At 42.1% G+C, this 144179-nt stretch overlaps 3 protein-coding genes across 3 annotated transcripts; 1 reads left to right on the top strand and 2 right to left on the bottom strand.

Moving 5' to 3' along the window:
• Window positions 1-13068: 13068 nt before the first annotated feature.
• LOC307122509 (polyunsaturated fatty acid 5-lipoxygenase-like) lies at window positions 13069-18527 on the bottom strand (the record flags this gene model as incomplete). Its single annotated transcript, XM_079810474.1, has 10 exons — window positions 13069-13248; window positions 13478-13648; window positions 13762-13862; window positions 16369-16481; window positions 16576-16745; window positions 17137-17223; window positions 17462-17668; window positions 17766-17900; window positions 18067-18239; window positions 18479-18527. 10 exons carry the CDS (start codon window positions 18525-18527, stop codon window positions 13069-13071), a joined length of 1386 nt encoding a protein of 461 aa, XP_079666600.1.
• A 28554-nt stretch (window positions 18528-47081) lies between these two features.
• On the bottom strand, window positions 47082-64449 carry cdh1 (cadherin 1, type 1, E-cadherin (epithelial)). Its single transcript, XM_079805893.1, has 16 exons — window positions 64013-64449; window positions 63789-63903; window positions 61670-62037; window positions 59464-59601; window positions 59222-59377; window positions 58773-58920; window positions 58521-58693; window positions 58308-58436; window positions 56578-56763; window positions 56247-56491; window positions 53873-54018; window positions 53573-53797; window positions 53239-53463; window positions 52824-52954; window positions 48003-48146; window positions 47082-47919 (listed from the first exon to the last, which is right to left on the bottom strand). Exons 1-16 carry the CDS (start codon window positions 64061-64063, stop codon window positions 47713-47715), a joined length of 2787 nt encoding a protein of 928 aa, XP_079662019.1. The 5' UTR covers window positions 64064-64449; the 3' UTR covers window positions 47082-47712.
• Window positions 64450-86829: 22380 nt separating this feature from the next.
• On the top strand, window positions 86830-142131 carry LOC307139573 (uncharacterized protein). Its single transcript, XM_079838586.1, has 20 exons — window positions 86830-86982; window positions 94540-94654; window positions 96814-97061; window positions 100302-100442; window positions 100533-100682; window positions 104680-104827; window positions 104907-105079; window positions 105164-105294; window positions 113857-113999; window positions 114074-114105; window positions 118918-118962; window positions 121997-122111; window positions 124499-124749; window positions 126831-126932; window positions 127019-127174; window positions 128409-128556; window positions 131692-131867; window positions 131952-132082; window positions 140511-140653; window positions 140728-142131. Exons 1-20 carry the CDS (start codon window positions 86932-86934, stop codon window positions 140826-140828), a joined length of 2700 nt encoding a protein of 899 aa, XP_079694712.1. The 5' UTR covers window positions 86830-86931; the 3' UTR covers window positions 140829-142131.
• The last annotated feature ends 2048 nt before the right edge of the window (window positions 142132-144179 follow it).

The raw sequence follows: 144179 nt of genomic DNA, 5'->3' as shown, positions 1-144179 counted from the left end.
ATCATAACCCTAGATTTTGCGGTAATAAAGGAGTATACATCGATCCATACTAGAATAATGATTTCGGGAATCATACAAGAGAAATCAAGATTAACATTTATTTTGGCCAGACAGGAAAAGTAAATACGTAAACAAGAATCCGTGGTACACAACTGATCAGCGTAAAAACATAAAACACAATTGCAAAGCAATATGAAAATAATTTAAAAGAGTCATCATGTCTGGCACATCTACATGCAGTTTGCACGGCACGGGGGGTTCTGACTACAGAATATTCCCCCAGAGAGTTAGAACATCCAGCCTTAAATACTCCAACTAGAACAAAAGGGTTGTAAATATTTGCAACACCCCCACCTGGTTTTGGGGGAGCGGATCAGATATCTTTGAAGAGACTACTCAAAGGAGAACTGAATTCTCATTAGTTTTCCAATCTTTCTAATACTATTAGTGACTGCAGTGAAACATTTTACCATTCGCACTGAGACCTTTAAAAAGACATCAAACATGAAAAGGATAAAACAATAAATTTACAAATAACATCATCACTGGTATATCTGCATTTGGTGACTTGAAACCAGGACAAGGAGAGGGCAAAATGGGGAGGGGGGAGGAATGTTTGTCAGGGTGTTGTCACAGTTTCTGTGAGATCTTTTCCTCAAGATTAGTGACTTTTATTAGCCTGGATGCCAGCCGAACTTAGCCCCGCCCACAACATTTTTACTCGGGCAGTTCGGTCTGGACTTGCTCAATAGAGAAGTAATTATGCCCGAACAGAAGCTGTTCGGACCAATGAAATTGTCAGGGCGGGCTTTAGACGATGATGGACAGATGATCAACATTAACGTAATCATCCACGTCATCAAAGAGCGCTTGGGTTGAATTTGTTCTATCCTTAACGGAGAACTTGCTCATATATACATTCAGGGCTCTGAACCGGTTCAAGGAATGAAAACGAAAACCGGAAACGAACGAAATTTTAAGAGGAACAAAAACGAAAACTAAATCAAAATCAATTTGAATCGTTCTGAACAGAAACGTTAATTTGAAATGACCATTAACTGGTTAATAACGTTATTTTATCGTTCTCTTTAATATTTTAATTTGGTTGTGACCAATCATGAATTGAGTAGTACAGCGTGTGGCGTTGACGTATCAAGCGTGAGTGAAATGCCCGCGCACCATCATCTATGAATCTACCCGTAACGCAAGTCAGTATGAGTGCGCATTTTCATGCCTCAAGTACATTTCTTTCCCCGCTGAGGTCTACAATGAAAGCGCAGGTATTGGAGGACATTCTTTTCGAACGTTTAAATAAGCAGTACGGACTTTAAGCTCAAATAGACTGATTTAGGCTAGTTTATGGATTCCGTTTAAGCCTATCCAAGTAGGTTAGCATCTATCAAACATTTTTCCTATAAGTTAGTCTTTCAGATTGCCAATACAGGACAGGTCAATGTTTTCTATATAGACGGTTGATGCTTCGTATTAAATGGTATGCTATATTGCATTAAATGATCAAGCTTTATTAGCTGACTGAATTTGATTTTGTGATGCAAGAACGTGTTGCGCAGTGTTTGCTTTGAAATTAGCAGTTGACGGTGCATATCAAAAAGAGCAATGGTTATCCAGTTTATTTATTCTTTATTCATGCAATTTTTAAAACAAGTCGTGTTGAAAAAAAGTTATGTACAAAGAATGTTATCACTCTTCTGAAAAGAATTAAGTTAGGCATAAGAGGGCCACTTTAGATTGTCTAACGCTCCATTAAAACAGGTCAATATTTGTCCCGCTGTTTATGCTTTGTAATTAATGCATGTATTTCTGTTGTGGTTTTAAAAATGTTATGAAATAAATATTCAAGTTTAATTACCATGCGTTATATTAGGCCTATTATTGAGTGAAAATAAGTATATTTATACATATTTGTTTAAAGTATAGGCTAAATTAAAATAACGTTATTAACCGGTATTTTTTCAAATCAAACAGTTTTCGGAACAGTAATGTTTATTGAGGAACGCAAAAACGAAAACGCTATAATATCGATTCTGCTCGGAGTGAACCCATTGATATTTTTTTCCGTTTTTAAGCCCTGTATACATTCATCTTTACTATTTCTCTCAGAAATGATGATCGTGTTGGTAAGTACTCTGTGTATCCTTAAATTCTTTTTTTACAACACCGGCAAAGATCGTTTACACTCATCTTTTTCTTCTAACGTTAGGCTACTTATTCCAGCGTGCGTGCAGACAGGGTTGCCAAGTTTTTACAACGAAACCCGCCCAATTGCTAACGTTCCTCAAAACTAGCTAAAAACAAGCCCAATAGCTTTCCAGGGGCGTTCTCCGGGAAAAAAGGCATTTGGGGGGTAAAATATGTGTTATTTTGGCAGGGCTGCCTGCTAAAATTCGCATTACTGGGTCTGTATATCACATAATTGGGGTCGCTTCAACCCGTGGACTTGGCAACACAGTGCAGTTGAGTTCTGTTGACATTTGACAACTAACGTTATACGTCGCTCGGTCGCTCCGTTGCTCTGATTGGTTGTAGGTCTATCCAATTGAGGTCTTTCCTGGTTCGGTTGAAACACGCTCCATAATCACAGCCCAACGGAGCAGTATCAGACTCAAATTCTGACTAGAATTGAGTATGACGATGTCAGGCTAGACTTTTATTGTTCAGTTGCTGAGGTGTGTATCTCAGCTTGTCTTAGCACCAAAACCGACTCTTACAAAACATGACACCACCCACTAGGGGAGGAGCCCGCTAGAAGAATTTAAAGTACCATAAAGTTTTCACAGAATTAATTTTGTGTTCGTAAGCTTTCGAATGATACCTAATTTATGATAATTACTCATATATACTATACGGAAAAAAGGCGATAAAAAAAAGAATGCCAGGTGTCCTGCCAGTGGACAGTGACAGTTAAGAGGTAAAATTGTTAGTGTTTATTTAAAATGAGACAAATCTGATATTATTGTAATCTTATATCTGTTATTTAACAGTTGAGATGTTATTTAATGCTGATCTAACAGCAGAAGACACAAGCCGGGGTTAAATCCCAGTTGTGCAGGTGGGGCATGTTGTCACACTGCGTTACAATGAGCCCCTATTAGAACTACGATATTGTATTCTATACTTTATGAATTCTGTTGAGAAACCATGAGATAAAGACTGAGAGTCAATGTTCAGTTATTAATTATAACTGTGTTTTGAATTATGCTGTATAGCTGTGTTCTGTGGTGTGTTTGTCATCATACTCAAAAATTTGTTTATTTTTAATTATAAAAAAATGACATTATTTTATTTGAAAAAATTAATTGTATTTTATTGACAAAATATTTTAGTTTGTCTTGTTTTTTTTTTTTTGATTGTTTCAGATAACATTTTAAGCTGTCACAATTTACATAGTGATCATTATATGTCCAGCAACCAGTGGTTTATGAGGGTTTAACAAAACAGGAATCTTGTGGGCCGTGTAAACAATTTTTATTTTTTTAATTCTGGAGAAATGCTTTAAGAAATCAATGCTCTGAAGATTTGAGAAATCTACAAATAACAGAAATCTAAAAAGGGTGAGTCTACAACCTGTATTCAATGTCGCCATCTAGTGTGCCCTTTGTGTACTCACATGTGCAGCAAGTGTGATTTTTCTCTCTCTCCCTCCCTCTCTCTCTCTCTCTCTCTCTCTCTCTATATATATATATATATATATATTACAGTTTGTTAAAGGGATAATTCAACCCAAATATTAAAATGCTGTCACCACTTTTGATAGAGACTGACCACTGCAGCCGGGGAACACCCCACAAGAGCTGCAGTTTTGGAGATGCTCTGACCCAATTTGGTGAACCAGGTTAGGTGATTGTGCTCTTGAGAGTGTCACAACTAATATATGAGATGAGTGACAGCTTAGTGATTATAAAGGAAGCACTTTTCAGGCTACATACAATCCATTCAGAATTTGAAGAAAACTTGTTTTGCTGCATTAGGTAAGGCAATGGTTTGGCTGTTCATTATTCGAACTGGCTGCCATGCCAAATCATGCAGTACACTTGCCTGTTCAAATTATAGTGGTTTGTAAACTTTTTTTTTTATCAGTTAACAAATAATTTATCAAAAGCGTTTATGCTGGGATGTGTAGGTTGTTGATAGGCGACAAGAATTTCATTCTTTCTATTTTTATATGTTTTTAAAGAAGAATCACATCTAGCCTCACCCTAGAGATGGTTCACCCTCCGCCTAGGCCCTGAACTATACTTTTGCATTATTACATTTATGTATTTGCCAGATGTTTTTATCCAAAGCATTTAATGCATTCAAGGTATTCATATTATCAGCTTATGCTTTACCTGGGAATGGAACACATGACATTGGTGTTGCTAGCATCATGCTCTACCAGCTAAGGTATTTGTTTAAACAATGTACATTTAAAACAATAATATTAATAACAATAATAATACAATTATTTTAAATGCTGTGTTCTTAAAGACACATATTCCTGAAGGTGTACAGTATACTAATGCATTTTATTTAATATTTCTATTTAAATGTATATTAAATTATATAACCTGAATAACAGCCTTTAAATGTGTAAACATTTATGAGATGGCAAAGATCAGTGGGAAAATTAGTTTTTAAATTAGGTATTAGTAAAGAAAACGGTTGACTCGAGAAAAGATCTACAACATCTTGTCCACTACGATGACACCAGCCTGTGTGTGTTTTTTTTAATTTTTTATGGGCAGGCCTCAATGATGGCCCTCGAGGGACATTTCAGGAGTACATGGACTGTACCTGTAACCTGTAATGGTTCCCCTTTTACCATCGGTGAGGAGAAAACCAACGTACCAGCCACAGAGTCTCTTCCCATGAGAGAAATTCACCAGTCTGTTTCCAAGTCAGTACCCATACCCATAATGCAGCGCTATGGCCACGGCCATTTTGTGTGTGAAAGAGGACTGCAGCCCCTGACAACAGCCCAGAGACGACTACAGACTCTGACCACAGTCCAGAGAGGACTACAGACTCTGACCACAGTCCAGAGAGGACTCCAGCATCTGACCACAGTCCAGAGAGGACTCCAGCCCCTGACCACAGTCCAGAGAGGACTCCAGCCCCTGACCACAGTCCAGAGAGGACTACAGACTCTGACAACAGCCCAGAGAAGACTACAGACTCTGACCACAGTCCAGAGAGGACTACAGACTCTGACCACAGTCCAGAGAGGACTCCAGCCCCTGACCACAGTCCAGAGAAGACTACAGACTCTGACCACAGTCCAGAGAGGACTCCAGCCCCTGACCACAGCCCAGAGAAGACTACAGACTCTGACCACAGTCCAGAGAGGACTACAGACTCTGACCACAGTCCAGAGAGGACTCCAGCCCCTGACCACAGTCCAGAGAGGACTCCAGCCCCTTACCACTGTCCAGAGAGGACTCCAGCCCCTGACCAAAGTCCAGAGAGTCCTTCAGCCCGTATCCAGAGTCCAGAGAGGACTTCAGCCCCTGACCACAGTCCAGAGAGGACTCCAGCCCCAGACCAAAGTCCAGAGAGGACTCCAGCCCCTGACCAAAGTCCAGAGAGTACTTCAGCCCATAACCAGAGTCCAGAGAGGACTCCAGCCCCTGACCACAGCCCAGGAAGGACTCCAGCGCCTGATCACAGCCCAGGAAGAACTCCAGCACCTGACCACAGTCCAGAGAGGACTACAGCCTCTGACCACAGTCCAGAGAGGACTCCAGCCCCTGACCACAGTCCAGAGAGGACTCCAGCCCCTGACCACAGTCCAGAGAGGACTCCAGCCCCTGACCACAGTCCAGAGAGGACTCCAGCCCCTGACCACAGTCCAGAGAGGACTCCAGCTCCTGACCAGAGTGCAGAGAGGACTTCAGCCCATGTGCCCGCTCCAGAATCTGCTACAGCCTGTGTGCCCGCTCCAATCTACAGCCCCATAGCTCCTCCCAAGAATTTTTGTTTGGGGGGTGCTATACAACCCTTGCCATAGTGGCCAAGCCAGGCATCCGGGTCAAGGCCACAGAGGCCGATCCTCCCTGGCTTCCTGAACTGCCGGCATCACCCCCCCCCTCCACCCCTGTGGATGTAATACAGTGCAAGGACGTGTGTGGCAAGGTGGACGAGCGAGAGACATGGGAGGAGCGAGCGAGATCGGTGTGCGTGATTGAGAATGAGCGTCACCTGCGAGGCACACCGGTCTCGAGTCCTCTCATGAGGGAGCACAGAGGCATATAAGGACGAGCGACACAAGTGAAGGACAAGAGAGGACCAGGCCTGGATTTTAATTTGTGTTTTATTTATGTTTTGTTATGTGTGTGCGCGGCAGTCGTCCATGAGGGGCTGCCGCTTTTACTTTCACTTTGCTTGTATTATTTTGATTAAAGTATGTTGAACGTTCGCCGGTTCCTGCCTCCTTCTTCCCACACGAACAAACTCCGTTACATTGGTGCCGAAACCCGGGAAGAAGGAGCCGGGAACCGGCGAACGTTCAACATACTTTAATCAAAATAATACAAACAAAGTGAAAGTAAAAGCGGCAGCCCCTCACGGACGACTGCCGCGCACAAAACATAAATAAAACACAAATTAAAATCCAGGCCTGGTCCTCTCTCGTCCTTCACTCGTGTCGCTCGTCCTTATATGCCTCCGTGCTCCCTCATGAGAGAACTCGAGACCGGTGTGCCTCGCAGGTGACGCTCATTCTCAATCACGCACACCGATCTCGCTCCCTCCTCAGATGTCTCTTGCTCGTCCACCTCGCCACAACGTGCCTTCCGGAATGGCAGGGTACTGTCATGTTTTGAGTGTGTTCATCTCTGTTTCTAGGTTGGTTTTCTTGTTATGCTAATTAGTTCTGTCCTTTGCCTGTTTATTTCCAAGGTAACCGATTTGATTTGAGTTTTAGTTCAGGTGTGTCTAGTTAATTAGTCTTATCTGTCCCTGTTGTTTGCTGTCTATTTAAGCCTTGTGTTTCAGTCTGTTCATTGTCAGTTCTATGTCTATACTAGGTTGGTTGTTCATGTTCATGTTCATGTTCATGTTCATGTTCATGTTCATGTTCATGTTCTCGTTATCCTTGAGTGTTATGTTAAGATTTGAGTTTGGTTTTGAATAAACCTGCTGCACTTAGATCCCGTTTCAATTCCACTGCAACCAACGCTGACAATAAGATATTAAAATATTATTTTAATAGAATAGAAAATATGATTTCTCTTCATTTTATTAAAGCTTTCTTTATTATGAGAGCAAAATGTAACAATCATTTTAAGTGCAGTCAGAGATGTTCACAATCTCAAAACAACTTTACAGCAATCATTAAACAAATATTTTGCATCAATGACAGCAATTCTTTATCAGCTGACCTCAGAAAACGTCTCGGGTTATGACTATAACCCTTGTTCCCCGAGAAGGGGAACGAGACACTGCGTCATCGTGACGACACTTTGGGGAACGCCCCTCGCGTTAAGCGTCTGAAGAAACAGTAGAATCAGCCCAATCCGATTGGTGTTGCGTGATGACGTCGTATGTGACGGCATACCCGGAAGATACAAAGAGACATCTGAACGAAACAGAGATAGCGTTCTTTGCGATGAAGCGAGCGCTCTGATGATTGGGTGGACACGAGACGCAGTGTCTCGTTCCCCTTCTCGGGGAACAAGGGTTATAGTCATAACCCGAGACGTTCCCCTTCGAGGGAACTCGAACTGCGTCATCGTGACGACACTTTGGGGAACGAGTACCAACTATCCCGCACCAATCATAACCACCCCAGTGTGAAGCTGGAACCAGGCACAACTAGGGGGCGAGCACTCTTGCGCCAGGCGTCTCAGGGAGATGCAGACTATAAAAACGAATGAAGGTGTGAGGAGTGGCCCACCCAGCTGCCTCGCAGATGTCTAGCATAGAGGCCCCAGAAAGGAGGGCTACCGAGGAGGCCATGCTCCTGGTAGAATGGGCCCTCACGGCTAAGGGTGAAGGCAGGTTGCGCACCCGATAAGCCATGGCTATAGCCTGGACAATCCAGTTACTAATCGTCTGCTTTGACGCAGGCAGCCCTTTCTTGGGTGAACCAAAACACACCAACAGCTGGTCTGACTTTCTCCACTGAGCAGACTTCTCCAGATAAATCCTCAATGCCCGCACGGGGCAGAGGAGGTGAAGTCTGCTCTCTTCCGCCGTCACGTGAGGTGGAGGATGGAATGCCTGGAGAACCACTGACCTTGCCCTGTTAGATGGCACCTTGGGCACGTAGCCCTGGCTGGGATGCAAGATGGCTTTAACCATGCCAGGGGCAAACTCCAGGCAAGTCGGCGTGACCGCCAAGGCCTGGAGGTCCCCCACTCTCCTCAGAGAAGTGATGGCAAGGAGAAAAGCCACCTTGAAGGTCAGTATTCTCGCCTCAGCCGACTCCAGCGGCTCAAAGGGGGCCTCAGCCAGCCCTTCGAGCACCACTGCCAGGTCCCAGGTTGGGACCCTGGAATGAGCCGCAGGCCTCATCCTCCGAGCCCCACGGAGGAAACGTACAACCAGATGGTGCCTTCCCAACGTCGCATCACCTAAAGGTGCGTGGAAAGCCCCAATGGCAGCCACATACACCTTAAGTGTGGACGGGGAAAGACCGGCGGAGAAGCGGTCTTGAAGGAACTCCAGCACTGAAGCCACTGGGCAGTTAACTGGGTTCACCTGCCGCTCTCTACACCAAGTGGAAAATACATTCCACTTTAGGCTGTACAACCTCCTGGTGGATGGAGCTCTGGAACTGAGTAGGGTCTCCACGACACCTGCCGACAGGCCCTCTGCTAGGAACTGAGCCCCCTCAGGGGCCAGACCCAGAGATCCCATACCTCTGGCCGTGGGTAGAAAATCGTACCCCCGGCCTGAGACAGCAGATCCCTCCTCAGAGGGACCTGCCATGGGGGACCGTCCAGCAGGTCGATGATGTCGGAGAACCATACCCGAGTGGGCCACCGGGGTGCTACTAAGAGAAGGCTGACGCCCTCCCGGCGGACACGTTCCAGAACTCCCGGGAGCAGAGCGATCGGGGGAAAAGCGTACAGACGCAGCCTCGGCCACGTCTGAGCCATGGCATCCAGCCCCAGAGGGGCCGGATGAGTGAGGGAGAACCACAGCGGGCAGTGGGACGTCTCTCGAGACGCAAATAGATCCACTTCCACCGGGCCCAGCCGCTCGCACATAGCCTCCACCACCTCGGGGTGGAGCCGCCATTCCCCGGGCCTCAGCCCCTGCCTCGACAGGATGTCTGCTCCCTGATTTTGGTCCCCGGGAATGTACATCGCCCTGAGGGATGACAACTTCCCCTGGGACCACAGAAGGACCTGATGCGCCAGTCTGCAAAGAGGGCGCGACCTCAGGCCCCCCTGGTGGTTCAGATACGATACTGCCGACATGCTGTCGGATCGTATCAGGACATGGTGGCCGCGGAGGTCCGGGAGAAAGCTCCTCAGAGCCTTGTAGACCGCCAGCATTTCCAGGCAATTGATATGCCAGGAAGAATGCCGGGTCCCCCACAGACCCCTGGAAAAGCGGCCTTCCATGACCGCGCCCCAACCAGTGAGGGAAGCGTCTGTTGAAACGGACTTCCGGCAACACGACGCTCCCAACACCGGCCCCTGGGACAGGAACCAAGGTTTCTTCCACATGACGAGGGAACGAAGGCATCTGCGCGTTACCCTGATCATGCGAAAAGGATTCCCCCTGGGGGAAAACCCCTTGGTTCTCAGCCACCACTGGAGGGGTCTCATGTAGAGCAGACCGAACGGAATCACGTTGGCTGCTGCTGCCATGAGACCCAGCAGTCTCTGAAACTGCTTCACAGTGAGGCTGCGGCCCAGTTTCACTCTCGAGACCATCGCCAGTATGGACTCCACGCGTGCGGGGGACAGTCGTGCCCGCATCAGCGTCGAATCCCATACAACCCCCAGGAACGTAGTCCTCTGGGAGGGCGTCAACACGCTCTTCTTCGTGTTGAGTCTGAGACCCAAGCACCTTATGTGGGCTAGAACGACATCTCGATGTCGAACCGCCATATCGTACGACTGAGCCAAAATCAGCCAGTCGTCGATATAATTGAGTATACGGATGCCCTGGAGTCTCAACGGAGCCAGTGCTGCATCCATACACTTCGTGAAGGTGCGAGGGGAGAGAGCTAGGCCGAACGGAAGAACCCGATACTGGTACGCTTCGCCCCCGAAAGCGAACCGCAGGAACTTCCTGTGAGCTGGAAGGATGGAGATATGGAAGTATGCGTCCTTCAGATCTATCGTGACGAACCAGTCCTCGAACTGGATCTGAGTCACGATGGCTGGAATTGTGAGCATCCTGAACCTGTATCTCCTCAGAGACCGGTTCAGGTGCCTGAGATCTAGAATTGGACGCAACCCCCCATCCTTCTTGGGAACTATGAAGTACCGGCTGTAGAACCCGGACTCCCTGTCTGGTGGAGGAATATTCTCTATAGCTTTCTTGACCAGCAGAGAGCGTACTTCTTGCTCCATCACCCGCACCTGCTCGGGACCGACCACAGTTCGAACCACCCCGTTGAATTTCGGGGGAGGGAAACCGAACTGCAGTCTGTAACCCCGTTCCACAGTACGCAGGGCCCACGCAGATATACCCGGAAGGCATGTCCATGCGCCGAGATAATCTACTAAGGGAACTAGCCTCTCGAGGCCAGCCTCGGGTGTTATTCGAGCCTCTACCCCAACGCCCTGAAGCGGCTGACCAGCAGGGTGTCGTCGGGGAAGAGGTCCGTGAGGCGCACGCGGCTGCTGAACTGTCGCAAGTCCTAAAGGAGGCGACTGGTTCAGTGCGCGCGCGCAGGGAACCGATGCGGCCCGAAACGTCTTGGACGGCGGGAGCGCAGCAACGATTCCCCGAGAGTCCCAGAGTGGAAACGACCTCGATCGCTCCACCCAGTGGGGGACGACTCTCAGCGGTCCTGCCGAAGCTAGGACCGCTTGGGAGCCTTCTTAGCCTGGATAACGTCCCTCAGGTCGCTCTTAGGCTGGGAAGGCTTCCTGCGAGAGCGCCGCCTCCTTTGCCAAGCTCCCTCGGGAGGGGCGCGGGAGGCGACACTCTGCCTCTGCACATCGCGGTGCGATGAGCTGGATGAGGGTCCGGGCTGCCCACCCGGGCCTGCTCTAACTGCAGAGCCCGAGCGGCAAGGGAAGAACTTCTGGAAGGCGGCTGACTGCTTCCTCGCCTCCTGAAACCTCTCGACGACAGTATCCACTGCCCCGCCGAAGAGGCCAGAAGGCGAGATCGGAGCATCAAGGAGAAAATGTTTCTCGCTCTCCTTGATTCCCGACAGCGTCAGCCAGAGATGCCTCTCAACGCATACCATTCCAGCCATAGAGCGGCCCACAGCGCGAGCCGTCTCTTTGGTAATGCGGAGAGACAAATCCGTTGCCTTCCTGAGCTCAGTGAAATCATCCGGAGATGGTCCCTCGCCCTCATCCAGCTCTTTGAGGAGGTCGGCTTGGTATGCCTGCAGGACCGCCATGGTGTGCAGACAACCAGCAGCTCGACCTGCCGCACCAAAAGCCCTGCCGACTAACTTGGACGTGTCGCGGCAATGTTTAGTGGGCAGCAACGGAGCCTTCAATGATGCAGCGGCCCCGGGTGAGAGGTGGCTCGCAAGCGCCTCTTCCACCTGTGGCAACGCTGCATAACCCAACTCAGCCGTCCCCAGCACATTAGCAAAATCGAGTACTGGGGGATTAGCTACACGGGCTGAGAAGGGTTTTTCCCACGATCTACACAACTCGTTATGCAGATCGGGGAAAAAAGGAAGACCCCGCCGTGGAGGTTGAACCCGACGCCTGAAAAAGCGTTCATCCAGCTTAGATGGTGGCTGGATGTCCACTATTTCTTGTGGCCAATCCAAACTCAGTTTGGCCACAGCGCGGGTTAAAACCTCCACAAGCTCCTCAACAGCGGATGCGTGGGGTGGCGAAAGCCCCACATCATCCACCTCGATCCTCAAATTGTCTGATTCCTCAGAATCAGACAGCCTGAGAACCGGATCCTCCGCCCCGCGGGAAGAAGCCGCATCGCGGGCTTCCACACGGGGCGGGAGGATATCAGAATCTTCAGAGGAGGATAGGGAGGATGCCTCAGCAGTCCCATATCCTCTTGAAAGATCCCGCTGTGAGCCCCACGATCTACGGCGCCGCGCTGCCTCAACAGACGCAGGCCCAGAACCGCGGGGCTCACGAGGCTGACCGGTCTCCTCAAAGACGGCCAGCCGCGAGCGCAGCACCCTCAGCGGCAGCAGTTCACAATCACCGCAAGCCGCCCCCTCAAGAGCGGCTTGGGCGTGCTGCACGCCGAGACACTGCACACAAAGCTGATGTGTGTCCGTGCCCGTAATGTAGCGCGGACACGGGTGCACACACAGCCTGAAACGCTCGCTCGCCATAATATATAAATAATGCTTGCTTTCACGTTGTAACAACACCTTCAGACTGAACAAACAGAGCGCTCACGCTGAAGAGCAAAAAAGCTATCTCTGTTTCGTTCAGACGTCTCTTTGTATCTTCCGGGTATGCCGTCACATACGACGTCATCACGCAACACCAATCGGATTGGGCTGATTCTACTGTTTCTTCAGACGCTTAACGCGAGGGGCGTTCCCCAAAGTGTCGACACGATGACGCAGTTCGAGTTCCCTCGAAGGGGAACTGTCAAACGATTATCTAAAATAGACTACAAACAATATATCATGAGTAATAAGATAAAGAAACAAAGCAAAAGGGAAGACAATAATAAATTGGTACTTTTTGAAAGCATAGCCAAATAAACTGTTCTTCTTTCCCTCAGATAAGATGCATACGTGCACAGATGGCTTTACACAGTAATATTCCTTACTTCCCAGCAAAATACAAGAAGCATTAATCAAACATATTTTTTAAATATTGCCTCAAAAGGCAGAATGCTCTGTGTTTTACAATACATCATATTTTAAGTAGAGCTGATCTTCAGTCTTTCTATGTCAAGCACACATTGGCCATGAACACTACAAGTATGTTCTCAAATTGCAACACTGTTGGGGATTTTGTCTGGGGACAAATAACAATACTCCATTGTCAATCCCTCATTCCGGCTCTTGATGTTGTTGGTCACCTCATGTAGTTTCATTTGGAAAGTCTTTATGGCTTCTTTCACTGGTTGCTCTGTGAAACACATATCTGGATATGTGCCTAAGAACAGCTGGGAAAAAAGTAAGTTCTTCAGTAATGTGGAAAAAAATGTATGGGTAGGCTATTGTACAACAGAATACATGGCGTAAAATGTAATTTGAAACATTATTCTGTTTCTATTACTCACAGAAAATATTTTTTTAATCTTATACCGTGATGCTCAGTAACAAGTTAATTCTTTTTCACATTGATTTAGACTAGATTGCTGCCATGTTCTCTATCCAAATCAGATGTCTAACCTCATTCTTCTGGAACTGACTGAGGGCCCAAACTGTTCCTAGAACCAGGCTGGAACATCCACGGTCAGGCAAACTCTCCTTAATGTACTTCATATCCACTTGGCCCTTCTGTTCGGGAGGTGGCTTGCGCATGGTGGAAGGACTGTTGGGGATCCAGCCATACCACTCAAACTGGAAAATAAAAGTAACATTTACTCCCAGAAATTAGCTTATAGATAATATCCAGAATTTTGCCTAGCAATTTTTGACAATCTTGTTGTGTGTAATGTAGTGTTTAATCTAACCTGTCCAAAGTTGACCGCAGCATGTTGTGCTGATGATGTGAATATCACAACAGTCAGGTACTCAGATAAATCCTCTCGAGTCTTCAGAGACTTTTGAAACTCTGTAAAACAGTGGCAGTATGCATTTACCTTGTGCACACATTTAAAGGTGACTTGATACACACAAAGATGCATATACAAGAATACAAACAATCATGCATGCTTGCACAGACCAGCACTGGCATTCTGGCCATGTTTACACCTGTTATTAAGATGTGTTTTAGGTGATCGGATCGCAAGTAGACAAGGTAGACACATTCCCGTTTACACCTGGTGTTTTAATCCGTCTCTTTTGTCCACTTCTGACCCCAGGGAGGGTCTATGGGCGGGCTTTTTCAGATATTATGATCTAATGGACAAAATAAGCTTGCGCAATTTACATATGAACGCGACTGGAGACAACGGGAAAGCACGGGGAGCAGCAGCTTTCATTTCTTCTATGATAGCCGCAAGAACACGGCGAACGCTGAGAGTGTGTGCAGAGGTGGGTAGTAACAAAGCACATTTACTCCGTTACATTTACTTGAATCCATTTTTGGAAAATGTTTACTTTTAAGAGTAGATTAGAAAGAGGGTTACGGTGTAGAACACCCCAACATTAATTCCTCGGGCTACGCTCCCCTCCAAATCGCAAGCCGTGGAACTGAGATGGCTGGTCCCTCACGTCAGGGACTCAGCGTTTAATTCGGGGCTCCGGCGGATGATGTCCTGTCGATCGCCGCATCACAAGGCAGGCTTGAGTCCTCTGTAGATGAGCAGCCAGCCTTGCCCGAGTCTGATCCAGAGCTGATGGTTTTCTTTCACTCTCATGGCAAAGACCTACAGAGCTGCGGGGCAGGCTGCCTCCACCTTGCATGCCATGGCCATCCTTCAAGTCCATGAGGCAATGGTGCTCTGGGACATGCACGAGGGCAGGGCTGATCCGGGGCTCATGCAAGAGCTGAGCACTGCTACCAACCACGCTCTATGGGTGACGAGGGTGACTGCACATTCCCTGGGTCAGGTGATGTCCACATGTGTGGTCAGGAATGACACTTGTGGCTCAACCTTGCTGATATGCATGAGGCTGAGAGAACTGTCCCATATCCCAGGCTGGGCTCTTCGGCGGGGCAGTCGAGGACTTTGCCCAGCAGTTCTCGGCTGCCCAGAAGCAGACTGAGGCAATTAAGAACATCCTGCCCTGATGGCCAGCTGCTGCCTCCACCCAGCCGTCGGTGCAGCTGCCTTAGCCTGCTTGCTCGCCCCTCCCGTCTGGCCCCAGCATCAGCCTTCACCTGGGTCGAAGCGTGGAAGAGTCCGCAGGAAAGCCTGTCTCTGCCCCTAAGCCTGCCAAACGCCAGGATAAGCAGCATTCCTGCGACGGGTGCCTCAGAGATAGGGCACAGTTCTTGCCAGGAGATGGTGGCAGGACCACTCCTTCCCCCGGTGGAGGACCGGGGGAGATTCATTGGTTTTCCCTTTCCCCGCCGCTGGCTTCACGGCTGGCGGAACCCATTGTGTTAAAGAAAGAACTGACTGTCTTACCTCCTCTGTCAGGATGTGGAACTTGACCACGCACCCATGCCGGGACACTACGCCTCCCATGTCAGGGCCATTTGTTCCGCATCACTTCAGCACTATCAATACATTAATAGATTGGGACTGGAACGATGGCTGTCTCCCTCCACCCTAAAAGTGTATGTTGCTGCTATCGCCGCATATCATGTTGCAGTAGATGGTAAGTCTGTGGGAAAGCATGACCTGAGAGGTTCCTGAGAGGTGCGAGGAGGTTGAAGCCTCACTGTCCTCACCTTGTACCCTCTTGGTCTTGTCAGCTTACAGACAGCACCCTTTGAGCCACTATGGTCAGTAGAGCTTAAGATCCTGTCTGTTAAGACAGCGCTTCTGACTGCGCTCATTTCTGTTAAGAGGGTAGAGGACCTGCAATCATTTTCAGTCAATGAATCATGCCTGGAATTCGGGCTGGCCAACTCTCACATAATTACACTCAAAGGTGATTGGGCTCTCAGGCGAGATCCCAATTCGTCAGTTCAGTTCTGATGTAACGTCTCTGTTCCCTCCTTCAGGAAACGGGGATTACATTAGTAACCAAGATGTTTTTTCATTGGATACTATTTTACTCTTACTCAAGTAACTATTAAGATTATTACATGTACTTTTAATTCAGTACAGTTTTTCTTCTAAGTGCGTGTTAGGAAAGATGAGAGAACATTGTGCTTGGTACGTTTTTCGTCTTCAAACCAAACTTGGCTCACCAGCCAACAAAGTTTAAATCCCGTCTGACTAGCGCTCTTCCCATAATGTTTATGAGTTCTGTCAGTAGGCTGTAGTAGACGTCTTTTGTGGCTGTTTAAACACATTCGACCAAGTGGGCATTTACACTATGATAGCAATCTGGTCAAATGCGTTTTCAACTACCTCTGGAAGTGGTTGAAAGTGGACAGGGTCAAAACGTTTTAGACCCCGTATATTTTGTATTTAGCATCGTCCACTTGTGATCGGATCGACCAAAATTCATCTTAATACCAAGTGTACACAGGGCCTTTGATAAGTTAAACCTGTACTCACTGCCAGAATTATTCATGCCAAAGGAAACATCCTTAACAAATTCTTGAATCTCTGCATCTTTTTGAACAGCCTCATCGCTGTCATAGTAGATCTTGACCACAGCAGAAACAAAACTACAGGAAGAACAAGATGACAAATTAACAAATTAATAAAAATAAATTTGGATGCCAAAATGTTTTTACTAACTGTTGCTACCCTACTACTTACCGGTTTATTGCCTCCCAGATCTTCATGCCATCATCTCTATAATAGTACTTGGGCAGATCTTCCATTCCTCGAGCTTTTATGGCCTCAGGGAAGCACAGGGACTCGTAGGTTAAAGTCTTCATGGCACTTTGCATCACTGTATTCATCCCAGCTCTATCGAGGCTGCTAAACTTTGGATACCAAGAATTCAGTTAATCTTTTGCCTAAACATTTTCAGCACTTATTTAGCCTTCTCAAGTGACCATATAGGGGATTATGGGTGAAGTTTTGTTCTGGTGGGAAATTTAGGAACTACTGTCAGTTTAAGCAAACACAAGCTAACTAAATACAACGAAACCTATGAAATATAAGTAAGAGCATTCAGCAAAAAGACAGAATATCACAAGCCAAAAAGTCAGGTAATGGCTCAGGCCTGCCATGATGAAGATTTAACACTGTTTGCGTTTTTAAACCTATATCAAAAATAGAAATTATGGCTTGCCAGACAAAGACGAAATAATGAAATATGAATAGAATTTGAACAAGAAATGCATGGATATATTAAATTAGGTGTAAAGCTACCTGGCTGAAGATCCCGCCTTCATTAAAGAGCTTTTCACGGGCCGCTGCATTGATTGCAATTGTGAAACGAATATGAGGTTTCAGTAACTGTAAGAAGCAAATGATACATATAAACATGTGCATTAAATATATATTTTTTTCTATTCAAAAAGCATAACCTGAAACAGCAAAAGTGGTTTCCATGTCATTCCCTGGAGTTTTCTGGTTAACATTAAACCATGGTTTAAAAAAAGGGAAGGATATCAGAACCAGCCTTCATCAATAAATTGATACATGAAACCACAATCTTCAGTTTAGCATTGAATCTAAATATCAAGACGGGTACCTTGTATACAGAATGGACTGCAGAGAGTTGTCTGTACATGGCCATTTCAAAAACCTCTGATATCAGATGTGTCTTGAGAAGGTGTGTGACCAACTGGTGTACAATGAAGTCGGCAGATTTCACCCACATCTTGGCAAGCATCCAATCATATTCATTATCACTTGGGACAAATATTGGGCTCGTTTCCCCGTTTCGGTTTTGACTGAGCTGATTCAGATATAATAAAGCCAAGCAGGACATTCTTTACTTCAGAGAAGCTTAATTTTTGTTTTCATTTGATACTGATTCTATATGGGACAGATACCTGAATGGCAATCGGTACAATTTGGTCCAATCTGTCCTTGTACAGCAGGCAGATGGGTGCAGCCAAATAGCGCTGAGAGCTGGATGTTGGCACTCCGTCCAGTATTTTATAATCTGCTATGTAGATGTTTCCTGCCTGTAAACACGTGTACACAGGTGTATAGTTTAGAATGAACAGTTCATAGGTTAAAATAACACTGATTTGAGTCATTTATATAAACTAAATTATGTGAAGAATGTCGCGATACAAGCAAGTCTTGGATTTGACCACCTCAAGTGATGAATGTCTTAATGTTTCTGACCTTTAATTCCTCTTGTAGTGTGACACCTGTCTTCAGAAAGCCCTTCACCATCTCATGTGTGACTGGAAAATTCTTTGGAAGATTCACACATTTTGTGATCATGACAGGATTGCAGCCATTCAGAAACTGATAGCCGAACATGTAATCCTTAGTCCAGTCTTGCATCACGGTCTCTGTCCAGATTTCAAAGGGGAAAATTGAGTCAACTGTCAAAGCTTTACAGGTAGGAAAAAAATGTACCTCTACATTGTTGGTGTCACAGTTATATTCAGTTAGTTTGTTTTCATGGACTTTCAGTTTGGTTTTATTCATGACGTGTTCCCTTTTTGTTCTAGTTCCCTGTTAGAACTAACACTAATCCTCACAGCTGTCCGTCTTTTAGTTTATCATCACTGTGTATTTAAGTTCCTACCTTCGCTCTGTTCATTGTCTGGGTTTGTGCTTGACACTCTGTCTTGCATGTTGGCTCTCTTGTTAGTACTTGTTTAATAAACCTTGGATTATCACCATCTTTACAATACGGGTGCACTAATATGCATTAATTCATGCTTTAATGAGTTAATGTTTGACTCATGAAGAACTAAATTTATAAAGGATTATTGCATCCACAACTAATGAAGATTCTATATGATTAATAGATTAAATAATATATGTATGGCAATTAATTAAATGTGTCATTGTGTATTAATTCCATAATAACATATTAAATTAACTATTAATGTAAATTCATACATTAATTACCAAAATGGTAAAAAGCTATATTTTACCTCTGCAAATCATCAGCTAATGATTCATTAAAGCAGACAACTGGAAGTTAAAATGCATGGCTTCGACCCATTTTGGTAATTAACACATTCATTTACACTACTAGATAATATAATATGTTATAGGGAATTAACACATTATGACACATTTAACTAATAACAATAATCTATTAATCATATAGAATCTGCATTAGTTGCTGATGCAGTAATCGTTAATAAATGGTTTAGTTCTTCATGAGTCAAACATTAACTCATGATTATCTGTGCATTAGTTAAGCATGAATTAATGCATATTAGTGCACCAGTATTGTAAAGTGTTACCACTTCATCTTCTGTGGATATCAGTGTTACAGTTGATTTCCCTGAACAATTGTGTTTTTGGATATATATTTTTTGTTTAAATGAAACAAACAAAAAACCAACAAACATTCTTGACAAAGGAAGAAATAATCCAAACCTAGTAGAGTGTTCTCGATATTAAAACCTTCCAATATTTTTTCAAAATCTTCCATGTCTTTCCAGGAATAAATTACATCTTTAATTTTGTCAAGAAATGATTCCCCAATCCTGAAACAAAATGTATAGAGTATAATTATAAACATTATTTGCATGGTATTGCATTTGTTCTGAATTTCATTCTGGAAAACTGAGGAAAATTTCAGTATCACATTCCCCCAAACTTACCCTTTCACGAAATTCAAATTAAAGTCCGAAGATTTTTCAGCATCAAACTGAACTTCTCCTGGAAGATTATCCATTTTGCCATCTATGCTCATAGGGAAGTCTGGGCCCCAATCCTTCCATCTTTAACAAGAAAAATGACAACACTTACTTGGACATCATGTACACTGTTTTGTTAAGTTAGTTTTACTTTCATGGACTTTTAGTTTGTTTCTCGCCACTAATCCATTTCTATGGACATTGATTCTATCATCACACCTGTTAGTATTTTAGCTCGTTATCGTCTCCGTTTTCAGTTCCTCGTTGTCCGGTATTATTTGCACACAGTTTGTTTATGTTACCTCATTACATGAGTAATACATTTATTTAATAAATATTGTGTTATTTTGGAGTGTCTAGAAGCCATTTACACTAACTCCGCCCACCAATACAAAAAATGTAAATTGAAAGCCATGGTGGCGTAGGGAGTAAGGCACGTAGGCAATACTTTTGACGCGATCGACCAGAGTTCGAATCCGCCTTCTGCTAAACTCTTTTTTCAATAAATAAAAAGAAAATATGTGAAAATTGGAACTAAATTGCTGGTTATTTAATAATAAAGTGTTTATTGGGTAGGTGCAGGGAGGGCTTTATTTTCCTAATAAGTAGGCATTTATTTCAGAATCAGAATGAGCTTTATTGCCAGGTATGTTTACACATACTAGGAATTTGTTGTAGTGACAGAAGTACAGAAGTATTAAATATATATTATTTAATTAATATATAATAATTTACACTCAATATGTTATTATTGCATACTGTTTTATAAATGTACTAAAATACATAGTATCTAACTACTATTTACACTTGTTGCAAAGAAAATACTACTATTTTTACATAGTGTAAATAGAATTGATCGCTATTTTCACAGTGTTGTCACAGTTATGTTTAGTTTAGGTCATGGACTTTCAGTTTGTTTTCATTTGTCACGTATTTCTTTGTTCAGTTTGGAAGATTTTGATGGAAATGTTGGTATTTGCTGGAGTTGCTTTCTCCAAACTTGCAGAGATGATCCTTCTTCACTGGCAAGCTCAGTCATTTCTGCAAAACTCTTAGTGTTGAGCTCCAAATAATTCTTAAGTCACTTGTAATATGCATCTTAACATTTTTGAGAAGAATCATTTCTGTGCTCTTCGCACATGTTTGACAGAAAAAGAATAGATTTTTCCCCCATTTTTTTACTTTATTGGAATGGTACGCACCTTGGTAAAGGTTTTACTATGTGAACACACACACGCACATACGCACATGATTCGTAAAGGTTAAATGCTCCTGAACAAAATAGTGACACTTGTACCTGTCACGGTCAAAAATGAGCACATTGGAAATGAATGGGAAACGAATTGAGTCTAGTGTAAATGTTTGGTATTGCACCCAAAGTAAGAGAGCTTGTTAATAAAGCAATTTTTTTGAGAGATCAACCTCAAATTTGGACTTGTTTAGATTTATGGCTTTGAATTTATCACAGTCTTAGAGTAAAAAATGTTTTGGAAAACATTTTTCATATACAAATATTTGTGTGCATTATTTCATAACAATAAACTTAAACTTCTATAACTTTTTTTCATTTTTTTTTTTCATTTTACCAATAATCTACCAAGTATCTTCTTTAAAATGGGACCAAACTGAAGTCTGTTGGTAAAGCTTTCAAGATGTAGCTTTCAAGGTGTCTAAGTCGTAACATCTAGATACTGGAGTGCCTCAGGGCTCAGTGCTGGGACCACTTCTCTTCTCCATCTACATGTCATCACTTGGCTCTGTCATTCAGAAACATGTTTTTCCCTGTTATGCTGATGACACACAAGTCTACCTGTCATTCCAGTCAGATGATCCGACAGTAGCTGCTAGCATCTCGGCCTGCCTGACAGACATTTCTTGTTGGATGAAGGACCACCACCTTCAACTCAACCTTTTGAAGAAAGAACTGATTGTGGTCTCAGCCAACCCATCACTTCATCACATCTTGTCCATTAAGCTAGGTTCATCAACCATAACTCCATCCAGGACAGCCTGGAACCTTGGAGGTTTGATTGATGATCAGTTCAACTTCACAGATCAAATCGCTAGAATTGCGCGGTCCTGCAGATTTGCCTTATACAACATCAGGAGGATCAGGCCCTTCATATCAGAGCTACACGACTCCTTGTCCAAGCTCTTGTTCTATCCAGACTGGACTATTGTAATGCTCTCTTCGCAGGCCTTCCAGCATCACTGTCAAACCTCTGCAACTGATCTAGATACTGCAGCAAGAGTGGTGTTTATCGAGCAGAAGAGAGCACACGTCACACCACTCCTTATAAAATTGCACTGGTTGCCAATAGCCGCTCGCATTAAATTCAAGCCACAGAGCCGGAAATCTTCAGAGCCCTGGAGTTGATGCAAGCGAGGAGGTCCATCGCAGAGCCAGGAGTGGACATGGACCTGATAGATCTGTGGTCTGTGGATCCAATCCCCACCCTCGAATCATTGTTTTCTTCGCTGATCTCGTCCGGAGATCTTCTGCCAGTATCCCTACCTGTCTTCCTGATCCTGTTTCCATCGCTGGCTGCGGCCAGTCCCCTGGATCCGTGGGCACCACTGGTGTTGTCCAGCTCCTCGGCTTTGCCCCCGCCACTCGCTCTGTGCGGCTCATCCTCTGTGCCTCGGTCTTCCCTCCCACCAGCTCGGCTAGAGGCAGAGTCCCTGGCTGCACCTCGGGCCTCCAGGCCCACACCTCCACCTCGACCTGTCAGCCCTTCGCTCTCACCCACCACTCCTTCATAGCCTCCGCTGTCCATCTGCCTGGAAGCTCCACTGGAGTCGTTCGACACTCCAGGTCAGCCTTCGGCGGTCGATGCCCAGCTACAGCCACGGACTTCCAGGATTCGGGCTGCACCCTCACCCTGCGGCTCTGCGGGTTCCTACAGCCATAGTTCGGCGCTGTCATTCAGTTCTTGGGTGTCACCCTGCCCGTCTGTTCAAGCTCCACCCTGTCTCCTCCCTCCGTCTGTGCCACCAAATAATTACTTGAGTAAAAGTAAGAATGTATTCCGTGAAAAAAAAAAAACTCAAGTAGCACGTTACTCGTTACTTACTTTAGTATCTGATAAAAATCATGCAGTGGAGATTACTGTAATAAACTCTTTTAATATAGTGTGGAAGAATCCAATGCCCAGCCTTGGGTTTTGCTTTAAAGATTTTTTTTCTGAATGTTCAGCCATACTTAACAAGCATTCGGCGGCAGAGCCACGCTCCATCATCCATACCTTTTTCCGCTCTCCCTCTCTCTACTCACATCATTCCTTAGGTCACCAATCCTACTCTATGACAATTATGCTGAAACTGATGTGAGGAAAACAATTCAATGTAACCATTGCCAAGAACCAAGTGTCAACATTTTTTTGATTTCAAGATACAAACGCAAACGCCAGCCCCCTAGGGAGGAATCAGGAGCAATCTTTGCAACAAGTGTAAATAGTAGTTAGATAATATTTAGGGAGGAATAAGGAAAAAACGGCAACAAACGAATATTGCTTAAGACTGTAATTGTTTCTTCAAACCTGAATATTTTCCGTCTAGATTCCAGTTCCTCTCGTCTTTGCTCTTTAAGCAATTCAGTGTCATCATGAGGCAATCGAGCTAAATGAACACACAAAGAAATACATAGCACACATTTTGCACATAGAAAGGACAGCATTTAAGACATGATTCAATAACAACTGAACAACAGAATTTTAACATAAAAAATAATAATTATTATAATAATTATAAAATAAAATAATAATGATTCTTTTAAAACTTTGTTCGCACATACCAGTGCCTTCTCGGATAATTACTTCATTTTCGTCTTCTATCCAGCGATGACAGGGGAACTCAAAGCATTTTCCAGAGGGTGTTTTCACTTTGATATGCTTACAAAACCTCTGAAAATTTACAAAGTATTTCTCCTTTTCAAGTTTCACCTGGACAATGTCTCCAAAGTCATTCTTCACACAGACGTCGAAGGAGATCTCCTTTAACAACAACTTTTATTAGACACATAATATGGGGGGAAAAACAAACGAACAAACAAAAACATCTCTCCACAGGCTTTGATGAGGAGGGGTTAATCTTAATTGTGGCACCCTCAGGATGCCCAGGTTTTATAAATGTATCTTGCCAGATTGTTTTTATTTCTCTACATGTGTATCCTAACATTTATCAGAAAATGGTTAATAACAAAACAAAATTAAATATAGTGCCATCACCACCTGGTGGCTCAAGGTAAACAATGCAAGATGGGTGCATGCCTTTAAGTGTGTAAATATAAGAAAACTATTTGAAAGTTAATGCAAAGATATGTGCAACACGACAAGACTGGGCAATAACGAAAATAGATCACGAGTGAAAGCATTGCACAACATACAACAACGGTCTGACAAAAGACTGAGCACAAAATGATCTAATATAGGGGAGAATGATGAGGGAAAATTGCGGAGCACATGGCTAGCTGTCAAAACAAGGACCATGTGCTCAAAAGCAACAAAACACGCAAACACAGAGACAAAAGACAACAAAACACAGAAGACCAGACCGAAGTCATTACAGTACAAGGGCCAGGTGTGACCAAGGACGAGAGGGAATGGGCAAAATGCTGCAGCAGACCAACAAGAGACTGGTTAGACATCTAATTTAGAGCGCACACCGAGCAGGCCAACACAAACTGCTTGATGTCTTGGGCCATGGACGGCCACCAAAATTGCTGACGGATGGCAGACAGTGACCTCCGAACCCCCGGATGACAGGCTACTCTTGAATCATGCCCCCTACAACCAGTGACGCCACTCCCCGAGAGCCAACCTGACTGCCTGTTCTCTATGTCATAATTTCACCCAGCAGGACTCAAACGGTGAGAGAAGGTGGCACAAGGGTGCACCTTCCTATCTCTGGGGAACTGCTTGGACAGGAATACGCCTACCCCAATATCAGAGGCATCCACCTCAACAATGAATTGCTGTTCAGAATCTGGAAGACAAAGAACAGGAGCAGAGATGAAACAGGACTTAAGAACATCAAAGACCTCCTGATCCTGGGAATTTCATCTGAACGGTACCTTAGGTGAGGTGAGTGCTGTTAAGGGTGCAGCAATCAGGCTAAAGTTCCACATGAATCCTATAGAAGTTGGCGAACCCCAGGAACTGCTTCAGCGCCTTCCGAGAGTCAGGGGTTGGCCACTCGGCCACGACCCTTACCTTATCGAGATCTGCCTTAATGCCCTCCGTTGAAATTATATGCCCCAAGAACGAAACAGACTTGGCATGGAACACGCACTTTTCCGCCTTGACATAGAGCTGGTTCTCTAGTAGCCATTGTAGCACCTGACGGACATGTTGAGTGTGTAGTCAATACAGGGTCGTAGAGAGCCATCCTTCTTCTTAACGAAGAAGAACCCAGCCCTAGCAGGCAAGGAACAGGGATGGATGAGGCAGGCATTTAAGGATTCCTAAATATACTTTTCCATGGCCTCTCTGTACAGGGTGTACAAACAACCCTTGGGTGGAGAAGTGCCTGGGAGGAGATCAATAGCACAGTCAACGTGCTATTGGATGTGGCCCGGGACTTACTGAAAACCTGACAAAGATCACGGTACTCTAACGGGACCCCGGCGAGATCCGCCTCCTCAACCTGAAAAACATAAGACACATTGCCAGGACACAAGGCAGCACCCAAACATAATGCTAGACAAGACTGACTCCAAGATAACACAGAACTCCCTGACCAATCTATATGAGGGTTGTGCTGCACCAGCCACGGGTGCCCTAGGACAATGGGGGCACTCAGGGAATTTAGGAGGTACAGTTCAATTACCTCACAGTGATTGCCTGAGACAATAAAACGTATGGAGGGAGTAGAATGGGTGATGGAGGTGACGAGGAGGCCATTAAGGGATAGGAGAGGGGAGAGGAATGACAGGAATTCCCCACAGCGCAGCAACAGAGACATCCAGGAAGTTGCCTTTGGCACCCAAGTCAATCAGAGCCAAAAAGGAGTGGACAGAGTCTTTATACTGAACAGAGACATTTAGCAGGGTACGTGAGATGAGGGAGTCAAGACAAGGTGTAGCGCTCACCAGGATTCCCTGGATTTCTGACGGGCTCCGGATTTTAAAGGACACCAAGTAGCCCAATGCCCCAGCTTCCCGCAGTATAGGCAAAGGCCAAGGGCAAATGATCCTGCTTCTCCTTCGGGGTGAGGCGAAGACGCCCCACTTGCATGGGCTCAGGTTCTGCTGAAGGAGACGAGGAAGAAGGAGCAGCACTGGAAACATCCTTATCCAGCATCCAGGAGGAACGAGCTGTCCACCGCTGGCGTCGACGTTGAAGATGCCCCTCCACACGAAGCACCAACTCCCCCAGGGTGTCAAAATCGTGAGGCAGCTTGTGAGTGACGATCTCATCCAGGATGTCACGCCCAGTCCCTCCTGAAACCCTTCACGTAATGGTGCTTCCTTCCAATCACAGGCGGCTGCCAGAGTTCTGAACTGGATATATAATACTCTGTAACACTGAAGTCCTCGAACGTGGAACAGAATGGGGCATGAGTATCCCACACAGCAGTTGCCCATCACAGGCCTTTCCTTTCAAGAGGGTGATAGCAAATGCTACCTGGGACTCCTCCATGACATAGCGGCGAGGCTGAGGAGCGAAGACAAGGGAGCACTGGGACAGGAAGGCCCGATAAGAATTGGGATGCCCATCATAGGGCAGGAATGGCCGTAGGCAACAGCTGATCTGCTGGCCATGGCTTCCCGCTGGAGTCATTGTATCTGGAGATTGAGATCAGCTACCTGGGCTGTCAGGCACTCAACATCCCGTGAAGTGGCAGTTAACTAGCTGGAATGCCCTCTTGACTGACTGCGATTCTGACTTGGTCTGCACCTGCTGAATCAATTTTTTAGGGCAGACCATACTGTCAGGGAAAAATATGGATTCAGTTGCAGGTAACAGAAATGTATTTTGACCTCAATGGGCACAGGACAAAAATAACAGAAACACAAAAGCAGAGAGAGAGAGAGAGTCCAAATTAAGGTCCACTTGGCCAGGAGAGCACCAAGCAAGGACAGATTGAACGTCACCAGTGACTCAAAGTTAAAGTCACACTGAGTTCCCTGACGAGAGCAATGAGTGTGCTGAGAGGGAATTCCCCGATAAGAGAGTTTCAACAGAACTGGGATCGCCTGGGCAGGTAGCAAAGGAAATAAAGTCTGGCGGGGCAAGAGGGAGAGAGAGGAAGTAGGACAAAAAATAAAAACAAGAAAACAAACAGCACTTGAAGTCTGAAAAAGCACGACACAGCAAGACTGGGCAATAACGAAAGTAGATCACAAGCGAAAGCATTGCACAACATACAACAACGGTCTGACAAAAGACTGCGCATGAGAGGACCTAATATAGGGGAGAATGATGAGGGAAAATTCACAACAGGTGTGTTGGCGAACACGAACGAGAATTAAGGATAACGAGTGGAAAGACAACAAAGACAGCGTACCAAAACAAGGAACATGTGCTCGAAAGTAACACAGAGACAAAAGACAACAAAACAGAAGATCAGACCGAAGTCATTACAGTAGACACCAGACTGACTGGAAATACATTTTATAGCACTTTTATATTGCTCTTTTGATGTTATTTTATTCATTTGTCTTGCATAATTGCTTGATGACTGTTATTCAATTCGTTATTAATCGCTTAATGTAATTTTTTATATAATATTTATATGCAACTTTGTATATAAAATAAGTAAAAGCAGTAACCTTTATTTGCATTTATTTATTTGTCTGTTTAGTTATTTTGTAAGAAATCCTTATTCAGTGCATGGCACCAGAAGTGGGCCTCCATGGCCGTATCTTATAGGCCGATCGTTACCGTATATGACATGAGTGGAGGGCTTTGGGGCCCCACATCAATGTGTAAGACTCCAATAAAATTATTATTTGATTATTCCCTCACAAAGAAATCTCTCAATGAGTTAAACTGTCTGTGTCTATATTATGATAGACTACATAACATTATAATATTATTGGCAAAGGAATTTGTATTATTTTCAATTATTTTTGTCCCTGGTTCACATTAGGGTACCCTTGTAAGAAAGTAGCAGTGGCTGGGACAGACTTTAAGGATCACCTCGACTTAAAAAGATGCAATCTAATCCTGTTTACATGAAATACGCCTGCTCCCGAGCAGGTTTGAGTTTACGGACCTGTTGCTATTACAGCGACTCAGATCATGTCAAATCGTCAATAATGAAATTCTGCTAATTGTGTAATCCACATACGAAGAACGGACCCCCAGGATTCAAAGAGCTGCTTACACTGGTTGATTGATGTACTTAGCTAGCTCGCAAAAACGTCAGATAATAACTGTTAGCATTATAACAACATAGTGTAACTTAAGCGTAACTGTAATTCAATGCTGCAACAGGCGAACAAATTATGAACATTCACTCAATGAACTGACCACTGTACAAACCCAAGTGCATCTATCCATCATAAAAGTGCATCCATCCACCATAAAAGTGCATCCATCCATTATAAAAGTGCATCTATCCATCATATACAGTAACTGCTCCACACATGTTGTATGTAACTTTAGAGATAGTCCCTCAATTCGTGAATATCGAATGTCCAACGTCAAACCAAATGCCAGTCACATTAGATGTGCTGTGGTTCTGCTGTGATCTTTGTTTGAAACTATTTTCGCTGCTGAAATAAAAACAGTCAATCATCGTATGAATGAATCTCTACGTACATCGCATACACCTCTGCTGTGTTATGATGAGAGAGCAGATTTCAGTGAACAAAACTCCAGCCAATCTGAACACATCTGATTATTAGACATTGCATTCATAAGCTCAACAGAATCGTGTGTGATTGGGTATAATACACAACGCGATTATAACCAGTGTTGGGCACGTTACTTTAAAAAAGTAATTAGTTATAGTTACTAGTTACTTCTTACAAATAGTAACTGAGTTAGTAACTGAGTTACATCATTATAAAAGTAACTAATTACCAGGGAAAGTAATTACTGCGTTACTTTTTTTTTTCCCCCAAATGTTCAAATATGTCAAATAACTTGGATGCCCCCAATATTAGATATGTTAAATGAATGAATTGGACACTAAATAGACTAAATTATTATTATAAAACATTGTACATTAATGTACACTATTGTAATGTTGCTGTGGGACAATGTGAGAGACACCTATCAAATTCAATACATTATTGTAAATATTATCAGTAGGCCTACTATAGTGTAAATATAGTGTAAATATTATCAGTACTATACTTTCCTTTGGTAGTGGAGCTCACGTTATCACCTGGGTTTTTAGCCACTAATGTTGTGGCATATGATGATGTGAGGCGCTTCAGAGTCACTTGCCACCGGCGTGGAGAGACTCTTTCCTCCTGGGCATAAGTTGAACGTTACATAAATATTCAACGAGGGAAAAGTAGCGCTTATACTTCCAGTTTGCGAAAGCTACCTTTGAAGTCGTTGGACCATCGCTGAATGTGCATATGCGTGTGCGTCATAGGTGTGTGTGTGTGTGTGTGTGTGTGTGTGTGTGTGTGTGTGTGAACCATAGACCGTGAAAAAAAATAGGTGTGAACTCAACCTATCAACTTCAACCTTGTCTCCCACCCACCAATCATCATCAGTTATGTGCACCACCGCACCCACCCCCAACACGCATGGCTGGTGCGCGCGCACGCACACACACACACACACACACACACACACACACACACACACGTTGCAGGTCCGACTGACAGAGAGCCTGTTCGGATGAAAAGCGCTTCAGTGAGCTCAATTATAGTAACGCGACTAACGCCTCTTTTTTTCCCCTCAGTAACGCTAACGGCGTTGTAACGGGAGGAACAGTAATTCGTTTGATTACTCGTTACTGAAAAAAATAATTCCGTTAGTAACGCCGTTTATCTGTAACGCCGTTATTCCCATCACTGATTATAACAGATGCCTTTTGAGAAGACTACAAGAAAAATTCAACCTGCCAAAGTGGCTGGGTGTTAATGTCAAGCCCTGATTATATATAATATATCATGATGGGAGGAAAAAAAGAGTTCTTACCCTTTCAAAAGCACCAAAAGTTTTGTTCACCAGGGTTCTTTCACTTCTCTGATTCTTCGCGTTTATCAGCGTCAGGTAAATGCTGTTTGTTTTCTCAGCAATCTTATGTCTACCAGTCGATACAAACACCTTGTAGGTCGACATTGTGCCTGCATGAAAGATGTACAATCTCTGAATCCTCACTTTATTCCCAAACAACTTTATATGAAGTTCACTTCCAGCTCAACTCTCCACCTCCTTTGACATTATAATGTATGGGTGTGGTATACCAATCAAAAAGGTCATGTTAATACCTGCATATGTGATCTTTATCAAGTTTCTGAACTTATAGAAGAGATATATCTATTTACAGAGAGTATATATGTAGAGGTATTATTGTGATACAGACAATCCCCTTTGGTATCATTTGAAGTGTCTCAGTTGCGACTGGTACAAAGGTCTCATTCCCACAGAAGTAAACCAAAGGGTAATAAAAGTTTTAAGAGCTTGGAGATATTTTGCTTATGGTGGTGGTTGTGTCCTCTGCCAATTGGTCTTTAATGCATATTACCTCCTGTCCTCAATAAGGTGTAAAATACAGGTCTGGAGGCTTGATTAATGCTAATTCCCTTTGTGAACTAATTTGTGAAAGAAGTTTCTGTCTTGGTCTGGTATTTAAGGAGTGTTGCAGGAGGGTCAGGGCGCGATCCTGTACTTAAGTCCACCCGTAATGCTGGGTGTCTTCCAGACACTCAGCATTATGTAATTTTCAGATGTCAGGAATGCATCTTTTATTTTTTACTCAAGAGCATTTGATGTTATGCATTGATTATCTTGGAATTGATTATGTAATTGGCATGATACATTTACCTGACTAATACTAAATTTTCACATTTGATTTATTCTGACTTACTCTGGAATTATTAACTGTAGTAGATTAATTTTAGTCAATTAGATACGTATACTTAGACTGTAGAGGCTAATAGGCCCAATGGGTTTTCCATCTAGAGCAACAGAGTGTTGTTAGACCAATCTAAATAGGGTAGCCTCAACATCTGATTATTGTAATATTATTCTAACTACGTATACATAGGAAACCACAGCATGATTATGCAAAGTTACCATGAGGAAGTAAAAGGGATAGTTCACCCAAAAATGAAAATTAGCCCATGATTTACTCATTCTTTAAGTCATCCTAGGTGTGTATGACATTCTTCTTTCAGACGAACACAATCAGAGTTATATTAAAAAAAGTCTTGGCTCTTCCAAGCTCGCTTTTGAAGTCCATAAAAGTGCATCCATCCATCATATAACTGCTCCACACGGCTCCGGGGGTTCATAAAAGTTAACAAAGTCGTTTGTGTAAGAAAAATATCCATATTTAAAACTTTATAAAGTAAATGATCTAGCTTCCACCAGATCGGATTCTGTAATCATCTGAAAAATATTGCAAGAATTAGAAACTTTGTTTCCAAGCAAGACTTAGAGAAACTTGTTTATGTTTTTATCACTAGTAGGGTGGACTATTGTAATGGTCTTCTCACCGGCCTTCCCAAAAATACCACTAGACATCTGCAGCTCATACAGAACGCTGAGCAGAACCAGAAAATATGACCATATCACACCAGTCCTCAGGTCTTTACACTGGCTTCCAGTTACATTTAGGTTTGATTTTAAAGTACTGTTACTTGTTTATAAATCATTCAATGGCCTAGGACCTCAATACATTGCAGATATGCTGATTATATACAAACCCATCAGATCACTCAGATCATCAGGATCAAGTCAGTTAGAAATACCAAGGGTTCACTCAAAGCAAGGAGAGTCTGCTTTTAGCTATTATGCCAGCCGTAGCTGGAACCAGCTTCCTGAACAGATCAGATGTGCTCCAACAGTAGCCACCTTCAAATCCAGACTCAAAACACATCTGTGCACATCTGTCCAGACTCAAAACACATCTGTGCACATCTGTCCAGACTCAAAACACATCTGTGCACATCTGTCCAGACTCAAAACACATCTGTGCACAACTGTCCAGACTCAAAACACATCTGTTTAGCTGTGCTTTTAATGAATGAGCACTGTTCCACTGTACGTCCGACTGATTGCACCTTATCTTATCTATGTATCGTTTTTTTATTATTTTTATAACTGTTTTAGTTTACCTTTGTTCTTATCTTTGGTTTTATTGTTATTTTATCTATATCAAATATTTTATTCTCTTTACAACTGTATATTTCTATTTTTAATTTTTTTAAATTATTTTCTATTTCTATTTTTAATAATCTGTTGATTATTAATTTTGGTTAGGGTTGTCTGACTGGAAGAGATTGGAAAAGGAGAGCAGTGTGCTTCGCTTCGTTCCGCTTGTGAAGAGTGAGGCATAATTATACTAAGGGTTAATTGTATAAGAAGTCACTGATAGCATCGTTACGTGCTAAAGGCATAGGGAAAACGGTAGCAGACAGGGCAAAGAAGCGGACCCTGTGGGGCATAGGTAACATCCCCTACAGGAGCCCATCTTGGACCGACTTGTAAGGTCCAGGAGACATTGCGAACCTGCTCCATCTCTTCCATCTCAGAGGTACCCCGAATTTAGAGAATCAGGCAGTTAGGGATCTATCTATCATCATTTTTTATTATATATATTTTTTTTTTAATTCTCTTTACAACTGTTTTAATTATCCTTGTTTCTATTTTGAATTCTTGTACATGGTATTTTTATTTCTTATGCATATGTTATCACTATTTTAATTCATTTTCTATGTAAAGCACTTTGAATTACCATTGTGTATGAAATGTGCTATATAAATAAACTTGCCTTACCTTGCCTTGTATGGTGTAGTGCCTCTCACAGTTCAAAATGCCAACCCGTTCTCACTCCCAAGGGCGTCAAAATCAGAAGCATGGTCAAGTGCTTTCCGCGTCACAATAAAGACGCTAAAGGTACCCCTAGGCGTCCCTATATCGACGCGCTGAGTGCTCCATTCATTTAAATGAGAAACCTTTGGCGTCATACACAGATGCGTTGGGCATGGGAACGTTATCGTCATGATGATCATATATTGAGTTATGATTTTGTCATTATGACATGTTGGAGTGTGATTCTCAATTTAATCAGCCAGCATAATTTTATTTATACTATCTAGACACGTTTTAACATGTAACCCAACCCCATTACATCCCTAAACCTACCCATTTGCGTGGTATATAAAACACAGATGTATCAGGCAGATACGACTGCATGCACAATTGATTCAAAAAGTACACATATTCCAAGTGTTCCGAGCCCAAACGATTGATTTGTGTGAAGGAAATCCCCAAAAGCTATCAGACAGCGTCTCCAGAAGATCATGAACACATTAAATTTCAAATATTGCCTTCTGTTACGTCAGTTTTCATCGTGAAATTGCATTGGCTCTCGTATGTCTCGTGACCAATTGCGTCGTGCTCAAGAGTCGTGTGTATTATTTGAATGAGTAATGAATGAGTGCGTTCACGGAGCGGCGGGATCATCATCTCAACGATTAAAACATTAAGATCAACTCTGTTCTTTACATAAAGACATCGTGTGACTTCAGAAGACTTGGAATGTAACATGAGTTAATACTTTTACACTGTTTTTGGTCAGTTTTTGCAATAAATACCTGTGACTGTACTTGTATTTGCCTGTTACGTGTTTTATATTGTTTAGAAGTGGGTAGCTCTAGGGTTGGAGTTGGAGTTAGCTGCTCCAAAATATAAAAGTAACCTTTAAATATGAATAAAATATGAATAAAATCATGTCTGCTTTTACAAATGCAAAGAATAAAATGCGTCTTGATCTGACGCATTGGGTAAAAAACTGAAATGAATGGAGCACCCAGCGCGTCGATATAGTGACACCTAGGGGTGACTTTAGCATCTTCGTTGTGACGCGGAAGACACTTGACCATCTTCGGATTTTGACGCCTTGGGAGTGAGAATGGGTTGAAAATGCTTAGGCTACGTCTGACGACATTGCACACCAGTTACGCTTTTTTTCCGATGTGGCGGAAGCCATATTTTCCATATTTCCACCATATTTTCAAATGGCATTAAAATATTGTCTTCATATAAATGCATTAATCTAACAATACCCTTATTCAACCATAGTTTAAACCCCATATCATTTTTAGCTGGGCTGAAATATTCATTACCTCAGAAGCAAGACAACAATGGAGCCTCTCCGAGGAATTTATGAACTTCGTACCAGATCATAAAGGTATTTTTCACAAATGGATTGTCCGTTTTTCTTTTTTAGTTCTTTAAGGGGTGCTGAATATAAAAAGCCGTCTAGTGTCAAGCCTTTTGTGGCCAGCATTTCAACCTGTAACCAAGACATATTCGTATCTCTAGAGAACCATTGCAGCCCTCATTTGAGCAGCCCAATAATACCACAATTCATTTGGTATTTGTAGCCCTCCCTTGGAGGGGCAGGTATAGAAGGGAAAGTTGAAGTCTAGGCTTCCTATTACTCCAGACAAAATTAGAAAGAAGTTTAAAAAAAAAATACGTGAGGAGGGGCAAGTGGTAACGACTGAAAGACATAAAAATCTTGTAATATGCTCATCTTAATCACATTTATTCTTCCCATTAAAGACAGGGGCAGCGTCATCCATCTAGTCGTCTCTTCAGACACCTTCACCAATAAAGGTTCATAGTTAGCTGAAGAAGACAACACAGGTAAGTTTATTTGCAGGAATGGGTTAAAGTAGCAGGCGAGGATATCAGGTGAGTAATGGAGCAGTCAGATCGTTTTTTGAGACTTTGCTATACGGTAACTATTCTGTCTCGTATTTGCAGGAAGAGACTTTCAGAAGAATCACTGGATGTGGGAGACAGATGACTGAAAACTGGTTAAGAAGATCCAGTAACGATTTCAGGTAAGTTGCACAGGTTGGCAGCCGGGTAAGTTGAAGTGTGTATACAAGACCAGACAAATGTGATGCATTTGTCTGCTAATGATGGGTGAGATAATGAGCCGGTGCAGGTGCGTTGTGTTAGTATTCTGGTGATTGGGATTTGATGGGTGGAGCTGGATGACCTGGTGTTGAGGGTGTGACGGATGGAGTGGCAGATCCTGTGACGATCTGAATGAATACCATGAATTATAGGGTGTGATCTAATTGCTATTGCTACTCCATGCATAATACAAAGAGTAAAGGTGAAAGTGGTGAGCCTTGTCTGGAACCACGACTTAATTTAAATGGTTGCGATATAAGATTGTTAGTACCTCTGCAGTAGAATCAACCAATAGAATTTCCAATAGTCACCCAAATAAAATCGCGCAAGGTGAGCACCTCCATCAAATACGGCCATTCAAGTCTGTCAAATGGCTTTTCGGTATTGAGCTGCAGGAGGGGCGTATGAGGGATGCCATCCCCGGCATGTACCAGATTGAGTACCCTCCTAACAGTGTGGAACCCTTGACCCATTCTGATCTAAATATACCAGCAGAGGCAGGATCTTCTCAAGTCTCATTCCCAAGGCTTTAACAACAATTTTTGCATCCGTATTCAAAAGTGAAATTGGCCTATATGAGCCACATTCTCACACCCTTGTTGAAAAGCTTCAACATACATATCCAGTAACAGACCTATTCATTTATCTTTGAATTCTTTATAAATGTCAACTGGGAGACCATCCGGGCCCACCACTTTACCCTTAATTTTAAGAATAGCATCAGAAACCTCTTCTAACTCCAATACCCTATCTAGCTCTAGCCTCTAGAGCTTGTCTCAGAAATAGCCTTGTCTTTTCAGAAAACCTCTTTTGATATATTGCATGCTCAGATTTTTATACAAAAAAAAAAAATATTCTGGGGCCATGAAACTTTTGTGAAAATTATCAAACACGCTGGTGGGGAAAGCAGACTGTCCTCCAAAAAAAAAAAAACCCTGACTCTATAGGTCGTTTTTCAAGCACCTTATTACGACCTAAGTCATGCGCCCTCTAGCTGGCGTAAAAATAATGTCAGTATCGTGTTACGTCTGTCGTAATGAAATGATGTATGACTGTCCAATCAAAATGCGTGTTCATTTAAATGCAATGTGTGGACTTTTCATCACCATTTGTCATATTTCCATTTAGCAAAATCATTTTTTATTAACAACTACACCCACCCCACCCTACCCTACCCTACCCTACCCTACCCCTAAACCTACCCCTACCCAGTGATTAATAATGCATATACACTTTATGAGCACATGCGTTCCCAGGGATCGAACCCACGATTGCATGATCACATGATCACATGATGTTGTATTTTGCTATGCTCTATCAATTGAGCTACGCAAAACCCAAAATATAACGCAAATAAAGTTTGAGGAGGTTGAGGAGATTCCCCCTTCTATATGTAAAGCGCTTTGAGTGCCTAGAAAAGCGCTATATAAATTATTAAGTTAAATTATAAAAGGAAAAAAGTGTCCTGTTGTTGATAGGGGCGCAACTTTAGTAAATGCTCCTATGGGTCGTATTTCAGGGAAGTGTAAAAATGACCTATTGATTGGAGGACATGTTGAAGTGAAGTGACGTGTGGCGACCCATACTTGGAATTTGTGCTCTGCACACACCGTGAACACACACCCAGAGCAGTGGGCAGCCACATTGCTGCAGCGCCCAGGGAGAAGGTTCGGTGCCTTGCTCAAGGGTCTCACCTCAGTCGTGGTATTGAGGGTGGAGGAGAGTGCTGGTTATTCACTCCCCCCACCGACAATTCCTGCCGGACCTGAGACTTGAATCTGCAACCTTCGGGTTACAAGTCAGACTCTCTAACCATTAGGCCACGACTGCCCCATGTTGGGGAAAGAGTTAAAATCACCTGCTACTATCACTGTTTCAGATAGTGAGGCAATCAATAAGAAATTATTTCCAATAATTGCAGGATTATCCTCATTTGGGGATATTCATAAATATTGACCAAATGAAAAATTTTACTCATATAATTTCCCTGCACAATCATATTTCCACCAGCCCTGTCTGTAATGTTCTTATTTACTTGGAAGGGTGCAGCCTTATGGATCAACACCATAACTCCCTTGAATGAGAAGAAAAACATGAAGCCAAGACCTGACATGGGGCCTCATTTATAAACGTTGCGTACGCACAAAAGAAGGCGTACGCCACTCTCTGCGCAATAATTGGTATTTATAAAAAGCAAACTTGACGGGAAAATGTGCGGTCCTTCACGCAAGCTCTGACCCAGGCGTACGCACAAAAACGGGTGAAATGAGAAATGGCGACACCGTCGGCAGATGGAAGAAACACGTGAAAGTGTGTGAAACTGTAGACCGTTGTGTAAAAGAAATGGCAATACTGCCTCTCATAAATAACTTGAAGACTTCACAAAGCAAGTCTTACAATTAACAGCCTACACGAACACCCGTTTGATCGATCTGCAGTGTAAAACAAACAAAATCAAACGAAAATTACAACAGAAATGCAAAAAAAAAAAAAGTGACATATGTTCTGCAACAATATTGGCATGTTATGCAATTCATCCTCATAAATAATATGGTAAACAGAACGAAATAATGTACAAAACTGATATTCTCGTCAATGTGTCCGTCTGGCGGAGCAGATATAGATGCAATTAGATAGACAGATAGATAGATAATTAGGGAGATATATAGATAAATAGATAAATAGATAGATATATGGGTTACACTTTATTTTGATAGTCCACTTTAAACATTCTACTAACTATAAGTAACTTTGCAACTACATGTCAATAGAGTATTAGTTGACTGTGAGTAGACTGGAAGGTTATGGATAGGTGTTAGGGTTCGGGTTCGGGTTAGTAGAATAAGTTGAATTGTAGTTGCCAAGTTACTTGTAGTCAGTAGAATGTCTGTTGGGGGACCAACAAAATAAAGTTTTAGTAAATATTAATCAGACAGTCTACAAATACTCTAATGACAGTTAGTTGACATGTAATTGCAAAGTTACTTAAAGTTAGTAGAATGTCTAAAGTGGACTATCAAAATAAAGTGTTACCGATAGATGTATTAATTGTCCACTGGGGAAAGTTGTTTTCATAGTAAAAATTTCTTCATCAGCTACGGAATCATGGTATTCATGCAAATGCCTTTAGTTTGTTTTATTTTCGATAAAATAACATATGACGTATGTCTCAACCATTCAGAAAGCTGCAAGAAATTACATTTGCACTGAACTATTTCCCATTTCCACGTAGATAATAGGGATAGGGATTAATAGGGATTCCCCAATAATTGCCGGCAGTCTCTCATCAACAGGGGTCAGCTCCGGTGTCCCCTTTCCGCACCCGGGGCAGACACACTCTGGCGATGGAGCGCTAGACGCTTTTTTGCCTCGACTTTGATGTCCGACCATTTCTTTTTTTTTCGGCCACGGCCCGAGGTTGTGAGGCTACAGCATTTACGGCGTCTGCAAACTTTTGCACCTCAAGTGCCTTTTTGGCATTAGTAATGCCCACACTGTGCCCTCCAAAAAATATTTTTCTCCTCTTTTCCACCTCGCCAACGATAATTTCTACTTTACATTGAGTGAAGTTACGTTATTTTGATTTCCTCTCTGTATTTGCCATGATTTCGCAATCGATGAATATTAACTTGTGGGCATTTCACGGACTATTTATGGGCAACTATGGGCGTGACATGAAGCCGCAAAAGCTGCGCTACATTTAGAATTGATTGTGATTTATTAAGGGAAAACTGCGTAGGATGTGCGTGCGCACGGTTTTATAAATCCGAATATTTCTGTGCGTACGCACGTCCTATGTTTCATCCGTACGCCACTTCTGACGCAAATCCTACGCAAAGTTTTATAAATGAGGCCGCTGGCCATCTTCTTTGTACCTTTTGGAGCTCCTCTTTAAAGGGTTAGTTCAACCAAAAATGTAATATCTGTCATACTCGCGTCATGTCATTCCAAACCCATAAGACCTTTGTTCATCTTCAGAACACAAATTAAGATAATTGACGAATTCCAAGAGACGAAATTACCACATTCAAGGTCCAGAAAAGTAATAAAATAGTCAACGTGACTACAGTGGTTCAAACTTAATGTCACGAAGTGACGAGAATACTTTTTGTGTGCAAAACAAAACAAAAATGATGAATTTATTCATCAAATTCGTCTCTCCCATGTCATTCCCCTATGCTATTTTCATTGCAGCACTTCCGTGTTTACGTTCAAATGACGACTCAGATTCTTAGCCGTTGTCTCCTCTGACAGTGAAGCTCCGCGGACATGTTCTCCATACATGATCTTACCTTTAAACCTGGCAGCTTGCATGACTCAGACTTTATCTTGAACATTCGAAAACTTCATGATCAGTACTCTTGGAAGAGATGATCAACTGGATTGTTAATGAGCAGGTAATCTGTGTGCTCTCGATGATGGGCGGCGTGGAGAAGGTTGCCAGGCACAACACAACCATTTTTACAAGAAGGCGACCTTGTTTTTGGGAAGTCTTAGGTTCAATCTCCATGGAATGAATGACTAAATAAAAATGTGCCGTTCCAATTATTTGCCACATAGCTGTAAGTGGCAGATTATACATGTTTAAATCATGAATCACATGTTTAATTCAAATTCAGAGTACTTCTTTATTCTTACTGAGCCTGGTTGATTTAGTTTACCCCGGAATGTTAATTAATGCATTAACTATCAAACGAGTACTAACATGAAGTTAAGGCTGCTGTTTTTAATGCATGGATCCTTATGACTCCTGTTGTAGTTAAGGAATAAGGAAGTAGGAGGTAATTTTGTTCCCCCAAAAGGCATTCTCAGAAGTAAAATCATTTCCTGCTGTGCAAACACGTCAGAAAGTCTCCTAAGAGCACTGAAATGTCTTCCAGCCTCAGCTGAGGATGACTAAAAGCAGCCTGACAAGGGTTTCAACTTGATCAAACAGGTCTCTCCCTTCAACAAGACCAAGCCATTTTGTGTTTTCATGATTTATGGGGACTTTACACAGACATTAAGTTTTTTATACTGTACAAACTGTATAATCATATAAACTTTCTGCAGTCTTACATTTTGTGTGATTTATTTTCCTCATGGGGACCAAAATATTTTCAAGATATTGCCATCGATGCAGTGAGGAGTGAGGACCCATGTGCAGTTGTATTAATCAAAACAAACCAGACTAAAACATGACTTAAATCAGAGTAGACTTGAACAGAATGAACTAGAACATAACATGACTTGACAACGCACCAAACAAAGGGTTACACGGGCAATACTTGACAAGGAACAAGGAAGCCAAGAGGGCTTAAATACACAAGGACTGATGACTGAATAAGACACACCTGTGAACAATCACGACAATAAACCAATGACAACATAATGAGACCAGGGAAGCACATGACATGATCGTCCTTCGAATGAGATGTTAAACCGAGGTCCTGACTCTCTGTGGTCATTAAAAATCCCACGGCACTTCTCGTAATAGTGTAGGGGTGTAACTCCGGTATCCTGGCCAAATTTCCTCCATTGGCCCTCACCAATCATGGCCTCCTAACAATCCCCATCCATTGAATTGGCTCTATCACCCTCTCTCCTCTCCACCAATAGCTGGTGTGTGGTGAGCGCACTGGCGCCCGGATGCTGCACACTGGTGGTGGTTGAGGAGAGACCCCTGACATAGTTGTAAAGCGCTTTGACATTACAATAGGGTTAGGATTAGGGTTAGTTGCATGTAATTATGCACAATTTATAGCTGTTACTATAGTAACTACATGTAACATATGTAACAATGACACTAAAATAAAGTGTTATATGCTCACTAGCACACTAATCAACAAACAAGAGCGCATTCTTCCTTACCTCCTTTTCCATTCCTTATCCATCCTCACTTTCACTCTGTCCAACAGCCAATAAGTAATTTTGTCATTATTTTCAACCATCGTTTGAAATCATGTCACCACCTAAATTGTATATTTTTAATGAAGCCACATCTTTAACTTATCTGAAAGAAGGATTTATTTGGCTGAGATGTGCATTATTGTCATGAGGTTGCGTGGCCTTTTGAAAGCTGAAACAGATTTATCAATCCCCAAAATCCAAACGCGCCTGAGAGCTTCATGCTCTCAGACCTCCCTGGCCAGCCCAGGGAGGGTGCCTCGTCCTGGGCACGGTTGGATCGGTGGGCCCCCTGGAGGGTGGTTGCGAGCAAAGACTGCCTCAAAAAACGGGCTGTCTGGCAGTTGTCAAAGAGGAGACGACACTCAATGTCATGGACCAGAACAGAACCAGGGTGTACAAGGCAGTGAACCAAGCCGACAAAAGGGCACTCTGGCTGGTCAGAGGAGTCGAATAGGTCCCTCTGGAGGAGAGGGAACCAGGGTGTTTAAGGCAGTCACTCAAGCCCACCAGAGGCCACACTGGGCGGTCAGAGAAGCTGGATGGGTCCCTCTGGAGGAGAGGGAACCAGGGTGTACAAGGCAGTGAACCAAGCCAACAAAAGGGCACTCTGGCCGGTCAGAGGAGTCGAATAGGTCCCTCTGGAGGAGAGGGAACCTGGGTGTACAAGGCAGTGAAACAAGCCAACAAAAGGGCACTCTGGTCGGTCAGAGAAGTTGGACGAGTCTCCCTGGAGGAGAGGGAACCAGGGTGTTCAAGGCAGTCACCCAAGTCCACTAGAGGCCATGCTGGGGGGTCAGAGAAGCTGGATGGTCCCTCTGGATGGAGGGAAGTCCACCAGAGTTCCAGGTTGTCTGAGGCAGTCACCCAAGCCCACCAAAGTGAGCCCCAAAATCTAAACAATCCAGCTACATGCCCTCAGACCTTCCTGGCCAGCCCAGGAAGGCACGGTCCCGTCCTGGGCACGGTCGGATTGGTGGGCCCTCTGGAGGGTGGATTGGTGGGCCCGCTAAACGGGCTGTCTAGGTTTTGTAAAAGAGGGGACAACACACAGTGTCTCTGACCACCCAGCGTGGCCTCTAGTGGGCTTGGTTCACTGCCTTGTACACCCTGGTTCCCTCTCCTTCAGAGGGACACATCCAGCTTCTCTGACCACCCAGTGTGGCCTCTAGTGGGCTTGGTTCACTGCCTTGTACACCCAGGTTCCCTCTCCTCCAGAGGGACCCATCCAGTTTCTCTGACCGCCCAGTGTGGCCTCTAGTGGGCTTGGTTCACTGCCTTGTGCACCCTCGTTCCCTCTCCTCCAGAGGGACCCATCCAGCTTCTCTGACTGCCCAGTGTGGCCTCTAGTGGGCTTGGTTCACTGTCTTGTACACCCTGGTTCCCTCTCCTCCAGAGGGACCCATCCAGTTTCTCTGACCACCCAGTGTGGCCTCTAGTGGGCTTGGTTCACTGTCTTGTACACCCTGGTTCCCTCTTCTCCAGAGGGACCCTTCCAGCTTCTTTAACACCCTGGTTCTCCAGTCCTTGTTTGGACACAGAATGTTGTCCCCTCTTTGACAAAACCCCACCATCATCTTCTTCAATCTTTCTATAAAAAAGAGATGTGCAAAACAAAGATGAACTTTGTTATAAAGACTTTGTGAAAAGTCATTTTCACTTGATACTACATTTTATGTCACCCTTTTAAAAAAAAAAAAAAAGTTTGCTTAATTATATTGAATGTGTACTTGTAGTGCACTTCAAACCTTACTGTTTAACACTTTATTTTAAGGTGATTGTCATTCACTCACACCACTAAGGACTCTTTCTCATTGCCTTGTTTGTCGTCATGGTCACTGATTTGATTTTGTCATTGTGTTCAGGTATGCTAGTGTCATTATCTCCCCTATTTTAGTTCAGCACAGTTTGTGTGTCTGGGTCTAGAACTGTTTTCATCATCATCATCATCGTCATCAAAATGAGGCTTCCTGAACCACTGAGACCTCGCAGCCCCTTTGTTTTAGCAAAAGGTTCATTACCCGAAGCTTCATTCATCATTGCTCATTAGTGACACCTAGTGACTCTGCAAAGAAATAGCACACAAATCCATTCATCCTGAGCCAATGACCTGAGCAGACATTTGTTCATTGCCTGGGTGTAAAATTAAATATGCATCTTTGTCTGTCTGTCTTTACTCGCACAAAGACAACTGTAACTGCCACTGTTAATTATTAATAAATTGTTTGGATAGTGACAGTATGAACAACAAAAGTGATGCTGTGTTGAGTGCAGTGCGTATGGTGGAGGGAACGTAATAAAGCAAACTGAAACAGAGCAGTCTGGGGTGGGAAAAGTCAAGAATTGTTACTGTTTTTTGTGTGCAGTGTCCACAGTTTATTGTGTAGTGTAGTGCCTATGGGTCTGAGGATAAAGTGGAACAAACTGCAGCACAGCCGGGGAACAGATTTTTATTTTACAAATTACATAGAACGGGTGAGTGTACAACTATTCATTGTCGCCATCTAGTGAGCCCTTAGTGTACTCACATGTGTTAGTGAATTTTTTCTGTAATATATTACAGTTTGTTAAAGGGATACAATATTAAAATACTGTCATTTACTCATCCTTGTGTGGTTTCAAACTGATATGATTTTCTTCTCTGACGTTAAGTCACTAACATTCATCTTTTGTTGCTCCCTGGAAGAGATTGCTCGAGCCACAGAGCAAAACATTGACTTAAATGTCCTGCCCAGTTTTTCTTCTATAATCACTACACTTCATTTTTAGGAGTTCTTGTCAGAAATGAGTCAAAATACAATAAAGCTGGTAGCAACGGTTTCATACAGACTTAAAGATATTAATTTAGCGAGGGTTGTGTATGAAGCAGCAGGGCTGCATGATTATGACCAATCATAATTATTGATTATTCCTTTTAAATTGTGTTTATTAAGAGTATCACAATTTACATTGAATGACGTTTTGAATGAGCTTTATACCATCGTTTGAAGCAACTGCATGCTATATTATGAAAATAAAATAAGCAGACACTTCCGGAAAAACTTTCATTGCTTTTATATAGCATTAAGCCCCAAATGTCAACTATACATTGGATTGATTTCTATTTTAAAGGCACAATATGTAATTTTACGTCTCTTACTCAACTCTAAGGCGTGTCTTGACTCTTGATTGGGTGGAGCTTTTATTCTGCCGCGAGCGCTTCTGCTTCTTGCGCTCATGTGTGTGTGTAACGCAGCCGTTTTATCATATCACACACATGTGAGTGTGTTAAAGTGATGTTCTAATGCTACTCTGTGCGTTGGCTCGGCGCTACTATGAGACTTGTTCACACTGCAGTCAGTGCAGTGAGCGAGATCATATTAGGCGGTCAAACATGGCTCTCCAGGGCTTGACATTAAGCCTGTTTACACGCTTGTCCTTCAGACAAGTAAATCTGTCATTCACTTGTCCGAGTAAAAAATTTGCTTGTCCGGATTTTTTTCGTAAATATAATCTATTCTGAAGCAATATTCTCACCAGTGTTCAATCAGCTTTGACATATTTAAATATGCATATTTGTGATATTTTTACCTTTTTATAAAGGGCATTTTTCTATAATCTTATTAAATATAGCAGGGGTGTCCAACCCTGCTCCTGGAGAGCTATACCGTCCTGCAGATTTCAGTTCCAACCCTGCTCCAACACACCTGTCTGTAATTATCTAGCACCCTGAACACCATGATTGGCTGGTTCAGGTGTGTTTGATTGAGGTTGGAGCTAAAATCTGCAGGGTGGTAGCTCTCCAGGACCAGGGTTGGACACCCCTGAAATATAGGATATGCTTCAGCTTTCCTTTTATATTCTTAAATTTGATCTATAAATTAAATTAGAATAAGACACTATAGGCTGTTACCAATCAAATTAAATCATTTACACTGCAAAATTACAACTGCATTAAATAATGTTATGAGATTATTTTAAATATTTTTTGAATATACAAATAAGAAATGTTGGAAAGATGAAACTAAACCACCAGTAGGTGGCGCTGTGACCGTCTTAATGAGTGAGTCATTGAGTCGATTCGTTCAAACGGCTGATTCATTCAAGAATTTGGCAGTCGTTTACGAATAGGTATTGAATCTTTGATTCAACCGATTCATTAAAATGCTGAATCATTCACTAACACGCTGTTGCTCTGAGATGCGTTACGTTTCTGCTGTGATATTTGTTTGGAACTATTTTCGCTGCTGAAATAGAACAAAAACAGTCCATAATGCATCTAAAATGTAAGTGACTTAATGTTAATTAATTTTTATGGAACTGGCGTATGAAATCAGTGTCATTTTCAGTCGTGATGGTATTCAGGAAAACAACACTCTTGTTGGTGTGATGTTGCTTAACTGTATCATATGTTATAAATATAAAAACTACACAATTTTAACCGTGTATGTTAACTGAGTTTCTTTGTATGAGCAGCGCTCATTTGTTTTCGATTTTATCCTCGAGAGGCTGCGCGAGCCTCAACAGCACAACCTTGTGAGTTCATTTTATATTATTATCCACTATCGATCGCCACTTACACTAACCGAATGCAGAATCATTATTGCACTTTGGTGATTCCTTAGTTATTTTTTGTTTTGACATTTTACTCAGGATAGTTGTCCGTCGGGCAAGTAAAATTATTTTTCACTTGCCCCTTCAAAAAATCCACTTGTCCCGGACAAGCGTTAATGAGCCCTGCACTCTGTGCGGTAAATCAACAACACCAGATTTACACAATAAGACTGTGTTGAGCTGGAGAACAATGATGAGTTTCTGTCCATCAATGATCCAAACAGTGTCTAATAAAACACATCAGATATTAAAAGCGGCGCTAGTGTTGCCAAGGTTTGATAGGCAATGCACACACACGATCCGTGTCCTGGTTTAAATGGATTTTTCTGGATTTAAACATTCTTGGAAACATTTGGAATAATGTACACAAGTCAACAAAATGTACAGGTGCTGGTCATATAATTAGAATATCATCAAAAAGTTGATTTATTTCACTAATTCCATTCAAAAAGTGAAACTTGTATATTATATTCATTCATTACACACAGACTGATATATTTCAAACGTTTATTTCTTTTAATTTTGATGATTATAACAGACAACTAAGGAAAATCCGAAATTCAGTATCTCAGAAAATTTGAATATTGTGAAAAGGTTGAATATTGAAGACACTTGGTGCCACACTCTAATCAGCTGATGAACTCAAAACACCTGCAAAGGCCTTTAAATGGTCTCTCAGTCTAATTCTGTAGGCGACACAATCATGGGGAAGAAGCTGACCTGACAGTTGTCCAAAAGACGACCTTTGACCCCTTGCACAAGGAGGGCAAGACACAAAAGGTCATTGCAAAAGAGGTTGGCTGTTCTCAGAGCTCTGTGTCCAAGCACATTAATAGAGAGGCGAAGGGAAGGAAAAGATGTGGTAGAAAAAAAGTGTACAAGCAATAGGGATAACCGCACCCTGGAGAGGATTGTGAAACAAAACCCATTCAAAAATGTGGGGGAGATTCACAGAGTGGACTGGAGCTGGAGTCAGTGCTTCAAGAACCACTACACACAGACGCATGACAGACATGGGTTTCAGCTGTCGCACTCTTGACCAACAGACAGCGTCAGAAGCATCTCGCCTGGGCTAAAGACAAAAAAGAAAAAAAGTGGTCCAAAGTTATGTTCTCTGATGAAAGTAAATTTAGCATTTCCTTTGGAAATCAGGGTCCCAGAGTCTGGAGGAAGAGAGGAGAGGCACACAATCCACACTGCTGGAGCTCCAGTGTAAAGTTTCCACAGTCAGTGATGGTTTGGGGTGCCATGTCATCTGCTGGTGTTGGTCCTCTGTGTTTTCTGAGGTCAGAGGTCAACGCAGCCGTATACCAGGAAGTTTTAGAGCACTTCATGCTTCCTGCTGCTGACCAACTTTATGGAGATGCAGATTTCATTTTCCAACAGGACTTGGCACCTGCACACAGTGCCAAAGCAACCAGTACCTGGTTTAAGGACCATGGTATCCCTATTCTTAATTGGCCAGCAAACTCGCCCAACCTTAACCCCATAGAAAATCTATGGGGTATTGTGAAGAGGAAGATGCGATATGCAGAAGAGCTCAAGGCCACTATCAGAGCAACCTGGGCTCATAACACCTGAGCATCAGGCAAAAGGAGCCCCAACTAAGTATTGAATGCTGGACACACTCATACTTTTCAGTTGGCCAAGATTTCTAAAAATCCTTTCTTTGTATTGGTCTTAATATTCTAATTTTCTGAGACACTGAATTTAGGATTTTCCTGAGTTGTCTGTTATAAATCATCAAAATTAAAAGAAATATACATTTAAAAATATCAGTCTGTGACTAATGAATTAATATAATATACACGTTTCACTTTTTGAATGGAATTAGTGAAATAAATCAACTTTTTGATGATATTCTAATTATATGACCAGCACCTGTATATAAAACTGTTCTAGTGGATTATTCATAATTGTGGCATCCGTAATTATAATCATGCCCTAGTGTGAAGTGTTATAAAAGGAATACTTGGAAACAAAACACAGTAAAAGTAATTTAATAAAAAAAAAAAAGCAATGTAAAAAAATGAATGCTGAAAAGCATAGAACTATATAAAAAGAAATAAAAGCATACATAAACGCAATTAACATTGTCAGTTGAGGGGAAAGACAGAAATAGAGACTTGCATATCATACAAAAAGGTTCTTGAAAATTCAGTGCTTTTCAAAAAAAAAAAAAAAAAAGGTAAATTTACAGTATAAATTCATGCTTTAGATCAATCTTTAATGCCAAGGAAGTAAAAAAATAACCATTACATTACATAAAATATACTGGGAAAACAACTTAAATTTGGGACAAACATCTTAAGCTGCATTTCAGCTTCTTACCCACAGAGCAATCACAACAAATATTGAATGTCTCTTCAATTGGGAGCTTCTTTTAAAGGGGAAAAAAAAGCCACGTTCCTGCCTAGACTGCTCCCATGAAAAGAAACACTTAAAGTCAAAGATTCGGTCCTTTATGTTGACGGGTGAACAGTGCTATTTATCCGGTCCCAACTTTAAACATTCAAATCACCAGACCATAAAGCGAAGTATAAAATTCTCATATTTTGCACTTTTAAACCATCGATGCACCTCTTGCACAGAGAGAGAAATTAACAAAAGTAGTCTTAATCCTCGCCTCCTCCATACATGTCTGCCAGCTTCTTGAAGCGCGGGCCCCATTCACTGATGAAGTCGTAGTCTTGGTCGTCTCCTGAGCTGGAAGAGTTGATGGTGCTCAGCGAACCTGCGTCTGAGCCGCCTCCTTCGTAGTCGAATACCAGGAGGGAGTCGTAGGGAGGCGCTGTGGGGTCGTTATCCGCAGCATTCAGATTCTACCGTACAAAGAATTGCGTTAGTCATACTTAAACCTGGGTTTGCAAAGGAATTCTCTTGAGGTTTAAAGAAAATCACTTACATCATCAATGAATGTGCCAATCTCATCAGGGTTGGCAGGTCGAGGTCTATACTGAGGTGCGGTCATGAAGGTGGGCGCCACATCGTTTCTGAACACATCAGGTCTGTTGTCCAAGCCTCGATGCAGCACACTCAAATCAAAGTCCTGCGTTAGAAAGAGTTTGATATTAAAAAGAACTGCAAACCATCTACTATGGCAAAAGACAGTAGATTGCACGCATCGATCAAAGAAAGACTTGAGGCAACCTCACACGACATGACTTATGGCTGAATTTTGCCAAGCTCTGCGATAAAACCCCCAGATTGCAACTTGTTGTCGATGATACCGGTTAATGGATTGTGATCAGAGCCAGTGTCAAGCAGTCACAAAACTCTCTGCTATTAACACCACGTGATCTTGTAGGGTGCGATGCAACGGAAAGACCACCGTATGGGCAGGGTCAGGTTTTAGCAAAGTTTAAATAAAAAATTTAATTAAACCTCTTTAAACCAGAGGTCTCCAAACTCAGTCCTGGAGGGCCACTGTCCTGCAGAGTTTAGCTCCAACCCCAATTAAAACACCTGAACCAGCTAATCAGTGTCTTACTTGGGCCTAGTAAGACACGGATTAGCTGGTTCAGGGGCTGGAATTAAACTCTGCAGGAAAGTGGCCCTCCAGGAGCGAGTCTGGAGACCCCTGCTTTAAACCTTTTGGTGAGAGACGAGAAATCTTGTGGCATTAATTGATGTTCCAAACATAGGCTCGGGAGGATCCTGTCAATCCTCATTACAAGCTTACACTGATGAGCCAAATCTAGTCACAGGCAAAGCGAATATCATTGATCTAACAAGGGCACATATGGTTGGGTAGATTAGATGGCAAGCAGTAATTGGATGCAGGAGAAATGGGCAACAATGAAGATCAACTTCAGCTGTCTTTCCACAGCAGGAACTAGGGACTTTGGGGGTGGGACTCTGTTACCCCTTTTCCACCAAGGCAGTGCTGGTGCAAAGCCAGAACCTAGTTGAAATCTGTTCCGTCTTTCCACACCCAAAGCACCAGCTCCGAACCAGGAGAAGTGGTTAAGTAGTGCTGGCACTAGCACCTGGTTCATTCTGGTGGAAAAGGGGTATGCGTTTCGACCGCAGTGAAAAATTAACTTCTAAATGAAGTTACGGGTAAAGATTTCCCCCCGAAAGTCCATGCTCATGAGGCAGTACTTTTTTTTAAAGTTCAGGAGCTTTCAGGGGTGGGACTTGGCCAAATTGACTGGGTCAGAGCATCTCTGAAACGACAAGGCTTCGCTTGTGCGTTGCTTCCAGTCAGCAGTGGTGAGAATTTACTAGGTGGTCCTAGGAGTGACAAACCACAAAGCGGCGAAAGGGTGTTGGGCACCCAAGGCTCAGATGCACAAGAGCAGAAAGGCTATCCCGAATGGTCTAAGCCAGGGATCCTCAAATCTGGCCCACGAGATCCACTTTCCTGCAGAGTTTAGCTCTAGCCCTAATCAAACACACCTGAACATGCTAATCAATGTCTTCAGGTTCATTAGAAAACTACAGGTTGGTGAGTTTCATCAGGGTTGGAGCTAAACTCTGCAGCGCATTGGCTCTCCAGGGCAAGATTTGAGGAACCCGGTTCTAAGCCATTGTGGTACAAGTCACAAATTTTAAAGGATGTTATGGGAGGAACGTGTCAGAGCATCACACTCTGCTGCAAATGAGGCTGCGTAGCCGCAGACCAATCAGAGCGCCTATGATGACCCTGTCCATCGTCGAAAACTCAGTGAGGAACTGGACCTTGGAACCTTGAAAGAAGGTCGTCTGGTCCAATGAATCCCTTTTTATGTTACATCACTTTACGTGGAAGGTCATGCACGTGTGTACCGTTTACTTGGAGAAGTGATGGACTTGATGCACTTTGGGACGAAGACAAGCCGTGCAGGAAGTTTGCTGCTCTGAATGTCCTGCAGGGAAACACTGGGTCCTACCTAACGAAGACCTTCACAAACACGGTTGCAGACCAGGTCCACCCCTTCCTGACAACGGTGTTCTCTAGTGGAATTGACCTCCTCTGAAAGGATAATGCACCCTGCCACCACTGCACACATTGTTCAGGAACGGTTTGGACAGGAACAAAGAGTTCAAGGTGTTGCCCCGGCCTCCAAATTCCACAGATCTCAATCCAGTTGAGTCCCTTTTTATATTACATCATGTGGAGGGCCATGTATGCATCCGCTGTATACTTGGGGAAGTGATAGCACTAGGATCCACTGTGGGATGACGACAAGCCAGTGGATAGTGCAATGTTCTGCTGGAAACACTGGGTCCAGATATTCAGATTGACGTAAATGACACGTGCCACCTACCCAAACATTGTTGTAGACCAGATACAGCCCTTCCTGACAACAGTGTTCTCTGGTGGATGTGGCCTTCTTCGGCAGGATAATGCACCCTGCACACATTGTTCAGGAATGTTCTGAGGAACAAAGGGTTCAAGGTGTTGCCCGGTCCGGCAAATTCCCCAGATCTCAATTCAACTGAGCATCTGTGGGATGTGCTGGACCAACAAGTTCAAGTCTTGTAGGGAGGTAGAACCAGCATGGATTGAAGGTGCTAGACACTACAGGGGTCTTGTACAGTCCCATGCCTTGGCAGGTCGGTGCTGTTTTGGCAGCATGCGGAACAGCATATTAGGCAGGTCAAAGTTTTGGCTCATCGGTGTATACAAGCAGTAGTCATTGCACCGTCCCAGCAGCAATTCTTCCAGCATTCCTCCACCTCCCCATCTCTCTCCAAGTAGAAGCTTTAGTTGTGTTCAGAGCTCAAGCCAAGCCTCAAACCAAGTTCACTCACCATTAACTATTAAGAGTGGAAGGGCAAGGGAACTTGTGATCACGTGCTTTGAAAGTGCAGTGCTCACATTTACAATTAGTAGCCTTTTGAAGATGAATAAACAATTACATCAAGCCATAAATCACAATTCCTTTTCGGTTCCCAAACTTAAGATCTCCTGAAATAAGCTGTTTCTTGTACCATTTGTATCTTGGCACAAGTTTATGGCCTTAAATTTGATACAATAGAATTTGTCTTCAAGATAAGGATCACCTTAAAGTGTGTACAGATACTGAATTACTGGACCTTGAATTAAGCCCCATAAGCGCTTTATGAGGGGCAAGAAGGTCACCCCATTATTTTAGAGGTCTACAAATGCTTATACTGCAAAACGATGGTAAGCAAAAAAGACATGTTGCTTGAGCAAAAGCCAAGTAGCAGCAAGTTTGACTGTCAATTAGGGATGAAACGGTATGGAAATTTAACATCACGATTATAGTGACCCAAATTATCACGGTTATCAATATTATCACGGTTTTGTTCAAACGAAATGAAAGTGTTCAAAAAGAACAGATGCACACACTTAAAACATTTCAACAAGTTTTATATTTGAAATTCAACAAACAACAAATAACTAAAGCAGCTCTAAGCACTTTTTTAAGCTAGATTCTGAGGGATTTCCTTCCTTAATGGCCATCATCAATAGCAACGCATAACACATAAATAATAATAATTTGTCGTAAATATAATCTCTAATATTATCACTGTAAATATATTCCCAAGCAATATTCTCATCAGTGTTCTATCAGACACATTTAAATCTAGCATATTTTGTGTTAGAGCCCAAACAGTATCCTAGTGAAATAATGCATATCCATATTTTCATATGATTTGACAGTTTATTTTATTAAATATCAAAATGTGTGCATCATACCTGACACCTAGATGAACACTTTACAGTCTTTTTATGACTGTCATTCTCTTCAAATGCTATTGAAGTTTGAAACGTGTATAACGTTACCAATGTTGTATGTAACTTTACAGACGGTCCCTAAATTCGCCAGCGTTATGCCAGTCATATCAGATGCGCTGTGGCTCTGCTGTGTTTTTTTTAAACCATTTTCGCTGCTGAAATAGAACAAAAGCAGTCATCCACTGTATGATGAATGAATCTCCTGCGTACAGCACACGTTTATCTCTGCTTTGAGTGCAGATTTCAGCGTGTGAGAGCGGCGCGCGCTCTGAACAAAACTCTGCTAATCTGAACGCCTCTGATTATGAGATATTGCATTCATAAACTCAATAGAAGCACGTGTAAGTGCTTATAATGCGCAACGCGATTATAACAGATGGCTTTTGAGAAGACTATTATCAGTTCAACAGCCAGAGTGGCTAGTGCGCAGCCGAAATAACGTTACACTCGCAAATGGCGGTTGTGAATGTCAAAGCCTGATTATTATCCCTTAAATGTCACCCTAGTCTTGTCTGAATTTGTTTGTTCGCTTCATGTTATTATTTCCCAGACGTAGGTTTGGTATTGGGGTCAAAGTCCACTTGCCTTGCGTTCGTAGTTTTGAAGTGTTTTCCCTATTACAGCGACTTTCTTCTGGCATGTTTGCAGACAGGGTGACCATCTTAGATTAAGTTTCCCTCAGGACTTTTGTAAAAGCCAAAATATGACCACGCCTCAGATTTGGTACTTTTAGAAGGCAGAACAATCCCCCGAGTGCTGTCACTGCTTTCTGCCCTTTCTCCTCATTCAGAAAACAGCGGTGCGCCAGACTGACGCTGACTGGACAAGATTTACCGTGAGTTTTCACAACCGTGATAATCACACGCGGTTTTAATGATAATACAATTTTATACGATATTACTAACCGTCACTAAATTTTATCGTGGTTTATCGTGAAACCGGTAATCGTTTCATCCCTACTGTCAATATTCAGTTTACCCAAGAAATAACCAATTAATTCAGCCATCAAAAACAAATAAACGCCTTAAAACCAACCTGATCATCTTCTCCACCGCCTTCCTCATCATAATAGTAGATGTTGTCCCTTATATCATCTTCAGGAAGGAGAGGTTCTTTTTTGGCACCACTTTTCCTCCTCATGAACAAGAGCAGAAGAAGAGCGAGCACTGTGGTGCAAGGAAAACAACTTACTTACAACAGCAAACCCTAAAGAATTTAGCAGTATCAATAAATTAAGAATGAATGAAAAGGTACACTAAAGGAGGTCAAGGAAAATTAGACTGCTATTGATCTTATTGGAGTTCAATTCAAAAAGGGAATGTGCTTGGAATGGCTAACTAGCATGACTCCTTTTCTGCAGAATAAAGCATGTATATCAAACTTTCTGTACACAACACTTTGAAGACCATGTATAAACAAACGCACACATAAATGCATAGAAGTTACATACATAGCAGAAGCAAGATTCCTCCCAGGATCCCAAGAACTCCAGATAGTGGCACTCCTGCTACCAGTCTGCTGGCATCACATTGAACTACATCATCTCCTTCACAGTCACACACAGTTGCTTGAATGGTGCTTTCCTGAGACAGTCTTTGATTATCAAAAACTCTCAGGATAACATTGTAGCTGCCCCGCTCCAATGCAGACTTTGGTTTCAGAAAGACACCGGTAGCTAAATTGGGAACATTAAAATAATTAGACATGTATATCAAGCCATCCAGATATTATGTGTAACATGAAAGAATGAGATTAATTTCTCCTAAACATTAGTAATTGCTCACATGTTTCATTCATAGAGGTGGACCAATTTTTACTGGTTTCTCCTTGGGTCTCAACACTAAAGGGACCAGCATTATCAGGTCCATCTTTGTCCGTTATAGAGAGAAGCACTGGGGATGAACCACGGTTGCAAATCTTTATCTCCCTTTCATTGATGGCAGGAGGGTTGTCATTTACATCCACCAATGTAATTATCAGGGTTCCTGTGCCAGTAGCTGGAGATTCGACTGCACACAAGCACAGACATTAGAAAAAGGCCATGCCAGCAAGAAGTCTACTCTTAAAGACTAAACACAAATTACCATCATCATCCACCGCCCAAATGATAGCTCTGTATATGCCATCTTTCACATAGTTAGATTCTCTATCCATTGCTTTCTTCACTTTAATAATTCCAGTGTCTGGAGTTACACTCAGCCAGCCGGCAGGATCATTGCCAATTTTATACCTGGAAGGAACCAAATATATTAGGTTAAAAGTAGAAGTTCAGGGCCCGTATTCATAAAGAATCTTAATACAAAGAGTAGCTCCTAGTGACAATTCTAAGAAAATTCGTAGAAATGTGGCCGTTTACTCTTAAAATTAACAAAAAAATCCTAGTTAAGAAAAAGGTAATTCAGAAAGCATCTTAACCCTTAAAAGAGGTCTTAAGGTCAAATTTGTTAGGAGCACGGACAAGGACTTTTAAGATGCTTAAGTTTCTTTAGCAGCAGAGAAAATGGCAGAAAGACAAAGAGAGAGAAGAAATGTGTTGCAGACAATGGATGACAGTGACTTAAGACTCTATAAATTAGATTGTGCAGGGATCATGTTTGTTGCATTAAACCCAACTTTCAAACCACCAATTAAATAGACATGCCAGCAATCAGTGGAATTGGAAAGAGTGGAACAATGTTTATAATTCTAAGCCAATCAAATACCTTATAGGAAATTAACAGCATGGTAAATAATAAAAGGACTTGTATACATATACACACACACACACATATATATATATATATAGAGAGAGAGAGTGAGAGTGAGAGAACGGTAAAATAGGACAATTTGCACGTGTAATTTCAAAGTGAAGGCTTAGAATAGACCCTCTACTTAAAAGCGCTCCTTTTTCCCCCTTTTTGGCCAACCAACCAATCACAGTCTTCAAAAGACTGTCATACGTAGCGACGGGGTCAGCCCCGCCTCTTCACTGAGATAAGTTTTTGTATTTTCCTTGTTCATAGTTGCTCTCAGATCAGTCCCGCATAGCTCTTAAGCTAAGGGCGTTTTCACACCTGAAAGTCCGCACCAAGGTCCGAACCGAAGTTCATGTTTTGATACATTTTATACATTCGGTTAGTTTTGGTTTGGTTTCACATTGCAATTAAGTGAGCGGACTAAAGAACTTTACATGATGCACTTGCGTCCACTCGTCATCATCTATGTGGGCGGCATCTGGACACTGATTGGTTTGTAAGCGGACGAGCGTCTGACGTCAGCGTCTTTGACAAGAGTGAATGAACGGACGCATTTCGTTGCCACTTTTGAACAGTGCGCATTGCTTGACTATTTTTGTATGTTACGTTTAAAAGTGGACATTTAAAGCTTTATATTCACATATTTCTCATGTTTGTGACATGAGAGTAGCTACTGAGCTTCGGTTTATTTGAGACGTGCTCCAGTTCATGTGTAAAGCATGTGATCGCTCCCGCGATTGTCTGCTATAGACTATTTGCTTCTTATTTATTAAATCCAGGCAATTATCTGATTAAACGTTGATTAAAATTAAGATACAATTTATACAAAATGAAATTCACATTAAAGAAAGGCTTACACAAAATCATACAAAATTTCGTTCAAAATCATTTCTAACCTTCTGTCTTCTGACATATTGCACATCTTTTCACTTTTCATAATCAATGTAGCCTAGATTGAATTTAAAAATAACATTATAATATTTAAACATAAACTGGAACTTCCTGTAAATGGTCTGAAAGTCCGAACCATACAGAAAATGCTTTCACACTAGAAACGAACCGAACCTTTGTTCAGTTTGATCCTAGGCCTCTTTTCGTCTGACCAAATTTCATCTGTTTGGTCCGGACCGTGGTCAGGGGGAGGTTTCACACCTGTAATTTTGATTCGGACCAAACTGAAAAGTCCGAAAATCCGGACCAAACAAGGTAGGTGTGAAAACGCCATAAGACTCCTACGTAAAAGTTAAGCTAAATTAGGAGTTTTCTGAGAGGACTCTTAGAATCTTTATGAATACGGGCCCTGGTCTTTTGAAGTTCACAGGATATACAGTACATGCTGTGATTTGAATTCAGTGTATGAGAGATTTGACATTAACAGGGTTATAGGTCATGATAGGTAGCTGCTAGACCAGGGTTCCTCAAACTCAGGTCAAACACACCTGAGCAAGCTAATCAAGGTATTCAGGATCACTAGAAAAATCACAGGTAGGAGAGATTGACCAGGGTAGGGCTAAACTCTGCAGGACCGAGTTTGAGGAACCCTGTGCTAGACAGTTGCTGGTTCTCAGTGGTTACTCGTTCTAGAGAGGCTGTTTGACAAATAACAAAACTCATGAAAAGTCCATCAATGCAATCCTATGGGATTTTTATTGTCCTGAATCTCTAGAGAAATCAGTCAGAATTTGTTGGCTTGATTGTCTTGGAGAGGAAAAACAATTCTTACGTTATCTTCTGTGATTTTCCAATGTCTGGATCAGTGGCTGTAAAAGTAACCAAATCAGTACCAAGAGGCGTATCTTCAAGATTGGTAATTCTCTTCTCCTTTGGATTAAACTCTGGAGGCTCATTCACATCTTCAACATTCACTGTGACTGTGGCAGTGGAAGTGGGCAAAGCCCCGACAAATGGATCATCGTTCTCAACAATCACAGACAGAATGTGTTGCTTGTTCTTCTCAAAGTCCAGGGGCTAAATGTGGAAAAGAAAGTGTATTTTACTAAAGGCACGTCATTATGACCGATTGCCTGTGCAAACACATGAGCTACACACAGTACCTTTACAGTGGTGATGATGCCCTCTAGCCGGCTGGGTCCAGTAGTGACATTGAAAAACCCTCCCTTGTCACCCCCAATAATCCGATATTTGGTTGACCAGGCAGGAGATCCAACTTCATCTCCATCAGTAACTTTAAGTGTGGCCACTACAGCGCCTACTTTATTCTCTGGGACGGATACAGTGTGCTAAAACAAAGAGATGTATGGTGCATACAGGTATTAATACAGTTAAAACACTTGTATGTTTATACAGGGTATATACAGAACTTCTTAAGTTGAATTTAATACCTTTTACTACCTTTTTTAATACCTTCAAAATATTTTTTAATACCAGCGCGACTTCAAGCTGCAACTATAGTAACGTAAATGAAATATCTTTCCAAATGGAAAAACATTGCATCACAATGTAACAAGGTCATTATAACTTTACATCAACTGCCCACAGAGATGAGAATAGAAATAAAGACAGAAGAGGAAGGAGACATCTTCATAGATCATTAGTCAGTAAGTTTGATGTGTGAGCAATCTAAAAAAAGAGGTGGCCGAGAAGTAAGCACAGGTGTTATTAAAATAAATTGAGCTGATACATTTAAGTAAAGCAGAGGGATTTATCAAGATGTCACAACGGGCCTTTGACCATAGTTTTTAATCAGTGTCAAAGTAACAATTGCATAATGTTGGACATTTGAATGAACAGCTACGAATCAAAATTTGAACCAAATTTCCAAATGGAAACGAGCAATTTTCACGGCGCAATATTGATTTTTTTTCTTTTTCGTTTTAAATCATGAAGGCGAGTCAGTGGATATCACACAAAAACGCAATGTGCGCGAGAGTCTGTGAAGTCTCAAACCTACTCTATTCACTACAGAAAGTGAAAGTAAAATCTGACAAGCTTTCGGCGCATATTCTCACAGAGACAAGAGATATCTCTATTTATATAAATCTGCTTTAACATATGCTGATAACGTATAGCCTATAACTGTCTGAATTTATATTCTTAATATTTCTCGTGGCCCATATTGTGAAACAAATTAGAAGAGAAGTATAGGCCCATTTCGTGTTAAACGAGTTGCTTTTTAAATAAAGCTGCTCTTACTTTCTGATAATAATACTGATATTGTAGTGTTCTGACATATAGACGGATAATCATTTTAATTATAGGCCTATAATTCCTTGTTTAATTGGGCAAAATGTATTAAAATAATGAGGAGCAAGCTAATCTATCTATTCTTTTATTATGCAGCGTGGTTATATACCCAGGTTATATTAATTGTCTTCTTGCAGACGTGGCAATAAGCCTCGCGGCTGTTGCAAACTACTGGCCTAAGCCAGTCTTTAAATCGTGAGTCCTGCAGCCAGAGGTCCGAGAACTTGCATTTCCCCATGCTTTAATTACTGAATGGAAGCGAGCTCGCATACATGTTTGGCAGCAAGCCAGCCGCGGACCCAGTTTGTTTGTTTCAGTGCGCGCGAACGAACACCTCACATGATATCGCGCAGGTCCTACTCTCAACATATAAATAAATCCACGCGAATTTTAGAAAAAAAGGCCTGCACTTAACACAAATTGAAAATGTATCTAAAAAAAAAAATTGGCCTCAAATTTAATACCTCGTCAGATGACGTTTATTACTTTTTAATGCCCTTAATTTTGGCTAATTTCATTTACTACCTTTTACAACCCCACGGACACCCTGCTATATATTCAGAATGTTATAATATATTACCGTGGTCTCCTCAAACTGAGGAGCGTTATCATTGCTGTCAGTCACAGTAATAACAGCTGTGCCAGTGGTTATCAATCCAGTTCCTTCCATGTCAGCAGCCACAACTGTCAAAGTGTATTTGGGCCATTTCTGAAAAGGAAGATGTTCTCAGGTGAGTTTGTTTACATGAATGAATCTCGCAGTGGCGAAGAATGATTTCATCAGTATTCTCACCTCTTTGTCCAAGCCAGCAGTATTCACAGAAATTCCTCCAGTAAAAGAGTTGATTTGAAACATGTTTGGATTTGGTAATTCTGGTTCTTGCTTAATGATTTTGTATCTGACATCTGCATTGTAAGTCGTTGGGTCATCTGCATCAGTGGCTGTGACGGTCATAAACTCAGGACCTTCAGTGAGAGAAGAATAAAGACTGATTAGGTGGTACGAGCTGAAGAGGCATTTGAAGAATCTGCACCATACACCTACCTATTTGAGCAGCTTCAGGAACTTCTCCATTGAATGGATTGTGTGTAAAAACAGGAGGATTATCATTTGCGTCCATCACATTTAAAACAATTTCCATTGGACTTTCTACTATAGTAGGCACATCAAGTCCAGTAGCATAAGCTATAAGCTAAAGGAGGGAGAAGAAATACAGGCATGTTAAGAGGCAAATATCTGAGGTTGTTTCTATTTGTCCATGTATGTTAGCTTTGAGACATGACTATGCAAGTGTAGTTGAAGAAAACTTGTTTTTCTTTTTTGTCTTTGTAACACAACACATAAAATTAAGTCAAAGTACACAAACACAAAAACGTTTAAGTTAACTGATGAAAGCTTGAAAAGAATTAAGAATGAGCAATCCAATTCTGAAATACACAGTACAAGAACTAACTGTTGATTTTAAAGGTTAGAGACACTAAAAATCAACTTACTCTGTATGAAGCTTTTGTTTCTCTGTCGAGTGGCCGAGTCACTGAAACAAACCCTGATAATCTGTCTATAATTAAAGTCCCCTTAGGGTCCAGATCTGCCCCTTCACCTGAGATCTTGTATTGCATCGGAGTTTCTTTAGAATAGTCCGACCTTATCTAAATACAGAAAGAAATAAGAGAACAAAGTCAATAACAGACAAACCTCTCTCTCGTCCATCTCATTTTGAATGACTTTCACTCACCTGGACCAGCTTTATTGGGAAAGGACCTTTGCTGTTTTCAAGTAAACTGAACGGAGGAATAACCCAACCTCTCTTTGCTCTCTTCAGACCCGTCAAAGACTTTGGAAACGTCAGAACCAGATCGTGGGGAGATTCCATCTGAAATTTAGTAAATGACACTGAGCGACATGGTTTCTTGGCTAGCTGTACATTATACAACTCAGGACTCCAGACTGGGACCTTCTTTCCTGCGATACTACACAGCACTGAGGGATACAGTGAGAAAGCATTTTAATTAATTGTGATGTCATTAATACTGCAGTCAAATTTGGCGCATAATTCTCAATTATAAACCATATCAGGTTATACAGCACTGATGTAAAAAACAGGAGAATGATTGTCATGAATGAACAAGTTATAGAAGGCTTTTCAATCCACACTTAATGAGGTAGCGCCAACTGTAACCATGGTATTGTGGCAGAAATAGTCAAATGTTTTTACATTATTCATCTCGGGGTTCGTAAAACCTTTTGAGACTGAAATTCATTGGCTTCCAAGCACTTCACAGCTCTTAAATATTACCCATTTTAAATGTTATTTTTAAATGATTACCAAAAACTTTATTTATTCATCCTTTGACAAATGTCCCCTTTTGTAAAAATGAAAAGTTTCAAGTAGGGCAGTCCCCTAAAAGTCAACTAAGAGGCTTGGTCGAACAAAATGTTAGTCGTTTAGTCGCAGAAGGAGATATATATAGAAAGATTGAAATGTCTGCTTTTAAATGAACATATTAAAGTGAAAAACAAATACTCAGATTAAGTAATCCTGAAAAGTGCATATAGGCGCATCCACTGCTACACCGCTTTAAAGCAAAAGACTGGCATGCGGCACAGATCATTTAATCTTGATTGTCACGTTTTAATAATCACTGGAAGCCAATACCAGAACTGAAATTGGACTCGTCACTAGGGATTTAGTTAATTTGTTTCTTTATTGTGTGTATTTAATTAACATTTGTTTGCACTTTGTTCCTTTGTTCTTATACTGTATCTTGCGCATATAAAATACAAATAAATGCCTTCACACGGGTCCATTTACCAATAGAGGTTTTATATTTGTTTTGTTCAAACATTGCGGTTTCTTATTTTACTTTTCAGATTATAAAGCAATGTTAATAATGTCCTTAATTAGTTTTTTTATAAAAAAAATAATTATAAAAAAGAACCGATAAGAATACCATTAAAGTACCGGCTCGATAAGCAGTATCGTAATAGTAATACCGTTAAAACCTTAACGATACCCATCCCTACTGCTGTTGAATTGTTTTTCAAATGAGTCACCACGCATGAAGCCATCGCTGTATTTTAACATCACAGGGGCATAAGACATCACAATCTCTACAATTCACCTGAAAAGTAGACCATGGACGTCTTTTAAGATCGATCATGCCCACTGCAAAAAATGCTTTTCTTACTTAGTATTTTTGTCTTGTTTTCAGTCCAAATATCTAAAAATCTTACATTAAGAAGCATTTACTAGACAAGCAAAAGTTTGTCTTGTTTTGGGGAAAATAACTCAAAATTAAGGGAGTTTTTGCTTAAAAAAAGCTAAATAATCTGCCAATGGGGTAAGCAAAGTAATCTTAATTCAAATAGAAAACAATATTATTTTACTTACCCCATTGGCAGATTTTGCTTATTTTAAGCAAAAACTCCCTTAATTTTGAGTTATTTTCCACCAAAACAAGACACAAACTTTTGGTTGTCAAGTAAATGCTTCTTAAATGTAAGATTTTTTTTAGATATTTGGACTGAAAACAAGACAAATATACTTAGTAAGAAAGGCATTTTTTGCAGTGCCCCCAAGTAGGATATATTTAAATATATTTATTTTTCCTTGTAAAAATTGGTTTACTATCGTTAATAAGTTAATTTAATCTGCATCTCAACTCGAACTTGTCAAATGTGCCTTTACAAGAAATAAACATGTTATTAGTAACTGCACTTATTGATGCAAAAACCATAGTAATTTTATGATTGGGTAATCTTAGAAAATATGAATTTAACACTTGCCCTCCAATAATACTAATTCGTAAAAATGTACAGAATTTGGTAGTTGAATATGTCTATTTACAGAACCACAGTGAAGTAGCACATAAGGGAAGTGTCCAATAGAGGTCAGGCTTGTGCTTTACTAACAGCGGTTTCTTGAAGGAACTTGTTTGTACCTGTGAAGAGGAGGAGATGTTCATAACCGTGTCCATGTGATGGTTCTCATGTTTCTCGTGATGGTCCTCATGATGGTTCTCGTGATGGTTCTCGTGATGGTTCTCGTGATGGTTCTCGTGATGGTTCTCGTGATGGTTCTCGTGATGGTTCTCGTGATGGTTCTCATGAGTGTGGGCACGCTCAACTCTGACAGATACCGTGTGTTTCTTACCACTGGAGTCCCAAGCATGCACAGAAAACACCTTGTGGCCTTCATGAAGAATCACTTGTCTCTTGAGTGTTACAGTCCCATACGTGTTCACATCAAACCGCTTGTCAACGGACTGGAAAAGCGTTCTTGTTCTTCCATCACAATTACTGAAAGTTACTGAGGGAGAAAAGGAGCAAAAACTTAAGACAGGGAACCAACTCAAGTGACGACTACAATGGGATTATATATAAAGAATCAATTTGCTGACACTTGTATGCGGAACACACCCCAGTTACATTTCCGCAAAACTCAAGTTGATATCAAACCAAACATAAACTACTTAGCAATCGTTCAACCACATACCATAATAGCCAATTTAATATGTACATTTCTGGTCTTGTAAAAGGGTTTGAGCCTCATGGAGTAGACCAAAAAAGTAGTTAAATTTGCAATATTCACGTTCAATGTTTGACAAATGGATTTGACGAGACATGCTTTACACCATACATGTCTCAAAGTTTGTTTATTAATGCCATGGCAACTTTCCAAGGCCCAAACTCAAACTATTTGGTTTAACGAGTAAAAAAAAAAAAAGGGTTAAAACAAGCACAATCTACAATACATGCTCGCTGTCAATCCTTTTCCCAACGCATAATTCATTTAAACAAACACTATCCAGTTATACAGAGGTTTAGCAATGGCCATAGTGCAAATCCATTAGAGGTCGGAAGTGGTGAAACCAATCAGCCCTTAGAAATGAGCCACCATTAGCGGGACAATAAGAGGAAACGTCCTTTCGAGATGTACTGAGAGGTAAACTACAGATCGATTGCAATACGAAACCAAACACTGGTGAATATCCTTTTTTATTAATCAAATTAAGGAATAAATCAGTATAATGCAGCATTAATTATTCACAAAATGTTCACGAAAGCTAACTAAATGAACAATGTTTGAGATGTGGGCATAAAATCGAAACTAAAATTTAAAACAAAAATAAAAAAACGCATTACTTTTCATGGAAAGTACCTGATTGAGGGGGGGCCAAATCTTACACAAGTCAATGTATTAAATAGAAATGCCAATAAAGTACAAGCCATGTCAAAAAAACAAAAATAGCTGGGTTTATTTCTCAATGGTTGAAAGAAAGAAAAGGAGAAATGACAAATCTTAAATGATTTGTTGACCTTGAGCCTGGTTTCACTGGTGAATATCCTTTTTTATTAATCAAATTAAGGAATAAAAAGTTTAATGCAGCATTAATTATTCACGAAATGTTCACGAAAGCTAACTAAATGAACAATGTTTGAGGGATGTGGACATAAAAACGAAACTAAAATGATAAAAATCGCATTGCTTTTCATGGAAAGTACCTGATTGAGGGGGGGCCAAATCTTACACAAGTCAATGTATTAAATAGAAATGCCAATAAAGTACACGCCATCTCAAAAAACAAATAGCTGGGTTTATTTCTCAATGGTTGAAAGAAAGAAAAGGAGAAATGACAAATCTTAAATGATTTGTTGACCTTGATCCTGGTTTCACTCCCATAGAAACTCACTGAGTGAGATCAGAGTTTCACAACACCTGCAGACTTACTGAAGCATTACATTTATATAAACAGAGTTTGATTTAACATAGAGAGATAAAAGGAGATTAAATTCAATATTTGCAGGGTTCAACCCTAAGATGATTAGAAAAACAACAGTTTAACCCACACAAATGAAACAGTTATACAGCAAAAACTATTGAATTATAGTCTCTAAATGTTGTAAAACTAGGTTGTATATCCGACAAAACACGAGGCAGTTAAACTCGAGGGAGAGCAGATTTAACGCTAGCATAGAGCGTTTTTAAATTAGCGTACTTCTCGCCTTCTGAGTAACTAACACATTTTGAGTATTATAAAGAGATTTATGTTGACCTACCTCTTCCTAGTCTTTTCCCCTGGTGAAGGTGTTCTCTGTGCACTTTAAAAACGACTAAATCCGCGTTAAATCCAGGTGAACATGTCGAGTCCTCCGTGTATCCACACGAAAATACCTAATTAAATAAAATGAGTGAATAAAACATTTGATAACAACCAACGGAAGAGTTCACAGCTCGGAACCGCGCGACCGTTTTCGACGCCATAACGATAAAACAAACTTACCTGAAAAAGAAAAATGACAACTCCTAATCGCACAATCCTCACACACGCCATTCGACACGATAAAATCCACAACAAATCCGTATTCTCTCGAAGTTTTATAAAGTGAAGAGCTGCTGTTTTTTCCACCCTCCCAACGGCCGCGAAGTGAGGAAATGGTCTTCAGCAGGTATTTCGGCTTCGGCTCTGACGTAGGCAGCCAGGTGACCTCGCCCATCCGGTAATTACCATGTCCAAATATGGATATTTATGGCCTACACACACAGGTAAAAAAAAAATGAGTCCGAAAATCCCCGGATTAGTGACCTGTGTGTGAAATATGAAAACGCTGCTCTTCTCAAACACCCTGATTTCATCCCACACAATTAACTCTTTAAAGGACTATTTCAGTGGAACTGCTGTGTTGCTGAACTGAACAACTCCTTTCATGCCTTCACACTGAACCCCCCCCCCCCCACACACACACACACACACACACACACACACACACACACTGACACACACATACCCACACACATCCTCTGTCTGCTGATGATATGATGTCGAAATTGATAACGCACTGAAAAAAATGCTTTTCTTATAAGTGCGTTTCAGGCAAAAAATGCTTTTCTTACTTAGTAGTTTGTCTTGTTTCTAGTCCACATATCGAAAAATCCTTAAAACAAGAAGCATTTACTACACAAGTAAACATTATTGTCTTGTTTTGGGAAAAATGACTCAAAATTAAGTGCGTTTTTGCTTGAAATAAGCAAAATAATCTCCCAAACAACATCATTTTAATTCAAACACAAAACAATAATATTTTGCTTATCCCTTTGGCAGATTATTTTGGTTATTTTAAGCGAAATCTCTCTTAATTTGAGTATTTTTTTCCCCAAAACAAGAATTTGTAGACGTGTGGAATAGAAATGAGACAAAAAATACTATATGGCTCTGAACAGAAAAACTCTTTTCATGCCGAAACTTAACCACCACTTAACCCCCCACCCCCACACCCCAACCACACACACACACACACACACACACACACACTCACACACACACACACGCTCTCTCTCTCTCTCACACACACACACACACACACACACACACACACACACACACGCTCTCTCTCTCTCTCACACACACACACACACACACACACACACTCACGCTCTCTCTCTCTCACACACACACACACACACACATCCTCTGTCTGCTGCTGATTTGATGTTTGAAATTGATAACGATAATTGATAAAAATGCTTTTCTTACTTAGTATTTTTGTACTTGTTTCTAGTCCACACATCTAAAAATCCTTAAAACAAGAAGCATTTACTACACACGTAAAAATTATCATCTTGTTTTGGGAAAAATGACTCAAAATTAAGTGAGTTTTTGCTTAAAATAATCTGCCAATGGGGTAAACAAAATAATCTTAATTCAAACACAAAACAAACAATATTAATTTGCTTACCTCATTGGTAGATAATTTTGGTTATTTTAAGATCAAAAACTCACTTAATTTCTTATTTTTCCCCAAAACAAGACAATAACTTTTGATTGTCTACTAAACGCTAATGTAAGAATCTATATATATTTGGACTGGAAACAAGACAAAAAGCATTTTTATAGTGTACTTAGTATTTTTGTCTGGTTTCAATATTTGCAATTTCTTAAATGAGCAAACAAGCAAATGGTGTATTATTTTATAAACATTTTCCCTTTACCAAACTTAAAAGAAACATTGATTAATGTAGGCTATAGTTTCAGCAAACATATAGTTCTTTAAAACCATCACTGCAAAAAATGCTTTCATTACTTAGTATTTTTGTCTTGTTTCCAGCCCAAACATCTAAAATGGCTGAAATCAAGATGCTTTTACTAGATTAGTAAAATTACATAAAATATTTTTTTTCTTGTTTTTTAATGAAAATTTAGTACGTTTTTGCTTAAAATAAGCAAAATTATCTGCCAATGGGAGCAAAAACTCACTTCATTTTGATTTTATTTTCCAGAAAACAAGAAAAAATATCTCATGTAATTTTACTAATCTAGTAAAAGCGTCTTGATTTAAGCCATTTTAGATGTTTGGGCTGGAAACAAGACAAAAATACTGTTTACTATGTTTATAAAATAATACACCATTTGCTCGCTATTTTCCCAGTGAATCCCATACGGTCATGTGAAGAAATAGCTAGAATAGTTTAGGTTTCAGTAAATCATATTGCACATCTTCCATGGTATCTTACTTATTTGATTTGGTATTTCTTGTGACCCTGATGATTTACTTCAAGATTAGTAACACAATGGTTATGACTTTCCAAGAGTCATCAGGTCCCTTCCCACCCAATGCCACAATAATAGCCTCCCGAACAAGGTCTATAGTGCTTGCTTTGTATTATATCACTGGCCCTAATGTATTTATTAATTTCATGGATTACCCAGATTATATCCATAACTAACTGCGGGCGAGAGAACAGAAAATAGCATGTTTGCTTTCTGTTCAGCCTGGAAGCCTCGGGCTATCAAAGATAGTTTTTATTTTCTCCTTTAGTGTTGAGTTTGATCATGAGTTTCCAATGTGATCATAAAACCATTAATGTATAAGTATTTTGTTTCCAATAGAGCTTGGGGAAAATGAGTCCAGTTTCCAAGGAGAAAGATCTTCTTTTTTTGTGTGTAAACAACAAGATATGTTAGTGTTAGATAGCTAACTCTGAATTGAATGGGTGTATTAAAATACAGATAAACCAGCACAGCCAAACCTCCACATTTAAGTCAAGTGACCTGTATTTTTTTTACTGCTTCAATAGAAATGTTTTCAGAGCATCTTCACAATAATAAACAGGAAAATAACAAAATGAATGATGCATATTTGATCAAATATGAGACTTTAATTCTGCTGTAAAGACTGTCATTATTATTCATCTCGAGTGGATGTTGATTCAGTTCTGTTCAATAACGGCGTAAAGTTCATTCTTTATGAAACCAGTTCAGTTCAGATGTAAGTACGGAAGCTTGTTTCTGCCACAGAATAAACAAATAAAAAGAGTAACTGCAACTTTTTATCTCACAATTCTGACTTTTTCTCGCAATTGCAAGATTTATGGATTATTTTCCGAATTATGAAATATAAACTTGCAGTTGTGAGTTATAAAATCCAAATTGCGAGATATAAACTTATTATAAACTCACGATTCTGAGAAATAAAGACAGAAGTGAGAGATATAAACTCATACTTTCGACTTTTTACCTCCAAATTATGAAATATAAACTTATTATAAACTCACGATTCTGAGAAATAAAGACAGAAGTGAGATATAAACTCAAACTTTCCACTTTTTTTCTCCGAATTATGAAATATAAACTCGTAGTTGTGAGTTATAAAATCCAAATTGCGAGATATAAACTTATTATAAACTCACGATTCTGAGAAATAAAGACAGAAGTGAGAGATATAAACTCACACTTTCGACTTTTTTCCTCCAAATTATGAAACATAAACTTATTATAAACACACAATTCTGAGAAATAAAGACAAAAGTGAGAGATATAAACTCATACTTTCGACTTTTTTCCTCCAAATTATGAAATATAAACTTATTATAAATTATAAATTCGGAAATTGCAAGAGGTATATATCTTGAGATATAAACTTTTTTCCTCCAAATTATGAAATATAAACTCGCAGATGTGAGATATAAAATTGAAATGCGAGATATAAACTCACGTTTATGAGAAATAAAGTCGCAATTCTGAGAAATAAAGACAGAAGTGAGAGATATAAACTTCCAATTCTGAGGAGAAAATCAGCTCACAGTTCTAATATTTTTTCACAATTGTGTGTTTATATCTCACAATTCTGACTTTATAACTTTATATCTTGCAATTGAGTTAAAAAAAGTCAAAATTGTGAGATAAAAAAGTCACAATAGCCCTTTTATAGAAAACATTAATGTCGTTATTCGAGTCAATGTTGATTCAGTTCTGTTCAATAACTGGATCAGGATATTAAGTTTCCCCCAACTAAGCAAGACCAACCCCCCGTTTTTTAGTTTTAATTTTAAAACCTTTCCCTGTATGAATGTTCATGACCTGTTTTTCATCTGGTAATGTTGGTCAGGTCACTAAACCGTACTCCGACTGTGAGAGTTTGGCTCTTCTCACAAAACTCGAAAATATGAATGTTATTCACTTGACCTTTACTCGAGAACTCGTACAAAGGATCACATTGTGTTCTTCATCCTTGGGGAAACTGTTGAACTAATTGCTATCAGTTCTGAAGTTGGCTTTAATGTGCCTTTCTAATTTCTGTCTTTGTAGTAGAGACTCCCTGGCGTTCTAGCATGACGACAACCCTATAGTTTAAACTGTTTCTAGTGAGGTTTTATATACATCGAGTGCAAACGCCTTCAGCTTCAGTGTGTTTCCACAGGCTTGAAATCCATCTGAGCACCTTGGAAGACAATGAATATTTTGTTAATCATTTGTTTGGAGTCTGCTTATCTTAGCTGATAAGCCCCAGAGGACAAATATTGCAGGAGAAAACACAAAATACTCTAATGTGACCAAGGCCTGCATACCATTCCCAGACCGATCTAGCGGAGAGAGGTCGCTTTAGCCATGAGAAACCTTTATTATTTGGAAATGCATTGTCACATCTTCGGTTTAATATGAGTTTTGTTAATGTATGACAAGTACTGCTACTTGATTTTAATGTGTGTGCCTCTGTGTCAGTGCCGACTGTACACATCGTTGACTTTAGGTCTAAATGTGTAATTATGTTATGAATGTGTTCAGACTTGAAATGTGTGTCTCTACAAATACTAATAGTGCACAACATTACAGGCAGTGAAGAATAGGCTACATATCAAATCTGAATTATGAAATGTTATGTTATGAAATGTCCCCTGGTTTCACATACGAGGGTTAAGTGACGTAACTTTGTTTTAAAAAGTTATATTCTTTCATCTAAGCACAATATACACCGATCAGGCATAACATTATGACTATGCCGCCCCATACGCAACAAACTGAGATGCTCTGTGTATTCTGACACCTTTCTATCAGAACCAGCATTAACTTCTTGAGTCTGTTTGATCTGACCACACGGGCACACTGTGGCCGGTTCTCCACTGGTCCTCCATGACCCTGTGGCCGGTTCTCCACTGGTCCTCCATGACCCTGTGGCCGGTTCTCCACTGGTCCTCCATGACCCTGTGGCCGGTTCTCCACTGGTCCTCCATGACCCTGTGGCCGGTTCTCCACTGGTCCTCCATGACCCTGTGGCCGGTTCTCCACTGGTCCTCCATGACCCTGTGGCCGGTTCTCCACTGGTCCTCCATGACCCTGTGGCCGGTTCTCCACTGGTCCTCCATGACCCTGTGGCCGGTTCTCCACTGGTCCTCCATGACCCTGTGGCCGGTTCTCCACTGGTCCTTCATGACCCTGTGGCCGGTTCTCCACTGGTCCTCCATGACCCTGTGGCCGGTTCTCCACTGGTCCTTCATGACCCTGTGGCCGGTTCTCCACTGGTCCTCCATGACCCTGTGGCCGGTTCTCCACTGGTCCTCCATGACCCTGTGGCCGGTTCTCCACTGGTCCTTCATGACCCTGTGGCCGGTTCTCCACTGGTCCTCCATGACCCTGTGGCCGGTTCTCCACTGGTCCTCCATGACCCTGTGGCCGGTTCTCCACTTGTCCTTCATGACCCTGTGGCCGGTTCTCCACTGGTCCTCCATGACCCTGTGGCCGGTTCTCCACTGGTCCTCCATGACCCTGTGGCCGGTTCTCCACTGGTCCTTCATGACCCTGTGGCCGGTTCTCCACTGGTCCTCCATGACCCTGTGGCCGGTTCTCCACTGGTCCTCCATGACCCTGTGGCCGGTTCTCCACTGGTCCTCCATGACCCTGTGGCCGGTTCTCCACTGGTCCTCCATGACCCTGTGGCCGGTTCTCCACTGGTCCTCCATGACCCTGTGGCCGGTTCTCCACTGGTCCTTCATGACCCTGTGGCCGGTTCTCCACTGGTCCTCCATGACCCTGTGGCCGGTTCTCCACTGGTCCTCCATGACCCTGTGGCCGGTTCTCCACTGGTCCTTCATGACCCTGTGGCCGGTTCTCCACTGGTCCTCCATGACCCTGTGGCCGGTTCTCCACTGGTCCTTCATGACCCTGTGGCCGGTTCTCCACTGGTCCTTCATGACCCTGTGGCCGGTTCTCCACTGGTCCTCCATGACCCTGTGGCCGGTTCTCCACTTGTCCTCCATGACCCTGTGGCAGGTTCTCCACTGGTCCTCCATGACCCTGTGGCCGGTTCTCCACTGGTCCTTCATGACCCTGTGGCCGGTTCTCCACTGGTCCTCCATGACCCTGTGGCTGGTTCTCCACTGGTCCTCCATGACCCTGTGGCTGGTTCTCCACTGGTCCTTCATGACCCTGTGGCCGGTTCTCCACTGGTCCTTCATGACCCTGTGGCCGGTTCTCCACTGGTCCTCTATGACCCTGTGGCCGGTTCTCCACTGGTCCTTCATGACCCTGTGGCCGGTTCTCCACTGGTCATCTATGACCCTGTGGCCGGTTCTCCACTGGTCCTTCATGACCCTGTGGCCGGTTCTCCACTGGTCCTCCATGACCCTGTGGCCGGTTCTCCACTGGTCCTCCATGACCCTGTGGCCGGTTCTCCACTGGTCCTTCATGACCCTGTGGCCGGTTCTCCACTGGTCCTTCATGACCCTGTGGCCGGTTCTCCACTGGTCCTCCATGACCCTGTGGCCGGTTCTCCACTGGTCCTCCATGACCCTGTGGCCGGTTCTCCACTGGTCCTTCATGACCCTGTGGCCGGTTCTCCACTGGTCCTTCATGACCCTGTGGCCGGTTCTCCACTGGTCCTCCATGACCCTGTGGCCGGTTCTCCACTGGTCCTCCATGACCCTGTGGCCGGTTCTCCACTGGTCCTTCATGACCCTGTGGCCGGTTCTCCACTGGTCCTTCATGACCCTGTGGCCGGTTCTCCACTGGTCCTCCATGACCCTGTGGCCGGTTCTCCACTGGTCCTTCATGACCCTGTGGCCGGTTCTCCACTGGTCCTCCATGACCCTGTGGCCGGTTCTCCACTGGTCCTCCATGACCCTGTGGCCGGTTCTCCACTGGTCCTTCATGACCCTGTGGCCGGTTCTCCACTGGTCCTCCATGACCCTGTGGCCGGTTCTCCACTGGTCCTCCATGACCCTGTGGCCGGTTCTCCACTGGTCCTCCATGACCCTGTGGCCGGTTCTCCACTGGTCCTTCATGACCCTGTGGCCGGTTCTCCACTGGTCCTTCATGACCCTGTGGCCGGTTCTCCACTGGTCCTTCCTCTGAGCACTTTTGATAGAGACTGACCACTGCAGACCGGGAACACCCCACAAGAGCTGCAGTTTTGGAGATGCTCTGACCCAGTCCTCTAGCCGTCACAATCTGACCCTTGTCAAACTCGCTCAAATCCTTACGCTTGCCCATTTTTCCTGCTTCTAACACATCAACTCTGAGGACAAAATGTTCACTTGCTGCCTAATATATCCCACCCACTAACAGATCATCAGTGTTATTCACTTCACCTGTTAGGTGTCATAATGTTATGCCTGATCGGTGTCAGTTTGCAAAAAAAAAAAAAAAATGTTGGACGAAAACCTGGCTATAGACAATCTAGGAAGTTGGAGAAGATCTCGTTTGTTCATTTTCATCCCTTTAATATAAGATGCATATTAAATCATAACAATGCAAAACAGAAGCCCAGACTATTAAAAACAGCAATACTGGGAAATATTATTACAATTTAAATTAAAAACTTTAAGTTGGCTTGAAAAATCATAGCCAGAAAGTTTGAAATAGTTTGAAAAGTTTGAAATAGTTTGACGTTTAAAATTTGAAATAGTTTGAAGTTTAAAGTTTGAAATAGTTTGAAGTTTAAAGTTTGAAATATTTTGAAAAGTTTAAAATTTGAAATAGTTTGAAAAGTTTAAAGTTTGAAATGAGTTTTCAAGTAAAGTCAAGTCAAGTCAACTTTATTTATATAGCGCTTTTAACAATGTAGATTGTTTCAAAGCAGCTTTACAGTCTTAAACAGGAAAATAATGCAGCATAATTTTATTCAGCTGTATAGCCATTCTGGTGAAAAAAAGTTTAGACCTGCTATGCGGTTGCTAGGGTACTCAGGTGGTTGCTAAGGTCTTGCTATGTGGTTGCTAGGGTACTCAGGTGGTTGCTAAGGTCTTGCTATGTGGTTGCTAGGGTACTCAGGTGGTTGCTATGCTTTTTTAAAAACTTAATGAACTCTTTTCTGTTGTGAGATATTTCAGTGATCAAAGCTGAATTTTTAGCATCACCCCTCCAGTCTTTAGTGTCACATGATCCTCCAGAAACCATGTAAAAGAAGGGTTTTTGCAGAGTGTGCCACTAGTTTCATTTACAGTATTCTAGGAAGTTGGAGAAGGTCTCGTTTATTCATTTTCATCCCTTTAACATAAGATGCATATTAAATCATAACAATGCAAAATAGAAGCCCAGTCTATTAAAAACAGCAATACTGTGAAATATTATTACAATTTAAACTAGATTAAAAACTTTAAGTTGGCTTGAAAAATCATAGCCAGAAAGTTTGAAATAGTTTGAAAAGTTTGAAATAGTTTGAAGTTTAGAGTTTGAAATTGTTTGAAGTTTAAAGTTTGAAATATTTTGAAAAGTTTAAAATTTGAAATATTTTGAAAAGTTTAAAGTTTGAAATGAGTTTTAGTTAGTAGTTTAGACCTGCTATGCGGTTGCTAGGGTACTCAGGTGGTTGCTAAGGTCTTGCTATGTGGTTGCTAGGGTACTCAGGTGGTTGCTATGGTCTTGCTATGTGGTTGCTAGGGTACTCAGGAGGTTGCTATGCTTTTTTAAAAACTTAATGAACTCTTTTCTGTTGTGAGATATTTCAGTGATCAAAGCTGAATTTTTAGCATCACCCCTCCAGTCTTCAGTGTCACATGATCCTCCAGAAACCATGTTAAAGAAGGGTTTTTGCAGAGTGTGCCACTAGTTTCATGTACAGTATTCAGTGTGAAATCATTTACTCTGGTTAATGCAGTACATGCACAAGGTCAGCAGTCTAAGTTAATGATTGCGCAGAACTGTTTTGGTTTGAAAAGACACTGTGCTCCGTCTGAAATTAAACAGTTTGGTTCTTCTTCATATTGTTTAGCACTAGCATTAGGACTTTATAGGAATTTATATACATTAGAGAAGGAACCTGTGCACGCTGTGTTATGTGCTTTCAGCAAACAGGCTAGTAGATGTTTGGTGAGCGTTTAAAGCTGGGCGAGGCGCTGTCGAAAGCATGGGGGATGGTGTTGCTTATCTCGTGGTGGAGAAACCAGTTCCGCATTACCCTATCAAAGCCACTCATCCACTTCAAAGTGCTCTGCTTCGATGCTTTGACTCGTCCACTCAAATCAATATTTCCTGTGCTAATAATTACGCATGCAACTGTATGCTATTATGAGAGCTTTTACCCGGCGCAATGCACAACATGCTGCTTATTTGTTAATGGCCATGTGAACTCTAATAAACTTTGTCAACATGGACTCCGGCTGGAGTGCTGTCTGTCTTCCAGTGATTGACCCTTCACGTCCATCAGCCTTAAAAGCCCATCATTATCCAAGAAGGGCTTTTAGGCTCCATGAAATGTTTATGCTTGTACAACTTTCGGTATCATGTTTGCTTTGCGGTGTCGTGTTCGTGAAGCGCATCGTGACTCGTCTTCCCAGATTCGGAAGGGAAAGTCTGATAGCGCCTTGGTTTCACGGCCATAGGACAAGACTGGTCTTGTGTTGCGTCGGGCCTTTTGTTACTTAAAGAAATGCGCGAGAGGACCGCCCATCTCCTACTGAGCCCTATAGCTGGAGGCATGTAGTCGTCTTAATGCCTCTGTGAATTAAACACCCTCCCCCTGAGTCAATACTAGTGTGCTCAGACGCTCTGACGGGGCTTTTAACAAACAAGGAAGTCGATGCCTTGTTTAGTTCAGCTCAAGTAAATCTTACTGGAAACTGTTGTGATGATGTCACAAGGCAGATACTGCAGATATGGGGATGACTGTCGGCTCTCAGGGACGTCATCAACTAATCAAAAGCTTGTATATGTTTTAATAATTTCCCTGAGGTATGTATAGTTTTCAGCTGTCACATGCACATCTTTAAAGGGTTAGTTCACCCAAAAATGAAAATTCTGTCATTAATTACTTACCCTCATGTCGTTCGACACCCGTCAGACCTCCGTTCATCTTCGGAACAGAAATTAAGATATTTTAGTTGAAATCTGATGCCTCTGAAAGTCCTCCATTGGCAATATGGTACTCTACACTCTCAAGACCCTTAGACGTCGTTACAAAGTCCATCTCACTACAGTGGTTCTAAAATAACTTTATGAATCTGCGACAATAGTTTTTGTGCGCAAAAAAACCCTAAATAACGACTTACATAGAGATGACGATTTCAAAACAAAGCATCATGAAGCTTCGAAGCGTTATGAATCACTGAGTCGATTCAGCGGTTTGAATCGCCAAATTTCAGCAGTTTGACACGCGATCCGAATCATGATTCGACTCACTGATTCATAACGCTTCGAAGCTTCATGATGCTTTGTTTTGAAATCGTCATCACTATGTAAGTCGTTATTTAGGGTTTTTTTGCCCACAAAAACTATTGTCGCAGATTCATAAAGTTATTTTAGAACCACTGTAGTGAGATGGACTTTGTAACGACGTCTTTAGTACCTTTTAAGGGTCTTGAGAGTGTAAAGTTGAGCCAATGGAGGCCTTTCAGAGCATCAGATTTACACTAAAATATCTTAATTTCTGTTCCGAAGATGAACGGAGGTCTGACGGGTGTCGAACGACATGAGGGTAAGTAATTAATGACAGAATTTTCATTTTTGGGTGAACTAACCCTTTAACTGTGCAAAAGCCATACACAAGTATTATAGAGATATGGGGCTATATACACTATATTTCCAAAATGATTGGCCCACCCCTCCAAATCAGAGTCCAGGTGTTCAATCCCTTCATGCCCACAGGTGTATAAATCAAGCTCTAGGCATGCAGACATGTCTACACACATTTGTGAAAGAATGGGTTGCTCTCAGGAGCTCCCATACGGAAATGTAATATATGTCCCTATATCTGAGTAGGGACGTTTTATATGAGGCAATACATTATTAGCACATATATACTTCCTCACATTATATGGAGATATAGGTTTATACCATGTTTGAATAGAAGAATGATTATATACATATCCTCCAGGGACCCAAAAAAAAAAGTTTTTTGAATGTAGTATTTTTTCGTGTCATTACATTCGCTGTTAAAAAAATCCCCGTAAAATATACGGTAAAAAAACAGCAGCTGTGGTTGCCAGAACTTTACCGTAAAAAATACGGCAGTAACGTTTTAGGTTTTTAGGGACAGCACCATATAATTTAAAGGTTTATAATGTAATAATTACGGTTTAAAAAAAATTTCTTTTACAGTTCAAAACCATATAATTCAAAGGTTGATTATTTTTACACTGTAAACAATTCATGGTAAAAAAAACACATATTTCATTAACTGAAATAATGTTAAATTACCAACCTATTGAAATACTAATATCTGTTATGTATCTTTGACATTTACGGACAACCACCAATCACAGTGGTGATGAGAATCATGTGATGAATTAAAAGCTCATCACAAGCAGCTTTTAAGAGGACAATAATAATATATAGAAGAGCTCAGTGTCATTCACAAAACACTAAACACCATCATGGTAAAACTTACATTTAAAAAATGCAATAAACATTAATTTAACAACATCAGATACAACATAAAACCCTAATGTTCATAACTGATTAGAAAAAACAAAGAAGAAACATAGTTATTGCAATGAAAATACATCAAATGCGAAGTGTCACGCTGGGAATTCTGGGAATGTCAATTTACGGGTTTTCACTGTAAATTACACAATGACTTGTTCTTTTTCACTTCCAAAAACTGTACATTTAACAGTATTTTACTGTAAAATGAAATGAAATGTAAGGTTAGATCTATTACAGTTATTCACTGTATATAGTGCGGAAACTTTCTGTTAACCAATTAACTGTTTTTCACCCTAGCATTTTTACAGTAAAATACCGTTAAAATCACAATCATTTTTTCAGTGTTGTTAAGAGCATAAGAAACAAAACATTTTTGAAAAATTATATTTTATGATATGTCCTCTGTAGTTCACACCAGGACTCAAATAAAATGTCACGAAATTGCATGTATAGGCAAAAACAATGGGATTTATTTTTAATTCACCAATCAATTTTTAGGCTCCAGGTTTTTTTTTTTAAACAAACTTTGTTTAAAGATGATTCTGAACTATGTTATGAAAGATATAACGAAATGCATTGATATACCAGTTTACTTTATGCAATATGTGGGTAAAATGGCCATACTTGGATTTTCCCATTCAATACAATGCATGTAATTTGCATATTAATGTGTCCTTGTTCATGTAATGAAAATAGAAGTGTAATAATGGGAGTAATAATTGGCAACATTTTCATAATAATATCTAATATTTCAAAGGAATATTGATATGTAATTTATTTCCCTATTCACTTGTTATGTCTCCAAAATGCCTGATAAACATGATTTAACTCCTGGTGTCCACTACAGTGGTCATTTATGAAATCAATGCCCTGTTTTGTAACAGAAAGTCATATTATGATTAGAAACCCCATAACATTTTCCTGAGATGTTGATTTAGAACAAACATTTTAAATTTCCTGCTGAAAAACTACAGGAAACGTTTGACCTCTGTAATTGCAAACAAAGGCTACTGTACCAAATATTAACATTGATTTTCTCAGGTGTTCAAATACTTATTTGCAGCTTTATCATACAAATAAATAGTTAAAAATCATACATTGTGATTTCTGGATTTTTTATTTTTAGATTATGTCTCTCACAGTGGACATGCACCTACGATGACCCTCCATGATTTATAAGTGGGAGAACTTGCAAAATAGCAGGTGTTCAAATACTTATATTCCTCACTGTATATACACAGGAATAAATGACACTTTACAATATATTCACATAGTGAACAGCTGATTTACACTGGAGTAATATTTCATTGTTTTACTGTATTTTAAAGCAAATAAATGAGCAGAAGAGACATTAAAAAACCTTAATGTCCGTCACCGCAGTTGTGTCCAGAGTGTTTGTTGATAGTAAATAGCCTCTCTTGACAGTCTCTTTCCCCCCGGGGTATAAAGGTGACACATTAGCTCTTCAAACATTAGCTCTCAGACGGACGGCAGGGATTACAGAGCCTGAGTTTGATCTGAGATCTGAGCAATCCCACCACACCCCAAATAACCCCTGCTTCAGTTTGCATTGTCAACACACACGCTCAGTCAATTGCCCGATCAACATGTACAGTGCAAATGGATGATCTTGAAACAGCTCAGCTTTAAAACATGAATATGTTTGTGTTGAGTGTTTAGTCACTTCCAGTCATCATCGTTGCAAAATTGGCTTTTATTACTTGGAATAGCTATATTTCCAAAGGCAATCCGGGTGGAAAGGGATATAGGAGACACAGGAAAACGCATGATTAACAATTAAAAACTTGTTCCATTTACATGTAAAAGCATATTGCATTGTGGGAATCACAGCTGACTTATATTATGACTGTATAAAAGTACTGTTTGTATGGATGGGCTTGTGAAAACAATCTGCTTTTGTTGCTGGCAGTGGAGAGACTGCATGCATGAGGCACTTCTGAACTGGGCAGAAACATGTGGCATGTGGGAAGTGTATTCACTCTTCATCTATAAACAGGTTTTTCAAGCTCAGGCAGGTTGACGGAAACAATGGAGCCTCATTGTGAGAGGCAAGAGGCTCAAACCTGTCGAAGAGGTGATTCAGGGTCTCATTATTGCATTTGCACATCAATGGGAAAGAGCCAGTCAGCTGGAATATAATGTGAAGTAAATACAGAGGTTAAACGATGCTATAAATAACAGAAAAGAGCTAATTCGGAAACTGTGTGGTTTGAAACCGGATGATTCTTAACCCTAAACAATATGAGATTAAACTTCAAATGTTACACGTTTTTGTGTTCTTTAAAGTCTGTTTCTGTACGACGTTAAGTTCAACTGGATGAGTATAGACAAACTTTAATGTTGGCTTGACGAAGCCATGACGGTATGAACGTTTTATAAGCTTTAAATTTAGTGAAGTCGGAAGAGAAAGAAAGACATTGCCAGCATTGATTAACATGTTCTAACACATTGCTAGCATGAATTAGCATGTTTTGCTAGCATGCTTTGACAGTTTGCTAGCATGAATTCCAACATGAAAAAATACTATAGTATATTATAGTAAAATTACTATAGTGTTTTTGAACCGTATAGGCCTATAGTAAATATACTACAGTAAATTAACAACGTGTAGTAAATACTATAATATACTACAATTTACTGTAGTATCTTTACTAAGTACGATTCAAAAACACTATAGTATTTACAAGAGTAATTTTACTGTAATTTTACTATAGTATACTAGCTATAATATTTTTTCATGTGGGTTAACATATTGCTGACATGATTTAACAGGTTGCCAACATGAATTAGCATTTTAGCATTATTTAACATGCTGTTAACACTAATAAGCATGTTCTAACACATTGCTAGCATGAATAAGCATGTTTTGCTAGCATGCTTTGACAGGTTGCTAGCATGAATTAGCATTTTTAGCATGATTTAACATGTGGTTAACACTAATGAGCATGTTCTAACTCATTGCTAGCATGAATTAGCATGTTTTGCTAGCATGCTTTGACAGGTTGCTAGCATGAATTAGCATTTTTAACATTATTTAACATGTGGTTAACCCTAATGAGCATGTTCTAACACATTGCTAGCATGAATTAGCATGTTTTGTTAGCATGCTTTGACAGGTTGCTAGCATGAATTAGCATTTTTAGCATGATTTAACATGTTGGTAACACTAATGAGCATGTTCTAACACATTGCTAGCATGAATTAGCATGTTTTGCTAGCATGCTTTGACAGGTTGCTAGCATGAATTAGCATGTTGCTGACATGATTTAACATGTTGCCAACATGAATTAGCATATTTAGCATGATTTAACATGATGCTAACACTAATGAGCATGTTCTAACTCATTACTAGCATGAATTAGCTTGTTTTGCTAGCATGCTTTGACAGGTTGCTAGCATGAATTAGCATGTTGCTGACATGATTTAACATGTTGCCAACATGAATTAGCATATTTAGCATGATTTAACATGATGCTAACCCTAATGAGCATGTTCTAACTCATTACTAGCATGAATTAGCTTGTTTTGCTAGGATGCTTTGACAGGTAGCTAGCATGAATTAGCATGTTGCTGACATGATTTAACATGTTGCCAACATGAATTAGCATTTTTAGCAAGATTTAACATGTTGTTAACACTAATGAGCATGTTCTAACTCATTACTAGCATGAATTAGCTTGGTTTGCTAGCATGCTTTGACAGATTGCTAGCATGAATTAGCATGTTGTTGACATGATTTAACATGTTGCCAACATGAATTAGCATTTTTAGCATGATTTAACATGTGGTTAACACTAATGAGCATGTTCTAACACATTGCTAGCATGAATTAGCATGTTTTGCTAGCATGCGTTAACAGGTTTGCTAACAAGAATTAGCATGTTGTTATCATGCTTTGACAGGTTACTAGCATTAATTAACATGTTGCTGACATGATTTAACATTTTGCCAACATGAATAAGCATTTTTAGCATGATTTAACATCCTGCTAATATTAATGAGCATGTTGTTATCATGTTTTAACACATTTCTAGCATGAATTAGGATAATTCTATCTTGATTTAGCATGTTGGTAGCATTAATTACCATGTCACTAGCATTATTTAGCATGTTATCATTTTTAACACATTGCCAGCATTATTTACCAAAGTTTCTATCATTTAACATGGTTTAACATTTTGTTAGCATTAATTAGCATATTGATAGCATTATTTAATGTGTTTTTTGCATGAGTTAAATTGTTGCTAGCATGATTTAGCATGTTGCTACTATGTTTTAGAAAATTTCTTTGCATACATTAACATGCTGTTACCATTTTAAACACATTGCTAGCATTAAGTAAAATGCTGCTTATTTTACCATGTTGCTAACATGAATTACCATGTTGCTAACATGCGTTAACATTTTGCTAACATGAATTAGCATGTTTCTATCATGATTTAACATGTTGTTTGCATGAGTTAACATGTTGCTAACCTGTTTTGACACATTGTTAGCATTATTAAGCATTTTTTCTATCATGACTTACAATGTTGTTCTCATTAATTAGCATTTTGATAGCATTATTTAACGTGTTGTTTGCATGAGTTACCATTTTTAAACACACTGCTTCCATTATTTAACATGTTGCTACAATGTTTTAGCACATTGCTAGCATTAAGTAACATGTTGCTAACATTAATTAATATTTTGTTAGCCTGACTTAACACATTGCAAGCATGAATTAGTATGTTGTAGTATGCAAGTTTTAACATATTGATAGCATGATTTGGCATTTTTCTATCATGTTTTAACATTTTTTTAGCATTAATTCATGTGTTGCTAGCATTTAATGTGTGAGTTAGCATGTTGCTAGTATTTTGTAGCACATTGATAACATGATTCACCATGTTGCTAGCATTTTTTAGCACATTGTTAAAATAAAATAACATGCTGCTAACATTTTTAAGCTTGTTGTTAGCATGCATTAGCATGTGTTGATAGCACGATTCAACATGTTGCTAACAATAATTAGCATGTTGCTAGCATGATTTAAAATGTTACTAGCATGATTTAACATGTGTCTATCATTAATTAGCACATTGTTAAAATAAAATAACATGCTGCTAGCATTTTTAAGCTTGTTGTTAACATGCATTAGCATGTTTTGCTAGCATGATTTAACATGTTGCTAACACAAATTAGCATGTGTCTACCATTAATTAGCATGTTGTTAGCCTTTTGTTAACATGTTTTAACACATTTCTAAAATGAATTAACATGTTGTTTATTTTTTTATTAACATATTTTATTTTGTAAGCATGAATTAGCATTTTGCTAGCTTGATTTGCTAGCATGTTTTAGCACACTTGCTACCATGAATTAGCATGTTGTCAGCATGTCCTAAGCTAATTGCTAGGCTTTTGATAGTGATAGATAAATCTATGGGATTTTTATGATTTTTTTTAGTCTTCGGATCAGTTTTTAAAGATAAAGCACACAATCAGAAGAGTCTAAAGTTTGGAGGTTCTGGCCCGGGAGACTGTTCAGAGTTTAGCTCAGAAGAATTATCAGCATTTAAAAATGTATTTTATCTTATCAACTTGCCGTCTGCTTATGTGCTTCATATTCTCAGGATGTGTTTTACTGTTACACGTGTATCATTACCATCATCACAGTCATATAGCACAGGTGTTATAGGCCTATAGATGTAATGTTTGTCTTAACTACATAAAATCCAGCCTGAGTGAGACAGCCCAGATGAATCATCTCATATCTTATATGAACTTTAGTCCTGAAAACATACAGTAGACGATGCCATGACGGATTTATGATCTAAAAAAACCCTTGTGTCTAAGACTAGCTAAATCGATAACAAGATGCCAGCTTGACTTCGATCAGTATTTTTGAGTGAATTTTAGAGAACATGAGTAGGATTTGAGTAAAAGGATAATTATAAGACTGTACCAGACCAAACTCCTCATCACTGAGAGTAATACTGACATCTAGTGCCCAACATATACACAGTTCAGTTGCATTAAAAACAACGATTGCTCTTGTAGCAGATTTAGCAGTTCATGCCATAATGTCAATGTAAATATGAGTATTTGATTTAATGTTTTTAGAAGAAGTATCTTATGCTCACCAAGGATGCAATTATTTTATTTAAAAAGCAAACAAACAAAAAAACAGCTGTTCTCTATGTGAATAAATAGTTCAGCCCATATGCAGCCATTGAGCTCTATTGCCATCTAGTGGCTATTGATATTGTAGCTTTAAAAAAGAATTAATACCATCATAGGTCATCAGATGTCACCAAAGTCACCACATTTTTAGGTTTTGGCTGTCTACACTTGGTGATGTTTTTTTTTTTTCTGAAGTTAAAGAAATATTAAACATAACATAAAAATAAGCATATTTTACATAAAAAATATGGTACTTTTTGAGGTAAATAAATTCATTAATACTTTTATCAAAGATGGTGATTAAGGGCTGTTATGCAAGGGTGGCTTGAGGGTATAACAAGTATAACAACCCAACCGCTGGGTTTGTCCATTATTAATTAGCTGTGCTGTTTAATTGTTGTGTTTAAACCGTGATCTAGGGGATGAGTTTAGTCTCAAAATGATTAATAAATGCATGCACAATTATCCATGAACTTCATAACTATTGCAGATATTACTATCCACAAACAAATGCCTTGTGTGTGCAAAATTCAGAATTACATGAATGTGCAGCATTGTGTACAAATAGAGAATAGTTCAAAACTTTGATTTTACATTAATGTGGGTCAGAATTTGTGCATGCAGCAAGATGTGCTTCTGTGTATCCGGTGACACACGAGTTGATCATATTTGATTCATTTGGATTTTAAGACTTTAATTTTGCCGGTTTTGTCTGTACAATGTACGCTATGTTTTATTAATAAGGTGTGTATTGAATTTGCTGCTTCAATATCACTTTCTCAAGCCACTTTATGTCACATGTCTGTCTTGTCCTGTGCAGCACATGTGGTGGTTTTGTCATGTTTTGGTGCGATGTCATGTCTCTGGTCCTGGTGGTCCCGAGTCCAGTTGTCCCGAGTCCGGTGGTCCCAGTTCCGGTGGTTCAGAGTCCGGTGGTCCAGAGTCCGGTGATCCCGATCCGGTGGTCCAGAGTCCGGTGGTCCCCGAGTCTGGGGGTTCCAGGTCTGGTGGTCCAGAGTCCGGTGATCCCAAGTTCGGTGATCCCAGTTCCGGTGGTCCCGAGTCTGGTGGTCCCGAGTCCAGTGGATCCAGGTCCGGTGGTTCCCGAGTCCGGTGGACCCCGAGTCTGGTGGTCCCGAGTCCGGTGGTTCCAGGTCCGGTGGTTCCCGAGTCTGGTGGTCCCCGATTCTGGTGTTCCCGAGTCTGGTGATCCCGAGTCCGGTGATCCCGAGTCCGGTGATCCCAGTTCCGGTGGTCCCGAGTCTGGTGGTCCCGAGTCCAGTGGTTCCAGGTCCGGTGGTTCCCGAGTCCGGTGGTCCTGAGTTTGGTGGTTCCCGAGTCTGGTGGTCCCGAGTCTGGTGGTCCAGAGTCCGGTAATCCCGAGTCTGGTGGTCCCCGAGTCCGGTGGTCCAGAGTCCGGTGATCCCGAGTCCGGTGGTCCCCGAGTCCGGTGGTCCCAACTCTGGTGGTCCTGAGTCTGGTGGTCCTGAGTTTGGTGGTTCCCGAGTCTGGTGGTCCCGAGTCTGGTGGTTCCAGGTCTGGTGGTCCAGAGTCCGGTGATCCCGATTCCGGTGATCCCAGTTCCGGTGGTCCCGAGTCTGGTGGTCCCGAGTCCAGTGGTTCCAGGTCCGGTGGTTCCCGAGTCCGGTGGACCCCGAGTCTGGTGGTCCCGAGTCCGGTGGTTCCAGGTCCGGTGGTTTCCTAGTCTGGTGGTCCCCGAGTCTGGTGGTCCCGAGTCCGGTGGTCCAGAGTCCGGTGGTTCCCGAGTCCGGTGGTCCCCGAGTCTGGTGGTCCAGAGTCCGGTGATCCCGAATCCGGTGGTCCCTGAGTCCGGTGGTCCAGAGTCCGGTGATCCCGAGTCCGGTGGTCCCCGAGTCCGGTGGTCCTGAGTCTGGTGGTCCCGAGTCCGGTGGTCCCCGAGTCTGGTGGTCCCCGAGTCCGGTGGTCCAGAGTCCGGTGGTTCCCAAGTCTGGTGGTCCCAGAGTCCGGTGATTCCGAGTCCGGTGGTCCCAAGTCTGGTGGTCCCGAGTCCGGTGGTTCCCGAGTCCGGTGGTTCCCGAGTCTGGTGGTCCCAGTTCCGGTGGTTCCCGAGTCTGGTGGTCCCCGAGTCCGGTGGTCCCGAGTCTGGTGTTCCCAGTTCCGGTGGTTCCCGAGTCTGGTGGTCCCCGAGTCCGGTGGTCCCGAGTCTGGTGGTCCCGAGTCCGGTGGTTCCCGAGTCCGGTGGTTCCAGGTCCGGTGATCCCCGAGTCCGGTGGTTCCTGAGTCTGGTGTTCCTGAGTCTGGTGGTCCCGAGTCCGGTGGTCCCGAGTCTGGTGTTCCTGAGTCTGGTGGTCCCGAGTCCGGTGGTTCCCGAGTCTGGTGGTCCCAGAGTCCGGTGATTCCGAGTCCGGTGGTCCCAAGTCTGGTGGTCCCGAGTCCGGTGGTTCCCGAGTCCGGTGATTCCCGAGTCTGGTGTTCCTGAGTCTGGTGGTCCCGAGTCCGGTGGTCCCGAGTCTGGTGTTCCTGAGTCTGGTGGTCCCGAGTCCGGTGGTTCCCGAGTCTGGTGGTCCCAGAGTCCGGTGATTCCGAGTCCGGTGGTCCCAAGTCTGGTGGTCCCGAGTCCGGTGGTTCCCGAGTCCGGTGATTCCCGAGTCTGGTGTTCCTGAGTCTGGTGGTCCCGAGTCCGGTGGTTCCCGAGTCCGGTGGTTCCTGAGTCTGGTGGTCCCGAGTCCGGTGGTTCCCGAGTCTGGTGTTCCTGAGTCTGGTGGTCCCGAGTCCGGTGGTTCCCGAGTCCGGTGGTTCCTGAGTCTGGTGGTCCCGAGTCCGGTGGTCCCGAGTCTGGTGTTCCTGAGTCTGGTGGTCCCGAGTCCGGTGGTTCCCAAGTCTGGTGGTCCCAGTTCCGGTGGTTCCCGAGTCCGGTGGTTCCTGAGTCCGGTGGTTCCCGAGTCCGGTGATTCCCGAGTCTGGTGTTCCTGAGTCTGGTGGTCCCGAGTCCGGTGGTTCCCGAGTCCGGTGGTTCCTGAGTCTGGTGGTCCCGAGTCCGGTGGTCCCGAGTCTGGTGTTCCTGAGTCTGGTGGTCCCGAGTCCGGTGGTTCCCAAGTCTGGTGGTCCCCGAGTCTGGTGGTCCCGAGTCTGGTGTTCCTGAGTCTGGTGGTCCCGAGTCCGGTGGTCCCGAGTCTGGTGTTCCTGAGTCTGGTGGTCCCGAGTCCGGTGGTCCCGAGTCTGGTGTTCCTGAGTCTGGTGGTCCCGAGTCCGGTGGTCCCGAGTCCGGTGGTTCCTGAGTCTGGTGGTCCTGAGTCTGGTGGTCCCGAGTCCGGTGGTTCCCGAGTCCGGTGGTTCCTGAGTCTGGTGGTCCTGAGTCTGGTGGTCCCGAGTCCGGTGGTTCCCGAGTCCGGTGATTCCGAGTCCGGTGGTCCCAAGTCTGGTGGTCCCGAGTCCGGTGGTTCCCGAGTCCGGTGGTTCCTGAGTCTGGTGGTCCCAGTTCCGGTGGTCCCAGGTCCGGTGGTCCCGAGTCCGGTGGTTCCAGGTCCGGTGATCCCGAGTCCTGACATGGCATCCTCATTACTCCAGTCTTCAGTGTCACATGATCCTTCAGTAATCACTTCACTAAAATCCGGATGCGGAGCCGCACGAAAAGTTACAAAAAATGCGCTGCACACCGCCACGCGGTGACAGGAAGTTAAGCTAACATTAGCTTTGGATGTGCCTTGGTGCCTTCCTACCTTGAAATGTGTCCTCCGAAGGCAGCATTTTCCAGGTTTCGGACACAGCCAATGAATGCACATGTGTCACACAAACAACTCTTACTCAACTTTAAATTAAATAATCTATGAGTGCAGACTGCTACCTTGAACCTCTGGTGCACTTACCAGAAATTCTACCTCTACACCATTGGACAAACAACATTTTGGATCAATGTTTTTTTTCACTCTGTAAATAATTAAATATATATGTATATATTATGCAATCTCCTCTAACCCCCCTCCCCCATCCCTACACACACACACAACACACACACACACACACACACACACACACACACACACACACACACACACACACACACACACACACACACACACACACACACACACACACACACACACACACACACTCCTCTCCCACCCACTTTTAAAACAGCTACGCCACAGATTTTGTGTGAAAGCAATGAAAAATTATTTTAAAATATATACATATATACACTGTAAAAAAAATCAGGTCTCCAATCGAACATTTTCTAGTGACCGATCACATCTAAATTTTTCAGTTGTCCAAATTGAATTTCTGTGAATTGATGCAATTTAATTCACAGAAATTAAAATTGGCCAACAAAAAAATGTAGATGTGATCAGTCACTAGAAAATGTTCAATTGGAGACCTGACTTTTTTTTACAGTGTACCCTTTAGATTTCTGTTTTGCTGACTGTGTGAAGAGTTTTGACAATATTACTTCAGTTTTTGTCCAAAGCATGTTAGCAATCCAAAAAAAGTTTATGAAAATTCATGAAAAAGTACTTTAGTATTGAATAATGCTTGTAAGCCATTGAAAAAATGACCAGTATTGTTGTGTAACCAAATAACAGTATATAGTGTATTTTCCAACATATTTACTTTATTTGTCACCATTACTACAAAAATGGTGTAGTAAATGTAAAAAGACTTTAAAAACATTAGGAATCCAGTATTTCAGAACTGCTTGCTTCCAGTCAAATCTTGGTAGTCATATTTTTGTTCTTGGAACATTGCCTCACTCCATATGCCGCCCCCTTAGGCAAACTCACCTAAAAAGATAGTAAACACCCTATGTGCATGCATTTGGGGAACTCAAGCATTGAAGTAGCTGCACAATCTAAAAAACCAATAAGAAAATAATCCCCGAAGGACTTTTGAGGCATTTTGCTCCAAATGGAGACAATGAGAATTGTGCGATTGGGAGTTGTTATTTTCCTTTGTAAGGTAGGACTTTATGCACCTCAAATAAAAAGCTACACATTTTTACAACCAAAAATTAGCATCAAACGTTTAATCGTATGTGTTGCTGTTGTCACTGTGTAATTTTTATATTATCAGTGGTTGGACAGAGTGGTTGGACAGAGTTGGGGAAAATAAAATTTCAGTCACTTTTATGTTGTAGGGGTTTAGTCTTTTTAAATGCATTATTTTTTAATTTTTTAATTTTTTAATTTATTTTTTTATTATCTTTTATTGGAAAAGCATGTTGAATTTTACATATTGTTGGGCATATGAAGTACAGTACGTTGCTTTACCATTTTTAACTTTTTAACACAGGAACAACAGAACTCAAAAGAGCGGGTGGCGGGGAAACCAAATTACTTCCATATTATTTATATTGTTCATTTAAACCTTTAAATCAGTGCACAATTCTAAGGAGCAGCAGTGTTTACAGAAAATCAGATCTAACCGGTTTAACATTCCGTCCACTTGGACCACATCTTATAGAAAGTGTCCCTCTGCATTTTCATTGAAAAGGACAGTTTTTCCATTATGTAGATCTCGTACACAATGTTTATCCAGTCCTCAGTTGTTGGTGGTTCTGGTTTAAGCCATCTCCTCATTAGAGCCTTTTTACTTGAAAATTGGTAAACACTGGAATAAGTAGAGCATTCGGGGGAGGATATTTAATCTTATTGAATCAATTCTGGAATGTAAGTCCAAAAAAGGAATGGTATTCCATCTTTGTATATCCGATTTTATTGCTATATTCAGAGGACCATAGTTAGCTTCAAACATTTTAGAGAAGTCTCGGTGCAATACCACCCCTAGATATCTGATATTGTCTGCCTCCCATTTCCAATTATAACTATCTTTGACTTCTTGTGGAGGGTTATAGTTCAGAGTTAATACCTGCGTTTTATTTACATTAACCTTGTACCCTGAAAAAGAGCCATAGTCTAGTAGTAGTTTAATGATTTTAGGAACAACCTGTGTGGGGTAAGATATAGTCAATAGTAAATCATCAGCAAAAAGTGCCAATATTTGCTCCCCTCCTACTGTTCTTACTCCAGTTATATCCTTTCTCTGCCTGATCCACTGGCTTAAAGGTTCGATAAACAAGGCGAAGAGGAGAGGCGAGATGCAACACCCTTGTCGAGTCCCGCGCTCCAATGTGAATGATTCAGTAAGGTCTCCATTCATTTTTATCCTCGCAGTTGGGTTATTGTATAACCCTGAGATAACCTCAATTACAGATTTATCAAAACCGAATTTTTCAAGCACCTTATATAAGAAGGACCACCTCACTGAATCAAATGCTTTTTCGGCGTCCAAACTCAACACTAAGGTCTCTAATTTTTGCTTATCCACCCGCCTCATTATGTGTAAAACCCTCCTAATGTTGTCTTGAGTCTGTCTGTGTTTAATGAAACCCGTTTGATCCTTATGTATCAATCCTGGTAAAATAGTTTCTAATCTTCTTGACATAATAGAGGTGAACAATTTATAGTCTATATTCAGAACACTAATTGGGCGATAGTTACTACACTGCAATCTATCCTATCCTTCTTTTGGGATGATAGAAATTATTGCTTCCCTCCATGATGGTGGGACTATCTTATTTGCCAACACCCAATTAAATGTTTTCAGCAACGTTGGGACCAAAAAAACCTGCATTGTTTTGTACCATTCCGGACCAAATCCATCTGCCCCTGCCATCTTCCCTCCCTTTAATCTTTTAATTGTTAATTGGATTTCTTCTTTAGTTATTGTAGTTAATAACTTTTTATTTTGTTCCTCCTTCACTTTTGGTAACTCAAATTCAGACAAAAAGATATTGATGTCCTGGTTATTGTCTATATGAGGTTGAGAATATAATGTCTTATGATAATCCAAAAAGCATTGTTGAATTTTTCCCTGTTCAATTTCTATTTTATCATTTAGGGGATTCTTAATTTGATGAATGGATCTCTCTGCTTGCTGTTTCCTAAGCTTATAAGAGAGAAGTTTCAGTGATTTCCCGCCTACCTCATAGTACTGTTGCTTTATAAACATGAGTTTTTTCTGTACATCTATTGTGTTCAAATCCTCTATTTCTTTTTTCAATTTCATTATATCCAATTTAATATTACCATTATGAGACCTCGAGTGTTGTCGTTGCAGATCTAGCAACTTATCTTCTAAGTGCCGGAGTTTTTGCTGACCTATTTTTTTCAGATGGGAGGAAATACCAATTATTTCCCCCCTAATCACTGCCTTAAGTGCATCCCATATTATTCCCGGTGACAAATCGTCCTTATCGTTATTTTCTAAATACTCCTCTATTTCTTTCTTCAGACGTTCTTTAATATCAGGGTAATTAAGAATATTTGTGTTCAACCTCCATAAGGTAGATCTATTCTTTCTGTTCAGACAGACATTAGCATAAACTGGGTTGTGATCTGATATAGTACAGGGGCCTATTTCACAATCTTTTAACCTAAAGAGATCGTTTCTGAACATGAAGATATAATCTAACCTTGAATAGACATCGTGTGCGCAGGAATAGTGGGTATATTCCCTATCAGTTGAATGGCGATCTCTCCACACATCAACTAATCCTATTTCGTCCATAAGGTGTACCATTTTTCCTCCAATATTTCTCGCATCACCTTTCCCGTTCGAAGAATCCAATTTAGCATTTAATGTGAGGTTAAGATCACCACCGCATAGTAAAATTCCCTGACTCCTTGTTGATGTTAATTCTAGGATCTGTTTATACAAGGACCAATTGCTTCCTGGGGGAATATACACGTTTAAGAGACTCAGAATAATACCATCAATCTTACCAGTTGCCATTATATATCTACCCTCCTTATCCTTATATTCTGATAAATGTTCATAATTTAGAGCGCCGTGCACCAGGATCGCCACGCCTCTTCGCCTTCCCGAACTATGAGAGGAATAGAAAACATGTTTAAAACCAAGTTTGTTCAATTTTTCATGTTCGCTATCAGACAGATGTGTTTCCTGCATAAAAACAATCTGAGCTTTATCTCTTTTGAATTTAGATAGGGCTTTCCACCTTTTTACCGGATTATGTAAACCATTAATATTGATTGATACCATTTTCACTGATCTGCTATTCATCTAAATTATTGGATGAATACACACATTTTAATAGGCTCCCCGCACACCCTTGTAAACTTTGAACAAGAAACACTTGAACAAATAACATGAAAACAAAAAACAAAATAAAAATCAAACTGAAGTAGTTCTAACTTCCAAGGTAGGGGTCCCTGAGCTGGACCCTGCTTCGCCTTTAAAGGCAACTTCTTCATCAGTCGGTGGAGGAGGCCCTTAATGGCTAAGGCCTCACAGAGAAGAACACCCTCCAAAAACCTTACTAATCTACTTTTTACACACCATTAAACTAAGTAATAGCTTTGTTTTTGTTTTTAATTAAAGAGAACAACAAAGTGGTTAAACCTCAATTTCCCGAAGGCGCAGGTGAGGTCCTCTTGAAGGCTCTGAGTTTGTCTTTGTAAACTGGGTCTCGTCTCTTATTTGTTGCGCTGCTCCCCGCTCCTCTGCCAACTCTGGTCCAGGTCAGCTGCTTCAGTTGCTCCAACGCTGTTTCTGGCGATCTGATGACCTTCACCGCATAGCCTCTCCTGGACATATCTGCAGTAGCTTCTGCCACTGTGTTGTAAATCTTAGTTTCTTCAGTGTATTTCACCTTCAGCCTAGCTGGAAAGAGAGTCTGAAAGGGGATCTGCTGCTCTTTCAGAATCTTGCGCACCTCTGCATATTCTTTTTGTCTCTTTAGGATGAGAGGAGGATAGTCATGGTCTAAACTTACATGTTTGTCGTTCCATGTGAATCCTTTTTTCTGCCATGCCTTGCGGAGCAAAAGTTCTTTGGTCTTAAAGCTGAGGAATTTCACAATAATCGAGCGCGGGGGGGCATCGTCTGGTGGTGGTGGGCCTAGGGAGCGATGCGCCCGTTCGATGCATATGTCAAGCTCATCTTGGGCAGCTTCTCCACAAAATCACTCATTGTTGGAGAGTCCCGCTCTGCTGTCTCGGGTACCCCATAGATGCGAACGTTTTCCCTTCTTGTACGCCTCTCCAAGTCCATTAATTTGTCCTCCAACCTTATTTGCAACTTTATTATTTCCATCATGGCATCCTCCGTGTTCTGAATCCTCTCCTCCGTCTTCTCAATCCGCCCTTCAGCCTCGTCCATTCTCTCGCTCATCTTAGACATTTCTTCCTTAATTTCCCCCAAACTCGCACTGTTTTCTTGGCGAAAGTCCCTCAGTTCCTGAAGTACCACGTCTATGCTGGCCATGTCGTTTCACCGAGCAGTAGCAGTCCACCAGTGAGCGGCCTCGTGTCGAGCGGTGAATCACATTTACGTTAGCAGGGAAGCTAGCGTTATTTTCCCAGGTTTAAGCACCCACTATGTTGCTCCGTCGATGCTTTAGTTTAGGTGTATTTCGCTTACCCCCTCACTTATCTACCTCCAGGCATTAAATTGCGTTGTCTTAACGGGGTAAATTTTAAATTTCATAGGCTTCTTTGGGAGCCCGTTCACAGTGCTGCCATCACATTGACGTTCGAACCGGAAGTCTGTTCTTAAATGCATTATTAATGCCTGATTTCCCCTTGTTCCAGACCCAAACTTTCAATTTAAAAACATGAAAATCCTAGCCTGACAAGCCAGACCGACATCAAGATGTTGGGTCTGGAAACTCACCATTGACAGGGCTCAATCCGAGGGGCGGGATAAACGGTTGTCATTCAAATTCCCTCTGCATGCAATTGGATAGCGCCATGAGCGCCACAACCAACCAGAGAAAAGAAGAAGGTGAAGCCCGAGCTAACGTTAGTTGATAGACTTTCGCCGTATCCGGTAGGCAAAACTTCGAACATATCTTCTTTTCTTAAGAATGACTTCAGTGCCGTTCTTTGTTCTTTTCTCAGAGAAAAGCTTAACTCCAAGTCTTCCAGAGTCGCAGCCAAAGCCGATTCAAAAGACCGCTGTTCGCCAGCTTCTGTGTTAACAAGTAGCACGCAGAACCTCCGCAACTCTGCCGTGACATGCTGTCATTATGTTAAGCCCGCCCACCGACTCTACACACGCTGTGATTGGCCTGACTAGAGTTTGTTTTTTCCAGCTCTCAGGTCTACCAAGAGTTGCTAGACTACACTCGCGGTAAAATACATTTTCTGCCGCTAGGGTGCGTCTAGATTTCAAGGCTATGAAAATCCAGTTATAAAAGTTGTAATATAGAATGTGGCATTTTGAATGGCAGTGTTTTCCAAATGAAATCAGTTTTGAATGCTATGTCTAATGTAGAGAACTATGTTTATTTAGTGTTTTGAAAAAAGTTTGTTTTACAACTGCAAACTGAGTGCAGAGAGAGTAATATGGTTGTAGTTTTTCACGTTTGGTCTGTAGGTTTATTTTTAAATCCAGACAAAAGTACCCATATGTGAAAAGAAACACCTTTTTATCTAATTGTATTGATTTGATCTTAGGTCTGTTATTTGAATTTATGTGTAGCATTTTATATGCATAAACAATTAAGTCACCCATGTCAATACTTTCCACACAGTCAGCAAAACCAAAGTATTTGCGGATCAGCTTTTAAATTTTTTTTTTTAAAAACAATCGCTAGAGCACATTTCTCTATAGTTAGTTTACTTTTTCAACACTCTTCATTCCTAACCAACTTTCAGCTTGAAATTACACTAAAATGTCTAAGGGTTACGTAACCTGAGAAGTGAGCTCAACGCTGCATCATGGTGTTGACACTATGGGAACTCCTTTAGTGTGCACCGGTGTCTGAATCCTATTGGCCACATCGGTCACATGACGCCACTGGTGCACCGGCATGACTATAAAAGGCGCCCGCATGAAATATCATCAACTTAAATTTTTCTGAATGTAGATGCGCAGACATGCCTTAAGTACGGCAACGCAATGTAGCATCTCCTTCCATTCTCAGGGAACTGGGTTACATTTGAGGGAACTCCACGCTGTGTCCTGGTGTTGTTGCTGTGGGAATGTTAATACCCACTACGCCATAGTAACTGAATGCCTGCTCACCAGCTGTGAAGATAAACGGCAGTGAACCAAGTAGGGGTGGGACAAAATATCGATATGACAATATATCGTTGTCCTGTTTTGTGCGATATGAGAATCGAGAATCACTACTTCATGGCTCCTCAAAGTTGCTTTCAACACATGAATGAGGGAAACGTGAACATAAGTTAACTAGCCTAAGAAAAGTAAAATGTATTGCTCTAATTGAGTAAAATAATAGATGCCACTGCCACATTTAAGATCAAAGTCTGTAAAACCTGCACTTAACCTTTTCACAGCCATTTTGTTTTCATAGACAGATATCGTGATACATCATTATAGGATTGTCTAGCCATATATATTGATTATCACAGAATTGCTGTATTGTAATATTATTGGTTTTGTGAGCCATGTATCGTGTATCGTATCCCTGTGATTCCCACCCTTAGAACCAAGTATAGCTCAACCCGAAGGACCTGAACCTTGGGTTGCCATATAAGACGTATACCAAGTAACCAAGAGTTAGAGCCGTTCTGCAGCTCTGATCCCCCTTTTTAATACTTACCTGGTAGGGATGCTCCAACAACCAGACTGGTCCAGGAGCAAAAAAAATTTTTTCATGTACTTCAGCATCCAGTCTAAAAGAACTGGAGGCTAAAGAAGAGAGCGAGGTGCACCATTCTTTAGCGCTCAATTTATCTGCTCTGACAACTGCCCCTTCTAACCCTCAATCCTCTTCGGAAAAGAAAGTGTTGCCCCTCCAGTTTGAACCGCAAAGGCTAAAGACTGCAGTGTCTAGATTCAGTTGCTAGAGCGCCTCTTGAATCAAAGGAGTGAGGTTTACATGCACCGCTCTTACAGCAAGGAAGCAAGAGGGTGGGACGCAAAAAGGAAATCCAGTCCAGTCGCTGGACTGTCAACTACCCATTCCCTGGGCCTAAGCCCCTGCAGCATGCATCATGTAGTCATTAAGTAGGGTTCCTCCAGAGGAGCAAACAGACTAATTCTGAATTAGATCTGCTAATAATATGCTCCCAGACTGGTCGGAAGAGACCACAAAGTGGGCTTCCAAGGCCTAAGAGCATCAGAGATTCGTCTTGACCCGTCTAGAAAACCTTTGCCCACTCCACCTTCAATCCCCACGATCGGAGTCGCTGCGCTCCCTCGGCAGACAAAAGACCCAAACCACGCATGCCAAAGGCATTCCCATTGCGTCAACACCATGATGCAGCGTTGAGTTCACTCCAAAGGGAACTACCCAAATGCTTCATAAATGTCTCAAATCAACTCATTCTTCCAAAACACTAGCAAAGGTAGTAAAGTCAATTAAGTGAAAAGGTGTTATTCATGTTCTATAAATGACATGCTGATTTATTTGAAAAGTCATTCAAACTTCAAAGATAAAAGTTCACACTGTACGTAAAATGCCCCCAGTTTTGTTTTGAAGTGTATATATTATATAAAGGGATTTAATATGTTTCAACTTAGGCTTTTGTGTGTGGATTTGCGGAGGAGTCTTCATGTGCACCTGGCTTTGAGTCGGAGTTACTGGTTTTTAAAGTGCACAGAGATGACCTTCACCAAGGAGAAAGACTAGGAAGAGGTAGGCTGTGTTCACAAATCTCTTTAAAACACTGAAGCAAATGAACATTTGGAGTTTTTGTTTAAATATTTTTAGTATTTGGATAAATAATTCCTCAACTAAAACATTCAATCAAATGTCATACATGCCATGTATCCACTAAATTCAGAGTTTCATCAGAAATCAGGGTCTAACTCAAGTATAAGGGTCGAAGCTCACAAATAAGTGTTGATTACTGATGTATGCCATAAAGAAGTGTAATCTTTCATAGATTCACGTTATGCTGCGTCAGTAGATGATGCTACGAGGACACCCTCCAGCTGAGCCTCAAAAGGATGCACTATCGCTCCTCAGATTTTCTTATTCAGGAAGTGAATTATCTGCATGTGTTTTGTTAGAATTTCCAGCAAAACACAGTTAGAGTTATCTTTGCCCAGGTAACACTATGCTTTTTCACAAGTGTGTGTTTCTGTGTTCAAGCGAAGACACACACATTAAAGGGTTAGTTCACCCAAAAATGAAATTTCTTCCATTAATGACTCACCCCAATGTTGTTCCACACCACTATCGCACCAGATAACACGTCACAGCGTCTTACGTCAGCAGCGTCACTGTGGCGTTGTGAACGCGGATTCAAAACTAAACCGGAAGAGAAGACAATGCTTAATAAAGTCTTAGTTTTTGTTATTTTTGGACCAAAATGTATTGTCACGTTTCAAAAGAGTCTAACTAACCAAATGATGTCACGTATGGACTACTTTGATGATGTTTTCATTACCTTTCTGGAAGTGGACAGCAAAGTGTGCTTACACTTACATTCAAAGGACTGAAAGCCCTCGGACTAAATCTAAAATATCTTAAACTGTGTTCCAAGGATGAACGGAGGTCTTACATTAATGGAAGAAATGTCATTTTTGGTTGAACTAACCCTTTAAGTACTTGGGTGTTTTGTTATACTCAAGCCACACTTACATGCTCTGCTCACACTGATAACTTTACAATTAAAAGTGTTTCTGTCAGGACCACTATCGTCGAAAATGATTAACAAATGGCATGCAGTTTGAATTGCCGGAATGGTTCAGTTCTAGGCAAGAACTCCCTGCCCTTCCATGCAGCCTAGCATGGATGCAGCATTGCTCAAAAAGTTGCCCCGTGTATCATCACCTTTAGCAATAAGCATGTTACACTATAAGCTTAAAGGAACACTCCACTTTAAAAAAAAAAAAAATAGGCTCATTTTCCGACTCCCCTAGAGTTAAACAGTTGAGTTTTACCGTTTTTGAATCCATTCAGCCGATCTAGAAATATCATTGCGCCGCTGCACTCTTGGTACGGCAGCAAAGTTCCTTGACTTTTACGCAGGAACCCAGCCAACACAACCCTTTGGGTTGCACATGGGCTGATATCTGGGGCCCACCTGGGCTACCCAACTGGGACCCAGCAAATTTTGTCCTCAGTTTCCATGGAGGCCCCACATTGGTTAGCCCAGATGGGTTGATGATGGGTCTCTTGTACCCCTTTTCCACCAGAATGAACCGGGTACTAGTTAAGTTCTTACGGTTCTTACTTCTAGCCCAGCAATGTTTTGGTGCTACTTAAGAACCACTTTTCCTGGCTCGGAGCTGGTGCTTTGGGTATGGAAACACAAAGAACCGATTTGAAACTAGGCTCTGGCTCCGAACTAACACCAGCTCTGCCTTGGTGGAAAAGGGGTATTGATGGGCTTATACTTGGCCCCTACTGGGCCCATATGGGTAACCCAGGTAGCACCCATTTGGGGCATAGGTCTGCTTTAGACTAGTTTGGCAGCTGGTAGGCCAACCTCTTCCCCTGAGTGGTCAGGAAGTGTGGCCCTCTTTGGTATATTCTGAACTTTTGGATATGGGGACTGGTGCCATGAAAAAAGTTGGACTGCTCGGATGCAGATGATGGAGTAGGGTCAAATTTATACACTGAGAGAGAGGATGGTATTGTTACATTTAAAAAATGAAGTTTCGGCTTGGTAACCCTGATTTCCTGACTAATCATGAAGTACTACAAAACACATTCTTGGAGTGTGTTCCCATAGCATCAGCTACTGACACTGACACGCTACTGGCGTCTTGTTCCTCACTTAGGGAACCAGGTTTACATGCGTGACATGATGCTTTATTGTGCCAATTGAATCCCTTTTCTGACAGTAAATTTCAATGCATGCGATGGAAGAACAAGAACGCTCTTTCAGTCCTCTGACAAGTGGTTTGATGTGGACACGGATGGGACTGTAACACTCAAGAGACAAGTGACTCTTCATGAAGGCCACAAGGAGTTTTCTGTGTACGCTTGGGACTCCAGTGGTAAGAAACACACGGTATCTGTCAGAGTTGAGCGTGCCCACACTCATGAGGACCATCACATGGACACGGTCATGAACATCTCCTCTTCACAGGTACAAACTAGTTCCTTCAAGAAACTGCTGTCAGTACAGTGAAAGCCTGACCTCTATTGGACATTTTAGTTTTTATGTGTGCTACTTTACTATGAACATATTCAATGATCAATTTCTGTACATGTTTAGGACTAATTATTGGTGAAGTTTTAGATTCATGAAATTTCCAATCCCTACTGATGAATGTAATTTGTCACAGCCCTCTCTGATTGGTTTCAAACATCAAAAAATATCGGTAATTTTCATTCATACAAAGCTAAAGCCTAAAACCTATGATTACCTAAACTGTATGATTTACAGTTTTACATTCTACTCCATTTATCATACAACCCCAAATCAGAAAAAGTTGGGACAGTATGGAAAACGCAAATTAAAAAAAAAGAAGTGATTTCTAAATTTACTTTGACTTGTATTTCATTGCAGACAATATGAACACAAAATATTTCATGTTTTGTCTGGTCAACTTCATGTCATTTGTAAATATGCATCCTTTCCTGTCATTCAGACCTGCAACACATTTAAAAAAAAGTTGGGACAGGAGCAATTTAGGGCTAGTAATGAGGTAAAATGGTTAAATAATGATGTGATTTTAAACAGGTGATTTCAACAGGTGATTGTAATTATGATTTGGTACAAAAGCAGCATCCAAGAAAGGTCTAATCCTTTAGGAGCAAAGATGGGCCGAGGATCGCCAGTTTGCCAACAATTACGTGAGAAAATTACTGAAATGTTTAAAAACAATGTTCCTCAAAGAAAGATAGGAAGATATTTGGATATTTCACATTCAACAGTGCATAACATAATTAAAAGATTCAAGGAATCTGGAGGAATTTCAGTGCGTAAAGGACAAGGGCGCAAGCCTAAGCTGAACAACTGTGATCTCCGATCCCTCAGGCGGCACTGCATCAAGAATCGTCATTCATCTATAAGCGATATCACCACATGGGCTCAGGACTACTTTGGCAAACCTTTGTCAAGTACCACAATACGTAGTTACATCCACAAATGCCAGTTAAAACTGTACTGTGCCAAAAGGAAGCCCTATGTTAACAGTGTCCAGAAGCGCCGTCGACTTCTCTGGGCTCGGAGGCATCTGGGATGGACCATCACACAGTGGAAACGTGTACTGTGCTCAGATAAATCAGTATTTCAGGTATTTTTTGGGAGGAATGAACGCCGTGTGCTCCGAACCAAAGAAGAAAAGGATCATCCAGACTGTTACCAGCAACAAGTCCAAAAGCCAGGGTCTGTCATGGTATGGGGTTGTGTCAGTGCCCTTGGCAAAGGTAACTTGCACTTCTGTGAAGGCACCATTAATGCTGAAAAGTACATAGAGATTTTGGAGCATAATATGCTGCCTTCAAGAAGACATCTTTTCCAGGGACGTCCATGCATATTTCAACAAGACAATGCAAAACCACATTCTGCACACATTACAAAGTCCTGGCTGCGGAGGAAGAGGGTACGGGTACTTGACTGGCCTGCCTGCAGTCCCGACCTGTCTCCAATAGAGAATGTGTGGCGCATTTTGAAGCGCAAAATGCGACAGCGAAGACCCCGTACTGTTGCCCACCTTAAGACTTGTTTGCAGGAAGAATGGGACAAAATTACACCTGAAACACTTCATCACTTGGTGTCTTCAGTCCCTAAACGTCTTTTAAGTGTTGTGAAAAGGAATGGCAACATTACAAAGTGGTAAATGCTTTACTGTCCCAACTTTTTTTGAAATGTGTTGCAGGTCTGAATGACAGGAAAGAATGCATATTTACAGATGACATGGAGTTGACCAGACAAAACATGAAATATTTTGTGTTCATTTTGTCTGCAATGAAATACAAGTCAAAGTAAATTTAGAAATCACTTCTTTTTTTTATTATTTGCGTTTTCCATACTGTCCCAACTTTTTCTGATTTGGGGTTGTATGTAAGGGAATAATGTACAGCCAGCCATGAAGAGTAAAGTTCTCGAATCACCCTAAAGTGGTTGATTGAATAGGGACCCCAAAATGTACACCACCCCATAAATTAATACTTGGGTAAAACTTTATTATAACGTTCAGTTATAAGTCACTTACGATTGGATTGAGATCTAGGGAATTTGGAGGCCAAGTCAACACCTCAAACTCGTTGTTGTGCTCCTCAAACCATTCCTGAAGCATTTGTGCTTTGTGGTGGCGCATTATCTGCTGAAAGAGCCACAGCCACAGCCACCAGGGAATACCGTTTCCATGAAAGGCTGGACATGGTCTCAACAATGCTTAGGTAGGTGGGACGTGTCAAAGTAACATCCACAAGGAATGCAGGATCCAAGGTTTCCCAGCAGAACATTGCCCAAAGCATCACTGCCTCCGCCGCCACGCCTTCTTCCCATAGTGCACCTGGTGCCATGTGTTCCCCAGGTAAGCCACGCACACGCACCCGGCCATCCACGTGATGTAAAAGAACACGTGATTATCAGACCAGGCCACCTTCTTCCTTTGCTCCGTGGTCCAGTTCTGATGCTCACGTGCAACTGTTGGTGCTTTGGGCGGTGGACAGGGGTCAGCATGGGCACCCTGACTGGTCAGCGGCTATGCCACCCCATACGCAACAAACTGAGATGCTCTGTGTATTCTGACACCTTTCTATCAGAACCAGCATTAACTTCTTGAGCAATCTGAGCTCCAGTAGCTCGTTTGTTTGATCGGACCACACGGGTCAGCCTTCGCTCCCCACATGCATCAATGAGCCTAGGCCGCCCATGACCCTGTGGCCGGTTCTCCACTGTTCCTTCCTTGGAGCACTTTTGATAGAGACTGACCACTGCAGACTGGGAAAACCCCACAAGAGCTGCAGTTTTGGAGATGCTCTGACCCAGTCGTCTAGCCATCACAATCTGGCCCTTGTCAAACTCGCTCAAATCCTTACGCTTGCCCATTTTTCCTGCTTATAACACATCAACTTTAAGGACACAATGTTCACTTGCTGCCTAATATATCCCACCCTCTAACATGTGATGAAGAGATCATCTGTGTTTTTCACTTCACCGGTCATAATGTTATGCCTGATAGCATACCACTTATTAATAATTTATGAACGTATAGTCATGTTTTGTAAATGAATAGTTCATCATTAACTAATAATTTATAAATGATTTATAACTGGATGTTATTATAAAGTGTTACTGTTCGATAACTTGTGTGCTGTATTTAATTGTAAACAAACGTTTTGTTGATCAGTGTCTTTTTACTAACATTTTCAGATGGAATCTCCCTCTGACGATCTGGTTCTGACGATTCCAAAGTCTTCAACGGGTCTGAAGAGAGCAAAGAGAGGCTGGATTATTCCTCCGATCAATGTACTTGAGAACAGCAAAGGTCCTTACCCAATAAAGCTGGCCCGGGTGAGTGAAAGTCATGAAGGGAATGTTCAAAATGAGATGGACAAGATGGTCTGTTATTGACTTTGTTCTCTTATTTCTTTCTGTATTTAGATATGGTCGGACTATGCTCCTGAATATGACATGCAATACAGGATCACAGGTGAAGGGGCAGATCTGGAGGGCATTTTTACTATAGACAGATTATCAGGGAATCTGTTTTTGACTCGGCCAGTCGACAGAGAAACAAAAGCCTCATACATAGTAAGTTGATTTTTAGTGTCTCTAACTTTTAAAAACAAACAGTTCTTAGTGTATTTCAGCATTGGATTGTCGTTTCATTCTTAACCCCTAGAAGTCTGCATAGTTTTGGGGCCCTTTAGAAGTTCTGATATTTGTGCTTTTTTCAGTTGCTTATAAACACATTTAATGACACAAAAGTGTCATTACACTGTATTTAGCACAAACTGGACTACCATAATATGTGAGCAACATGCTAATATTTTTGAGAGAATAATGTTTAGGCATGATTTTTGAAAATAAATAAATAAATAAATGTAACTGAATTAAGGCCACAAAACAGTGTGTCCACAAGACTTTTGACTAATGGGTGTTGTTGCCTAGAGTTTTTGCTTCAAACTGATGTGAGAATCATTGTACCTACTCATTCAAATATACCAATATATTGATTTAAATTTTGTAAGACACTTTTTCTTTACAAAGGCCGTATGCAAAGGGGTATGAATAATCATGAATAATGCTGTGATTCACACCTGAGAGGACAAAATAACCACATAATGAGCCGCATAATGAATGAGCTTGGTATGTGACTGAGGGAGTCAAGCAACAGGACAAAGAAAAACATTTTTTTTTCGTAGTTTATATAGAATACCGTTAACAAAATAAAGTGAGAGCCAAAGGCACATTACAAAGGCCTATTCTAGGTTAAATATTTGATATTACTATTTTATATGTTTTTGAAAGAAGTCTCATGCTAATAAAAACACTAAAATTGTGACATTGAACTCAATTCAGTATTCAGTAAATAAAAATAACTGAATAATTGGTAATGATAAATGTTATAAGTAAAATATTTGGGATTTAAAACAACATAATGCAATGCAATTATGATTGTATAGAGTATAGGGTGAATTCAGGTTGATTGGGACACTTTTTACCCAGTCATTTCAATGGCAAAACATTTCTGAATCATTTGATTTTGTAAACTATCCGATACACACAATACTCAAATATCATTTCAAGTTTCGGTTCATTTATGAGACGCGCCGTGCAATGTTATTATTATAGGCCATTGTCTGCTATATTTGCAACCTGGTCTCATTGTGAAAATGTACCTCTGGTAACGTTTTTGCAAACCGCCAAAATACGTACCAATATGTACATATCTCTGCAGTTTCAAAGTGAAATGAACACTAGAGGCAGTAAAACAGCAAGCACTTTTTATCGTTTTTTTTTTCCCATGTAAATGAATAAATTTTGGAGTTTGTGTCACTTAATCTGCTCCATATGCTCGGCTTTTTTTATATAATAAGTCTGCTCAGTAGCTCAGCTGGTACAGATTTGTACTTGTAATAATGAAAGCTCAGGTACGAATCCCGTGAAAGACAAGTCATGATAAAAGAGCTCAAAGATGAGTTCACAGAAGCTAACAAGACATGGTTACTATTGTATTTTTGTCACATTTGCTTTTGTTAACACTATCGGTTAGGTTTAGGGTTTAGTGTAGGTGTACGTTAAAAAAACAATGTCACAAAACGTCAGATTGACGCTCATCTGTTCCGGGAAAAAAACGAAGCTTTTGGCGGCACCCAGTGGACATATCACTTTGAAACTGCAGTGATATGTACATATTGGTACGTATTTTGGGGTTTGCAAAAACGTTGCCAGAGGTACATTTTCGCAATGAGACCAGGCTGTATATTTGCTTCTTATTTATTAAATCCAAGCAATTGGCTGATGAAACATTGATTCAAATTAAGATACAATTTATACAAAACGAAATTCACTTCCAACAAAGGCTTTCTACAAAACAAAATTAAATGAAGTGGTCAAAATCATGTCTGACTCACTCCATATCTCCCGACATATTGAGCATCTCATGATGTGTCCTTTATTACTTATGCTGTTCACTTTTCATAATCAACATATATTAAATGAAAAAAATAACATTAGGCTATAATATTTAAACATCAATATGAAACAAAATACATTTTAATGGATACAACAAGTGGCCTATTGTACACAAAACTTATAGCATCTGAGCAGAAAATTGTGAACAAAAGCTTTATTGATGTGACACTAGGCTATTTTACAGTAAACACTTTATAATCTGTCCAAAATAGGCCGAAGAAATATTGTTTAAACATTCTTAAGTCTATGATATTTTATGTCGCAGCAGGATTCATATTCAAACGGTCTTTTGCAGTTTAATATTCACATATACTAACAGATTAATCTTACCTCACAATCCTCGGCTTGATCAGTTACTTTTAGAAATAAACAGCTTTTCTTCTGAGGTAAATTATTCCAGGATTATTCCTCACCACGTCTCAAAACTATGTAAAGTACATGCTCTAAACTTGATGTGTGTTTACGAGTTGATGTGGGCGGGGTTACTCGCATGGATCGCGTCAGTATTTGAATCTTAAAAGAGCACGTACTCCGTGGGCGTGGCCCCATTAGCGGATAATGAAGAGGCTCGCGAATGACTGACATCTCTCTACAATAGATCTCTCTACAACACATAGAATATTTTTGTTTGTTTTCTTTATTTTGCAAAAAGCACAACATTTTGTTGTTATTGTGACTGTTCACAAATAGAATAAGAAACTTTACAGATTATAATAACACTTGCCTGAATGAAAAAAACTGACATAGTTATTTTAGTCTCTTTGGCACTGATAAGAACAAAAATCGAGGAGGTCGTGTCGGCGTGATCTTCGACCTCTAGGGGTTAATTCTTGGAAAGCTGTGATCAGTTAATCAGATAAAAGGTCCTGTGAAATGGCTTGACACACAAGGGGCCCTATCTTGCACCCAGCGCAATTGACTTTGTACACCGACGCATGTGTCATTCCTATTTTGCACCCGCGCAAAGCGCGCTTTTCCCTCCACAGAAGCACGTCGCTAAACTAGTGAATGCACTTGCGCTCCCTGGGCGGTTCAGCGCAAAAAAGGAGGCGTGTTCCGGCGCAAACAATCCCTGGTGCTATTTTGCTGTTCCATTAAACAATTGCGCCACTGACCAGAAAAAACCTAGTCTAAAGTCAGTGGCGCGTTGCGCGTTGTTCATTATGCTATTTTAAGGGCGCATGCTTGACCATAATGTATAGCGTGCACAACGCGCATACACTTTGCTCATGTAATCTACACAGATGCAACAGTTATTTTTGCAAATCATAAATTGTTACACTAAAAAAATATTAACACATGAGATGACGGAAATCATTGTGGTGTGCCACGAAGATGTGAAAAAATAGGCATAAATCTAGCTTACAAATGATTCAGGCTAATTGTAATAATTAAGGATAAGACCTGTTTGCCCAATAGTGGCAAGACATATATGTATATAAGGACATCTGACAAATTGGTTTGTCCGTCAAGAACCAGGAAAAAAAATCGACTGAAAAACTGAAAAAACTGAAAGACTGAAAAAAAAAAAAAGACTGTGAAATCACCTTTACCATAATGTACAACATTACAACTTCACTTCTCTGTCTTTCACTGCTCTTACTAGAACATCAGTCTCCTCGGCTATGAACCGCTCCTGGCGTGCGCCTGGTAAATACGCCATAATAATAGCAATCCATTATGGAACTTGCGCACCTGCTTTTAAAGGGAATGTTGGATGACGCTCGGATTGGTTTATTCACGTTACGCCCAAACCACACCTATGAATAATGAAGCTACTTCAGACCAACCCATTTTAGATTTGCGCCGGGCGCAAGAGCCATTTATCCCGCCGGGAAAATAGCAACAGCGCCGAGACCCGCCCACAAAGTTACTTGCGCTTCGCGTTTTTACACTTGCGTTTCAGATCGTTAAAATAGGGCCCATGATGTGTTCTGATGTGTTTGTAGAGACCGTAAATTGTTTGTATTTTTGTCATTTGTATACTGTATCTACTAAAAATTAAGTCAAACTTTCATATTTATGTGACAAAGCTTACAGACATGAACTTAAAGATACAACCTCAAATATTTGCCTCTTACCATGCCTGTATTTCTTCTCCTGTCTTTAGATTGTAGCTCATGCTACTGCAGTTGATGGGTCTACTAAAGCAGAAAGAGCAATGGAAATTGTTGTAATTGTGATAGACCAAAATGATAATCCCCCTGTTTTTACACAAAATCGATTCAATGGAGAAGTTCCTGAAACTGCTGAAATGGGTAGGTGTATGGTGCAGATTCTTCAAATGCCTCTTCAGCTCGTACCACCTAATCAGTCTTTATTCTTCTCTCACTGAAGGTCTTGAGTTTTTGACCGTCACAGCCACTGATGCAGATGACATAAGGACTTACAATGCAGAGGTCAGATACAAAATCATTAAGCAAGAACCAGAATTGCCAAATCCAAACATGTTTCAAATCAAGACTTTTACTGGAGAAATTTATGTGAATTCTGAAGGTTTGGACAGAGAGGTGAGAAATCTGATGAATGGATCTTGCAGTGGCGAAGAATGATTTCATGTAAACAAACTCACCTGAAAAGATCTTCCCTTTCAGAAATGGCCGACATACACTTTGACAGTTGTGGCTGCTGACAATGAAGGACATGGTTTTTCAGTCACTGCCACAGCTGTTATTACTGTGACTGACAGCAATGATAATGCAACTCAAACCTCAAAGAACATAACGTAAGACATGTTGCTATATTCATTATTCCTTTTGGCAATTCTGGCTGGTTTATTTAGAGATTTCCAGATCTTGAAGCAAACAATAAAAATCCCATAGACTTGCATTGATGGACTTTTCATGAATGTCAATAGCTCTATTAACCACTGAAAACCACCTTAGCAACTATCTAGCTACTACCTAGCAAGGCCTATATCCAGGGCCTAAAATTAACTCGTCAAGCGCCAAATGCGGAAAAAACGTCTCGGTTACGTATGGTAACCCTCGTTCCCTGAAGGAGGGAACGGAGACGTACGTTGGACGTACCGACGAATTGGGATCACTTCTGGGAGCCCCTATCAGCTTCGAGCTATCTAGAACCGGCCAATGAACAATTGGCGTGCGAGATTTGCATCTCGCGCTCCGCCCCGCGCCGCGGGTATAAACAGGAAGCGAGAGCGAATGCACGCTGTTTTTCACTGAGGAGCCACACGTAGTGGCTCGACCTGCAGTGATGGTACAGCAACTGTGGCGACGGGACGTACGTCTCCGTTCCCTCCTTCAGGGAACGAGGGTTACCATACGTAACCGAGACGTTCCCATTCAGTCGGTCACGTTCGACGTACGTCGGACGTACCGACGAATTGGGATCCCCTATGGAAAACGCCATAGTTACTACCACTTCCAGCGACCAGCGATGAGCCCCACGGACCCCGATCTGATGCGGGCGGGTAGGTTCACGCAGGGAGAGTCCAAGCTGCTGTTCCGCAAGACCCACTCAGCTGACTGTATTGGATAACGCTGGGAAGCGTGCCTGTGAGGGCAGCTGCGGAAGCCACATCATGCCCAGAGGGAGTTAACATGTGGAGAATACACGTATAGGCTGGCCGTGGGCAGCACAACATACGGAAGTCCCAGGGGTGGCCCCGGCCAATTAGGAGGGAGACAACACATACCTGGGACGGCAGAGGAACTCTGCCGAGGGAAAGACACGGGCTCGCCGTAGGGAGCCGTACCGTGGAAGAATACACATATGGGACCGCTGTGGGGGTCACTACATACGGAACCCAGCCTAACACAAGTTCCACCAATGCATACGAGTGTTAGACCTGGCGTCGAACGCTCCGCCACGTCCGACTGCCGCGGGTTGCGGAGGACTCAACAGGGTTCGCCGTTCCGGGGAACTCGACTGGAGCAGAATAAGCGCACGCATCCGTCTACCATAGGGGAGGGAATGGCGCAGCAAGCCGACACTAGAACAGGCATTTCGGTGTTACTGACTATGGGAAGTGAGCACACAGGAAGATACCGGCTCTACACGGAGGCTATAGAATCTAGCGAACGTGTTAGGTGTCGCCCAGCCCGCAGCTCTACAAATATCTGTCAGCGAGAGGCAACACCCCTAGTGGAGTGGCTCTTAACCCGAGCGGGCAGGGCACGTCTTGGGACTGATAAGCCAAGACGATGGCATCCACTATCCAGTGGGCCATCCTCTGCTTGGAGACAGCCTTTCCCTTCTGCTGTCCTCCGTAACAGACGAAGAGCTGCTCTGAGGTCCTGAAGCTTTGCGTTCTGTCCACGTAAGTCCGGAGAGCACGGACGGGACAGAGAAAAGCTAGGGCTGGGTCTGCCTCCTCCAAAGGCAGCGCTTGCAGGCTCACCACTTGGTCCCGGAAGGGAGTAGCGGGAACCTTGGGCACGTATCCAGGCCGGGGTCTCATGATCACATGAGAGTTACCGGGCCCGAATTCCAGGCACGATTCGTCGACCGAAAATGCCTGCAGGCCCCTACCCTCTTGATGGAGGCCAACGCAATCAGGAGTATAGTCTTTAACGACAGGATTTTCAACTCAGCTGACTGCAGAGGCTCAAAGGGTTCTCTCTGTAGTGCAGTAAGCACCAGAGCTAAGTCCCAAGAGGGTATAGAGGGAGGACGAGGCGGATTTAATCTCCTCGCTCCCCTAAGGAACCTGACGATCAGATCGTGCTTACCTAGAGATTTCCCATCTACGAGCTCATGATTAGCGGCGACATAGACCTTGAGGGTGGAGGGAGACAGCCTTCGCTCCAACCCATCCTGTAGAAAGGTAAGCACAGATGCGATCGAACATCTTCGGGGGTCTTCTCGGCGAGAAGAGCACCAATCGACGAACAGGTTCCACTTCAACGCATAGAGGCGCCTCGTAGAGGGGGCTCTAGCGGAAGTGATGGTGTCAACTACCGCTTGCGGTAGGTCACCTAGAACCTCCGCGTCCCGTCCAGGGACCAGACATGGAGTTTCCAGAGGTCTGGACGCGGGTGCCATAGGGTGCCCCGTCTCTGAGTCAGGATGTCCTGCCTCAGAGGAATGGGCCAGGGAGGTGCTGTCGCAAGGAGCACTAGTTCCAGGAACCAAGTCCGGTTGGGCCAATACGAGCGACCAACAGGACCTGCTCCTCGTCCTTCCTGACTTTGCACAGTGTCTGCGCAAGAAGGCTCACTGGGGGAAACGCATACTTGCGTTCTTCCCGGGGCCAGCTGTGGGCCAGGGCATCCGACCCGAGGGTCCCCTCGGTCAAGGAATAAAACCACTGACAGTGGGTCGTCTCTGGGGAGGCAAACAGGTCTACCTGTGCGGCCCCGAAACGACTCCAGATTAGCTGGACCGCCTGGGGATGGAGTCGCCATTCTCCCGGAAGTACCTGCTGACGTGACAGCTCGTCGGCCGCACGATTGAGCAGGCCCGGAATGTGAATAGCACGAAGCGACCTCAGATGCTTCTGACTCCATAAGAGGAGATGGCGGGTGAGTTGCGACATGCGACGGGAGCGTAGACCACCCTGTTTGTTGATGTACGCTACGGCCGCAGTGTTGTCCGTCCGGACCAGAACCTGCTTGCCTCTGAGCGGCACTTTGAAGCGGCTGAGTGCAAGACGAACTGCTAACAACTCGAGGCAATTGATATGCCATTGCAGCTGAGGCCCCGTCCACAGGCCCGAAGCTGCAAGCCCGTTGTACGTGGCACCCCAACCCGTGGATGAGGCATCCGTGGAGACAACGGAGTGCCTGGACACTTGTTCTAGGGGGACTCCCGCCCGGAGAAACAAAGGGTCCGACCATGGGCCGAAGGTTTGGCGGCACCTCGGAGTCACTTGGACGCGGAGGGAACCGCTGTGCCATGCCCATCTCGGGACTCGATCGTGTAGCCAGCGTTGAAGCGGTCTCATATGAAGCAATCCGAGCGGCGTTACTGCAGCTGCGGATGCCATATGCCCCAGGAGCCTCTGAAAATGTTTCAGTGGAACCACTGTCCTGCCTTTGAACGAATTCAGGCAGTTCAACACCGACTGGACGCGCTCCTCGGTGAGGCGCGCAGTCATGGCGACCGAGTCTATCTCCATACCGAGAAAAGAGATCCTCTGCGTGGGGCAGAGTTTGCTCTTCTCCCAGTTGACCCGAAGTCCCAACTGGCTGAGGTGACTGAGCACCTTGTCCCTGTGTTCGCACAACTGCCCTCGCGACTGGGCAAGAATCAGCCAGTCGTCGAGGTAGTTGAGGATGCGAACACCATGCTCTCTCATGGGAGCAATGGCCGCCTCCGCAACCTTCGTAAAGACGCGGGGCGACAGGGACAGGCCGAAGGGTAAGACGCGGTACTGACATGCCCGTCCCTCGAACACGAAGCGCAGAAAGGGCCGGTCGAGGGGAAACGAGAATGAAAGTACGCGTCCTTCAGGTCGATCGCTGCAAACCAATCTTGGGGACGGACGCACCTGAAGATGTGCTACTGCGTTAGCATTCTGAACGGCAGCCTGTGAAGGGACCGGTTCAAGAATCGCAGGTCCAAGACCGGCCATAACCCGCCGCCTTTCTTGGGTACAATGAAGTACGGGCTGTAGAACCCGGACCTCATATCGCCAGTAGGACTGCGATCTCCGCCCGGAGCACGGGGGCGCTCTCCTTCGCTACTGGGAAGTGAACGCCCCCAAACTTAGGGGGACGCCTGGCGAACTGAATCGCATAGCCGAGTCTGATGGTACGGCCCCGAGACGGGCTGGGAAGCTCTAGCCAGGCTTCCAGACACCAAGCAAGGGGATTAACCACAGACGTACCCGCAGCGGGGCAGCGACGCGGAATGCAGGGATCCGACTCGGACGGCATGGAGCGGCCCGAAGTGGGATCTGAGTGTGCTGTGCAACACTTACCTGCGTCCGCGGAGGGGGCGTGCGAGTGTGGGGAGGCCGCTTGATTGCGTTCCCACAGCCGGCGCCCCCTGCTGGCGAAGGGAGAGGCGTCTGAGGGTGGCGAGGCATGGGAGCGTCGACCACCGCCAAGCGCGCTCCCAAATGAAGGAGGGGCTGAGCGTGGCAAGGCTTTGTGGCAAGGCCTCACCTCCTTCCTCAGCGGGGAACAAGAGTGGCGAGGCATAGCGTCGCGCACTGTTGTCCACGCACCGCTGAGAAGAGGGGAATGAGAGTGGCGAGGCTTTGTAGCGTCACACACTGCCATTCTCGCCCTCTTGTGGGGAGGGGAATGAAAGCGGCGAGGCTCTGAATCGTCACACGCTGCCATTCCTGAACTCCCGAGACCCCGAGGTATTGGAACTGCTCTTTTTTTTTTTTTTTTTTGGTACCACTGGCTGTTTTTAACATCAGTGGTGGAACAGAATTACTAATGGTTTTCCACCCAGCCCTCCTCTGGGGAAGAACAGTTCCAGACCAAATCCGGGTCAATTGTGTTTCTGGACCAGGGTGGACATCGTCTAGCCAAGGGCCAGCGCTGTGCGCAGCTCAACCTCAGCTCAGAACTACCCTCGTGCACTAAGCAGGGCGGAGGTGGCCTGCCAGTGGCACTGCCACCCCACCGATGAGGGTAGTGAGAGAGAGGAAAACTTTATACAGATTATGGCCCTATTGGTGTTCCATATTTTGGCACCAATAGTTCCACAATGCCAAAGCCTTCCAATGCACATCCGAAAAAAGGCAAGGGGCAGGCAAGGCGATTTACGCGTTGCACTATGCCTCAGCCATCCGGGAAAGCATGGCTGTCAAGTATGAATCTGATTCAGCAAGAGCGCCCACTATTACGGTGGGAATCTCAGCATCATCTTCATTTTCAACACATAACAGCCCTCTCTCCGATGCAGCGATTGACATCTGTCCTCTGCTAGAGCCCCAAATGAAATGCTAGGTCCCCTTTCAAGGACCAGCAGTCCCATCTGTAAGCTACCAGCAGACACGTGAGACAGTGGGCGTGGCCGTGAGACGGCACACGGCGCGCTGATCACTCAAGCCCTTATGAAAAAGGCAAGACGAACAGCGCGCCGACGTGGCCATGCTCTCGTGAGAGAGCATAGACCACCCACGAACACAGTCTCAACATGCTTGCGATGCGATAGAGGAGTGAGGGGCCCACAGAGATGTACGCGGCGGGGAAACCTCACTGTAATCCTCAGGCCACCCAGGCTTATCAGCCAAAATAGTCCCCCCTCTGGTGCACCAGAAAAGAGACTAGATCGGGGTATAAGCGAAGGGACTCAACCCCGTTTGAGGCATCATAGTCTCGACCGCGCATCGGAGGCGCCGAGTGACGCGCGCAGAGTTGCCGTGGCAACCCGCGCTGTCACCCGGCAGCCAGACGGCACACGGCGCGCTGAACACTCAAACCCTCACGCGGAAGGTGAGATGACCAGCGCGTCGACGTGATCCCGTTCCCCTGGGAGAACATGGATCACCCACGACACAGTCTCAACATGTTTATGCGAGAGGGATCGTGGCCGTCAGGACAGGAAACAACCGCATCCAGAAACGCACGGGTGGAATGACGTCTTGAAAAAGACGCAGCGTCACCCGTGTACTCTTTTGTGAGGAAACGCTCTGTGCTGAAGCACTCAGGGGGAAACGCGACAGCGCACGGGATTGTAGTGCAGCCCGTGCCTGTACTCAATACAGGAAAACGCCCAAACCAGACCAACAGAAATTTGTTGCTGTGAAAACAGCAGTTTTCTCTGTAGCGCAGAGGCAGCTGATGAGTCTTCCGCGGTCCCGCTGGAATGTGCCGTCTCTCCAACACGCGTTTCTCCTCTTCTCCGGTTCTTTCAAACTCTTTAATGTCTTGCTGATAGCAGCGAACTCAATTTGAGTCGTCTTCATCTGCCGTGTGGCTCCGAAGTGAATGACAGCGTGCATTCGCTCTCGCTTCCTGTTTATACCCGCGGCGCGGGGCGGAGCGCGAGATGCAAATCTCGCACGCCAATTGTTCATTGGCCGGTTCTAGATAGCTCGAAGCTGATAGGGGCTCCCAGAAGTGTTCCCAATTCGTCGGTACGTCCGACGTACGTCGAACGTGACCGACTGAATGGGAACTGCGTTGGTGAGTATATGGAACTGTGCCACTCAGCAGTTGGTCGGTAACATTTTCATGAATTCTAACTATGCTAATGTTGTGAAAAAATTAACATTAACAAATGTGAATGATGCGCGGGACAGTTGACCAGCCAGCGCTGCATTGTCACGAAAGTTTAAGCCTTGCCAATTTAAATATTCAAGAGAAAGAAGACGCGAAAGGGAACTCAATTCTAAAGCCACATCTCGGACAGCGCGTGAATACTTGAACTAACAAATTCACACAAAATGATTTCATAAAATGCCCGTCTCAGCAAGTATCCTACTAAACATATTTAGTTATGTCTTAAAGGGTTATTTCACCCAAACATTTTAATTACCCCATGATTTACTCTCTCTCAAGTCATCCTATGACATTCTTCTTTTAGACGAATACAATCAGAGTTATATTAAAAAAGTCCTGGCTCTTTGAAGATGAGCTGGGGTTTAAATACTAGGGTGGGGGGGGGGGGGTAATATGCAGAAATGACACCTAGGAATGATCACAGAACTACAAAAATTGCACACATGACAGGAAACAGGAAAAGAAACAGGGTAAAATGCAAACTAAAGGTCCAATACACAACACACAAAACCCATGAAACATAAAGCCAGGGAATACGTTAAAGTCCCCCCTTAAGGAGAGGATTCCAGATGCTCCCAAGAAACAACAAACATGAGTCCAAGAGGGTGGTGGAGTGGAGGCAAATCAGGGGGAGGGATGGCGGGTCAGGCCAATGTGGTGGTACTGGAGACTGAGAAGGATTAGAGAGCCAGGACGGAGTAGGCAGAGCTGAAGACCAGCAAGGCAGACGGAGCAGACGAAACCGGTAGAGCAAGCAGAACCTCCTTGGCAGCTTCGGCAGAGCTAAAACAGAGAACACAGAGAGGTTAGAAATGGCATCTGTGGCCATAACAGGAAGCACAGAGGGTTCAGAGAAGGCTTTCTTGGTCAATACAGGACAGGTTGAGAGTTCAAGGTTGGCTTCCTTGGTCAAGACAGAACAGGCAGAAGGTTCCCCCCCCCTTGAGAGGATCAGTAATGGTTGTCGCCTCCTCAAGAGGATCCTTAGCGTTTGTTGCCACCTCAGGAAGAGCTGTAGTGTTCACCTAGACCACTGGATTCTGGACCACCGGACTTGGAAACACTGGGATCCATGGTGGGCCAGGCATTGCCACCACCGGAGCTTGAGACCCAGACCCTCAAAAAAGTGTTTAGAGGAAGGTTCCTCCTCTACCACCCCACATTGTAAAATGAACCACTTATATAAAGGGCATAGTCCAGGAATTTCTCAAGCGACCCCCAAGGACCATCACGGACGAGTATGGGTTAGTAATGGTTGTTGAGTACATGGCAGTAAAAGTCAAGGAGGGCAAAGTCTGGAGAGACTTTGGGTCCGTACTGTGGTTCTGTACTGTGGGGTGGTTCAGGCACTGCCGTCACCGGAGCTTGAGGTCCGTACGCAAGCCCAACCAAAAAATGTTCCTCCTCTACCAGCCCTCTACCATAGTCCAGGAATTCCACCAGCAATCCACCATCACGGACGAGTATGGTTTGGTAATGGTTGTTGAGTCTGTGACAGTAAAAGTCAATGACGGCAAAGTCTGGGAAATCTGTGAGGTTGGCCATATCCAAAACCGGTCCTCGAGGGAACGGTTGCCTTGCCGGAGCCAAGTTAAACTAATTGCTGAATCCATCGTGGTCGAGTCTTTTGGGACATTAGGTTACCTCAAAAACAAGTGAGAGCTGAATCCAAGCGCAAAGAGTTTAAAAATAAACATAATAGCAAATCCTCAACAGAGAATCAGGGATCCGATTAAGTAGCACTAAACGTACATCTGTGTAGGACAAGACTCGCCAAGGAACACAAACACTGGGGTTTAAATACTAGAGGGAAATAGGCAAACAAGACCTGGGAACCTGGGAATGATCACAGAAGTTATCAACCAAAAAACTTCAAAACTACAAAAATGGCACACAGAATAGAAAACTAGTAAAATGCAAACTAAAAATCCAATTAACAGAACACACAAAACACAAAGCCAGGGAATACACAACACCTTCCAATGTCAAATCTCTTCTACCTAGAATTCAAATGACAGCATGCCTGTATTTCCATTGAACTTCAAATGATTTTTAACTTACAGGCAATACGTATAACCAACGTTAAGATGTTCTTGCGGAACAATTCAAGTTTTAACCTGTGCTTTGGCTCCTCCCAGGTTTAAAATCGGCAGTGATCCTGCCGGCTGGTTGAGTGTAAATCAAGACACCATAAAAATTAAAGTCAAGGGCCTTATCGATAGAGAATCTCCCCATGTCAAAGATGGCAAATACACAGCTATCGTTTTGTCCGTGGATGATGGTAATTAGTGTTTCTTTTCAAGCAAAGAATTATTGCTAGCTTAGCCTTTTTCTAATATTTGTGCTTTTGTGCAGGTACTCCTCCAGCTACTGCCACAGGAACCCTGGTAGTTGAATTGGAGGATTTGGGAATTAATTCTGTCGCCAACGATTCATCTATTAACCCTTTGCCCACTTCTGCTGCGAAGAAGTAGACAAGGTTACATGTAAACAGGGCCTTATATACATTTTTATAGTTAATTCATAATTTATTCATAATTCATCTTTTTTTCACATTTGCTGAACATTAATATTTTACATTTATTAAATCTGTCATCTTAATATTGCTGTGATTATATCTAAAAGATAATGTACAGCCAGATGGTTTATTATAGTCTTTGCTATAATTGCTGTTGTACTGTTTTCACCAGTAATTTTTCATATTTTAAAAACTTTTTGCATTAATTCCACAACAGATCATCATAAATGTGCTGTTTTTTAAACATTTCAGAATATTTTCTGTTGATTACAAGATTCAAAATCACAACATAACTTTTTCACTCTTTTAGCGCCTCTCTAGCGTGCTTGACTATAATGAGAGGTGGCTATCCTGAGTTCTTTAAATATCCATTTAATCAAATAAGTGAGGTTTCACTAATAAACTTATCTGTGTTTAACTTGTGAGTGTGAGTGTAATTACTAACTTATTATATTAAATGCTTTTCCCCGTTAAATCACTAATTAAGCAGTAATATTTACACTTTTACAGGAAATGAAATGTCCTGGAATTACTTTTATTCTAGAAACACTTTCCTATTTAAATCACAATTTTACTCTTTTTCTTAATTAACTTAAAATATCAAAAGAGTCAGTAACCACAACTATTTTATAAAAAAGTACACCAGATTTACTTCTTTAAGGTCAGCAATTAACTCCATCTGGTCCAACTCACTTTTCAGATCACAAATGCGTTCAAATTCACATACACAACATAAGGGCCCAAGAAAATAAAATAGCCGGCAAAACCCTAGCTTAATATGAAATACCCTTTGAATGTTCAACTGATGCAGGCCTGAATGTAGCTTGCGTGCGTTGTAGCCTTAAACAAAATGGCTGCTTCACCACACAGGCCAAATAAAAAATGGTACCTTTACTCAATGTGAATGTAACCTCATGTGCACAAGATCAAATGCGTCAGCAGCAGAAGACCGGACGAGAGTATTCGCGATGAAGAAAAGACAGGAAGAGAAGATTCACATGGTAGACGATCTCAGCAAATTCTACCACTCGATAAAGCTACAGCAAAGTCCATGCAAAACATAACCACTAAATCAGCGGCTAACTTAAACTTATTTCTGTCTTACTGTAATGAGTTAACCACTCACACAGACAGAAGTATCACCATTAACGATTGGTATAAGAGTCCTTGTTGAACACTTTCACTTATCTGGTGCGTGCATTGCATTCAATGCAAGCGTGTTTTTCTTTTCACCAAACCACCCGAGTTTGTCTTTCTTTCCTTGTACCTTGACCTCAGCTGTGATTGGCTCATACACAAACTTTCAGGAATAAAATAAATTCACAAAACATTTGTGTAACTCTTTCTTCCTATTCTTACAGGCATCTTTAAAGCATTTTAACATATATTATAACCCAACAAATAATTAACATTTTGAATGCTGTATTCAGTAAACCATGAACATTACCCAATAGGCTTTTCTCTCATAGAACAAAATCATAACTTCATTGCTGGTCGATTAAATATATATATTTTTTTAACCTTAAAGGATTAGTTAACCCAAAAAGGAAAATTCTGTCATTAATTACTTACCCTCATGTGGTTGGACACCCGTCAGACCTCCGTTCATCTTCAGACACAAATGAAGATATTTTAGTGTAAATCTGATGCTCTGAAAGGCCTCCATTGGCTCAACTTTACACTCTCAAGACCCTTAAAAGACACTAAAGACTAAAGTTACAAAGTCCATCTCACTACAGCGGCTCTACAATAACTTTATGAAGTGACGAGAATAGTTTTTGTGCGCAAAAAAACCCTAAATAACGACTTATATGGTGATGACCGATTTCAAAACAAGGCATCATGAAGCTTCGAAGCGTTATGAATCAGCGAGTCGAATCATGATTCGGATCGCGTGTCAAACCGCCAAACTGCTGAAATCACATGACTTTGGAGATCCAAACCGCTGAATCGACTCACTGATTCATAAAGCTCTGAACCGCTGAATTGACTCACTGATTCATAACGCTCTGAACCGCTGAATCGACTCACCGCTGAATCGACTCACTGATTTATAACGCTCTGAACCACTGAATCGACTCACTGATTCATAACGTCCCGAACCGCTGATTCGACTCACTGATTCATAAAGCTCTGAACCGCTGAATTGACTCACTGATTCATAATGCTCTGAACTGCTGAATCGACTCACTGATTCATAACGCTCTGAAACACTGAATCGACTCACTGATTCATAACGTCCCGAACAGCTGATTCGACTCACTGATTCATAATGCTCTGAACCGCTGAATCAACTCACTGATTCATAACGCTTCGAAGCTTCATGATGCTGTGTTTTGAAATTGGTTATCACTATATAAGTCGTTATTTAGGTTTTTTTGCGCACAAAAACTATTCTGGTCACTTCTTAAAGTTATTGTAGAGCCGCTGTAGTGAGATGGACTTTGTAACGATGTCTTTAGTACCTTTTAAGGGTCTTGAGAGTGTAAAGTTGAGCCAATGGAGGCCTTTCAGAGCATCAGATTTACACTAAAATATCTTCATTTGTGTCTGAAGATGAACGGAGGTCTGACGGGTGTCCAACCACATGAGGCTCAGTCATTAATGACACAATTTACATTTTTGGGTGAACTAACCCTTTAAATTCTATTTATTAAACTATGACATTATTTATTCAAACTTGTATACCTTATACTAATAAATATATTTCAATACGGTTAAACTCTTTTAAAAAGTTTCATCTTTTTTTACTTTTCATATAAAGTAAATGCTTTTTCATAATGTTATGAACATTAAACTTTATACTTTCCAACTGTTGTTGTTCATTTGATCCTAAAGTTTAATCAGTGATTTATTTAGGTCATCTATACTAAAAATACAGATTTTATAGAACTGACTTTTAATAGATTTTATAGAGTACAAGCGATTTATCTCAGACGATAACACCAATATTTAAAGTGTGTGTTTGTGTGTGTTTGCAGAGAGAGTGAGAACAGAACATTTGCAATTGTGAATATAAGCAGCAGAGGAAACAATCAAATACCTAATATCTGATCAGTTTTATACATTTGTAGACGTTTTAACGAGGCATTTGCATAATTAAAAGGAATAATAGTAGATAAAAGTCTCTTGATAAAAGAACACATACAGTCACATAATGTTTAATGGTACTGTATGGTTTGTTAATTGCATTTGATAGATTATATTTTCAATAAAACATTTGCAAAGGGTTTGTAAAAGCTGTTTGTTTGGCCTGAGTTTTTGTTGCATTTTGACCAGCAGGGGTCGCCAGCATCTTCGTTTCTCCCATCTCTTGCTCCCTGAATCTGTTAACACACATCTCTGCTACTCCTTCTTTGGGTTAACATAGGATACTTCCTTAGGGTAAAACACCAATTCGCTCTCTTGGGGTTAGGATGAACAGCGTAACTGTTGGCTAAACTGTTAAGAGCTTAGGACATTAGGCAATGTTCATTCCCATCTATCTCAGGGAACCGAGGTTATATCGGAACCAAAACATTCCTGATCGATAACGGTTCACTGTGTTGATAGCGATAGCCAAAAAAGGCTCAAGATTGATCAGATTGATCAGATGACAAACTGAGCGGAGGAGATGGTACCAGGAAGTCGGACGGGAATATAGGTTTGAAGTTTGAGTTTGAAGGTCTTCGGAAGGGAAGCATCCAAACAACTGAACGGGACCTGCGGAGAAGGCATCGTTTCAAGTGAGGAACTAGATCCGTTTAGGCTTCTCCGGGATTTTCCGGATGAGATTCAGGATCCTTACACTGAAGACATCGATACAACCCAGCTCGTGAGATGCAGCTCTAGGATAGCAGCGAGGAATCCGTTCTCCATTAACGAATGGCCCAAGAAAGGATCTTGTCCACCTTGTACTCCCGACTCCCTTTTTTATGCAATCGCCTCAAACCCCCATCCCCTCCCCCCATCCCCACTCACACACACACACACACACACACACACACACACACACACACACACACACACACACTACTGTCCCACCCACTTTTTAAAACAACTACGCCACAGATTTTGTGTGAAAGCAATGAAAAATGATTTACTATACATACTCTTTAGTCTCTTTATCTGTTTTGCTGACTCTGTGAAGAGTTTTGACAATATGACTTCAGTTTTTTCCAATGCATGTTAGCAATCCAAAAAAAAGTTGAGAGTAAATTTGTGAAAATTTACATTAGTATTGAATAATGCTTGTTAGCCATTAAAAACTGACCAGTATAGTTGTGTTGCCAAATAACAGTATATAGTGTATTTTCCAACATATTTACTTTATTCTGTATTTGTCACCATTACTACAAAAATGTACATTTATGCATTTAGCAGACGCAAAAGACTACACACAAATGGTGTAGTAAATGTAAAAAGAACACTTTAATCTTTAAAAACACTAGGAATACAGTATTTTTTGTGTTTCCTATCAGAACTGCTTGCTTCCAGTCAAGTCTTGGCAGTCATATTTTTGTTCTTGGAACATTGCCTCACTCCATATGCCGCCCCCTTAGGCACATTCCCCTTAAAAGATAGTAAACACCCTATGTGCATGCATTTGGGGAACTCAAGCATTGAAGTAGCTGCACAATCTAAAAAACCAATAAGAAAATAATCCCTGAAGGACTTTTGAGGCATTTTGCTCCAAATGGAGACAATGAGAATTGTGCGATTGGGAGTTGTTATTTTCCTTTGTAAGGTAGGACTTTATGTACCTCGTATCAGGAGTGAGAAATAAAATGCTACACATTTGTACAACCAAAAATTTGTATCAAACGTTTAATCGTATGTGTTACTGTTGTCACTGTGTAATTTTTATATTATCAGTGGTCGGACAAAGTTTGGAAAATTAAAATTTCAGTCACTTTTATGTTGTAGGGGTTTAGTCTTTTCAAATGCATTATTAATGCCTGATTTCCCCTTGTTCCAGACCCAAACTTTCAATCTAAAAACATGAAAATCCAGTTATAAAAGTTTTTATTATACACTAGAGTGTGGCATTTTGAATGGCAGTGTTTTCCAAATGAAATCAGCTCTGAATGCTATGTCTAATGTAGAGAACTGTGTTTATTTAGTGTTTTGTAAAAAGTTTGTTTTACAACTGCAAACTGAGTGCAGAGAGATATGCTTGTAGTTTTTCACGTTTGGTCTATTTTATTTTTAAATCCATAGAGACAAAAGTACCCATATGTGAAAAGAAATACCCTTTTCGTCTAATTTTATTGATTTAATCTTAGGTCTGTTATTTAAATTTATGTGTAGCATGTTATGTGCATAAACAGTTTAGTCCCCCTAGTCAAAACTTTCCACACAGTCAGCAAAACCAAAGTATTTGCGCACCAGCTTTTACATTTTTTAATTTTTAACAATTGCTAGAACACATTTCTCAATAGTTAGTTTACTTTTTAAACACTCTTCATTCCTAACCAATTTTCAGCTTAAAATTACACTAAAATGTCTAAGGGTTACGTAACCTGAGAAGTGAGCTCAACGCTGCATCATGGTGTTGACACTATGGGAACTCCTTTAGTGTGCACCGGTGTCTGAATCCTATTGGCCACACCGGTCACATGACGCCACTGGTGCACCGGCATGACTATAAAAGGGCACCCGCATGAAACTTCATCAACTTTGCATTTTTTTGAAGATAGATGCGCAGGCATGCCTTAAGTACGGCAAACGCGATGCAGCATCTCCTTCCATTCTCAGGGAACTGGGTTACATTTGAGGGAACTCCACGCTGTGTCCTGGTGTTGTTGCTGTGGGAATGTGAATCCCCACTACGCCATAGTAACTGAATGCCTGCTCACCAGCTGTGAAGATAAACGGCAGTGAACCAAGTAGGGGTGGGACAAAATATCGATATGGCAATATATCATTATCCTGTTCTGTGCGACCTGAGAATCGATACGCTGGCGTCAAATATTGATATTTTAATTAATAAAATAAGAGGCTATAAATAGATTTCCCTGCTCCCAGCATCACTACTTCATGGCTCCTCAAGTTGGCGCTCAACACATGAATGAGGGAAATGTGAACATAACTAGCCTAATGCTGTGTTCACACCGAACGTGAATAGAGCGTCTGGCGTGAGTGATTTCCATGTTAAGTCAATGGAAAGGCGCGTTGACACGCGTCTGGATATCCTGCGGCGCAATAGATGCGTTTCAAGCAGCGCGATGGACACGATTCCGCCTCATTCACGCGAAAGATGCGAATTGGACACGAATTGAGCATCTTGCGCGATACATGCGTTATGTGCGAGTGGTACTTTTTGTGCATTCACGCGTTTGAAGCGAATTCGCGTCTGCCGCCCGAGTTGAAAAATCTGTACTTTGGCGTCAATTCAAATTGTAAAGTGACGTGATGAGAAACCCTGCATAATTTAAAAATACTACTATTGTGTTACAATTGTAGTTTTAAGACTTTTTCAGGTGAGAATGTAGTTGTTTAAAGCTCAAGTCTGTGGTTTATTTATAAAGAGAGCGCCTAATTAAAAAAATAATCTTGTGTTTTTGGAGTTGTGAGATCCAGGCGATCACTGGGCGCTCACCACTCATAACCCCGGCGAGAGCAGCCTTTCCTCGGCCAGTCCTTCTGATGTTTGTCGCTGGCTCTGATGTCCTGTAGTGTCTTGTGTGGATCTAACGGGCGATCTTTGGTGTCATGAATCTATTTGTTGTCTGCCAAATCGTTTTGACTGAGGGCAAAGAGAAGTTTCATAACTTTATTTTTTAAGGATATTTAAATATACATGCAGTGAAGATAATGTAGGAGTTGCCTGGATCACATTTGTGTGGCTATTAATGTTTAATATATATTTTTTATGAAAATTAAAAGAGGCAGAGTGGTGTTTTATGACATATTTTTCCTGGAGCTCCTTGAACGCGTGTCTATTTCTGTAACGAAGATCCACTGGAGGCAAGTTGAAGGACCCAAGTGCAGTTTATTTACAACAAAACATAAATCTTAACATAAATCAAAACAAGGACTTGGCATTAACCATAACGAAACTCACCGACAGCGGGTTACAACATTCAATACTTGACCAAGACAAACTCAAACATAACATGATAAACTAAATGTAACCAAGAACAATGAACAATGAACATGAACCAACACCAAAACACCCTGTGACAATTTCACTTCAAACGCTTAATTTATATTATCAGCGAATTGGACGCGCGAATGGATTCAAAATGTTCAAGCGTCCAACTAGACGCGGTAGATGCGATTTTGATGCTCTATTCGCGTTTGGTGTGAACGCAGCATTAGAAAAGTAAAATGTATTGCTCAAATTGAGTAAAATAATAGATGCCACAGCCACATTTATGTCCAAAGTCTGTAAAACCTGCACTTAACTTTTTCACAGCCATTTTGTTTTCATAGTCAGACAGATATCATGATTTTAATATTATTGGTTTCGTGAGCCATGTATCGTGTATTGTATCCCTGTGATTCCCACCCCTAGAACCAAGTATAGCTCAACCCGAAGGATTTGAACCTTGGGTTGCCATATAAGATGCATACCAAGTAACCAAGAGTTAGAGCCGTTCTGCAGCTCTGATCCCCCTTTTTAATACTTACCTGGTAGGGACGCTCCAACAACCAGACTGATTTATTTGAAAAGTCATTCAAACTTCAAAGATAAAAGTTCACACTGCACGTAATGCCCCCAGTTGTGTTTTGAAATGTATATATTATATAAAGGCATTTAATATGTTTCAACTTAGGCTTTTGTGTGTGGATTTGCGGAGGAGTCTTCATGTGCACCTGGCTTTGAGTCGGAGTTGCTGGTTTTTAAAGTGCACAGAGATGACCTTCACCAAGGAGAAAGACTAGGAAGAGGTAGGCTGTGTTCACAAATCTCTTTAAAACACTGAAACAAATGAACATTTGGAGTTTTTGCTTAAATATTTTTAGTATTTGGATCAATAATTCTTCAACTAAAACATTCAATCAAATGTCATACATGCCATGTATCTACTAAATTCAGAGTTTCATCAGAAATCAGGGTCTAACTCAAGTATAAGGGTCGAAGCTCACAAATAAGTGTTGATTAATGATGTTTGCCATAAATAAGTGTTCTCTTTCATAGATTCACGTTATGCTGCGTCAGTAGATGATGCTATGAGGACACCCTCCAGCTGAGCCTTAAAAGGATGCACTATCGCTCCTCAGATTTTCTTATTCAGGAAATGAATTATCTGCATGTGTTTTGTTAGAATTTCCAGCAAATCACAGTTAGAGTTATCTTTGCCAAGGTAACACTATGCTTTTTCATAAGTGTGTGTTTCTGTGGGGGTTTTTTTGCATTTGCGTCTCGTACTCCGCCCGCATCGCGGGTATAAACAGGAAGCGGATGCAGCGCACATTTGTCATTCACTTCGGAGCCGAACAGGTGTCCATGAAGACTGTTCCTGCTACAGCAGAGAGAGAAAGAGAGAGAGAAGAGGCTTTTTGTGCTGGGAGAGAAGGCAACGGTCTTCACCAATGGTGAGTGCATACACAGGCTGCACTATTCTCCTGTGTTTTGCCGCAGCCGTTCCCTGAGTGTTTCAGCACGCTAAAAGAGCTTTCTTCTAAAAGAGCAACACGGATGTGACACTGTGTCTCTTTCAAGATGTCATTCCACCCATGCGTTTCTGGATGCGGTCGTTCCCTGTCACCAGCTGACGGTCACAATCGCTGCTTTACGTGTCTGGGTGTTCAACACGCTGAGGCAGCGTGTGTGGATGGTTCATGTTCCCACTGCGGGAACATGACAATTTCGGCACTAAGGTCGAGACTCTCCTACCTTCAGGAAGGCGGAGTCCCCTTACCCATACCCCAATCTAGTGCTATTCCTGCTGGACAACAGAATAGACCTACTTCGGCGAATAGCCAGGGTAACCTGAGGATCACGGTTAGGCCCACCCCGTAGAGTCAACCTCCGCGGGCTCCTATTCCCTCACGCAACCGGTTCAGTTACCGGAAGAGCACGCTGGCCCCTCCCATAGGCATCCAGCAGTGACTTTCGGGGCTCCAACAGATGACAGGATGTCGATCGCTGCATCTGATGGGGAGTTTCAGTCCTTGGGGGATGAAGACTCAGCTGCATTGCCTCCCTCTGGGAGAGTGGCGCTGCCCGAGACAGACCCCAAGCTGGAGACTACACTTTCCCAGGGCGCTGAAAAGGTTGGGCTCGCGTGGAGCACTCCATTGTGTCCCGAACCTTCTAGTTTGGACGATTGGTTTCTCGGGGCAGCCCACCACAGTGTTCCATTCTTCCCGGAAGTGCATGGTGAGCTCTCAAGGTCGTGGACGGCACCTTTTTCTGCCAGAAACTGGCCGAGTGGCTCATCACTCCTCACTACCCTCGAAGGGTACGTGGAGATCCTGCCAGTGGCCGCCGCGATGCAACTGTGTCCGGCGTCCGCTTCCTCCTGGCGCGGTAATCCATGCCACCCATCCAAGGCCTGTAAATTCTCATCCAGTCTGACTGGTAAGGCTTACAGAGCCTGTGGACAGGCTGCGTCTGCCCTGCATTCCATGCCGTCGCTTCAGGTGCACCAGGCCCAGGCACTCATGGACATGCACAAGGGTAGACCTGACCCAGAGCTCCTCCAGGAGCTCCGAGCGGCGTCAGACCTTGCCCTCGTGGCAACAAAAGTCACCACTCGTTCAGTTGGTCAGGCGATGTCCAAAACTTCAATAAAAGAGTTGTTTCCAAAATTTCTGGGTGCCAAGAGAGTGCGCTTGGCGGTGTACGATGCTACAATGCCTTGTCACCCTCAGGTGCCTCTCCCATTGCCAGCAAGGGGTGTTGGCTGTGCTCAGGACGCACACAAAAGGTCTCCTTACACACGTCCGCCCCCTCAGCAGAAGCAGGTAAGTTTCGCTGGCTCATCCATACTATAAGACTCGGCTATGGGATTCAGTTCGCCTACCGGCCTCCCAAGTTCAGGCATCCACTTCACCTCTGTGTTGTAGTACCTATAACAATGAAAATCATGTTGTTATACCCAGATAAGCTCAGCACAGCATGTAGGCAATGATACTAGATAAGCCTAAAGCAAGGAGCATGTTTAGTACTGAGTATTACAGTATAAACACTATTTCAGCTCATCGTCACACTTGGAGGGTGTCCCATAGCTTCAGCTACTGACACTGCGTCTTGTTCCCCACTCAGGGAACTAGGTTTACATGCGTGACAAGACGCTTTATTGTGCCAATTGAATCCCTTTTTCTGACAGTAATTTTCAATACATGCGATGGAAGAACAAAAACGCTCTTTCAGTCCTCTGACAAGTGGTTTGATGTGGACACGGATGGGACTGTAACACTCAAGAGACAAGTGACTCTTCATGAAGGCCACAAGGTGTTTTCTGTGCATGCTTGGGACTCCAGTGGCAAGAAACACACGGTATCTGTCAGAGTTGAGCGTGTTCACCATCACGAGGACCATCACATGGACACGGTCATGAACATCTCCTCCTCTTCACAGGTACAAACAAGTTCCTTCAAGAAACTGCTGTCAGTACAGCGAAAGCCTAACCTCTATTGGACATTTTAGTTTTTATGTGTGCTACTTTACTATGAAAATATTCAACGATCAATTTCTGTACATGTTTAGGACTAATTATTGGTGATGTGTTAGATTCATGAAATTTCCAATCCCTACTGATGAATGTAATTTGTCACAGCCCTCTCTGATTGGTTTCAAACAAAGCTAAAGCCTAAAACCTATGATTACCTAAACATTTACACTGTTTTACATTCTACTCCATTTATCATATGTAAGGGAATAATGTGCAGCCAGCCATGAAGAGTAAAGTTCTCGAATCACCCTAAATTAGTTTATTGAATAGGGACCCAAAAATGTATCACACCCCATAAATGAATACTTAGATAACACTTTATAATAACATTCAGTTATAAGTAACTTTTAAGTTATTAGTTAATGATGAGCTAATCATTTACAAAACATATGGTCGAGTCTGAATCACAGGACAATGAACCAACAACACCTCAGATCACGTTTAATTAGACATGTATACATAATCAGTAGATATCAAACGATCTGTTACAATGCAATACTATCACATATAAAAAACATGTTTCACTCACATAAGTGTCGGATCCATTCAATATAGAAGGTACAGTATCGTTTATAATCAAATTTTTTTTCTCTTGTTTACAAATGAATCCGTGGTCATGAAGGAACAAACGCACAATGTCTGAGCTGGATCTTCATTGAAAATAAAGTTCAACCATGCATTGCTAATATTGGGATCTGAAGGAAGCGTATGCGTATGCATTTCTATTGCTTGTTAGCTCATTCCGGTTTAGCTCCAAGTAGACCTGTTTTATTGATATATTATATGTCATGCGTGAATCGTGGGTGGGGCTACAGAATTAGGCGTTCTTCGTCTTCGGTTAAGGCGGCGTTTCTCTGCTCTCTGACGTCACAGGGAAGCACATTCGCAGATCTCTCGTTTGCTGAGCCAGCTGTCAATAAAAGCTTTTCTTTGACTAACAAGGACGTTTTCAGCTCTGAAACATACAGGATATTCTTATATTCAGATGACCTTTTATATATCAAAAGCTCAAGGTAAAGTTTATTTCTCAATTCATGACCCCTTTAAGATAACTTGCACATTTGTAAATTGTTAGCATACCAGTTATTAATAATTTATGAACGTAGTCATGTTTTGTAAATGATTATATGATGATTATGTAATGATAACTTGTGTAAGGGTGGTTTGCCTATAGTGGTTCAGGCTGCAGGGTTGCCGAATGACTAAAGAAACGTTATCAGCAAGATTGTAGAAAACTGTACATTTCTCGTCTATTACCACCCACTGCAACTTATACCAACAACGGAAATAAGCGCAATAGCAAAATATGCGGGAGAGCGTTGCTATAATGTGACTATATTGTATTGCTGGAGGTAGCACTTCAAAGTCAAAACTAGCTAGCACATCATTTGTACTGGAAAGGATTTAATGACAAAATCTGGTTGTTACACTAAAAATAGATGTATGATATAAAACTGGGTACCATTAATCGTACCCAGCGTGGATAGAATGTTAACTGACGGATAGAAAGAGAGAGAGGGTGAAAGAGGCTTAAGAAAAGAGAAGAGAGAAAGAGCCAGAGCAAAAAAGCCCAGCAAAAAGTAAGAGCCAGAGAATAGGCCCCAAGAAGAGAGAGAGCTAGAGAATCAAGAGACAGAGCAACCGTTACAATCTTCTTTTATCCTTTTCTTGACCATGTGATTACACCCAAACGTGAGACATTTAAACTGACCAATCAGACAATTACAACTTCCCCGACTGTACTAAAGGTGTGACACACATTTTGGCCTAGAGGCCTTCAGCATCTCTTTGTCTTTAGGAATGCCAAATGGCCCTTGTTGGGGTTGAAACATTAAAGCAAATGTCTTTGTTCATTTTCAAATATCTTTGATTATTTTCAATCCTACAGCTGTTTAATTGTAAACAAAAATGTTTTGTTGTTCATTGCATTTTACTAACTTTTCAAATGGAATCTCCCTCCGACAATCTGATTCTGATGTTGCCAAAGTCTTCAATGGGTCTGAAGAGAGCAAAGAGAGCAGGTTGGGTTATTCCTCCGTTCAATATACTTGAGAACAGCAGAGGTCCTTTCCCAATGAAGCTGGTTCAGGTGAGTGAAAGTAATTCAAAATGAGATGGTCGAGAGAGAGGTTTGTCTGTTATTGACTTTGTTCTCTTATTTCTTTCTGTATTTAGATAAAGTCGGTCTTATCTAAAGAAACTCAGATGCAATACCGGATCACAGGGGAAGGGGCAGATCTGGACCCTAAGGGGACTTTAATTATAGACAGATTATCAGGGTTTGTGTCAGTGACTCGGCCACTTGACAGAGAAAGAAAAGCTTCATACAGAGTAAGATGATTTTTAGTCCCTCTAACTTTAAAAATCAACAGTTAGTTCTTAGTGTATTTCAGCATTGGATTGTCTGCTCATTCGTAATTATTTAAAAGTTGTCATCAGTTAATCAGATAAAAAGGACCTATGAAATGGCTTGACATTGTTTTCTTTTTTGATGTGTTTGCAGAGACAGTACATTTTAAAAAAAAAATTCATTTGTATATCTACTAGGGATGCACCGAATCCAGATTTTTGGGGTTCGGCCGAATACCGAATCCACTGGTTAAGATTCGACCGAATCCGAAACCGAATACCGAATCCTAATGCCATCCTCAGTCCATTATCATAGTAAACACATTAATGAAGTAAACAAAAAAGTGTCCACAGCAGTGTAGGGATGCTATTGACCATTTAACCGTTAACCGAAAGTAAGAATTTTGACCGATTAATACTACCAGTTAAATGGTTTAAATGTTTTTAACGTTTTTTTTTTTTTTTTTGATGCATGGTTAAAAAATGTGCTGTATAGCGTTATTTGTTCACTCACGGAGCGCGTCGACATGTGCAAAAATGAAGCAATGGAAAAGCTTACTTTGTGGGACCATTTCGACAGAAAAATACAGCAGTAGAACAAGCTCCTGACTGGTGGAAAGCAAATGAAGGAGCTTCCCGAGGCTGACCACTCTAGCGAGGCGTTATCTCTGTATTCCTGGGACATCAGTGACGGTAAAATAAAATACATTTGGCTGCTGTCTGTAGATTCCTTCATGCGCAACTTGTATTTTTTCGGATGTTTCATACGCAAATGTTTTAACAGCGGCTGTTGTTTAGGGTCCTTAACACCACGAGACACATCGGCATTGCAAACTGAACATGTAGCTCGACTTGAATCGCCTTCTTTTGACTTAAAGTACTGCCACCTTTTCTGTTCATGAGTTTCATTTTCACTTTCAACGGCGGCGTCATTACATTCGACCAGCAGAGCGCGCGTAGTGCAAACCTAGGGTTTGGTTTGATGGAAAACAATTCTGAGGTTCGACAAAAAAACGAACCCCATCAAAAAGCCAATATTCGGCCGAATCCGAACCCGAATCCTGGATTCGGTGCATCCCTAATATCTACTAAAAATAAAGTCAGTTTTAGGACTACACTTGCATATTGATGTGACAAAGCTAACAGACATAGACTAAAAGATACAACCTCAGATATTTGCCTCTTAACAGTCCTGTATTTCTTCTCCTGTCTTTAGCTTATAGCTCATGCTACTGGACTTGACCAGCCTTCTATAGCAGAAAGTCCAATGGAAATTATTGTAAATGTGATGGACGTAAATGATAATTCTCCTATTTTTACACAAAATCCATTCAATGGAGAAGTTCCTGAAGCTGCTAAAATAGGTAGGTGCAGTGGCGTAACTTTGTTTTAAAAAGTGGGGGGACAGGTGTGTGTCGGAGGTGGTATGATATACAGTGTTGGGCACGTTACTTTAAAAAAGTAATTAGTTATAGTTACTAGTTACTTCTTACAAATAGTAACCAACTGAGTTACATCATTATAAAAGTAACTAATTACCAGGGAAAGTAATTACTGCGTTACTTTTTTTTTTTCCCCAAATGTTCAAATATGTCAAATAACTTGGATGCCCCCAATATTAGATATGTTAAATTAATGAATTGGACACTAAATAGAATAAATTATTATTATAAAACATTGTACATTAATGTACACTATTGTAATGTTGCTGTGGGACAATGTGAGAAACACCTATCAAATTCAATGCATTATTGTAAATATTATCAGTAGGCCTACTATAGTGTAAATATTGTGTAAATATTATCAGTACTATACTTTCCTTTGGTAGTGGAGCTCACGTTATCACCTGGGTTTTTAGCCACTAATGTTGTGGCATGTGATGATGTGAGGCGCTTCAGAATCACTTGCCACCGGCGTGGAGAGACTCTTTCTTCCTGGGCATAAGTTGCACGTTACATAAATATTCTTACCTTTCACCTCAACGAGGGAAAAGTAGTGCTTATACTTCCAGTTTGCAAAAGCTACCTTTGAAGTCGTTTGACCATCGCTGAATGTGCATATGCATCATAGGTGTGTGTGTGTGTGTGTGTGTGAACCATAGACCGTGAAAAAAATAGGTGTGAACTCAACCTATCAACTTCAACCTTGTCTCCCACCCACCAATCATCATCAGTTATGTGTACCACCGCACCCACCCCCAACACGCATGGCTGGTGCGCGTGCACACGCACACACACACACACACACACACACACACACACACACACACACACACACACACGTTGCAGGTCCGACTGACAGAGAGCCTGTTCGGATGAAAAGCGATTCAGTGAGCTCAATTATAGTAACGCGACTAACGCCACATTTTTTTTCCTCAGTAACGCTAACGCCGTTGTAACGGGAGAAACAGTAATTCGTTTGATTACTCGTTACTGAAAAAAATAATTCCGTTAGTAACGCCATTTATCTGTAACGCCGTTATTCCCATCACTGATGATATAGCATTGCTAATACAATGCTAGCTCAGATATAAATACACAATAACAATTGCAGAAATTGCATTGGGTTTTATTGATATAGAACTCATGTTTAATTGCCGAGATTTTTCACGTGAATAAATGCATAGATTCTGGAAATTTGTTTGTATTGTCTAATGGTAGGCTACATTTTTTGTTGAGCGTGTCAGGGGTTCTGGGTTCTAATCTGCCCTTGTATAGTTTTTTTTTAATCACAAACCAAATATCATCAGCGAATGTATATCAAGCATTTTGTTTTGTGATTTCACCGCAACAAATAGAAAGTCTCTTCAACGGCGTCAAGCGATAAAGCGAGAAATCCGCACCACTTATAACAGCGGCAACAAGCGCCAGATCACCTCTTATTTAATAAACAAATTAAATTATGCTCTGCTTGTTAACTGGAGAGATTTTGTATGAATTGGGTAGGTTCATTCGTGCCGCGAGATGTTTCAAAAAGTAGAGACAATAGTGACCCTGGCAAAAAGTGGTGGGGACATGTCCCACCGTTCCCACCCGCAAATTACGCCTATGGGTAGATGTATTTAGCCTGGTCTTACCAGACTCTCGTACATTTCATTTGTACATAGAGTCTGGCCACTCTCCATTGACAAGCGTTTACTTCCTTGAAGGCGGGAACTCTGTTGAAGTTTAAAACTATTGGATCTGCCAAGAGTCACTCTGGATCTGCCTAACCGATCGCTAATGTTTAGTCGTGACGTATGTCATGCGCCGTTCGCCTTTGATTCACACCACCTCAGTGTCAGTGATAAAACCTCATGCATTCGGATTGTGATTTATTCACGGTGGAGAGGGGAGTTTTGTGATCGGAACGCGCTGCTCTCGTGGCGCATATCTCGTGCAATCATAACATGATTGTATGCTGTAAATAAAATGTCATATGCTTGGTATGATAAAGAATAAATGCTGCCTTGAATAACAGCCCAATTCAAATGTTTACGTGCTTTTCTGGTGATGAAATATTTTGCTCTTGTAAACACTTGCCAGCATTTAAAGATTTACAAGTCTAGAAATGCATCCAAATGACAGCGAAGTGCGGCCATACGGTGCTCTGCAGGGGTCAAAAAAGGATACAAACAGTGAATTTTGAAGTGATATATTCTTGAAAACTCAGAGATGTGGATTCGGAGAGCAATTACATTACCACACGACTTTGGTGTTTGTCAAAAGCAGTAGGTAATTCAGCCTGGGGTTTTTTCGCGGGTGGTGGGAGACGGACGACTTCAGCCAACTCCTTCACCACTAACGGAGCGAGCTGAAAAAGACTTTTCCCGGACCACAACATCATGGCCACCAATAAAACTCAGCAGTGATTGTTCTTGCTCCGTGTAACGGAGTTTGTTAGTTCAGGGAAGAAGGAGGCGGGAACCGGCGAACGTTTAACAACTTTTAATTAAATAATAAACACAAAATGAAAGTAAAAGCGGCAGCCCCTCATGGACGGCTGCCGCGCACATACATAACAAAACGTAAACAAAACACAACTTAAAATCCAGGCCAGGTCCTCTCTCGTCCTTCACCGGTGTCGCTCGTCCTTATATGCCTCCGTGCTCCCTCATGAGAGGACTTGAGACTGGTGTGTCTCATTCTCAATCACGCACACCGATCTCGCTCGCTCGTCCACCTCGCCACACTCCGGCTTTAACTTCTGGACATTCGTCAGCGGTGCCACACACTCGCATCTTTCACCGCCGCCATTACTGAACTACAACTCAAACTAGCGCACGACATCAACGTCATCGCTCTCAGCCACTCCCTCTGTTCGCTGATTGGACCGGTAAAAAATTGTTCAGGAGAAAACCTAAGCATATACAGCAGTACCAGACGTAGTACTGAAGGAAAATGAAAATTGAGCGGAAGTACGTAGGAGGGCGGAGCCAGGCTAAGGTGTATGGTGTAGATTCTTCAAATGCCTCTTCAGCTCGTACCACCTAATCAGTCTTTATTCTTCTCTCACTGAAGGTCCTGAGTTTATGACCGTCACAGCCACTGATGCAGATGACGCAGTAAACACTAACAATGCAGATGTCAGATACAAAATCATTAAGCAAGAACCAGAATTACCAAATCCAAACATGTTTCAAATCAACTCTTTTACTGGAGGAATTTCTGTGAATACTGCTGGCTTGGACAGAGAGGTGAGAAATCTGATGAATGGATCTCGCAGTGTCGAAGAATGATTTCATGTAAACAATCTCACCTGAAAACATCTTCCCTTTCAGAAATGGCCCAAATACACTTTGACAATTGTTGCTGCTGACATGGAAGGACATGGATTGTCAACCACTGGCACAGCTGTTATTACTGTGACTGACAGCAATGATAATGCAACTCAAACCTCACAGAAGATAACGTAAGACATGTTGCTAAATTCATTATTCCATTTGGCAATTTTGACTGGTTTCTTTCTAACAATAAAAATCCCATAGACTTGCATTGATGGACTTTTCATGAACGTCAATAGCTCTATTAACCACTGAAAACCACCTTAGCAACTATCTAGCTACTACCTAGCAAGGCCTATATCCAGGGCCTAAAATTAACTTGCCAAGCGCCAAATGCGGAAAAAACTGCGTTGGTGAGTATATGGAACTGTGTCACTCAGCAGTTGGTCGGTAACATTTTCATGAATTCTAACTATGCTAATGTTGTGAAAAAATGAACGTAAAGAAATGTGAATGATGCGCGGGACAGTTGACCAGCCAGCGCTGCATTGTCACGAAAGTTTAAGCCTTGCCAATTTAAATATTCAAGAGCAAGAAGACGCGAAAGGGAACTCAATTCTAAAGCCACATCCCGGACAACGTGTGAATACTAAATTGAGCTCTCTTTCACATCTTGCACTTGAACTAACAAATTCACACAAAATTATGTCATAAAATGCCCGTCTCAGCAAGTATCCTACCAAACATAGTCGGTTATGTCTGAATGTAAACAGTTGAGAAAGAAAACGGATGCCCACATGAAAAAATACTATAGTATATTATAGTATAATATAGTAAAATTACAGTAAAATTACTCTAGTAAATACTATAGTGTTTTTGAACCATACTATAGTAAAGATACTATAGTATATTGTAGTATATTGTAGTATATTGTAGTATTTACTACACTTTGTTAATTTACTGTAGTATCTTTACTATAGTATGGTTCAAAAACACCAGTATTTACTAGAGTAATTTTACTATAATATACTATAGTATTTTTTCATGTGGGTACAGTATCCATATATTGGAATACTGGTATCAGTATATTTGTTAATCAAACAACAAATGAAAAATAAATAAATCACACGGCTCGTGACTAAATAACTTTAACCCCTAGGAGTCTGAGCTGTTTTCGGGCCCTTTTGAAGTTTTGACATGCTCTTACATTTGTGTTTTTTTTTTCAGTTGCTTATAAACACATTAATGGCAAAAGTGTAATTACACTGTATTCAGCACAAACTGGGCTACCATAATATGTGAGCAACATGTATGTACATGCTTGTATTTTTGAGAGAATAATGTTTATGCATAATTTTTGAAAAAACTAAAAAAATTGCTTTAAAATTAAAGGGTTAGTTCACCCAAAAATGAACATTCTGTCATTAATTACTCACCCTCATGTCGTTCGACACCCGTAAGAACTCCGTTCATCTTCAGACACAAATGAAGATATTTTAGTGTAAAGCTGATGCTGAGAAAGGCTTCAGATAGGCCTCCATTGGCATTCAGTACATTAACACTTCCAAGACCCATAAAAGGCACTTAAAACATTGTTACAAAGTCCATCTCACCACAGTGACTCTACAATAATTTTACGATGCGACGACAATAGTTTTGTGCGCCAAAAAAAATCAAAATAACACCTTTATCCAACTTGTTCTTGTTCTTGTCTTCCAAGTTGGATGAAGGAATTTTGATTTTTTTTGCGCACAAAAACTATTGTCGTCGCATCGTAAAATTATTGTAGATTTACATGATTTACATGATTTAAAACCTGACATTTCAACGTTTCTTTAGACATATGTCTCATGTTTGTGTGTCAAGGTTTCACTTAGATACAGGTCCTTTTCTGAAGAGAATCAGATTAGACATCATTGAGAGAGAGGCTGAGATTGCGAATCATGTTTGTTTCCCCTATTTTGCAAAAAGCTAAACAATTTGTTTTTATTATGAAAAAAAAGAAACTTAACAGAATATAATGATGTATAACACTTGCATAAATGATAAAAAACAACAGAGTTATTTGAGTGGCACTGATAAGAAAAAAAGAGAGCCGATCGCAGTCGAGGGGGTTAATAAGGGTTAATTTATACAGTGAAGACTATGCAGTGTTATTTTGATTTCTTTACTCTGTACCTGAATGCTATTAGACATCTGTGAAAAACATTTCATTTGTATCTTTGTTCTATTGCTTGTAATTCAATTTTTGTTTACTTTTCTTGAATAATGTTTTAAATGTATATTAGTTAGGCTAGTAGTTTTAAAAAAAAATAGTAGAAAAAATGCTTTTAGTAATTGTTGTCTCATTTCTAGTCTAAATATTTAAACATTCTTAAATCAAGATGCATTTACTAGATAATTATAATAATAATATAATGTCCTTTGTCCTGCTGCTCTCAGTCACATAAATACCTGAAGCTCATTCCTTATGCAGGTCATTATGCATGTCATTATGCGGGGTATTATGTTCTTTTGTCCTCTCAGGTGATACTCGTCATTATTCATTAGATATCACGCCTCCTCCATACTGGCTTTGTGAAGAAAAACTGTCTTACAAATTTTAAATCAGTGTATTGTTTTATGTGAATGAGTAGGCTCAATGTTTCTCACATCAGTTTGAAGCAAAAACGTCTAAGGTTACGTATGTAACCTCTGTTCCCTGAGAACAGGGAACGAGCGCTGCGTCTAGCTGACGCTATGGGGAACGCCCTCGGCGTGACTGGTGTCTGAAGCTACTATCGAATCACGGCAAAGTCTTTGACCGACGTCAGCCCATGACGTCATCAACGTGCGACCCGGAAGTATAAAAGGGCGCCGTGCCAACACATACACATCTTTCTCGTCTGAAGGGACTGTATGGCAGATAGGCCCTGAAGCATGGCAACGCGACGCAGCGCTCGTTCCCTGTTCTCAGGGAACAGAGGTTACATACGTAACCTTAGACGTTCCCTTTCGAAAGGGAACTCTCGCTGCGTCTAGCTGACGCTATGGGGAACGATATACCAACGCCGCCATGCTGAGGGGAGTGTCTGCCCATTGGCAGTGACAACTGTCAACTCAAGTAATTCATAGAAAAACCTGAGCGATTCCCCCTCAGGTCCTGGGCTGACAGTGACAGCACTCCCTACGGTCATAGCCCAAGCTATACAACTAAACGGAACCCTAACGCACTGCGTGGAGTTCCATCTAGACCGCTCGAAGGCCCGGGACCACTACTTCCAATGAAGGGGTCCCTTCAAGGGAATGTGGCTAGGGGACCCGAAGGAACCCCAGCCAGTCACTACTCGGGAAAAAGTTCTCCCGAGTGCCACCAGGGAGGCTTGACCTGGTGCCCTAAGTGTTATGGACACTTCGGTTTAGCCAACCCTGTCTGTTCAAAACAGAGCCTCTGGATGGTGCCCAAAGGGCGTCCAAGCTAAGGGACTGAAACACAGGCAGTCTTACTTAGCCCGGAACTCAGAGACGGGTTATCCAAGAGAGCAACACTCAGCGTAGTGCTTTTCAACCCTTGCTATCGAGGGGAGTCTGCCTGCTCAAATCAAGGATCTACCAGGTGCTTGTGTTTCAAAGCAGTAGGGAGGCCGAAAGGGCCTAAGGACTGATCTAACAGGGAGGCCTCATGAGAGGCCTACGACCGTCTGACCAGGCTCAGGCGGCTGAGCACTCATAGACGACCCTCATTGAGGGGAGCAGCTGAGCCTGCCTGGCGAGTAACCTCCAGCTATAGGCCCAACTACCACAAGTTCTCACAGAGAACTGGTAATCAAAGTGCCTAGCTCAGGAACTTCAACTTCAAGGAGGCCCTGTGGGCCTACTACTTGATAGCGGGTATTCCAGGGAGGCCTATAGAGGCCTACTACCTAACCGCAAGCCATGCTGGAAACCCAAGCATCCAGGCTCGGGACTCCGTCCTCAGGGAGGCCTTAGTGAGGCCTACTACCTGACAGCAATACCGCCTGCTGAGGTTACCCATGTTTTCTCAAGGAGGCCTAATGGAGGCCTACTACTTGACAGTCAAGCTACGCAGGCTAGTCGGGCATCCTGTTTAAGGAACCCGTCCTCAAGGGAGGCCTATTAAGGCCTACTACCTGATAACCAGCCTTTAGGGAGGCCTGGAGAGGCCTACTACCTGATTGCAATACGTGCTAAATGACTGGGTCCCAGGAACACCTTAGGGAGGCCTGATGGGGCCTACTACCTCGTTCGAGTGACCACCATCTGGGACTCGACAGTCAAGCTACGCAGGCTTTTCGAGCATCCTGATTAAGGAACTCGCCCTCAAGGGAGGCCTATCAAGGCCTACTACCTGATAAGCAGCCTTTAGGGAGGCCTGGAGAGGCCTGCTACCTGTTTGCAATGCGTGCTAACTGTTTGAGATGACTGGACCCCAGGAACACCTCAGGGAGGCCTGATGGGGCCTACTACCTTGTTCGAGTCAGGGAGGCCTATTAAGGCCTAGAATTAACAGCAGGCTTTCAAGGAGGCCTGATGAGGCCTACAACCTGCCTCTGAGAGCGACCACAATCTGGGAACTCACCCTCAGGAAAGCCTAGTAAGGTCTTAGAGTTAACAGCAGGCCTTTCAGGGAGGCCTGATGAGGCCTACAACCTGCTTCTGGTAGTGATCACAACCTGAGAGCTCACCCTCAAGGAGGCCTAGTAAGGCCTTACACCTACCAGCGGGCCTTCGGGGAGGCCTGATGAGGCCTACAACCTGATAGCCTCCAGGCTAGCTGTCCTGATGCGCACATCGGTACATACCTCCAGTGAGGCCTGTTTGAGGCCTTCCAACTGATAATGCGCCTTGTTCAAGAGGCCTACTGAGGCCTACAATTGACAGCCGACCTTCAGGAGAGCGTATTTACCCCTATTTAACCTGATAGCCAGCTAGGCTAGTAGTACCTTGATGCTTAAGCATTTTCACCTGCCTTACTAGAGGCCTGATAAGGCCTACCACTGTCACCGTTTACTCTTGAGAACGGTGCAATCCTTCCTGCTAACTGGGACAGCCATATTTGAAAAATGTGGGTTGTCGTAATATTAGACCCTACGGCTCGTTTTCATGGAGGCCTGCTGAGGCCTAACACATGATAGCTACCCATTACTATGGGGACCCGTTCCAGGGAGGCTTGTAGAAGCCTACAAGCTGTACGAGTTTCGCAAAAAACGAGAAATAACTGCCAGACAAACAAACTGACTGCTATTAAAACCAACGACTCTCAATGAGAGGAGGCCTCCGATCTAAGTACAACAAAAAGGTGACGGTGCCTCAGCAACGCGCCTCCTTCATCCACATACCAACTGACGCCGTAGCGCTCAGTCGTAACAGAGACAAACTAATCCAACCTGCAGTGGCTTTAGGGAACCGAAGACACATAGTAACCCTAGGCGGTAGACAAACACTACATTCTATCAGAAAAGTGTGCTACCGCCTAGTAATCAGCAAACATTTCAAAGAAAAGAGCGGCGGCCTAAACACTACTCTCAAAATGAGAGGAGGCCCATTTTCTGATAACCATAAGCGGTGGCCTATCTGGCGCCATCTTGACCAACCAGGGAAAGCCAACACACGCTCACAAACATAGCCCAGATAATGGTGCTGTGTTAAAGCCTAACTAAGCAGGGGAATAGACAGTTCTCTCTGATGAATATCCAACTCTATACAGGAACCTGGGGTCTGTAAGAAATACATATTTTTAGTATAACACACAAAAATGACCACTCTCACCTGCGGCATGCTGAGCGAAGACTCATTGTGCGGTTCTCACCACCATGTTCTACCGCCCTTGAATGCCTGAAAGGGGCATTCTCACTGAGCAAGTCCGGGCGGGCCATCAGAACATAGTTCTACTCACCATAGGCCCGCCTCAGGCCTGATGTAAGAAGCGCCTGGGTAAAAGTTTCATAAAAAGACATTAAAAAGGAAAAAGGAGAGGGCTATGATGTAATCGCCCTTAAGGGAAGTGATCCATCACCAACTCCTTCGTTGAGAACGTTTGTCCTGGATCACCTCCCTTAGATCCTTTTTCCCGCGGGAATCCCATCTCCTCTGTACCCTGCTCCTCCAAGGAGGGGGGGGGGGCACAAGAGGAGACGCTAGCACTCTGGTCCTGCCTACGGTCCTCAGACCGTGAAGGACCAGGTCCCGCCTGCCTGGGTGGGGGCGCGGATCTCAGCGGTATGCATGTTTTATTCTTAAATGCCGCTGAGCGCGCCTTCGCCTCCCTGAACTTTCCAACCACCGCCTCCACGGAGGTGCCGAAAAGTTCAGTAGGCGAAACCTGCGAATCGAAGAGAAAACCCCTTTTCTCTCTCCCCGATATCAGCCAGGCCCAACCACAGATGCCTCTCCGTAACCACCATAGCCGCCATAGAGCGGCCGATAGCAGCAGCAGTCTGCTTGGTGGCCCGGAGAGACAGATCTGTGGTGCGGCGCAGCTCAGCAACCGCCTCAGGGGACAGCCCGGCCCCCTGGTCGAGATCCTCCAGCAGGTCCGCCTGGTACGCCTTAAACACCGCCATGATGTGAAAAGCAGCACCAGCCTGACCCGCTGCCGTGTATGCCCCTGCCATTAAAGCACAACGTGATTTAGAAAGGCAGAGTTTGAGCTCTTCAGTGTTGATGCCCACGAAATGCGAGAAAAGTTCGCAAACTTTCCTCGCCAGTTGGTAGCCTCAACACATATCCATATTCCCCTATCCCCTCGACATCAGCGAAGTTAAAACGCTGATGTTGATGAACATTGGGTAGAATATGGATTCTTCCATGCCCTCTCGATCTCTGTAAGAAGATCAAGAAGGAATGGAAGGCTCATCTGAGCTGATGGTTTATGGCCAAGGAGAAATCGATCGTGCAATTTATCACGAGCGATCTCTCCTCTAACGCGCCAACATGGCAGCAGCAGCCTGCCCGCAGCACGTTCCATAACATTCATCAGCTCAGCATACACGGTCAAGGTGGCTGAGAGGATTCATACCACTCTCACCAGCCATCCCTAAGAGCACTTGCTGTTTAGTCTCGTTAGCCGCCAGATCGTCGCGACGATCGGCGAGCTGCATCTGAGAACCCATGATGTATGCCAACGCTCAGCCTCAGCTTGAGCGGGACAGCATCATCCAGTCCCAGATGCCAAACTTTCTTCCCTCAGGAAAAAAAACCAGACTAGAGTGGAGCGATCTCAGATTGAAAACCGCTCACACTCACACACAAACAACTTCAAATGAACTTGACTGTGCATGCTCTTGATCCCAGGCAGTAAATACACACTCGTGTGTAATAATAATTGAATTTGTTTTACCTTAACTCGTATAGCAGTTCAAACAGACAGTCCCTGAAGACGAGAAAGATGTGTATGTGTTGGCACGGCGCCCTTTTATACTTCCGGGTCGCACGTTGATGACATCATGGGCTGACGTCGGTCAAAGACTTTGCCGTGATTCGATAGTAGCTTCAGACACCAGTCACGCCGAGGGCGTTCCCCATAGCGTCAGCTAGACGCAGCGAGAGTTCCCTTTCGAAAGGGAACTCTTGGCAACAACACCCATTATTCAAAAATCATGCATAAACATTTTTCTCTCAAAAATACAAGCATGTACATACATGTTGCTCACATATTATGGTAGCCCAGTGTGTGCTTAATACAGTGTAATTACACTTTTGCCATTAATGTGTTTATAAGCAATTGAAAAAAAAACATAAATGTCAGAGCATGTCAAAACTTCTAAAGGGCCCCAAAACAGCTCAGACTCCTAGGGGTTAAAGGGCATAGTCCAGGAATACCTACACACAACCACCAAGCCCAACCGAAAAAATACAAACATTTTTAGAGGAAGGGTCCTCCTCTACCAGCCCTCTACAATAGTCCAGGAATTCCACCAGCGATCCACCATTACAGACGAGTATGGTTTGGTAATGGTTGTTGAGTCAGTGACAGTAAAAGTCAATGACGGCAAAGTCTGGGAAATCTGTGAGGTAGGCCATATTCAAAAACTGGTCCTCGAGGGAACGGTTGCCTTGCCGGAGCCAAGTTAAACTAATTGCTGGATCCATCGTGGTCAAGTCTTCTGTAACATTAGGTTACCTCAAAAACAAGTGAGGGCTGGATCAAAATGCAAAGATTTTAAAAAATAAACATAATAGCAAATCCTCAACAGAGAATCAGGGATCCGATTAAGTAGCACTAAACGTACATCTGTGTAGAACAATACTCCCCAAGGAACACTGGGGTCTAAATACTAGAGGGAAATAGACAAACAAGACCTGGGAACCTGGGAATGATCACAGAAGTTATCAACCAAAAAACTACAAAACTACAAAAATGGCACACAGAATAGAAAACTAGTAAAATGCAAACTAAAAATCCAATTAACAGAACACACAAAACACAAAGCCAGGGAATACACAACACCTTCCAATGTCAAATCTCTTCTACCCAGAAATCAAATGACAGCATGCCTGTATATCCATTGAACTTCGAATGATTTTTAACTTACAGGCAATACGTTGTGTAACCAACATTAAGATGTTCTTGCGGAACAATTCAAGTTTTAACCTGTATGTTTTGGTTCCTCCCAGGTTTAAAATCGGCAGTGATCCTGCCGGCTGGTTGAGTGTAAATCAAGACACCATAAAAATTAGAGTCAAGGGCCTTATCGATAGAGAATCTCCCCATGTCAAAGATGGCAAATACACAGCTATCCTTTTGTCCGTGGATGATGGTAATTAGTGTTTCTTTTCAAGCAAAGAATTATTGCTAGCTTAGCCTTTTTCTAATGTCTGTGCTTGTGTGCAGGTACTCCTCCAGCTACTGCCACAGGAACCCTGGTAGTTGAATTGGAGGATTTGGGAATTCATTCTGTCTGCAAAGATTCATCTTCTGCTGTGAAGAAGTAAACAAGGTTACACACTCAAAAAAATGATTCAAGTCCTTCATAGATGTGACACATTTAAATTCTGTTCACTTTACTTAAACATATTTAATTTTGTCACAACTTAATTTAATTGTGTTCAATCAACCTAATATATTTAAAACTGAAGTTTACTTAATTCAGTTGTGTTAAAACTACATTAAATATTTGTGTTGACATAACTAACTGGGCAGTTCCCAGCATGCTTTGCAAGGGACTCCATTAGGAGAGTAAATTTAGCGATTAAAGTGTTATTTTATATATTTTTCTGTAAAGGGAATGATGAATGTTAGTGTTTAATGTTCAGTTATGTTGGACATTTAGAGAGGTTTCTGTAATGTTTTTTTAATTTTGTGGTTACCGTTATGCTGAAGAGTGGCGCCAGTGATCTATGCTAATGTCAAACCTCTTTTCTTATATATTCATTATATACATTGTATATGATGATGAAATAAATTGCTTATAATTGGTTTTCCAATTTTTTTTTAAATTTAAGTTTGACAAGAAAAAAAAGTAATGTTATACGTATATAAATATCAATTAAACTATTAGATAAAATTGAGTTGAACCAACTCAATTACATTTCATTGTATGAATTAGTTTTTTATGAGTTGGGGTTACACATATTTATTGGATGGAAAACCTCCCCTCAGGTAAATTGAGTTTGTCCAATGAGTTATTTTTTTGAGTGTGCATGTTCATTTAACTTAACCGATTTTATTTATAGGGAAGCAATTCCACTGATTTAGTTCAACATTACTATTTCACATAGATTCTTCCCCATTCAGTCGTGTTGTCCCAACACAAGGAGTTTACATAGATTAGAAAAATTCCATTAATGTTAATAAAAAGCAATTTGCTTGTGTGGAACCACTGTCCATAATTAAATTAAGTAAGTTTAAAGAATCATTTTTTTGAGTGCATGTAAACAGGGCCTTGTATACATCTTTATCGTTCATTAATCATTTATTCATAATTAATCATTCTTTTTTTTCACATTTGGTCAACATTAATATGTAAAAGATAATGTACAGCCAGAATGTTTTATTATAGTCTTTGCTATAATTGCTGGGGGTTTCTTTTTTTATATTTTAAAAACATTTTGCATTAATCTCACAACAGATAATCATAAATGTGCTGTTTTTCAAACATTTCAGAATATTTTCTGTTGATTTATCACAAGATTCAAAATCACTTTTTCACTCTTTTAATACGTTTAATCTTTATTTACTTTTCATTTGAAGTAAATGCTTTTCATAATGTTGTGAACATTAAACTTTCTTCTTTGCACATGTTGTTGTTCATTTGAATATCAATTAATCCAACAGATCTTAGAGTTTAATCAGTGATTTATTTAGTACATCTATACTAAAAATATAAATTTTATAGAGTATGAGCGATTTATCACAGCCAATATTCAAAGTCCAGAGGTTCTAAGAATTCTAAGAAGCCTTGACTCAGTCTACCATGCTTCATTACGTTTTATTACAAATACAAAATCCCTTACTCATCATTGCATTCTTTATGAGAAGGTGGGTTGGACATCACTAACTATACGAAGAAAACAGCATTGGTACATTTTTATTTATAAAGCAATACTAGGTAAACTGCCACTGTATCTTTGTACTCTTCTTTGTGTTCGTTCTGGCAGTTATCAGCTGCACTCTTCAAAGTGTTTGCTTTTAACTGTACCTAAATTTTTTACAGAACTGGGGAAAACTGAATTTTCCTATCATGGACCCTTGGCATGGAATAATTTGCAAAAAGATTTAAAACTAGAGAAATTGGTGTCTATTGGTGAATTTAAAGGCATGATAAAGACAGTGGTAACGAAGGCTTGTGATTGTTTTTGTTGAGAGGATACTATGTTCTAATATGTGTTTTTATTTTGTATTATTTGTATATTAACATGTTGTCTAACTGTATGGCTGCTACCTTGGCCAGGTCTCTCTTGTAAAAGAGATTTTAATCTTAATGAGACTTCCTGGTAAAATACAGGTACATTTAAAGGTCTGGTCATGGGCTGGAGCCGGTTCTGTCCAAAAGTCTCTGAGCCAGCGATTAGTAGGGCTGAACTCTGAAAGTGGGGACCGGAGAAGGAAGGTTGATTTATTCATGGTTGCCCTTACGGAGGTGAACAAAGGATCTGCCACCTTCGCTCCCAGGTCAACACTGTTTGATATGTGCTTCCGGGCTCGGGAAACATGGGAGGCCAGGAGGGAATGGAACCCTTGAAGAGGTATGTGAAGGGTGCTGGCTTAGGGTGAGCTAGAGTGCCCATATGTTTTCGGCAAGGGACTGGATGATAGTAATTGTCCTCATTAACAGCATCAAATACAAAAGCAGAACCATTAAGCTCGAGGACATAGTTAAAGTCAATCCGGGTTACATAGCACCGCTCAAGAGGAAGAAGGTGATACAATTCATCATCCAGGCCATCCCGAAAACATGCATTGAGCATTTGATCGCTCTAGCTCACCAGGTGGGACAACTCAACAGACACCTCCACATATGTCTCCAAAGGTCATCCATCTTCTTGGAGATCTAGAGGTCTCGGAGTCATCTCCGAATCCATTTTTTGGGGTCTAGTCATCTGTCACGTTTGGTGACCCAGGAACAGGCTGAAGACTGAAAAGATCACAATAAACCTAAACTCAAATCTTAACTTCACAGGAACATGCAGACAGGCAACTGAAACAACCTTACAGAACAGTGACTAGACAAAGACTGAGTGAAGAAGAGGAACTTAAACAGCAGACAGAAACGAGAAAATTAAATAAACACAGCTGAACAGAACTAAACTAACGAGGGTAACCTTGGAAACAGACAAGTGGCGGGAAACTAAGGCTGTTTCCGAAATCGCCCCCTATACCCTCATTCACTATTCCCTACATTAGTCCACTGATATAGTCCACTTCGAAAACGAGTGAGTGATTTCGGACACTAAGTGCGCCGGAAAGGCTGCCGTTTTTGCAGTTTGTGCTTGCTGTTTGGCAGCTCCAGTAATAATGAAAAGATTTATCCTGAACTATGCTACGGAAACTAGCATGTAACCTTAATCAAACAATATAATAATCATCTTAAAAAGGATCATTTATACCTGTATGCATGATATTGGGCTGGACCAGTGCGGTTCGGAAGATGGATGGATGATTGATTCAGCTGTGGGCACTATTTGAGGGAACAGCCATTTAGTGGTGTCCGAAACCATAGTGGATGTTATTAAGTGCACTCATACAATCCCACAATGCACCACAATAACGAGTTTGCAACCGATGTATGCTCGACGGCTAGAGAATACCCATAATGCACGTGAGAGTCGCGCCGTGCATTGAAT

Source organism: Gobio gobio (genome assembly GCF_949357685.1).
Source record: "Gobio gobio genome assembly, chromosome: 2".
Taxonomy (NCBI): Eukaryota; Metazoa; Chordata; class Actinopteri; order Cypriniformes; family Gobionidae; genus Gobio; species Gobio gobio.
The sequence above is the reverse complement of the archived record's forward strand: the minus strand, read 5'-3'. Positions and strand labels throughout refer to the sequence as shown.

Coding starts and splice junctions, on each gene's coding strand:
- cdh1 (XM_079805893.1), bottom strand. CDS start 64,063: ATGGCGTGTGTGAGGATTGTGCGATTAGGAGTTGTCATTTTTCTTTTT. Junction 63,904..64,012: donor TTGTCATTTTTCTTTTTCAG/GTAAGTTTGTTT, acceptor TTATTTAATTAG/GTATTTTCGTGTGGATACAC. Junction 53,798..53,872: donor TTGGGCGGTGGATGATGATG/GTAATTTGTGTT, acceptor GCTTGTGTGCAG/TCGAATCTCCAGCTACTGGC.
- LOC307139573 (XM_079838586.1), top strand. CDS start 86,932: ATGGAGACAATGAGAATTGTGCGATTGGGAGTTGTTATTTTCCTTTGT. Junction 122,112..124,498: donor AGGAGAAAGACTAGGAAGAG/GTAGGCTGTGTT, acceptor TTTTTCTGACAG/TAATTTTCAATACATGCGAT. Junction 140,654..140,727: donor CCTTTTGTCCGTGGATGATG/GTAATTAGTGTT, acceptor GCTTGTGTGCAG/GTACTCCTCCAGCTACTGCC.